The 141,024-nt window shown below is 53.8% G+C and overlaps 1 protein-coding gene across 6 annotated transcripts; it reads right to left on the bottom strand.

Moving 5' to 3' along the window:
* Positions 1-47,030: 47,030 nt before the first annotated feature.
* Positions 47,031-136,342, bottom strand: CDH22 (cadherin 22). 6 transcript variants are annotated; one of them, XM_081867653.1, is made up of 12 exons: positions 136,271-136,342; positions 105,342-106,251; positions 99,243-99,537; positions 86,506-86,625; positions 77,311-77,478; positions 75,533-75,720; positions 74,393-74,646; positions 69,726-69,862; positions 54,488-54,609; positions 53,623-53,740; positions 50,625-50,876; positions 47,031-49,374 (listed from the first exon to the last, which is right to left on the bottom strand). In XM_081867653.1, exons 2-12 carry the CDS (start codon positions 105,573-105,575, stop codon positions 48,842-48,844), a joined length of 2,421 nt encoding a protein of 806 aa, XP_081723779.1. In that variant the 5' UTR covers positions 105,576-106,251; positions 136,271-136,342; the 3' UTR covers positions 47,031-48,841. The 6 variants fall into 6 exon arrangements, with proteins under 6 accessions (XP_081723779.1, XP_081723776.1, XP_081723778.1 ...); XM_081867650.1 differs by lacking the exon at positions 136,271-136,342 and adding an exon at positions 135,323-135,398; XM_081867652.1 differs by lacking the exon at positions 136,271-136,342 and adding an exon at positions 133,607-133,974.
* Between the last annotated feature and the right edge of the window lie 4,682 nt (positions 136,343-141,024).

The following is a 141,024-nucleotide window of genomic DNA, read 5'->3' as shown; positions in this document are numbered from 1 at the left end:
GCATTGATTTCCATCCAAAGAACCAGAGACATGAGAAATACTTCAGTTAGCCGTGTCCTGGAGGCACAGGTGGCTGTTTAATCTCTCCTTCCTATTGCACAAGGTCCAGGAAGAGAAAGGAAAATACTGGAAGGAAGAAACTGGCTGTGGAAATGGTTTTGTGGGGGAAGATTTGGCTTCCTCAACCATGGCCTCTGCTTCCAGGAAGAAGGATTTCTGGCAAGAGATGGCTTGCACCTCACAGCAATCAGAAAGAAAGTGTTTGCTAGGAGTCTGACTAGCTTTAAACTGAATCCCAAGGTGGAAGGCAACAATATTTCAGAGGACAGGGGGACACAAAGTATTCGGAATTAGAACTTCCTTGGTGTACAATAAACTGAGGTCACGCTATAGGAACCTGCAAATGTGCAGGAAAAGCAAGATGGAAGCAGCTGGAGGGAATGACTTGTTTCAATTATTTCTATACTAATGCACAGAGTATGGGGAATAAGCAAGATGAGCTTGAGTTCTTAATTCAGGATAGCAAATATGATACAATATCCCACTGAAACCTGGTGAGATGAGACTCATGATTGAAATGGAATAACTGAGAGGTATAACCTATTCAAAAGGAATAAACCAAACAGGAAGTGAGGGGTGTAGCATGATATGTAAGGGATGTGTACACCTGTGGGGAAATTAATGACTGGTATTCAAATTACACAAAATTAGATTCTGACTAAATATTAGGAATAACTTTCTGATGGTAAGAGCTGTTCAGCAGTGGGAAAGTCTTCCTTGGGAGGTGCTGGACTCTCCTTCTTTGGAGGCTGTTGGCCATCTGTCAGGGATTCTTTAGCTATGATTCCTGCATTGCAGGGGGTTGGACTGGATGCCCCTTGGGGGTCCCATTCCAACCCTACAATTTTATGATTCCATGTGTTTAAGGGGGAAAGTCCCGGGCACCACCAGCCACTTCAAAAACTCACAATCGTCACCCACCTGGCCCTTGTGCCTATTGCAGATTCACACCCAACCTGACAGGTTTTAGGTTTCCTCATAAACTGCAATTGGTGCCATTTAAGCTCATTCCCATTGATGTAGTTTTGAAAATGAGAACAGGAGATGATCTCTGCAGCCTTACAGATGTGTAGCTGGGCACCCCACTAGTTATTCATGTTCTCGAGAAAAATCAATACAGCATCAGACCTTCAGTTTTGGGCTGTCAAGAAAGTTAATTAGGCAAGTGATAAAGTTTTACTTTAAAAGGAGAGACAGTAGATTTTGAAATGGAAAACCCACAAGGCCCAAACGAAGAATTTTTATTGTTTTCCTCTTCTGTAATCTATTTTCGGACAATGCCAGGTGGAGGAGTGGGAAGAAAATGAATTTAGATTTCATAAGAAACTGAGATACTTTGATCCTCCTTCTAAATATTCCTGGTCTTTTGAGATCTACCCTGAACCAAGCTAAAATTTTAGAGCTTCTTGTGGACTGACTCCCCTGTGAAGAACGGCTGCTGCATTTGGGGCTATTTGGTTTAGAGAAAAGTGAGTGACAGGTAACAGAGGTTTATACAACTCTGCCAGGCCTAGAGAAAGGTTTTCCTCCCTGGAAACTGTGAGCATCTAAGGAAGCTGAAAGTTGGGAGATTCAGGACAGGTAAAAGGAAGACTTTGAATGAAGGGTGGAATATCAATATAACAATAAACGAATAAATCACATTCACCCAGTGCTGTACCAGTTGCACTGGCTCCTGGTAGAGTATAGGATCAGGTTTAAGGTGCTGGTTTTAACCTTTAAAGCCCTATACGGCCTAGGACCCCCATACCTACGGGACCGCCTCTCCTGGTACGTCCCACGGAGGAACTTACGATCTTCAAACAAAAACATCTTGGAGGTCCCGGGCCACAGAGAGGTTAGGGTGGCCTCAACCAGAGCCAGGGCTTTTTCAGCTGTGGCTCCAATCTGGTGGAACGCTCTGTCACAAGAGACTAGGGCCCTGCGGGACTTGACATCTTTCCGCAGGGCCTGCAAGACAGAGCTGTTCCACCAGGCCTTTGGCCAAGGCACAGTCTGACCCCCTCCCTTGGCAATCTTCACAGAACTCTAGCCCAATGGTTGCCATCAATTTGATTTGAATTAATTTACCAAGGTGAAGAGTCGGTGGAAGAAGATTGGAAAAAAATTATTTTTTAAAAAAATAATATTTATTCAAAATTTTAAAGGTTACAAAAAGAAAAAAGAGAAAAAAAGAAAAAGAAAAAAGACAGAAAAAATACAATTGTCAGGGGCTCAGGAGCAGAGGCACAGGAGGGGGAGGAAATGGAGAGCGAGGGGGAGGAATCCGAGGGGAGCGTAGGAGGTGACAGTGGCCCGAGGGATTCCATGAGCCTCTCCAGCGAATCGGAAGATTCACAGAAGGGGGCGCCGGTGGCCAGGGCAAGGGGGTTCCCAAGGGGGACACCCCAGGAGCAAGGGGCCAGCGGGGACTCCCAGAGCAGCAGTTGGAGATCAGGACCAGCTTCCCCACCAGAGCAGAGTGGGGGGGAAGAGTCCCAGGCATCGGGACCAGTACTTCCCCCACCAGGGAGAGAAGACGAGGCAGAGCTGACCACGCCTCCATCGGAGAGTCGGACAACGGAAGGGAGGTCAGATCCGGCCAGTGTCCCGGAAGGGGGAAGCAGTGGCAGAAGTAGTGTAACGGTTAGGAGAAAGGTCACTGGGTTGGCGCGAGAGGCAAGTTCAAATGTACAGGAGCGCGGGACAGCAGAGAGTGAGGATTGGGAACCGGGTCCTAAAGCCCGCCGGAGGCAGGGGGAGGAGCTAAGCGACTCAGCGTCGGAAGAGTCCAGAAAGGGCAATGCCCCAGAGGGCAGGAGGACCCAGAGGAGAAGAGAGCAGCGGAAGAGGTGGAGCAGGGCTAGGATCTTAAACTGGTGTCAGAGGGGAGGAGACTCAGACGGGACTTCGCCGATCTAGGGGTTAAGACGTAGGGCTGCACGCTGTGGCTTTGAAACGGAAACTGAACTTCAATAAAGACTTTTGTACATTAAGACAGCCTAGCGTTGGTCCTCTGTGAGCTGGGACCTAGAGGCAGCTCTGACAACAATCAATTTTAAAAAAAGAACAAATCGAACCTTTACATAGCTTTCTTTCCTTTACTTATTTCCTTGACCTCCTCACACCTCCCATTTTTGTATTCTAATTCAAATTGTTATTTCAGCAAATCCTTCCAACCTTGTTTTTATCTTAATAATTTGTCTTAATATACTATAATTTTAAGTTCTCTCTTTCATCAATTCATTTTTACTTAATCCTTTATGTCATTTCTGCCAAAACCACACTACTTTCTTTTTCCAACATCTTTCTAACAATCCTTAATTTTACAGTATTTTTGAAGATAAGCTTTAAATTTTTTCCAATCTTCTTCCACCGACTCTTCTCCTTGGTCCCCGATTCTGCCAGTCATCTCAGCCAGTTCCATGTATTCCATCACCTTCGTCTGCCATTCTTCCCGGGTGGGTAGATCTTGTGTTTTCCAATACTTTGCAATGAGTATTCTTGCTGCTGTTGTAGCGTACATAAAAAAAGTTCTATCCTCCTTTCGCACCAATTGGCCGACCATGCCCAAGAGAAAGGCCTCTGGTTTCTTCTGGAAGCTATATTTAAATACCTTTTTCATTTCATTATAGATCATGATAGCAAATGATAAATTTTTGCAAGCTTGACTGGTGTCAAGTACCACCTGTAAATCATTTTCATTATATTCTTTCTTAAGGCATTACATGCCGTAAACTTCATACCTGTGGTCCATAACTTTTCCCAGTCAGCCATCATAATGTTATGTCCAACATCTTGTGCCCATTTAATCATAACAGATTTAACCATTTCATCTTGTGTATTCCATTTCAACAGCAAGTTATACATTCTTGACAAATTCTTAGTTTTAGGATCTAACAATTCTGTTTCCAATTTTGATTTTTCCACCTGAAAGCCAATTTTCTTGTCCAAGTTATAAACCTCCCTTATTTGATAATAATGAAACCAATCTCGTACTTTATTTTTTAGTCTGTCAAAGCTCTGCAGTTTTAATCTATCTCCTTCTTGTTCCAAAATTTCCCAATATTTCGGCCAATTTGCCTCCATATTGAGTTTTTTCAGAGCCTTAGCCTCCATTGGTGACAGCCGCCTTGGCGTTTTACTTTCAAGCAAGGAAGATTGGAAAAAAAATTAAAGTTTATTTACAGAAATATTGCAAAATTAAGGAATGTTAGAAGGTTGTTGGAATGAAGTAATGTGGTTTTAGCAGAAATGATATAAAGGATTAGGTTAAAATTGATTTATTAATTGGTGAAAGACGAGAATTACAGTATATTAAGATAAATTATTAGGATAAAAACAAAGCTGGAAAGGATTTGCTGAAACATCTAACTGAACTAGAATACAAAAAAGGGAGGTGTGAGGAGGTCAAGGAAATAAGTAAAGGAAAGAAAGCTATGTAAAGGTCTGATCTGTTGTTTTTTTTAATTGTTTGTATTTCTTATGTCTTTTTTATTTTTATTTTTTATTGTTCCTCTTTGTAATCTCTAAAATTTGAATAAATATTATTTTTTTTAAAAAAAATTGATTTGAATTAATTTTATAATGAAATGATTTTAGAATGTTCTACTATTTTATTGTTGTTAGCCACCCTGAGCCCGGCTTCGGCTGGAGAGGGTGGGATATAAATAAAATTTATTATTATTATTAATAATAATACTTTTTCCACACAGCACAAACTATGGCACCTGCTCCCGCGGGAGGCAGTGAGGCCCCTCTAGTTAGATGGCTTTAAAAGTTGATTAGACAAATTCCCAGAGGAGGAGGAGGAGGAGGAGGAGGAGGAGGAGGGCAATGGATGGTCAGGAGTCACAATGGTCACACTCTGTCTCCATAGTCCGAATGCCTGCTGCTCTCACGCTTGGATCCTGCTTGCAGGCTTCTCATTGGGAGCATCTGCTTGGCCCCGTGAGAAGAGGAGGGGGAGGGCCCACTGGCCTGATCCAAAAGGCTCTTCTGAGGTTCTTAATGACAATCCCTAAAAGGGGTGGATTCTGGTGCTGGAGGAGACTCTTGGGCGTCCCATGGACTGCAAGAAGATCCAACCTCTCCATTCTGAAGGAAATCAGCCCTGAGTGCTCACTGGAAGGACAGATCCTGAAGCTGAGGCTCCAATACTTTGGCCCCCTCATGAGAAGAGAAGACTCCCTGGAAAAGACCCTGATGTTGGGGAAGATGGAGGGCACAAGGAGAAGGGGACGACAGAGGACAAGATGGTGGGACAGTGTCCTCGAAGCTACAAACATGAGTTTGACTAAACTGCGGGAGGCAGTGGAAGACAGGAGTGCCTGGCCTGCTCTGGTCCAGGGGGTCACGAAGAGGCGGACATGACTAAACGACTAAACAACAGCAACAAGAACAAAAGGGGTGAGTTTTTTGGTTGCAATGATTGTCTGATAGAAGGCACTTCAGAAGCCTCTCTTGGCCCAGCCTGGTTGGCCAGAGGTCCAACCCAGACTTGCAGCAGCCTGAGACACACCTTGGCATTGTTATGGAAATGACGGGGGGGCACATCTTTAAAGTTCTTACAATGTTACAAATATTATGCTTGAATGTATCCTTTTGACTTGATACCTAACTTTATAAATTCATGTAAAATCAGTAGTTTGACCAATTCTCTTCATTCCAACGCCATTTTGGCCTTAGAGGAAAGGACTCCTTTACCTTTCCCTCCTGCCATAATCCCTCAAGCCTGAGGTCACATACACAACACCCCACCCAGGGAGTGCCCAAGGGTGGCAATCGCTGAGCTGATAGCTGACCATAAAATCCCAAGAGCTCATCCCCAGACTTGCCCCAGGGCAAGGATATGTAAAGAGTTCTATTTTTCTTGGGTGACAGGTGCTTGAGAGGTGTTGAGAGAAGTGTCTGGACATGTTTGCCAAGGTTGAACTAGTGTAACCCCGTCCAGCCCTCCCCTTTTGTGACATGTCAGTGATGTAAGGATGATGTATCAGTGACGCTGTACGAACTGTATTCTGGGTGATTTGGGGAAGTTTTAACAGAGGTCGTCACCCCACGCTGGGGGCTCTTACTCCCATGGGGACCTGTTGCGCAGCAATAAAGATCATGGTCCACTGACTGCTGTTTTGCTCCAAATTACTTGGCTGGGACTTCCTTCTTTTTCTGACAGCTCAGACCCGCAAGCTGGGCTGTTGAGTAGTCTCTCACCCCAGAATTTTCCATATCAGAGTATTTTTCCACAGGTTCCTCGGGATTCTTACCTTGAATGTTTTTTGAGCTGCTTCAAGGCAATATGTACGTTACGGTATTTTTGTATGGAAAAAGAAAAATTGTTTAGCCTTATTGACAATAGGTTTCCATGGGAACGAGGGCTTTACAAGCATGTGACTTTTGAGACACTGTTTTATGTGTGTGTGTTTTTTTCTCCAGAAGCCGTTTGCCGCAGAGTGGATCTGAGATGTTACCTGCTTCCTGGCAGGTGGGGGTTGCTGCTGCTGCTACTTCCCAGGAGGGAGGAGGCGGCAGGGAGGTTGGCAAAGCATAAAAGCAGCAGCCATGGAGCCAGCCCCCCCCCCCGCTGGTCCCCAAGAGCCCCCCACCTGCCAGGAAGGGAGGGAGGCTCTGCTCTCGCCCTCCCCACCGGCCGGCCTCCTCTGGCTCCTCCATACCTCTAGTAATTGCTGCCCCACTTTTCCTGTCAAGGCCCTGAGGGAGGCCTGCGGGGTATTAATAAAAAGTGCATGGCTAAAAGAGCTTGCTAACTTCCTTACTAGTTGCTGCAAACCTCAGGAGGGGAGAGTTGCTCCCCTGCGCAAATTTCCCCTTGGGAGAACAGGATGCTCTGCTAGATGGGCCATTGGCCCTGATCCAACAGATGCTCTCCTGATGTTCTTATGGCTCTCCAGCAGAGCAGTGCCTGCCAGGGGGTCTGCTCCTGAATAAGTCCACCCTGAACCCAGAGACATTTCTCAACTACCCCCCCATCATTAATCCCCCTCTCCTTGGGCAGGTGTAGTGGAAATGAGGAAGACAATTGTATTTCGAGGAGTTAGGGGGCATGTCCCTTTCCCTTTAACATCCCCAGTTTGATTCTGGTGTTTCACACACCTGTCGGGAGTTTCCTGGGTTCTTCTGTGCTGCAAGTGCTGGCTGGATGCTTGGCTGCAGGTAGTGGGAGACTCTCAGCCCCTCTGTATTAGTTCCATCTCAGGGTCCTGGGCTCCTCATGAGTAATGCCAGGTGCACTGGATTACATCAAGGCAGGCTATAAAAGCCATAGGCGGGGTGGGGGGACCTGATGCTGGGAGACCGACGGTCGGGGTCTTTCTCCTGCTGCTCTAGCTGGGGCTCCGGGCAGCTGAAGGGGAGATTGGGTAGCCCCTGTCGGGTATGTTTTATGTTATGCTTTGTATGCCTGCTGTTTATTTGTTAATAAAACTGTTTTGGTTCCCCTTCCACCTCCTCCTTCCTTTTGTCCTGATATCCTTGGAAAGAACTGCTGTATTTGGCAGCGCAGCAGGATCCTTGAGAGGATGATGGTGGCACAATTGCAGGCATTTCTGGGGGAGCTGATGCTCCAGCCTTGGATCAGGCCCTATTTGGGAACTGGATCAGCCTTGGCTTCTTTCATGGATGGCCTTGACCAGGAGAGGAGCGCAGGCAGAGACACCCTGTTGCTCTTTCTCACTTTCTCAGCAGCTTTGGACACCATCAGTTGCTGAATCTGCCTGGAGCAGCTCCATGAATTGGGGACTGGGGGCTGCAGTGGTTCTGATTATTTCAGAGAGCCTCTCAGCCCCCTGGCAACCGTGCCATGGGAGGGGGCACAGAGGACCACCTTGCCTCCAGCACTGCTTAACATCTCTAGGAAGCTACTGGGAGCTGTCCTTTTAGGGGCTTTGTGGCTGGGTGTCACCAGTACGCTGATGAGCCACAACTCTATTTCTCTCTTACATCTGAATTAAGCGTGGCTGTACAGACCCTGGACCACTGCCTGGTGTGCTGGATGAGGGCCAGGAAGCTGAAGCTGAATCTGGGAAGACACAACTGTGGCTGAGCCGTTCTTGGGCCCAGCAGCTTCTATGCTCATGACAGAGCAGCACTTTATCTGAAGAAGCAGGTATGCAGTTTGGATTTTGGCAGGAAGCTCCATTGGCTGCACCAACAGGAAACAAAGGAGGATGCCCATCCCAGCCTCTTGTGTCAAAGACTGTGGAGAGCCAGATCACATAGAACTGATCAAGTTTGATCCCCATAGGGGACAACTGCATATCAGGGATGTCCAACAGGTCAACTGCAATCTACTGGGAGGTTTTGGTAGACTGCAGTCAATCGCCGGCTCTTCCATCTGTGTCCCCCCCCCCCGCTCCCCCTCTAAATTGCTATACCAGAAGATGGCGCTCTCTTTGCAAGGCTGACTGTTTCATTAGTGATCTCTTGGTGAGCGCCTTTTTTTATTTATTCGCCTTGATCCCCCCCCCCCACAAAAAATGGGATTTTCCTCCCTAAAAAAACTCAGTAACTTTGACCTGAACCCCCCTCAAAAGGGGTAGATCACTGCCAGTTTTTAATTCTGTGAGTAGATCACAGTCTCTTGAAAGTTGGCTGTCCCTGGACTAGATGCTCCGTGGTGTCCCCTCCAACTCTACAGTTCTGTGATTCTTTGAAAGTGCTGCTAGGCATGTGTTCTTGAAGGGGTCACAGCCTAGTTCTTGGGTTCCAGGTGGTGGTCCAGGAGGAGGAAAGTGTGGCAGCCAGAAAGGAGAAGCTGTGAAGCCGTCCTCACCCCAAAGGGCCTGGGCTCGGGGGGGGGGGACGACGCCCTGCCGGCAGCTGCAGGAGAGCTCCCCGGGGCCCTTGCCTTCCCTTCCTCTAGCCTCCGCCTCACCCCACTTGTGTGGCTGGTGGGTGGTAGGGTGGTAATCAGCCCTAATCAGCTCAAGAAATAATTGCCAAGCCTCCCGCCGCGAAATGATGGCTGAAGAGCCCCCCAGCCTCGCTCAAGTGACTGCAAGGCAGATGCCGGAGCAAGAGAACAGGGTCAGCGGCAACCCTCTGGGGCATCTGACTCCAAGGACAGAGGGGGCTTAGCTCCTGCTCACAGGGCGGAAGGAAGGACTGCTCTGAGGTCAGGGGGGAGGTGCAGAATTTGGATCCCAGGAGCAGCTGGGCAGGAGGAGCCCCAGGAAAGGAGTGCCGGGTTCCTGACATAGCAGCAACAAACATACTCTGCTTCCTCATGGCTCTCTCCATCTGCTCAGAAGAGAGGAAGGAAGCATTGCTCTCCACTCATTCCGTATCAGAATGCCATTCTACAAATCTATGGGGGCTGTGGACAGTTCTGGTCCCCTCGCCTCAAAAAGGATCTTGTGGGAAAGGGTCAGAAAAGGGCCACTAAAATGATCATGGGGCAGGGGGGGAGTGACCCCCCCCCCTACGAAAAAAGGTTACAGCGTTTGGGACTTTCACTTCAGAGAAAAGGGAAGGGAGAGTCTGATGGAAGTTTATAAAATGGTGTACGGAATGGAGAAAGTGGAAAGGTTTCTCCCTCTCTTATAATGCTATGAATTGTGGACACCCAAGGAAGCAGAATATTCAGGGCAGATAAAAGGAAGGCCTTTTGCACAAAGCACAGAGTTAAACTATGGAACTCCCTCCCACAGGAGACTGTGATGGCCACTGACTTGGATGGCTTTAAAAGAGGGTTAGGCAAATCCAAGGAGGAGGAGGAGGCGCGACTGGCTCCTAGCCAGGATGGCTCTGCTCTGCCTCCACATTCAGAGGCAGCAAGGCTTGCAGTTGCTGGAAACAGTGGCATAGCCTGGGTTGCTGGCACCTGGGACGGGGCAAGTCTTGCGCCTCCCTGGTGAACTGAGCAGCTGAACCAGGGATGTGCGACTGGGGGGGGGGTGGAGCTCATGTGGAGGGTGAAGGGAGCCTGCCTTCAACAAGCTCCTCGCCTGCTGCCTCCATCCATCTGACCACTAGACCAACCTGCCTGCTCCTGCGCCTCAGCTGCCAGGGCTCCCTGCCTGCTATGGGGGCACCATGGCCTCCCTGCTTCCCCCCTACTACACCTCTGGCAGGAAACCCCAGGAGGGGAGAGGGCTCTGTGCTTGTGTTCTGCTTGGGGCAGCTGCTTGGTTGGCCACTGTGAGAGGAAGAGGCTGGACCAGCTGGGCCAGTGGGCTGATCCAAGAGGCTCTTCTCATGCTCTTGGGAAAAGGAGCCCTGAGAGAGCGAGCAGCCAGCCGGCCTCTGGGCAAAGCAGGCACCGGGTCTCTGGCATTCGGAAACTGCCAACATCCCCTCAGGCCCAGGTCCCTTTTTTCCTGAGGGAAACAGCCTCTCACTCTCTGCTTCCCAATCCTTCTCTCACCTCCACCATGTCTTGCCTCCTCCTTCCAGAGAGAGAGAGAGAGAAATTTCTGAGCCTTCAAGCATCTCATGCCTAGGCTGTTGCGGGATGTTGCCTTCTGCCACCACCAGGGAAGCCACAAAGGACCCCTCACAGCTGAGCGACACAAGGGGCAGAACAAGCTCTCGTTGCCCGTGGCCATTTCAGACTGCGGGGGGGGGGGGGACATACACACCGAAAGCATATTGGCAGCAGTGGCTCTCCAGGATTCCAGGCAGGAGTCTCTTCCAGCAGGGACTGAACGTGGGACCTGTCAGTAGAGCATGAGACTCTTAATCTCTTTTTTTTAAAAAAATAATATTTATTAAAAGTTTAAAGATTACAAAAAGAAAGAAAAAGAATTAAACATGACAATAAAATAAAATACAAAAACAAAAACAAAAACACTACATGAAACATTGAATTAACAGAACAAAACAAAAACAATTAAAAACACTTCCAATATTTTCAATCTTAGCTTTCATTCACTTGTTTCATTGACTTCCTCACGCCTCCCTTTTTGTATTCCACTTCAATTAACTGTTTCAGCAATTCCTTTCCATCTTCGTCTGTTTTCTGTCCTGTAATTAATCTTAACATATTCTAACCTTATTTTTTCCCTTTAATGCATTAACAATCTATCTGTACCTAGTTCCTTATAACATTTCTGCCAAAGCCATATAACTTCATTCCACCATTTTTCTATAGCTCATTAATTTTACAATATTTCTGTAAATAATCTTTAATTTTTTTCCAATCTTCTTCCACCAACTCTTCTCCCTGGTCTCGGATTCTGCCAGTCATTTCCGCCAATTCCATATAGTCCATCACTTTCATCTGCCATTCTTCCCGGGTGGGTAAATCTTGTGTTTTCCAATACTTTGTGATGAGTATTCTTGCTGCTGTTGTTGCATACAAAAAGAAAGTTCTGTCCTTCTTTGGCACCAATTGGCCGACCATGCCCAGGAGAAAGGCCTCTGGTTTCTTCAGAAAAGTATATTTGAATACCTTTTTCATTTCATTATAAATCATCTCCCAGAATGTCTTAATCCTTGAGCATGTCCACCAAAGGTGAAAGAATGTACCTTCAATCTCATTACATTTCCAACATTTATTTTCGGGCAAATGGTAAATTTTTGCAAGCTTGACTGGCGTCATGTACCACCTGTAGATCATTTTCATTAAATTCTCTGTTAGGGCATTACATGCCGTAAATTTCATACCTGTGGTCCATAACTGTTCCCAGTCAGCCATCATTCTGTTATGTCCAACATCTTGTGCCCATTTAATCATAGCAGATTTCACCGTTTCATCCTGAGTGTTCCATTTCAACAGCAAGTTATACATTCTTGACAAGTTCTTAAGCATGAGACTCTTAATCTCAGGTTGTGGGTTCAAGCCCCACATTGGGCAAAATATTCCTTCCAAGTCTGCAATTCTGTGATTCTTCGGAGGCAGATGCTCCACCACTGAGCCCTTCATGGATTGCAGGTGTGAATGTCCCTCTCTCTGTGTGCAGCTCCCCCCTTTCTATTGTACACAGAAACACACATGAAAGCCCAATAGACCTGGGGGCCAGGAGACCTGAAAGGTTGTCTCCCCCCTCCCTCACCTACAGAAGTGGTCGCTGCTTGTGCTATCTTCTCAGGAGGCCAATTTTACACAATAGGGGTGGTGACCTCAACCCTTTGGAGCCCCCTCTCCTTGAATATCAGGCCGGCTCCATCTCTGTTGTGCCTTCCTCTTCCAACAACCCTTTTAAGGAGAGATACCATCTTATCAGGAGCTTCTTCCTACACAATGGCTGCCCCTGGAGCCGCCTCTGCTGCCTTTTTAACACCAAAAAGATCTTTCTTTTCTGTTGCAAAGAAGTGGGGACCCAGAACAAAGATGTGTCACAACTTCTAAAGAGCAGAAGCTGCCTGACCCCTTAGCCAAAGAGCAAGCAGAGACGGTTTACAGCAGGCTTGTCTCCTCTCTTATCAGAGGGAAGAGTTTCCTCTTCCAAACAGCCTTTCAAGTGGAGATCTTTCCCACCTGCATCTTCCCTGGAACTGGTTTTTAAGAGGCTTGCTGCTTGCTGCCCTGGGCTCCCTTGGGAAGAATGGGGTGAAATATAAATTTAATAAAATAAATCCAGAAGTTCCTTGCCTTGTGAGGAAAGGGGTCCAAGCATGCAAGTTCTGAAAGAGTGGAGAGTTTAGATGCAGGACCCAGGGAGCCACAGGTGGGTTGCCCAACACTGGGGGCATCTCAGAGGGTTGCCCTGGGCCTTATGCAGGAGCAAAGGAAGCCCTGGGTTGCCAGTCCAGAGCAGCAACAGGAGGGAGGGCAGAGGGCCCCCCTGGGAGGACATCAGAAGGGCAGTTGGCTGCAGCTGGGTCAAGTCAAAAGACCCCCCCCCGCCGTCCCTCCAGCATCCTGTTCCCACAGTGGCCAACCAGATGCCCCCAAGGGAAGCCTGCGAGCAGGATCCGAGCACAAGAGATTTCTCCCCTCCTGGGGTTTCTAGGCACTGGGATTCAGCAGCATTTACGGCCTCTGACTGGCAGGGCAGAGCCATCCTGCCTGGTCGCCATCGAGAGCCCTCTCCTTCTCCATGAATTTGCTGAATCCTCTTTTAAAACCATCCAAGTTCATGGCCATCATTGCCTCCTGTGGGAGGGAGTTCCACAGTTGAAGTCTGCGCTGCTTGAATTTTATCTGTCCTGAATCTTTCATCCTCCAGCTTCGTGAGTTCTAGTGTTATGAGGGAGGGGGGAATTTTTTTCTCTGCTCACTTTCTCCATGCCAGGTATCATCTCCTCTTTCCCTTCCTCCCCCCCCCCTTCTGCAACTGGTGTGTCCATTTTGCCCCTGCCCACCCTGAGAGGCCCCTGCCAGAGAGGGGGGCCAGCAAGAGCCAAGGTGGGGAGCACTCAGCCACCGCCTGCTTCACTTGCAGGGTCCTAACACAACTGCCGGACTACACTGGGGGGGGGGAGGCAAACTTGAAGGAACTGAGGGGGGAGAATGAGAGGGGACAAGGACAGCTTGTTGCCTGTGGGGGAGCATCTTCCCCCCCCACACACACCTGGGAAATGTCTCCTCTGGCTCAATGCAAAGAGCGGCAATTTGAATGGCGCCTTCACAGACCATTACTCTGCTCTGCAGCCCCCGGAAGAATAATACAGTTTGGTTTGCTTGAAGTGCTAAATGCTTTCAAATTAAGGCAATATATACCTGAAAGCATCATCTAGAGTTGCAATTGCAGCTGCAAGGCAGGCAGAGATGGGCCTCAGCGGTCCTGGTCCTCCTTTCCCCAAATAAAGGACCTCATCAGCTGAAAGCCTGACCTGCACACAGACAGGGGGGCCAGTACCACCTCGCCTCACCCCTTTGCACTGGGCCCAGATGTGCCATCCTGAGTCCATGTTGGGATCAGGCCCCAAGATCTGCCCCTTCTGCTAAGAGATCACCAGCCTGCAGCCTCCAGAGACACAGGTAGGCTCTCACACACCTGGAGCCTTTGCTCTGCCCAGACTTAGTCCAGGTGTGCAGGGCAGCCTCAGGAAGGCCAGAGGTTCTCAGACACCTGACAAGAGAAGCGCATTGGAGGCAGCACTGCTTCTGAATTTCGGTTTCTGGAAACTGCAGGAAGAGAGGGGGCTCCTGTGCTCAAATCCTGATTTGAGCCACCTGTGGTTGCGATTTGGCATCTGGTTGGCTCCTGTGAGAACAGGATGCTGACCCAGGAGGGTCCTTGGCCTCATCCAGCAGCTTCTTCTTGCATTCTTATCTTCACATGGTCAGCAGAATCATGCGCAGCAGATCTTGCAAGGCTGCACCCTGTTAAAGGGAATTTCCTGGGCTCACTTGGATTGCCAGACAAAAACACCAGCCAAGAAACAGGAGCAAAAGAGCAGCCTGTGGGCCTGGTCTTTATTCAAAGACGGTTGCAACAGGACTTCCTCCCACCACATGGAAGAAGCAGGAAGAAGCCCAGAACAATAGGAGTATAGCATCTAGATCAAGGGAAGTAATAGTGCCACTGTATTCTGCTCTGGTCAGACCTCACCTGGAGTACTGTGTCCAGTTCTGGGCACCACAGTTCAAGAAGGACACGGACAAACTGGAACGTGTCCAGAGGAGGGCAACCAAAATGGTCAAAGGCCTGGAAACGATGCCTTATGAGGAACGGCTAAGGGAGCTGGGCATGTTTAGCCTGGAGAAGAGGAGGTTAAGGGGTGATATGATAGCCATGTTCAAATATATAAAAGGATGTCACATAGAGGAGGGAGAAAGGTTGTTTTCTGCTGCTCCAGAGAAGCGGACACGGAGCAATGGATCCAAACTACAAGAAAGAAGATTCCACCTAAACATTAGGAAGAACTTCCTGACAGTAAGAGCTGTTTGACCGTGGAATTTGCTGCCAAGGAGTGTGGTGGAGTCTCCTTCTTTGGAGGTCTTTAAGCAGAGGCTTGACAACCATATGTCAGGAGTACTCTGATGGTGTTTCTGTTCAGTTTCTGTTAATTGATTCTCATGAAAACTTGCAGATTCTGGCTTCACACAATTAACTCAAGGCAGTGTCAATTTACTCTTGGCAGAAAGCCAAGGTCTGCTTGACCTAGAAACTACTCACTCCGATTGGTTAACGACCAGCACTCAACTCTGTTATCTAGGAATGCTAGTACGTTTGGGGTGTGGTGTGTTAGGAGTAGGAGTGCTGTGTAAGGTTGAGAGAGAGAGAGAGAGAGAAAGGATTTATTTTACTTTGTTTTGTATGCAGAAACTCTGCTGGTTTCTTTTTCCTTTTAATAAATCCTGTAAATAGTTATTCTGAGTCTAGCTGACTAGTCCTTTGTGTTGTTGATAAGCAGCAGTCCCGTGCACAGCGGAAGGATGAGGAGTACGTGCTACATACTGTATATTGCTTTATTTACACTTCAAAGCTGGTATGTTACAGAAAAAACATCTTGCCTCTGCCGGAGCAGAGAAAGGCATCCTCTCTCCTCTAAAGCACACACTGAACTGCAAAGAACAGTGAAAAACAGGAAACCAGTGTACGTCACATCCAGTCTCCCTTTCCCATGGGAAAACCCAACAGTAACTCTGACTGTGGAATGTAAACATTGTCTTGTGACAAGCATTTCGCTGCACAGTGAAGAGAGCAGAAACCAACATCCTCCCCCTTTCTGTGAACACCACTGGGCAGCGTGTTCGTACAATATCAGTACAAACCCAACTTCTGCACATAGGTATAGTGTTGATCCCTTGATACAATCTTGGACAATACATCAGCAGGAATTTCATTACCTGGCATATAGGACACCGTTACGAGTCCCTTCTGAATACGTTCCCTAGCATGTTGCAACTTCAATTGCAAGTGCTTCGTGCTTTGCTTACAACCTTCAGAATTCAGCAAAGCCAAACATGCTTTGTTGTCCTGGTAAACCTGGATTGGACATTTGACAGGAATTTTCATGTCTTTGCACAATTGTAACAACCATTCACAATCTTTAAGTGAATAAGACAGTGCATTCAGTTCAGCTTCACAAGTACTTAAGCTAACTGTTGTTTGCTTCTTGCATGACCAATCAAATAGACCCTGATTGTACATATAGCAAACTCCAGACGTACTTTTCCTGTCTGTAGTGTCACTTCCAAAACTTGCATCTGCAAATATTTCAAGACCACCAGACTTCTGATTGTTAAATCTCAGTCTGTAATGCATAGTGCCTTTCAAATACCGCGCTATGCGTTTCAGAGCTTTCCAATCCTTAACAGTAGGATTGTTGACTTGTCTGCTTAGCAAATTACAGCTAACAGCAATGTCTGGTCTTGAACATCTGGCAATGAAGTTTAGCTTGCCTAGCACACTTCTGTACAGTGTAGTGTCAGAAAATGCTTCTTCAGTGTCATCTACCTGATAACCTGTTGTCATCGGTGTGTCTACAGGGTTAGCATCCATCAGGTTTAGTTTGCTTAACACATCAGCAATTTTCTGTGACTGGTGTACTAGAATGTTACCATCTTGATCTCTCTCTATTTCCAGAGATAGGTAGTTGTTTACCTCACCAAGATCTTTCATGTCAAAGTGCTCTTTCAGTTGAGCTAGGGCATTATTGTACATTGTGACATCCTTCCAAAAGAATAAAAGATCATCAACATAAAACAAACAATACAGTTTCTTTTGCCCCTCCTCTTTGACAAATACACATGGATCAGCTTTCCCTTGCTTAAAACCTAGAGAAAACAATACTTCAGTGAGTTTTGTGTGCCAACACCTTGCACTTTGTTTGAGACCATAAAGGGACTTCTTCAGAGCACAAACAAATCCCTGTTTTACCTGTACGCCATCAGGTGGAAGCATATAAAGTGATTCATCTAGAGATCCGTACAGAAAAGCTGTATTTACATCATGGTGACTAATGTGTAGATTCTCCTCTGCAGCTAGCTTGAGCATAAGCCTAATGCTCTCATACCTCACTGTGGGTGAGTAGGTCTCGTGATAGTCTTCACCTGGTACCTGTGCAAAACCTCTGGCTACCAATCTGGCTTTGTGTCTGACTATCTTGCCATTTTGATCAGTCTTCGCTTTGAAGACCCATTTGCTTCCAAGCAATTTCATTCCTGGAACTACTGGAACAAGGTCCCATGTTTTGTTCCTTTCCAAGGAATCAAGCTCAGCCTTCATTGCATTTAACCATGGCTCAGCTTCCTTTGAATCCAAATCCTGGATTTCTTGGAAACTTGAAGGTTCAAATACCTTCTTGGAGCTTTTAACAGCTGTTACTGCTATCTTAGCAAACTCATCAGCAAATCTTTTTGGAGGTCTGCCTTTTGTGGCTCTTTGTGACCTGCGAATTAGCCGTAGGTCTTCAACACTCTCCTCTTCCTTCTTAGGAGAAAAGTGGCCTATTGTGAACAATGGTTCCTCCAATTCTTGATCAGAGCTTTCAGAGGGTCGCATAGAGGCTTTCGCACTCTTGAAATCCTCTGAATCACCCGATTCAGTTTCAGACTCAGAATCAGAACCTTCATCAGTGGGTGTGGGTTGTTGTGGTTGCTTTTGACTATCCTCAGTCTCATCACTGTCATCAGGATAACATTGGAAAATTCCCACATTCTCCCCCCACTTGGCATTGTACTCAACACTTCTTGTGAGCTTAATTGCCTTTGAGTCAGTCATCATTATTCTGTAAGACCCTTTCTGATAACCTAGAAAGATACCATGCAATCCACGCTTGTCTAACTTGGAGTTTTGTGGTGAGTGAACCCACATGTCAGAACCAAAAATTTTCATGTGTTTGATGTATGGCTTTTTGCCAAACATCTTCTCATATGGGGTACAACCAATCGCTGAAGATAACCTGCGATTATAACTGTAAGTGAAACATGAGAGAGCTTCGGCCCAATAACTCTCTGGTAGATTTGCATCATGCAGCAAGGTTTTTAACCCTTGAAGCAATGTCTGATTTGCTCGTTCCGCAAGTCCATTCTGCCATGGCGAGCGAGGACTAGACAAATCGTGTTGAATTCCTTTCTCAGTCAGAAAAGCTTCAAACTGCTGAGAAGTGAATTCTCCCCCGCGATCACTGAAAAGAGTCTTTACCTTCTTACCATGCACATTTTCCAACCAAGCACAGAATTCCTTGAACCTAGGAAAAGCCTCTGATTTCTGCTTGAGATTGTACACATAAATATACCTGGAAAATGCATCAATGAGAACCATGAAGTACCTGTTTCCACCCAAAGAGGGCGCTAGTGGTCCAACCAAATCAGCATGAACAATTTGGTATGGTTCTGTAGCTTGCCTACTAGACACCTTACCTTTCGCAGCCATTTTTACCTTGTTTGCTGCGCATGCCTTGCACTTCATGTGGTACCTGCAGGGTTTAATAGTCATACCTTCAACCAAGGCAGGCATCTTAGATACTGCCTCAAAATGCAAATGACCAAGTTTTCGATGAAAATCGTGAATACATTCTGCATGCAAACTTTTGTTAGAACCTGCAATGCAACAAGTGTCATCCTGCACAATATCATCATAATACAAAACATATAAACGATCAACATATTCAGCATACAATACATAATCATTTTTCTTTGTGATGATGCACCTTTTGTTCTTAAAGGAAACGTCAATATTCCGCTCATTCAGCTGTCCAACGCTGAGCAGATTATGTTTGGCATCCGGCACATAAAGCACATTCTGTATCGATAAGTCCAAACTGTGAAGAACAACAGTTCCGTAGCCTTTACTGGGGATTGTGTGGTCATCCGCCTGGTGAATCGCACCTTCCTGCGGTGTAAAAGACACGAACAGTCGCTTATCGTTGCACATGTGATGGGTCGCCGCTGAATCAACCACGAAGAAAGATCTAGACGTCTTCTGGACCTCTTCAACTTTTGGAGTGAAGCGTGAGACCATTGCCTTGTGCTGCGTTGTCCTGGACACCGGACCTTTGCCTTTGCCTCGGCCTTTTCCACGCGATGAGCTTCCACTGCGCTGCTCTGTCTTGGCCCTGGGATATTTGCATTCCCTCTTCATATGGCCTAGACGTCCACACGAGTAGCATTTCACTGCCTTCAAAGCTTTGGCGCCATCTGGTGGTTCCACTGCACTATGGGATGACGTCTGTGAAGTCTCCCACTTGCCCATGCAGCTAGCACCCCGCCGGTCTGCTTGATTCTGAATCATGGCAGTATCACAGGCTACTGTGAGTTGAGCATTTGGCTGATCAGTGGTATCAAATTCCCCACTTGCCTCATCCAGCCTTCTGCAGCTAGCCATCATGACTCTGGCATTAGCCTTCTGCGTCATCTCTGCTGCTTTAAATCATGCTGCTTTATACAAGCTGTGTCTGTGCTGCTTCATTCCAAAGGCAAGTTCAAAACAGCCTCTGTGAGCCTGTGCCATTCTGCTTAACTGCAGCTGCTTCAAACCTCATTCCTCCAAGAGCACTTTTAAAAGCTACTTTCGATTTCCCCAGCCCGGCAAAACTGCCTTTAAAAGTTCAAAGTCCAGCCATAAAGCCATTAATTAGAAGCTGGCAGGCTGCCCGGAGCAGTAGCACATACCTCATCAATCATCTTGACGCGCAGAGCAGATTCCGTTCCGATCTGTCCCCCTGCATTCCGATCCTTTGCCGGCACTCCGATTCGACTTCTGGAGCCCATTCTTAAGATGACTGCGTTTTTCTGGGCCCGGAACCAAATGTTGTTGATAAGCAGTAGTCCCGTGCACAGCGGAAGGATGAGGAGTACGTGCTACATACTCTAAATTTCTTTATTTACACTTCAAAGTGTGGGATGTAAACACAGGAGCAGTCAATGACAACATTCCTAGAGTGTACATGTTCTAACATGTACACTCTAGGAATGTTGTCATTGACTGCTCCTGTGTTTACATCCCACATACCCCTTCTCAGGCAATACAACATACACAAAACATAAACAACTTTATTCAACCACCCAGAGTCCCAGCTTGACACGTAGATTCTGGAAACTCTCTCTTGGTAGGGGTTTCGTCAGGATGTCAGCAGTCATCTCTTGGGTGCTGCAGTAGGATAGTTCCACAAGTCCATCCTGGATCATCTGGCGTATGTAGTGGTACTTAACCCCAATGTGTTTTGTTCTGGCCAGGAACTTCTCACTCTGCGTCAGCTTCAGGCAACTTTGATTGTCCTCTAGCAAGCTGACAGGCCCTTTTCTCACCAACCCAAAGTCCTTTATGAGTTGATCAAGCCAGGCGATCTCTCTGCAGGCTTCTGTTGCTGCAACGTATTCTGATTCTGTGGAAGATAATGCTACACAGCTCTGTTTATAACTGCCCCATGAAACAGGTCCATCACCAAACATGAAAACATGACCACTTGTTGATTTATAATCAGCATTATCCCCAGCCCAATCCGCATCAGTATACCCAACCAACTTAGGGTCTCTGACGGCTGGTAACCTTAATTTACAATTCATGGTACCCTTCAAATATCGCACCACCCTCTTTACACCTGCCCAATCATGCTCAGTGGGAGAATTCACTTTTCTGCTAAGAATCCCCACAGCATTTGCTAAGTCAGGTCTACATGTGGTAACTAAATACAAAAGTTTACCAATCGCCGACCTGTAGTCATTGTTGTCTGGCAACTGCTTCGAATCCTGCTGATTCTTCAGGAAGTCAGTAGCCATCGGTGTAGCAACTGGATGTGCGTCTTGCATCTGCATGTGCTCAATCAGCTCGTGGATCTTCTGTCTTTGGCTGAGAAGAAATGAGCCGTCCTCTTCTCTTTCCACCTGGATCCCGAGGTAGTACTGGACATCTCCTAGCTCCTTGACCTCCACCTCTTTGCTAAGGTGTTTTACTATTTGTGTATAGTCTTTCTCACTTGCTGTGGCAATAATCAGGTCATCAACAAAAGCTAAGATATATGAGAATTGTCCATTATTTGACTTACTGTACAAGCACTTGTCAGCGTCGCCTTGCTTGTACCCAAGTTGCGTCAGCATTTTATGCAACTTCTGGTTCCAGGCTCTAGCAGCCTGTTTAAGTCCATAAAGTCCTTTCTGCAGTTTGCACACTAAATGTGCCTCATGTGGTTTCACAAAACCTTTGGGCTGTTTCATATAGATTTCTTCAGAAATCTGCCCGTGTAGAAAAGCGGTAGCAATGTCTATGTGTTTCACTCTCATTTTCTTGGAGGCTGCAATGCTTAGAAGCATTCTTACGCTGCTGTACCTCACGGTTGGTGCAAAAACTTCATCATAATCTTCACCAAAACGCTGTGAAAATCCCTGTGCTACAAGTCTAGCTTTGTAGCGCTGCACTTCTCCTTCTGACCCCTTCTTAACCTTGAAAACCCATTTACTGCCAATGGCCTTCTTACCGGGAGGCAGCTCAGTGAGTGTCCAGGTCTTGTTCTGATGCAGTGCATCCATCTCCTCCTGCGCGGCCTTCCTCCAGAGACTGGCTTCTGCAGCTGGCATCTCCTGTATCTCTTCCCAAGTGGAAGGTTCTTGTGGAAATGCCGACCCTGCAAAGTAGGACAACCGTAATGGTGGGACACCTTTGTTGGTTCTGGACGAGCGCCTGACCTCTGGTTCTGCGACCGCATCAGCTTCCTCATCCTCCTCCAACGCAGGCATGTCCCCATCTGAGTCCTCATCTTCGTCTCTGGTGCCGCCAGGGTTCTGGTCCTCTGCGTCTTCTGGTGCGTCGCCTGTAGGGGGCGCTGTAACACTCGAAGGCAGATTAGTACTTTGTGGGGTCTCAAAAGGGAAATATACAAACTCTTGAGTCCTTTCTGACTCATCTGAAGAATCCACAACAGTGTTCTTAGTGTCTACCTTTCCATATTCATCAACATAAACCGCATGGTATGCATTTGTCTTACCAGTTTGTAAGTCCATAATTCTATATCCTTTGCCTCCAGAGGCGTATCCCACCAGGACACCTGCTTTTGCCCTGGAGTCAAGCTTGTGTCTGTGTTCCTTGGGCACGTGGAAGTAACACGGACTTCCAAACACACGTATGTGCGACAGATTGGGAGCTTTCCCATGCCAAAGTTCAAATGGTGTGCGCTCTGCACCTTTAGTTGGCAGTCTATTCTGCAAATAGACCGATGTGTACACTCCTTCGGCCCACAGCTTCTGTGGCAAACATGCATCCTTTAGCATGCACCTTGTCATGTCCATAATGGACCTAAACTTTCTCTCAGCTATGGCATTCTGCTGTGGAGTGTAAGGAATTGTGGTTACATGTGCAATTCCTTCCTTGGCCAGGAGAGCCTGCATTTCATTTGAGCAGTACTCACCTCCATTGTCGCTCATTAGCACAGCTGGAGCTCTTTGGAATTTATTCTTGACCATGGCAATGTATTCCTGGAGCTTGTCCACTGTCTCACTCTTCTCTTTGAGAAAATACACAACACAAAATCTTGAAAAGTCATCCAGAAATATTAAAATATATCTATTCTTTCCCAGTGAGGGAACATTCATGGGTCCACATATGTCAGTGTGCACTATGTCAAGCACTTTGTTGCTTCTTTGTTCTGCACAACGTGGAAATGAAGGTTTTACAGCCTTCTCAGTAATACAGCTTATGCACTTTGCTGGAGCTTTGTTGCTCTGCTTTACCTGCAAACCTCTTACAAGATCTCTTTTCTGTAGATCCAGAATGACGTTGGTGTCTCTATGTCCAAGCCTTCTGTGCCACAGGTCCAGATCTGCTTCATCCTTCTGGCTGGAATGTGCCACCTTTGCAGACTGATTCTCTGAAAAATCAAGCTCATATACACCATTGATTAGCTCTGCTTGAGCAAACACTTTGCCATTTCTAGTCACCTTGCATTCTCCATTTCCAAATGTGATCTGGAAACCTTTCTTGTCCAAAGTGGACACGCTGATTAAATTGCAGCTCAGCTCTGGAACATACAAAACTCTAGAGATTGTGTTCTCAATGCATTCATTGTTTATATTGCATTTCAGACTCATGGAACCTGCACCTTTTGCTTTAACAATGTTCCCATCTGCAATTTCAATTTCAGATCCTTCTTCATCATTTATCTCATTAAAATAGTCCTTTTTATATGAAAAATGTGAGCTGGCACCTGAATCAATTATCCATTTATTACGTCTATTCTCACGATTCTGGACAGTTAAATTCCTTTCTTGCAGTAGCCATGTGCATTCACATTTCCCCTTCTTTTCCCCTTTTGGCTGAAAGGGGTGGGGTTTCTTGGCTTTAGGAGCCTTGCAATTCTTTGCAATGTGTCCTTCTTTGTTACAATTGAAACAAATCACTTTCTTAGGCATCTCTTTGGACTTTGTAAATTGCCTAGATGCATAACTACTGTCTTTGCTTCTAGCATTTCTCACTGGAGATTCAGCTCTATCTCTGCATTCTTCTTTTAAATAACCAATCAAGTCTTTAAAAGTCAGACCTTGTCTATGATCCATCAAACTTACAAATGCGCTAAAGCGTGGTCCAAGTGATGACAACAAAAATGCTATCTTTGTATCTTCATCAAAAGCTTTGGGAGTCAAATCAATTCTCTGAATAATCTCAGTAAACTTGTTGATGTGCTCTGTGAATTCCTCTTTTGAATTCATCCTCACTCTGGTTAATTTACACACCAAGTTTCTGAAGCAGTTTATGCTAGATTCTCCATACACGCGCTCAATATCTCTTAAGATTTGAGATGCATCATCTGTACTATTTATTAATGATAGCTGCTCATCACGAAGTCCACTCAAAATTATGTGTCTAGCTTCGCTGTTCATGCGTTTCCAAGCACTTATCTTGGCTAAAGCTTCCTCAGACGATCCCGTAGGTTGAGGGTTTAAAGCTTCCAAAATGTGCTTATAATCTAAACATGCTATCAAGCGCTGCTTCCAGTGCATGAAATTGTGTTCATTCAGCACAGGCATTCCTAGCTTTGCATCACTATCAAAAGCTGCTCTAGCCATCTTAAAATCCAAAAATTTGAAAATTCTTCAAAATTTCAAAATTTCTCAAAATTTTAAAATCAAAATCTCAAAAATCTAAAAATGCAAAACAATTCTTCACTGCCTTGGGTCACTGTGAACTCTGAGGGAAGGGGGGGGGTTGCTTAATCCCCACTGCACAATGGAACAAAGGACCATGTGCTTACCAGGAAGTTAACTCAGAAAAATACTACTCAACTCAAAATCACAATCCAACGCAATCCTTCAAAAATACGCAGAAATATGCAATACTGGGGCCCAATAACCCTTTGTGGGAATGTTCTGGGGTGCAGGAGAGGATATATTGACTAATTATATCCTTATCCAACTTGTACTAACAAGTTCCCAAAAATATCAGCAGAGTTTATAGACATTCCCCTTTAAGTACGCAACGGTAACGCTTGCACAGGTTCGCTAGAACCTCTATAATAATTACTCTGGTAATTATTATAGAGGTTCTAGCGAACCTGTGCAAGCGTTACCGTTGCGTACTTAAAGGGGAATGTCTATAAACTCTGCTGATATTTTTGGGAACTTGTTAGTACAAGTTGGATAAGGATATAATTAGTCAATATATCCTCTCCTGCACCCCAGAACATTCCCACACAAAGCTGGTATGTTACAGAAAACATCTTGCCTCTGCCGGAGCAGAGAAAAGCATCCTCTCTCCTCTAAAGCACACACTGAACTGCAAAGAACAGTGAAAAACAGGAAACCAGTGTACGTCACATCCAGTCTCCCTTTCCCGTGGGAAAACCCAACAGTAACTCTGACTGTGGAATGTAAACATTGTCTTGTGACAAGCATTTCGCTGCACAGTGAAGAGAGCAGAAACCAACAATTTCCACCTCAACTAGCTTCTTCGCTGTGCAGGAAAACTCTGCTACGTTTGGGCTAAAGCCATTAGAGCTATGCCTGACACTTCAAAGTTCCAAGAGGTTATGGGTATTGTGCTGCCAGCCTGAGTTGTGGTGGTGTCAGCATCAACGGTGTTGGTTCCAGTAGTTCCGGAAGTTGTTGTTCCTGTTGGTGCAGCAGATGGACACTGGCTGGTTCCTGACTGTTGTGAGCTGGTGACGCAGTGGACACAAGGACAACAGCTGCAGCGTGTGAGTGCTGGGTTGCTGTGGTTCCTGTTTTCTCTCTCGGTGGTCGTGAGTAGCTGGCTCCGGGTTCCAGGGACATCGCTCTCAAGATGGCCTCTCAACCAGTTCAGATGGCTTTTGAGCGTCTGAATGACTCCAATTACTTGCTGTGGTCGGAACGCATGCAGGCAGTGCTGCAGAGGGATCGTCTCTGGCAAGTGGTGAGTACGTTTCCTGCGAAGCCTGATGATGAAGACCTCGATAAAGACCAAAGAGCAAGGGCCACAATTGTTTTGGGGCTGGAAGATTCCCAGTTGCCGTATGTGAGGGGAATCAAGACAGCTAGAGGTGTGTGGCTAGCACTTAAAGAACTCCATGTGCGTGAGACAGCGGTTTCCAAGCTGTTCATTCGCAGGGCATTGTACAAGGCAATGTTACAGCCTGGAGTTACAATGCAGGAACACCTACACAGTTTACAGTTAAAGTTTGCTGCGCTACAGGAAAGAGAGTGTGCGTTAGACCAGCAGGAGAAGGTGGCTATTATTTTGAGTTCTCTCCCGGAAAGCTGGGATAATTTAGTTTTGTCTCTAGAAGGCATACAGGAGCATGATTTATCAGTCAGTTACGTTACTGGGCGTTTGATTGAAGAATGGCAGAAGAGGCAAGAAAGGTCGTTTGCTGCAGAGGCTTCTACAGGCGGGTGGTTTGAAAGGAGTTCTCATGCCGTGCCAGAGGTGAAGCAAGAGCAGCGTACCGGTGAGGAGTCAGCGTTTGCTGTTAGGCGTTGTTTCCGATGTGGGTCTTCAGCGCATCTAAAACGACAATGTCCAGAGTTGGTCAAGTCTCAGTGGCCGGTGCAAGAGCAGAGACGAGATCAGCAGCAGCAGCAGCAGCAGCAGCAGCAGCAGCGTAAAAAGAAATTCTTCAAACGAAAACAGTCGGCTCAGCTGGTGACCGCCGAGGTCAAGATTGCTGATGAGAAACAAACTGTCTGGGTGGTTGATTCGGGCGCGTCTCGGCACATCGTAAATTCAGATGAATTGTTTGTTTCCAAGAGCTCAGCACAGCGCAGCCAGGTGGCCCTAGCAGACGGAAGTACTTCCGAAGTGATTTCGGGGGGTGCAGTTTTTGTTCCTTGTTTTCGTGAATGCCTGCAAAATGTACTTTGTGTGCCTTCATTAAGGAGCAATCTGATGTCTGTAGATTGTTTGCTAAAAGCTGGGTTTAAAGTGTATTTTGAAGGAGACAGTTGCATTATTAAGAAGGCTGGTGAGATTTTAGGCACTGCTAAGTCAGAGGGAGGCTTGTTTTGGCTTAAAGCAGGATCTCAAGTTGCAACAGTAGTCAGTAAATCTCAGCCTGCAGTGAATAACAAAGCTATACATGACAACTGTGTGCACTTATTGCATAGGAAAATGGGGCATGCTGGCTGGAAAAGTGTACTAAAAATGTCTGAATTGGCTGATGGGGGTAATTTAAAGAGTTGTAACAAGTACCTTGATTGTAATGTCTGTAAAAAGGTTAAAACCCACAGAGTCTCTTACCCCAGAAGTGACAGAGTTAGTGAGTCACCGCTACAGCTGGTTCACATGGACGTAATTGGTCCATTTGCTGTAAGCAGGGGTGGATCGCGTTTTTCATTAACAATTGTGGATGACGCCACGCGTTACTCTTGGGTTTTTCCCATGAAGAATAAGGGTGACGTGTTCACTAAGTTTAAAGGCTGGGTGGCATCTGTGGAAAGATTTCTGTCCATTAAACTCAGAAGGATTCAGACGGACAGAGGTGGCGAATTTATGTCAAATGCTTTTAGAGATTGGTTACAAAAGCGTGGCATTGGGCATAGAAAAACGAATGCTTTTTCCCCAGAGGAGAATGGCGTTGCAGAGCGAAAACACAGATCTTTACAAGATATGATGTTTGCCATGCTTGATGATGCTGATTTGCCCATGTCTTATTGGGGGGAGAGCATGCTCACCGCGTGTTATCTCCAAAATAGGCTCTTTCATCAAACAATAGGTACAACCCCGTACTTTAAATTGTTTCAGAAAAAACCCAAAATTGACCATTTGCATGTGTTTGGATCAAAAGCCTGGGTACTAATTCCAAAACAAATGAGAAAGAAGGGAGATCCTAAGACCAAACAGTTAGTGTTTGTGGGTTACCAGGAGCTGGGAAAAGGTTTCCGCTTTGCTGAAGGGACAAATGGCATTGTGATCTCCAGGAATGCCAGTTTTTGTGAACATAGTGGCTGGGAGAGACTACATGCCAATACTGAGGTTTGGTTTGAACCTTCCCAGGAGTTTCATGACTCTGAAGGTAAACATAGAGAATCAGAGTCTGAGGGGGAGGAAAGTTCAGATAAGAGCTCTCAAGAAAGTGGAATTAGCCAGAGACCAGTTGCTACGCAACAAAAGAGAGGTCGTAGTTCTGAGGAGGAAAGTGGGTCAGAAGAAAAATTTTCTCCCAGAAGATCTAAAAGACAAAACAAAGGAGTGCCTCCGGTGCATTTTTCTCCAGATACTGCAAACGTGTTTAGTGTAATTGCAGAGCCCAAGAGTTTTCAGGAGGTGTTAAAGTTACCAAAAGAGGAGGCAGAGCTCTGGAAACAGGCAATGGAAGAAGAGATGTCCTCTCTGAATGAGCACAAGGTCTTTACACCAGTAGCAGCGCCTGAGGGGGCAAAGATTGTAGGCTGCAGGTGGGTGTACAAACTTAAACCTCTGGTGACAGGAAAGTACAAATACAAAGCTCGTTTAGTGGCTCAAGGATACTCTCAGAGGCCTGGAAAAGATTATGACGAGACTTTTTCCCCTACTGCTAAGGGGGACAGTGTAAGGCTGATTCTAACGCTTGGAGCAAAGAGAAAACTCCTGTTAAACCATTTTGATATCCAGACTGCATATTTACATGCATCAATATCAGAAGACCTGTATCTAGCCGAACCGCCTGGCTATGAGACAGGTTCCAATAGAGTGTTGAAATTAAACAAAGCTTTATATGGTCTCAAACAGGTGGCAAGATCTTGGAACAAATGTTTCCATGAGGCCTTAGTGTCATTTGGTTTCAAGCAGAGTACAGCTGACAATTGTGTTTATGTACGTGGTACAGGCAGTGATCAAGAGTTTTGTCTGATTTATGTAGATGATGTATTGTATGCTTGTAAAACAGATAAACAAACTAAAAGGTTTGCCAAGCAATTGTCCAGCAAGTTCAAAATGAAGGACTTAGGCCCGGTTAGGACATATCTAGGGTTGGAAGTGTGCTGGGCCCAAGATGGCAGCTGCCTAATTAGTCAGCAGAACAAAGTTAAACAACTACTGACTACATACAGGATGCAGGATTGCAAAGGAGCAGTGGTGCCTATGGATCCAGGTTTCATAAAAACACTTCATATAGATGAGAGTCCTGAATTTGAACATCCTGATATATATCATTCTGCAATTGGAAGTTTATTGTATCTAGCACAGTGGTCCAGACCTGATATTAGCTACGCAGTAGGCATATTAAGTAGATTGGTCTCAAAACCCACACTAAATGCCTGGAAAGGGGTAAAACAAGTTCTGAGATACCTCAAACAGACAATTGGCTATATGTTACAATTAAATTCTTCAGAGGATGAAATGTTGAGTTGCTTCTGTGATAGTGACTGGGGAAATTTGCCAGATAGAAAATCTGTCACAGGACTAGTCATAATGGTCGGTGGAGCTTTAATCAGCTGGCGGTCACGCAAGCAAGACGTTGTAAGTGTGTCATCAACAGAATCCGAGTACGCCGCATTGAGTGAATTGTGCAACGAGGTGATTTATTTCAAGCATTTGTTAGCAGATTTAAATGTAAATTGTGGAGAACCAGTACGAGTTTACATAGATAATCAGGCTTGTATAACCTTAAGTAAAACAGAGGGTTTCAAATCACGTTCCAAACATATCTCTGTAAAATACCAAAATGTACGTTGCTGTGTACAGGACAATATAATCACATGTACTTATGTACCAAGTGAAGAAAATGTAGCAGATGTATTAACTAAACCATTGGCAAAGATAAAGAACAAGCAAATGTGCAAGGGTTTAGGTTTGCTGGAAAAACAATCTCCTACATAGGTGTTATTTGATGTTAATTGTCCAGCAGAATCTGTGAGGGGGTGTTCAGTTTCTGTTAATTGATTCTCATGAAAACTTGCAGATTCTGGCTTCACACAATTAACTCAAGGCAGTGTCAATTTACTCTTGGCAGAAAGCCAAGGTCTGCTTGACCTAGAAACTACTCACTCCAATTGGTTAATGACCAGCACTCAACTCTGTTATCTAGGAATGCTAGTACGTTTGGGGTGTGGTGTGTTAGGAGTAGGAGTGCTGTGTAAGGTTGAGAGAGAGAGAAAGAAAGGATTTATTTTACTTTGTTTTGTATGCAGAAACTCTGCTGGTTTCTTTTTCCTTTTAATAAATCCTGTAAATAGTTATTCTGAGTCTAGCTGACTAGTCATTTCCACCTCAACTAGCTTCTTCGCTGTGCAGGAAAACTCTGCTACGTTTGGGCTAAAGCCATTAGAGCTATGCCTGACACTTCAAACTTCCAAGAGTTTCCTGCTTGGCAGGGGGTTGGACTCGATGGCCCTTGTGGTCTCTTCCAACTCTATGATTCTATGATTCTACAAAGGATTGCTCCCTTTTATATATATATGTAAGTTTTCCCTTTTTTACCCACAACACTCCAATGTAGCATCACACATACATTTATTGAAATTTCCAAGAAAAAAGAGAGAGAAAAAAAGAAATTACATAATCCAAGAAAAAGAAAAAAAAAATACAAAATACAGGAAAAAAATTAAAAATAAAAGCAAGTTAAGAACAAATCCCTCTTTCTCTATCTTATGATTCATTTACTTATTTCCATGACTTCCTCACACCTCCCTCCTTTATATTCCAATTCGAATAATTAATTCAGCAAATATTTCCCTCTTTGTTTTATCTTAGTTCTTTATCTTAAACATATTATATCATTCTATTTTTCATCTAATTATCAAACCATTTTTTGCATATTTCTTTTTAACCTTATTGTTAAAAATCACTTCGTTTCCTTCCTACTTCATTTTAACATCCATTGATTTTACACTGTTTCTGCAAGTAGTCCTTAAATTTCTTCCCATAAAGTTTCAAAATTTAAACCATATTTATACCTAACTTCTTCGTACCTTTCTACTAATGCCAATTATTTCCTTTCCAACAAATTCCCTGTTTTTTCATTAATATCAAACTAATTCCAAATTTTCATCCAACGCCCCTTCTTCCTGGTTTCGGGTTATGTCAGTCCTTTCAGTCTCATATCCAGTCCATCAATCTGGTGTTCTGATATCCGAGGCTCTTAAGTCACTTCCATATTCCATATATTTATTTCAACTGTGTCAGACCAACACAGCTATCTACCTGAATCTATCAAGTGATGCACAGGAAAACATTTACAAGTTCCTGTCTTCCTGGTCAAGCTAATCACCCTCCTTTGTCCTGACCATTTCTGGACGGTTTGCCATTGTCTGTGGGATGGCTACCTGTCTGGTACCCATCTGCCAGGATGCCAGTGATTATCTCTTGCGCAAGAGGCTGCTGAGTACCTGTTCTCAGGTTTGGGAGATTGTGGCTGCCTTTCCTCGTGTTCCATGTCCCCCCTTTGGTAGCCATCTTTCCCCTGAGCAGAACAAAGTTGGAATGGCAGAAATCTGAAAGTTTTCCCACTGAGCCAGTACATAGATAGATCTATCAGTGAATTGTCACATTTGGTAATGTGTAGTGGAGGCCCTTTGAATGGTGCAGTGGTTAAGAGCAGTGGACCCGTAATCTGGTGAACCGGGTTCGCTTCCCCGCTCCTCCCCATGCAGCTGCTGGGTGACCTTGGGCCAGTCACATTGCTTGAGCACCAGAGTCAGCCTCTTTTCTTTTGGCCTTAGGCCCACCCCTGGCCAGCCGTCCATTGTCCTCCCTGGCCGAGGGCGGGTCAAAGGCCGGCTCAAGCAGGTAGGTGGCACCCACCCAAGTGAGCCCCGCTCGGTGCCACCCACCCTGCCCACCTGTGGGGAAGGGAGGGTGGATATTGTGGGGACAGATGCAGGAGTGATTGTGTTGATTTTGGTAGTGGATGTGGGTGTGAATGATGTCCGCTGGAGGGGCAAACTCCCCCCCCAACCTTTGCATAAATTCTGGTAACAACCCCACCCACCTGTTTGAATGTTCCCTGGGCCCTGGCTTCCCCCTGCCCTTTCTGCCCCTCCAGCAACTGACCACCTACATTAAGATTGCAGGCGCTTGGAAGAGATGGGTGCAACTCTACAATTCTGTGCTTCCATGGTATTTTGGGTTGCCCTGTTCCGCCCGCTGGCATGCCCTTGAACTGGCGACTTCCCACCAAGCTCACGTCCCCCCAAGGCCCCCTCCCTCACGACTGCAAAAGCCACCCAGCCCTCTCTTGGGACACCTCGGTGGCCATAAATCGTGGCCATGGCCCCCGGTCCAGGCATAAATATGTCTGCTTTCTGCGGGGCTGGCCATGATTATTCCTCCTGACACCAGCAGCCGAAGCAACACACACACAATAAGCGCATATTTATCGCTCTGCGCAGCCCCACGGAAAAGGGACCTGGCGGGGGGGGGGGATTGTGCTGAGTAAGCAGGAAAAGAGCTTTGGAGGGGAGGGGAGGGGGGGAGAGATGTGGCGGGCAATTAATTATCGGCCTTTGAACAGCCATAATTTTATATTAAACAAATATGCAAATGTGGTGTAAGTGGCTGCCTTTCTGTTTGGGTGATTCAGCTGGATGGCTGATCATCACTCATCACAAAAAGCTTGGATCTTTTTGGGGGGGTCTTCCTGCCTTTTATTTAATGGAAGTGCATCCCCTCCCCCCAGCCCGCCAGGGGGATAATGCATGGGGTGGGAAGCAGGAGAGGCAGCAGCCTGGGAAGGTGAGCAAGCCCCCCCCCCCCCAGCAGAGATTCTCTGGAGACTGCATTTGCCTTTATTTCTTATTACTACTAAATCACAATCTTGTGTAACTACTAAATTAACTATAATGTAATAAGTGATAGTTTTAACCTTACAAAACTTCTTGTAGTGATGTTAATTGTTTACAATTGTCTTTCAAGTATAACAAAAATTTGTTCTAGTCTTTCAGAAAAGTCTGATCCTGCTGGTTCTGAATTTTCCCAGTTTTTTCAATTTGGCATAATCACTGAAGGTTTTTAAGCAGAGAATCAGCCATCTGTCCAATGGGATTCCTGTGTTGCAGGGGGTTGGACTAGATGACCCTCAGGGGTACCGTACCCCAGGATTTTTTCCTTAACATGCCCAGCCCTACAATTCTGTGATTCTGTGACTCTAAGACCCTAAGAAGGTCCTGCTGGGTGAGGCCAATGGTCTGTCATCCAGCCCAGCCTCCCGTTCTCACCAGATGCCCCCAAGGGAAACCCACAAGCAGAGCTGGAGAACAAGAGCAACTCTCCCTTCCTGGGATTTGCAGCAGCTGATTTCTGAAGCTGATTTGAAAAGCATCGCTGTCCCTAACTGTGGAGGCAGAGCTGAGCCTTTGAGAACGTCGAGGAGCTGATCCTCTTGGAAAGCCATCTCTTCCTCCTATAGGAGTTCCATGGCTAAACTACACACTGTGGAACCAAGTCCTTTCTTTTCTCCCTCCTCCCAGGTAAGGGCTCCTCCAAGGCCCCCCATCCTGCCCCCCTGCATAGAGGAGCATAAGAGCAAGCAGCTTGCTGTGGGCTCCATTGCCTTGGCTGTGGGAAGTCCACACACATCCAAATCCCTGCTCAATTCCCCCCTACCACGTCCCCCAAGTCTCCAGTATCTCGGAGGGTCACCGCAAGGCTGAAGAGCTGCTTTGAGCATCAGTGCTGCTTAATGCCTCTCCATGCTCCCTCCCACTCCTGGCAAGATGGTGGTTCTGAGAGGGAGAGGGGCCTCTATCCAGATAACTGGTCCATTGCCTGCCACCAAGTCCTGCTCCTCTGGAAAGAGCAGCTTCATCGCCGGAGATGGACCCCCATTTGTCACTGATGAGACGGCGTTCCCCTCCAGCAAACTGACACGCTGGAAGGTGCGCAGAGGAGGGTGGCCGGGATGATGGAGGGTCTGGAAGCCAAACCTTATTTATGAGGAAGGGCCGAGGGAGCTGGGGAGGCCTAGCCTGGAGAAGAGGAGACTTGAGAGGCGACACAAAAGACATCTTCAAATGTCTGAAGGGCTGTCAAAGAGAAGATGGAGCAGGCTTTTCTTCCGCTGTTCCAGGGGGAAGGCCCAAAACAACAGAAAGGAGATTCCGCCTAAACAACAGGAAGAACTTTCTGATGGCAAGAGCTGTTGGACAGTGGAAGGGGGTGGACTCTCCTTCCTTGGAGGTTCTGAAGCAGAGGCTGGATGGACCTCTGTCAGGGATGCAGGGGGTTGGACTCGATGACCCTGGACCCCTTCCCACTATGACCCTATGAAGGTGAGGACATCGGTCTTGGCAAAGGCAAAGAAGACTGCCTGCTTCTCTTCTCCCGGAAATCAGGACCAGAGGAAGCAGAGCTGTAATTGGTGGCTGGGAGGGTGGGAGCCCCTAATGGGGTCCCTGGAGCAGCCCCAGCAGAGCTCCCCGCATTAGCACCAATTAGCAAACAGCTGCAGAGACCAGAAGAGCTTTGAGAACGACGATGTCACTGCAGTCCCAGCTGTATGCCTGGTGTTGTGGTGCAGGAGTTTGGCCGCAGCTGTGCCAGGTGCCCCGCTCAGATTCACTGCAGCTGTGTGTCAACAGGTGTGCCTGAGAGGCCAGGCCGCAAGCCAGGGGACTCCTGAGGGCACCCTGTGGCTCCTGCAGGTGGGCAGCAAGCGGGGGCTGCCCAAACTGCCACCCAGCTGGGTGGCTCAGAGTTGCGGGGCTCAGCGTGGCCCCTGCTCCTGCAGGGGGTTGCTAATTGCTGGAACTCTTGTGCACGGATCCTGTTTGGTGGTTTGTTGTGGGTGAGAACAGGACGCTGGACTGGGTGGGCCATTGGCATATTCACGTGGAGCCTCCAGGTCCAGAGGCAGTCAATCTGGATTCCTAGGTTCTTAGGGGTATCTGGCCACTATGGCTCTTCTCAAGTTCTTAGGAGCCAGCGGGGTGTGTCTAAGGATCCAGGACCTGTGACTCATCCTGCCTGGCTCCAGGGCCACCTTCTGCTTCCAAGCCAGGCCGAAGCCTCCATCTCCCCCCAGCAGTGGTGCTGTTCTGTCTCTGTGGCACAGCCCCGTCTGGCTGCCGTAGAAGCACCAGGATCCGTGCTGGAGCCCGGCAGCACGATGATGTTGCGTTGAGGCACGAGGAGCGTGGCAGAAGCTCTGCAGATGGCAACCCCCCCACCCCCGTGTCACTCTCCCCCCTGCAGACCCTCTGGAGAGCAGGCCTGCGGCCCCCGTGTGATAGATGGAGAGGCAAGGCAGTGACATCCCCTCGTAAGTCATCGAGTTTCTTTATGGGGAGATCACAAGTAATAAGCTTCCCCTCCGGAATTAGAATGACATCCTGGAAAATTACAGTCTGGCTGAACAATGGCTGATGGAGGCGCAAAGGATTCCCTCTCCGCAGGCAGGCCCCCTCCGTCCCTGGCAGTGGAGTGTGGGGGGGGAGAGAAATGACTCTCCGCTCAGCGCCAGGCAGCCAGCAGCTTTGCCTTGGCCCAGCGCCCTCCGTGCCCTCGGCCCACGACTCGGGCGCCACTTGACCCCCTGAGCTCCAGCAGGATGGCGGAGGGGAGGGGGCACAGCTGCTTCAAGGGAGGGGGCACGACTAGGGCGATGGCTGGAGCTCACCAGGCAGAAGATTCTTCAGGCTGCCACATGGCGAAGCCACGACTCCTCCTGCGATGGCAGGAACTGCTGTGTGGATGGTGAGTGGGCACCTGAAGCCGTGGCACAGGAAAACAGCCAGTGCCCAAGGCAGCCTGCCCAGAAGGTGGCAGACTCCTTTGCTGGAGGTGTCTCACATCCTCCAACCAGGACCAGAGGCCCTGGGGGATTCTAGGAAGGAGAATTCTCTGGGCCCCACTCAGCTCCTCCCATTGGCCCTTAGCAGGCACCCTTTATTCTCCATCAGCTCCTCCAGGGGTGGGGGGGAACCAGCTGTGCCAGCCCCAAACCTTCCCCTGCCTTCAGCAAGTTCCCCAAGCGCTCTCTGCCCTGGTGACCTAAGGACTAGCAGCTTGGTGGGATATTTCAGGGTGCAGAATCCTTCTGGGTCTCCGGCGCCCTTGTGTGGAGGATTGCCCTTGTGTGCTGGCCTGAGCTGATGGCGACAGTTTGCTCCTTTAAAACCCGGCAGACCGTTTTATCCACCTGCTGCCGTTTGTTCTCTGTTCAGCGTTGTAAATAAGCCCAGCTCCCCTTCCCACCTGGAGCTTGGCGTGTGGGCAGCCTGCATCCTCCAGCCCCGCTTGGTTTTCAACTCAGCTGCTATCCTGCCTTTGTTTCTGGCCAGCCTCTACTCTGGACTTCAGGAATCAACACATTTGTCAGACGGACACTCAGCTTCCGCAGCTGCCAGATTCGGCACTGGGCACCTGCGTGCATGAGCTGTGGGCATGGAAGTAGCGTCTGGGCAGCCCTGGTGGTGGCAGAAGGAGGCAGGTCTGTTGCTCAAGGTGTTTGCTTGGGAGCGCTGCACCAGAGGAGGGTCTGCAGGAACCGGAGTTGGGGGGGCAGAGTGACCCATCGGCCTCCCCTCCCCCGCTGCCCTCCGGCTGCATCTCTCCCTCTCCCCCAGCACCTGATGCCCATTCCGGGTGCTGCCACCTCCTTCGCCACAGCCTCAAGGGGGCCTCCATGTTCCTCTCCCCCTCCCCAATTCCTCTGTGCACCTGACAGGCACAGGGAGCAGCCAGCTAATTGATCCCGGTCTTCCTCCTGCTGGCCTCCCGGCTGCTTCTACAATGTCATTTTCTCCAGAAAGGCTCCTGCAATTACTGAGAATTACATATGAAAAGCAGGCGGCCCCATATTGATTGGAGCCCAAGAATAGCTCTCCAACCATTTAGAGTAGATTAACTTGGGGGTGGGGTGGGAGTGGGGGGTTCACAGTTATTTAAAGAGATTAATCAGTTCATTTCAGGTAATTCCTCCGCTGTCCACAGGCTCCTCCTGCCCTGCCGGGTGTGGGAACACAGAAGGACAGCCGGTGCCAGAGACTGGCTGCATTGGGGCAATGCCAGGGCTGGAGGAGAGCCCACCAAGCCAGCTGTGCCACTGCCAACTCCACACCCTCCTTCTTGCTGTGAAGTCTCAGGAAGAAAGCCCACGGCGTGCTGGGTGCTAAGGACAGGGACTGGGTGCTGGGCAGAGGGACCCTGGGGAGACATTGGCTCACCCCTCCCTTGCCCCACCATTCCCATCTCCCTCCCTGATGAAGGGGGGGCACTGATGGGCTTGGTTAAAGGGGCCCACCCACCCCGGTCTGGAAGGCTTGCAGCAAAGTCAGCAGACAGGGCACCCAGCTTCTTTTTACACAGGTGGAAAAAGGTCCCTGCCTGCAGGATCTTCCACTCTGAAACAGACCATTGTTGTTGAGTCGTTTAGTAGTGTCCGACTCTTTGTGATCCCCTGGACCAGAGCACACCAGGCACTCCTGTCTTCCACTGCCTCCCGCAGTTTGGTCAGACTCATGTTGGTCTCTTTGAGAACACTGTCCAACCATCTCGTCCTCTGTCGTCCCCTTCTCCTTGTGCCCTCCATCAGGGTCTTTTCCAGGGAGTCTTCTCTTTTCATGAGGTGGCCAAAGTCTTGGAGCCTCAGCTTCAGGATCTGTCCTTCCCGTGAGCACTCAAGGCTGATTTCCTTAAGAATGGAGAGGTTTGATCTTCTTGCAGTTCATGGGACGCCCAGGAGTCTTCTCCAGCATCAATTCAAAAGCATCCATTCTTCAGCGAGCAGCCTTCTTGATGGTCCAGCTCTCACTTCCATACGTGAGACAGACCATAGAGGGAGGGAAGTGGGGGTGAGGGCAGGAGGTTCAAAGCAGCCGTGTTTGGAGGGTGAGTTTGCATACAAGCAACACATGCCTGTTCACAGCCAGCCATCTTGGTTCTTTGCAATAGCAGGGAGATCGCTCCAGCACAAGACCAAAAAAATCACAAACACAAAAACACTCATCTTGCTCTGGAAACCTTTTTTACATCTGACATTTCAATAATACCAAGAGAGATGGAGTTTGGAGGCAGGAGAAGAGGTCCAGGCAGCTGCCCTTGGCTTTGTGGCAAGATGAGTCCTGGGGGCAGAGTTGGACCTCAAGGAGCGCAGCACTGGAGAAAAACTCCAGTAGCCAAAGAGGCAGGCAGGGGTCCCAAGAGGCCTCTTGGCTTCCAGGAAGCAGGTCTTGGCCATTTCCGCCTCTGCCGGCCTCAGGTGCTGCCTGGGACCTCCCTTCCACCACTGGGCTCTTGCCTTGACCACAAACTCACTACTTCCCACACAGCCATCCCTGCCGCAGGGGAACAGCCCTATTGGCCTCCTTTGCAAGACTTTGGAAAGGACTGTGGGACGTTGCCTTGTCCCGAGACAAAGCCTGGAACCACCTATAGCTCAGTCCTGTCTGGGCTGCCTAACTGCGCTGACCATCCCCACTTCTCAGGAGGAGAAAAAGTGGCCATCTTGGGCCCAGCCTTCCCAATCTCCGCCTTGAGAGAAAGAGGAGGCAGGCGGCTTCTGCGCTGGGTGACTTTCCAAATGTCAACACAATCTGTGCTCCATTACGGCTAAATGTGATCATCTTAACGGCAGGCTTCTTAATGTCAGAGGTACCCCAGTCGATGGATTGACAGCCCCCAGCAGCACAGGGGAAGGGAGGGCCATGGGGAGGGGGTTATGGAGGGCAGAGCCCCCCTGTGCTTTCTCCAGCCTGTGCACCGGAGGGTTAAACTGCACCCCCCCCCCCCCACGGCTGCCCTTTCCTGGGTGCTTCCCTCCTCAGAAGAGCCACGGGCTGAGCTTGTCAGGCAGTTTGGCTGGAATGAGGGAGGCGTGTCGGAGAGGCTGGGAAGGAGAGCATTTCTAATGGGCTGCTCGCGTGTGTGGGGGGGGTGTGTGTGTGTGTGTGTGTGTGTGTGTGTTTAGCAGCAGCTCACGTCCCTGCTGGAGGTGGTGGGCAGACGGACAGACTTCTGCCCCTGGGCCAGTCCGACCAGGCAGAGAAGGGCGGGGGGGGGCATGTGCTGAGAATCTCCCTGCAATGGCATTGGGAAACATCCTCAGGGCAGCTGCTGGGGGTGGTGGCAGCTCAGTGACCCAAACGGCAGCCTCTAACTTGTGAAATGGGGCTCTTGGGGCTGCAGCAGCCCCACCCCCAACACACACCCCCACACACCCACACACACACCCCACACCCACACACACCCACACACCCACAGACCCTTCTCGTCTCAGCAGAGGAAATGGCAAAAGACAACTCAGGACAGATAAAAGAAACTCCTTCTTCACACAGGGCAGAGTTACACTGTGGAACTCCCTCCCCCTTGGCTTTAATTTTTTTTTTAAAAAAAATATTTATTAGCAGTTTAAAGGTTACAAAAGAAAAGAAAAAGAATTAAACAAGACAAGACAAGACAAAAACAAAAACAAAAACACCACAGCACCCAAACCCTAAAACATTGAATCAACCAAACAAAACAAAAACAATTAAAAACACATCCACTAATTTCAATATCATAACTTTCGTTTCAGCGACCTCCTCACACCTCCCTTTTTTGTATTCCACTTCAATTAACTGTTTCAGCAATTCCTTTCCATCTTCCTCTGTTTTCTGTCCTGTAATTTATCTTAACATATTCTAACCTTGTTTTTCCCCCCCTTTAATACATTTACAATCTGTCCGTACCTAATTCCTTATAACATTTCTGCTAAAGCCATATAACTTCATTCCATCATTTTTCTAACATTCATTAATTTTACAATATTTCTGTAAATAATCTTTAAACTTTTTCCAGTCTTCTTCCAGCGACTCTTCTCCCTGGTCTCGGATTCTGCCCGTCATTTCCGCCAGTTCCATATAGTCCATCAACTTCATCTGCCATTCTTCCCTGGTGGGTAAATCTTGTGTCTTCCCCTCCCCCTTGGCTTTAAGAGGGGATGAGACAAATGCCTGGAGGAGAGGGCGGGGGGGGGGGCTCCCCAGTTGGAGGCAGCGATGCTTCTCAATCCCAGTTGCTCTTGAGTCCTGCTCTGGGGCTTCTGGCTGGCCCCTGAGGGAGGAGGAGGCTGACTGGCCTGATCCAGCACAGACCCTTCTCATGCAGAGCAAGGCAGGGCAGAGCCCAAGAGGTGGAGCCATCCCTCTTTCTCCCTCTTGCTATGGCGAAGTGCGCACAACATGTCCTGGGACCTTCGGATGAAAGATGGATGGTGATGCTTCAGGAAGCACATCAGGGGACTTGGCCATGCTAAGCCTCGCCTTGAGCGACACTTCTGCTCAAATCCTGTGCCACAGTGAGAATAGGATGCTGGACTAGATGGGCCCTTTGGGCCTGATCCAGAGACTCTGCTTATGTCTTTACTTCCTGGGAGAGGTGAATGGCCTCTGGGCCTCAAGGATCCAGGGTTGGCAGGCGTGGGGAGGATTTGCTCCTGGGTTCCCCATTCTGCCTGCCTGGCTGCATCCTGAGCAAGGCCTCCACTTCCTGGTCAAGAGGGTTGCTTGGCTTCCCTTGGCTCCGGTTCCTGGAGTGGGAGCACTGCACAGTTCCTGCTCTCGACCCTTTTTGCAGTGGCAGACCTACATTTTGGGGGCCTTGAACTCTTATGGGGGCCCCTTTGCAAGCAGCAAGGAGGTCTGGGCAACCACTGCTAACTCCTTCAACGACCATTGCAACATCTGTGTTACTCACAAACTCTGAGATCATTGAAATATGTACCACAAAATATAAATCAATGAGTCGGGAGACTCAAATTGTGTCTACTAGACCCATTTTTTAAAAGCAGTGTGGACCAAAGTCGCTTCTGGGGCTCCTCTGGGATTTGGGGCCTTGAAGCAGAAGCTTCCTTATTTCATGGCAGATCCGCCTGCCTCTTTCTGCCCCCTGCCCACCTGAGCCATCCCTCCGTCTCCTGGTCTGTTTGCCTTTCAAGGCTGGGAGAAGCTGTTTGCTTTCCAGCTCAGCGCACCAGGGCAGCAGCTCCTTCCACCAGCCCAGCCTGCCTTCGCTGCTCTGCCCGCCTGCAGATGAATTCCTCATGCACCCCTTGCGCAAAAGGGGTTGGGTGTGTTTGTGCACACAGGCCCTGCAAGAGGCTCCCAGAAAGGGCACCTGGTGCCCAGAGGGGGGCAGCGATGGCAGGTGTCTCCAGATGCAAAGTTCTGGGCACCTCCGTGCTTGTCCCTGGGGCAGGCGAGGGCCAGGTCAAGCGCATCCCCGCCAACTGTCCCTTTTAAGTGTCACATCCCAGATCAAAGCAGCAAATCCTGGCTTCTGTTTTGATCCCAGAATGTCCTTTTTTGTGTGCGGCCCTCTGGCATGAGCACCGGATGTGGAAGGTGTCCTGTGCCCTCATTATCCTCGTGACACAAGGGGTCAGGGCATCTGTACCAGGCAGGAGCTCAGAAGCACCCGCAGCCTTGGCACTGCCCGGGGGGGGGGGGAGAGGCCCTTCCCTGTGGCAAAGGCTCAGAAGATGGATCTCCCTCCTGGGGTGGGAGCACAGAGATCTTGCTTGCTGAGCACATCTGTCTCTGCCAAAGCTCTCTCGGGAGACTCCTCTGGGCTCTGCCTGGCGCATCTGGAGCAGCTTGCAGAGGGGGCTTGATGGGCCCCACAAGAGGAGACTCCCGGGAAGAGGGGCTTCCTGCAGGACTCAGATGGGGGCACCAGCCTGTTCCCTGGGAGGCAGGAAGAGGTCTCAGTGCCCTTGGCCTTGAGAAAGCGAACAGGGAAGCTTCATCTCCCACCCCCTGGCCTAAGGTGGACCCAGATGCCAGGACTCCACCAGCCCCCATTATCCACTCTGGTCCTGGCCCAGCCCCTCCTGCTTCCTGTCCAGTGAGAAGCCGCTGCAGGACACCCCCCCCCACACACACAGAGTAAATCTTCCTGCCTGCTGCCTTATCAGGCTGTGGCCCACACTAATTCCTCAATTTTGTTTTCTAGGAAGAGGAGAGATAAAGGCCTTGTTACCTTTAAGCTGCTTTGAGCATCTGCTGCTGCTGGAGCCCGTTGAGGCACACGGCAAGGCAGCCTCTTCTGCTGCCAGCTGCAAAGCTGCCTGGCTTAGTCAGGATGCGACCCCTGACACCACTTGCTCTGTCAAAAGGCAAGGACTGCGAGTTTGGGGAGAGGGGAGCATGGAAGCTGCCCCTCTTCAGCTCCCCCAGTCCATTTCCACAAGCACACACGCAGGGGATATTGAGGATTCCCCCTCACTTCCATGTGCCCAGAAAACACGGGGGCAAGCCCCTGCCCCGCGCCTTCCCCAGGGAAAACTCTCTTTAGGGTTAAATTACATCAGATAGCAAATTTGGCACTAAAGGGCGATTTTCGGACTCAACATCCGGAAGAGTTTTTTGATGAGGAGAGCTGGCAGTGGAACGGACTCCCTGGGGAGGTGGGGGGCTCTCCTTCCTTGGGGGTTTTTCAGCAGAGGTTGAATGGCCACCCGTCATGGATGCTTGAGCTGAGATTCCTGTATCACAGGGGGCTGGTCTGGATGACCCCCAGGGTCCCTTCCAACTCTACCATTCTAGGATGCTCAGCTGCACTCCTGGCTCTCCCTTTCCAGCCCCTGCCTCAATTGGGCACCTCTCCCCCTCTCACACAGTAACTAGAAAGCGTGCCAAATCCTAAAAGCAGGGGATTCAAGGAGGCCAGGGTGCCCCTCAGGAGTGCCCTTGGCATGGGAGCCCCTGGCTCTGCCTTGGCAGCCCCAGCCAGTCTCTCTGAATCACCAGAGGCCACAGGATACCAGGAAATGGACAGGTGCCTGGTCCCACCCTCAGCCAGGGTGACCCCCCCCCCAGTTCAGCTGCAGGCGGACGCTTGCCAGGAAGCGAGGCCTCTCCCCTCGGACCCCTGCTTGGCTCCTGTCGCACAGGAAGACCCGAGGCTGAGCTTAGCCTTCCTTTGGCCTGGCTATCGATTCCTCTCCTGGAATCCTGAGCGTTTGTTTTGATTTTCGGTGGTGCCAGAAGATTTGTCTCTATTGAATTTCAATATACTGCTTTCGGTACAGCCTCCTAATTTATCAAGGCCATTTGAACTCCCAGCTTATCACCTGCAGGGTCTGCCGTAACTCCCCAGTTTATGTCTGGCAGTTCAGGAAAGCACAGCATCTCTGAGGAGTCTGCCTGCGGGAGCGAGACCCCACCCCATTCAAGGCACAGCATTCAGGGTGGGGGGGGTGGCTGCAGGGGCTTTGCTGCCTTTGCTTTCCAAACAGGATTTCCAGACAGAGGCAGGCAGCTGCTGAGCCAATTCAGACACGTGGCAGAGAGGAGGACAGGCAACATCGGACTCTCCTGGTCCTACAGATCGCCAGGGACACCAAAACCAGGAAGCGGCTTACGCTGACCAGATCCAAACCGACCTAAAGGATCTGGACCGCGGGTATGAAGTGGAACGGCCCTTAGGGATTGACCTCTTAGTGGAGGACAATACTGGGACTGAGCCAGACCTCTCCTCCTCCAGTGCACAAGAGGGAACCCCCAGGAGTGGCCCCAAGACGGACTGCAGGGGGGGGCAGCTGGCCCTGTGGTTGGCTACAGCATCCTTCCCTGAGACAGCAGCCCACCTGGAATCCTAGAAGGGTGGAGCTGGAAGGGACCACGAGGCTCATCTAGTCTGACCCCTTGTGAGGCAGAAGTCACAGCTAAAGAAGCCCAGACAGCTGGCCATCCAACTGGCCACGAAGGAAGGTCCACAGCCTTCTGAGTTGTTGGCTACAACACCCTTTTGTGGGCCAGCAATCACCTCCCCCTGGTTCTTCTCTGGCCCCTTGAAATCCCCACAAAAGGTCTCTTTCCGGGACCCCGCTCTGCACCCAGGAGGACAGGCTCCACCCCTCAGGCCCTTCCCATCAGGCACCCCAGAGGGCTGGCTCCAAGGGGGAGCAACCAGCTTCCCTGGCTAAACCAGGTAGGACTCCAGTGAGCAGCATCAGAGGCTGCCTTCTCCCAGGTCAGGCTGGCCCACTCTTCTCCACTCTGACTGGCACCAGCAGCTCTCCAGGGTCTCGGGTTCAAAAGGGACTTCCCCATCACTTGCTAGGACTTCATCTGGCAAACCAAAACAGCCCTGGAAATCCCAGGGGTTGAATGTGGGACCAGTTTGGTCCCTGGCTCCATTTGTGGCCCAGGTGTGCAAGTGTGGGACGACCCCTCAGGTTATCTAGAGCAGATTCCAATCCCGCTTTACAGTTGACACAGAAACAGCCTTGCTTGCCCTGGTGGGAAAATCCTCTGGTACTTCTCAGTACCTTCAATTCCACCAACTGAGCATGGAGGGATTGGAATCTGGGGCCTGCGGCTCCTGTTCTTCCTGCAGGGACAATTTGCTGGAGAGGGCTACCAGCGGCTACCACAGTCAGAGGCACCAGTGCTTCTGGACACTGATTGCTGGCAACCACAGGAGGGGATCGGATCCTGCTTGCAAGTTCCCTACAGGCACCTGGTTGGCCACTGGGAGAACAGGATGCTGGACTAGATGGGCCGTTGGCTTGATCCATCGGGCTGCTCTTATCTTTCAGAAGCTGGTGCTGAGGACCTCCCGATCTTGGCTCCTAAGCTCATGGTGGCCCCCAGGAGCTCTGTTCTGTCTCTCAGGCTGTTTAGTATCTGCAGGAAGCCGCTGGGAAAAGGTTGTATGGAGATTTGGAGCCATCAATACGGAGATGACAAGCAGGAGAACCTCTCTCTTCCATCACAGTCAGGGCGGCGGCTGGACCGATGCCTTGAGGTGGAAACAGGCTGAATGTGGCCAAACACAATGAAGCTCAATCCCCCCCAGGTGGGGGGTTGAGTGGGAGGGAGGGAGCAGCACCCCCATTTGAAAGGCAGGCTTGTCACTTGGAGTCTGGCTTGTCCTTGGCGCGCTGACGGCCACAGTCAGATGTGCTTTTGCTCAGCCCAGGATGGTGCGCCAGCTCTCTCTGTTCCTGGAGAAGGCAGATCTGCCCATCGTGACAGAGGCCTCGGATGCATCGCATGTGGGCTCCCGCCTTTGGAAAATGCCCAGAAACTTCTGTGGTTGCTATATTGCTCAGCTGGACCTGCCTCTCCAGAAGATGCAGTGCTCTTGCCCCAGTTCCCAGCTTGCCCTCTCCCAGTTCAAAGCACTGGTGAAAGAGACCTTCAAAGGTCCGTTCAGTTTGGGACCAGGATATCAGAATGAACCCTCCCCTGATCTCCTACCCGAGCTAAAGGGACCCCATGCCCCCCATGAGCAACCCTTTTTGGGGGGAGGCTTTCCCTTGACCGCAAGAGGCTCTGCCCCTCCCTCCCGAGGGAGGCAGCCCAGTGCTTCCATCGCTCCAAACACTGTATTGGCAAAACCTCCCCTTTGGGGAAAGCCGTTTGGCGGAGTGTATTAAATATGTTGGAAGCTGCTCTAAGTGTCCAACTGGGTGTTTTTAATTATTGTTTTAATCTCTGCCGTTTTCAAGTTTGTGTCGTTTTAACGCGGCTGCATTGTTTTAATTGACTGTCAGCAGTCACCTGGAAGTCTTCTGGTGTAAGGCAGGATTAACATGTGGCCAAGCCATTTATCTATGCTGCTTAATTACCCGCACCCATGGGTGCTCCCCACGCACACCCATGGGGACGCGAGTGGTGCTGTGGGCTAAACCACAGAGCCTAGGACTTGCCGATCAGAAGGTCGGAGGTTTGAATCCCTGCGACGGAGTGAGCTCCCGTTGCTCGGTCCCTGCTCCTGCCAACCTAGTCAAAGGACGTCAAAGTGCAAGTAGATAAATAGGTACCACTCCGACGGGAAGGTAAACGGCGTTTCTGTGCGCTGCTCTGGTTAGCCAGAAGTGACGTAGTCATGCTGGCACATGACCTGGAAGCTGTACGCCGGCTCCCTCGGCCAATAAAGCGAGATGAGCGCCGCAACCCCAGAGTCGGTCATGACTGGACCTAATGGTCAGGGATCCCTTTACCTTTACCCATGGGTGCTCCAAAGGCTGGCTATTCTTAGTCCAGAGACCAGCTGCCACCATGAGTGACTCCTGGCTGCCCAGGAAGACTGCCTAGCTTGGCTGTGGACATGAGAGGGGAGAGGGAAAGCCATGATTCCCCCCCCCCATCTGCACCTGCCCAGGAACACTTAAAAGAGGGTCTCTGGAAGCTAGGGGACTGACCCTAGGAGAAATGTAAAGTATTGCACTTGGGCAAAAAAATGAGAGGCACAAATACAAGATGGGTAACACCTGGCTTGAGAGCAGTACATGTGAAAAGGATCTAGGAGTCTTGGTTGACCACAAACTTGACATGAGCCAACAGTGTGACGCGGCAGCTAAAAAAGCCAATGCAATTCTGGGCTGCATCAATAGGAGTATTGCATCGAGATCAAGGGAAGTAATAGTGCCACTGTATTCTGCTCTGGTCAGACCTCACCTGGAGTACTGTGTCCAGTTCTGGGCACCACAGTTCAAGAAGGACAGTGACAAACTGGAACGTGTCCAGAGGAGGGCAACCAAAATGGTCAAAGGCCTGGAAACGATGCCTTATGAGGAACGGCTAAGGGAGCTGGGCATGTTTAGCCTGGAGAAGAGGAGGTTAAGGGGTGATATGATAGCCATGTTCAAATATATAAAAGGATGTCACATAGAGGAGGGAGAAAGGTTGTTTTCTGCTGCTCCAGAGAAGTGGACACGGAGCAATGGTTCCAAACTACAAGAAAAAAGATTCCACCTAAACATTAGGAGGAACTTTCTGACAGTGAGAGCTGTTCGACAGTGGAATTTGCTGCCAAGGAGTGTGGTGGAGTCTCCTTCTTTGGAGGTCTTTAAGCAGAGGCTTGACAACCATATGTCAGGAGTGCTCTGATGGAGTTTCCTGCTTGGCAGGGGGTTGGACTCGATGGCCCATGTGGTCTCTTCCAACTCTATGATTCTGTGATTCTATTCTATGATTCTATGATTCTATGACCCCAGAGGTCAGCACGCAGCAGAAGTGGGCGCACCCCACATGGGGCTCTCATCCTCTCCCTCCCAGCCTCCTTCCAGCATCTCTGCCCATCTGAGTCCACTTTCCCCTCCCAAGAAACTGCCAAGGAATGCAGCAGTCCTCTTGGGACGCCTTGCCAGGATCCTTCCCTGCAAGCAGCTGTTGGGGGGGATGGAGAGGAGCTGGATTTGGGGCTGGCTCAGAGGCTCAAGCGCAGACCTCAAATTAGTGGCAGATTAAAAGGGTTCTTGCAGGAGACGCCAGAGATTCCGCTTGGCTGAGACATCCCTCCTCCTCCTCCTTTCGCAGACCAGTCAGGAGTCTCGCCTGACCCCCAGCCCCTTCAATTCAATGGGAATTGCAAAGTACAGTGTCATGAATTACAAATTACGAATTGTGAATTATAAATTAAACGCATTACAAAAATATGTGGGTCGTGAAGAATTCAACACCTCCGAGGGCCACGTGACAATTCAAAGAGGCAGGAAGGGCTGCAGGAAGATCTGATCCAGACCCCTTTTAGGAGAGGGAGAGTCATTTCTCTTTTGCGGGAAGGGGATTCTGAACGCCTGCCTGGAGCCAGTGGAATTTGCTGCCAAGTGGAATTTGCTGCCAAGGAGTGTGGTGGAGTCTCCTTCTTTGGAGGTCTTTAAGCAGAGGCTTGACAACCATATGTCAGGAGTGCTCTGATGGTGTTTCCTGCTTGGCAGGGGGTTGGACTCGATGGCCCTTGGGGTCTCTTCCAACTCTAGGATTCTATGATTCTATTCTATGATTCTAGGTGCTGGGGGCCCTCTCCTTGTCTGTCTGTCACGTACAGGGTGGGTGCCTGCCCCCCCCCCTTACCAAAGGAAAGCAGCACAAAGGACTCCAGGAAGACGACAAGTAGATCATTTATTTCCGGGTCCCAGAAAGACCAAAGTGTGAAAATACCAAAGGTGAGCAACTCGGCTGGCTCAGAACTCAAAGTACAGCTGCCCCCCCCCAAGTGCTCCATGGGCCTGCCAGCTCCTCCTGCGGGGGCATCCTTTGGGGGGCAGGGGAGACGCACCCCTATTTACAGGTGGGAAGAGGCAGGAGTGGGGGGGGGGGTGTCACCAGGACAGCAGCTCTGGGCAGGTGGGTGGGAGGGCAGGCAGTGGGGGGGGGAGCGCCAGATACATACCCTGTTTGGCCCGTGGCCTGAGAGGCCGGCTGCCCCCAGGGAACAGGGAGGGGAGCGAATGGGAGGTGTTCCTGAGGAGGAGAGGGGGGGGAGCAAAGAGCCACTGTCCCTGCATCTGGCCCCCGCCCTTTGGACAAGGACCACGGGGGGGGGGAGGCTGCCATCTGCCCAGTTGCCTCTCTGGAACCAGAGGGGAAGTCACAGTGAAGGCCAGGCTGGCTTGGGGAGGCCCATCCCACCCCACCCCCTCCCACTACTGGAACAGCCCAGGGAGACTGGGGAAAATCCTGAGAACCAGCGACTCGGCTTGGTCCGAGCCGTAAAGTCAGGCAGGCCTGCAAAGGGGGGCAGGAGGGGGGGAACTGGCCAGGAACAGGAAGCTTGGGGGTCACAGCAGGTGCCAGGGGAAAGGGGAGTCATGAAGGCTGCCCCACTCCCAGCCCCCAACACACCCTTCAGGCCTGCATCTTGGCCCCAAGTCCCAATGGGCCCTTGCTGTTCTCTCGCCCAAAAAGTCGGGCATTTTGTAGGGAGAAGTGGGACCGGCAATGAGGCTGGGGGGCAACCATTTGCCCAAAGAGAGCTGCCTCCCACAGACCCATGGCAGGGAGAGATGGGGGGAGTCCCAGGAGTCTGCCAATGGTGCACAACTTTTGCAAGAGGGAAACAGGCAGGTGGAGCCAGAAGGGGACGGTTGGTGGGGGGAGACCCTGCGGAGCAGCGATGCACCTGCTGGAGGGGAGGGGTGTCACACTGCAAGCACCTGGGGAGGACGAGGTGGGGGTGTCTTTGCCGGGGGGGGGATGTGGGGCTGCATGTGGGAGAGGAGCGCTCTGCTGTGGAGAATTAGAAGACCCTGAGGATTGGTCCCCAAGAGGGGTGGAAGGTTCTAATCCAAAATGCGATACGGAACGCTGCCAAGGGAGGGAATCAAAATGCCCCCCCCCTCACTGCAAAAGCGCTGTGCCCCCTCCCCTCCCTGGAACCCACAACCCGAGGCCTCCCCTTCCCCGAGGATGAGGCCAGAGAGGAATGTCCTGGAGAGGGAGACCCGGGAAGGAGAGCCAGCCAGCGGGCGAAGGAGCAGCAGTCTCCTCTTGGCAGAGACTCCGCTTAGCAAATCAAAGCTTGTCAAACGTTGGAATCAAGTGACAAAATCAATTTCGACAACAAAAGGTTCCCCTCCCTCCCAGGCAGCCGCCCCCTCCCCTGCGCAGCTCCATTTAAATGATAATTTGCCAGGGGAGAAGTCCTGGCTGGCAGAGATGCAGTCTTCAAGGGGCGTGGAGAGTTTCACTGGAAGAGGAGGAGAGGGGGCAAGCTGTGGGGCGTCCCTGGCCCCCTGCCCTGGCCCTCCCTCACCCCAAAGCCCTCCCCTTGCAGGCAGGCCAGGGCACTTGGGGGGGGGGTTCTGCTGTGTGGCTGGACCTGGCTGCGCCCGCACGGTGCCCCCCCCAGAAGCCACTGCCAGCCTGGCTCTCTTTCCTCCGCTGTGGGTGGGGTGTCTTTTTGGTTTGGTGGGCCTAGGACTCTGCCCCGCCGCCCCCGCCGTCCTCCTCCCCTCCCCGGCGCCCGGCATAGAGGGCCGCCAGCTGCCGGAAGCGTGGCCCCCAGCTGCCCAGGTAGGAGAAGTCCTGCTCGGAGCCCGTGGAGCGGGAGGCGATGGAGCTGAGGGAGGCGGGAGGGGAGTCGGCCCCCTCAAAGGCATAGGTCTGGAAGGAGTCGTAGGGGGGCACAGAAGGGTCCTCGTCCGCCTGCCCCACTTTCCTGCTGATGTAGTCCCTGAAGACGGAGAAGTCCAAGTCGGGCGCCGGGTGCCACTGCGGCAGCGAGTGCAGCTCCGAGGGCAGGACGGGGGGGCCCTCGCCCCCGCCCCCCTTGGTCTCCGCAAAGTCGTAGAGGCTGCGCAGGGCAGACATGTCGTAGGCCTCCGTGTCCTGCTCCCCACCCCCCTCGTCGTTGTACTTGATGACGTTGTCGCGCATGTCCTCGTCCTCCTCAGAAGAGAGGTGGCCCTTCTGGTGCCGCTTCAGGGTCAGGATCAGGAGGACCAGCACTGGGGCGGGGGGGAGAGAGAGAGGGGTGGTCAAGGCGGGAAGGGGGGGGGAGAGAGCAGGGGACCCAAGACAAGAGCCAAGGGCTCCTTCCAACCCCTCCTACCCGAAGGGGTCTCCCTTTCCTTAGAAAGGCAAACCCACCTCCTCTGGCCCCTTTCCAGAGAGGGAGGCTTGAGAAGGGCTCAGGCCCCACGGAGCCTTCAATGTGGGGTTCCTCAAAGTCTATATTATCCCTCCTGCTGTTTAACATCTACGTGAAACCTCTGAGTGGGGTTATCCAGAGTTTTGGAGTATGTTGTCAGCAGTCTGCTGATGAACTCAGCTCTATTTCTCCTTTACACGGCAGTGGAAGTGCCAGACCAGTGTGTTGCCTCGGTCATGGACTGGATGAGAGCCAACAAACTGAAGCTCAAGCCAGATAAGACGGATTCCCTAGACCAGATGGGTGGCAGGTCACCTGCTCTTGATGGGGTTCCCCTTCCTCTGAAGGAGAAGGTCCTTCTGGATCCACTACTGTCGCTTGAGGCTCAGGTGGCCTCAGTGGCACAGAGGACCTTCCGTCAGCTTCGCCTGGTGTCCCAGCTCAGCCCCTACAGGGAGAGTCTTAACTTCGGCTGTCTCTGCTCTGGTAACCTCAAGGATGGATTACTGCAATGTGTTCTACATAGAGCTGCCCCTGAAGACAATTCGGAGGCTTCAACTGGTGCAGAATTCAGCAGCCAGGTTGCTCACCGGAGCAAGATGGTTTGAGCCTATGACACCGATCCTGATCAGACGGGAAGGCTACCAATTAGTTTCCGGGCCCCATTGTAAGTGCTGCTCTTGACCCATAAAGCCTTAACTGGCTCAGGAGCCCAATACCCCAGGACCGCCTCTTTCCATATGAACCTACCCAGACCCTGAGATCCTCCTCTGAGCCCCGCCTTTGTGTGCCTCCTCCTCAAATTGCGGAGGGTGGCAACAGGAGAACGGGACCTTTTCTGCAGTGGCTCCCCATCTGTGGCACCTTCCTTCCATATCTTTAGGTGCCAGGCAAAAAGTTTCTCTTTCACTCGGCCTTTGGCTGATGAACAGCCTCTGCCCTTTAAAGTGTTGGTGGGAGGGGCTTCATCGGTTTCCTTTCCTTTTCTTATGTATTTGTGTCCTCATTTTATATTTCTATGTTGTGCGTCTCAGCCTTTTCTTGGAGGTGTGGTCCTCCTCCTCCCGGAGGGGCAGGAAGGGGGCACCGTGGGGCGCAGAGACTCACCGATGAGGATGAGGACACAGACCAGCAGGGCAATGAGGGCTCCGGGGCTGAGTGAGGCGGAGACCACGTAGGCGGTGGTGTTGCAGGACTGGATGGCGCCGGAGCTGTCGCAGCCGCAGATGCGGATGGTGAGGGTGCCAGTGCTGCTGAGGGTGGGGGGGCCGCTGTCCACCACCAGGATGGGCAGCAGGAAGAGGTCCTGCTCCTGCCGGTTGAAGCCCAGGCGCTGCGTGTGCACGGCGGCCGTGTTGTCTGTGGGGAGGCAGAGGGAGGGGGTCACCCCAGAAGGGGCATCGTGCATCGCAGGGGGTCAGACTGGATGGCCCTTGGGGGTCCCTCCCAACCCTACAGTTCTGCCATTCTAATCCAAGGAATGACACAAAACAAATGAAATACCATGAAAATCCCTGAAGCAAGAATGAATCGACAAGAAAAATGATCTTATAGAAATAAACTAAATAATAACAATCAAAAAGTTTAAGGAAGAAATTAAAAAAAACTAGAATTGTACAAAGCCTTAACGGGATGCCAGCTACAAACCTCGTTTCACTGAACTTTTCAGTTTCCTCAGAAGGAAATTGAAAAATCATAAACCTTAAATGACCAAAATTCAAATTTCTAGTCAATTACTTCTCGTTTCAGGGATTTTCACGGTATTTCATTTGTTTTGTGTAATTTCTCGGTTCCGTGACTGTCCTTTTTCTACGGATACTAATCCAAGGAGGCAGAGGGTCATGGGATGGGCGGAGAGCGGCAGGCGGCCCCTTCCCCAGGCAGGCCCCTCCACACACACCTGAGGGCCGTCAGGTGCTCTTTGCAGCTGGTGCAGCAGGATTCGTCCTCGGGGCCAGCCCAGCCAGAGTCAGTTCTCCCCCCCCCCCCGCCCTCCTTGCAGGCACAGACTCTGCAGATCCTCTCCCGCCTTCCTCTCTTCGCTGTCAGGGTCCCCAGGAAGCTGCCAGCTCCTCCCGCCCCCCCCCAAAAAAAACCTTGCTTCTAACGAGATCTTTAGAGAGTTCCTGCATCTGCTCCTTTTGCCTGCAGTCAGGAGCCGTCCGGTGTCGCTCCCAATTAGCCACCAGCCAGCCAAGAAACACACACACACAGAGAGAGGATCTTCCAGAGCAAAAAGCAGCCCATTGCAAAAGTGGGAGGGTGGGGGCTGCCCTTCTGGGATGTGCCCCCACCCCTATCTGTCCTGCCTCATCTCTGCCTTGTGTGTTTTGGGGGATGTCTAGAGAGGGATTTCTGGGGGCCCCATCTCCCCCACCTGCCCCCTGTGCTTCTTCCATGCAGCCCAGCAAAGCCTGCCTGCATTAGGGGGGGGGTCATAGAATGCTAGAGTTGGAAGGGACCCCCAAGAGCCATCTAGTCTATCCCCCTGAAACACAGGGATCTCAGCTCCGGCATCCAAGCCTCTTCTTAAAAACCTCCAAGGAAGGAGGGCCCATCTCCTTCCATCCCACAAACGCCTCTTACTGACAGAAAGTTCTTCCTGATGTTGTGCCGGAATCTCCTTCCTTGTAACTTGCAGCCATGGGTTCGAGTTCCGCCCTCCAGAGCAGAAGAAAACAAGCTGGGGGGGGGCTGTCCCACAGGACACCCCATGGGATGTTAGCTGCCATTCAAGCTCCCCAGGGAAAGGCCCAATGGCCTTGGCAGGGGGGAGATTGGAGGGTCCAAGCCCCAGACATGTGGGACCTAATGGACCCACAGTCTGCCCCTAAGGTGGGGCAGAGAGCAGCAGCTGGGCCACCCTTGCAGGCTGTGGGGGGGGGGGATGATGCGACCCTGTGAGCTGCCTGTACAACAGGCAGAAATTAATCAGGGAGGTGTGGGGCTGGAAAAAGCTTCCTTGGTCGGATTTCTGCCTGCCCAGATCCCAGAAGCCCAGCTGGAAACATGAGGAACTCTTGGGGGGGGGCACCCCAGATGCTGAGAAAGTTGGTGCGAATTGTATATCGTTTTGGTATTTCTAACTTTTTGTCTCTTTTAAACAATTGCTGTACATTCTTTCTGGGTTTTATCATTTTCTAAACCGCCTTGGAGGTTGGGTTTTTCCCCTCCACAATCGAGCGGCATATAAATCTTAAGAAATAAATAAATGAATATGAAGGAAATTCTCCTTGTCAGCGGCTGCTGCCTCTTACAGTTGTGCCTGTTCCTGCTTTCTTGCTCTGTGGGGAGATTTTGCTGATGGGGCGCACAGAACTCTCTGGGCTAAAGAAATGCAGGGACAGAGGCCCCTGGAAGCTCACAAGCCCAGAAGGAGAGCAGCTGTCCCCCTGCCCCACTTTGGTGCGTGTTTCCGTCCAAACCCAGATGCGCCCCAGTGGAGCTTAGGTGCACAGAATCGCAGAGCTGGCAGGGACCCCGAAAGGTCATCCAGCTCAACCCCATGCAAGGCAGGAATGCTTGCGGGCATCCCAGGAGAAGAGCAACTTCCTTGCCCCTCTCAGGAACCAGGACGCCCTCCTTTTCCCCACCCACCACCTTCTGCCAGCCTGACCCCGGGGAGCAATCTCGAGGCCAGGCAGGGAGGGCTGTGCGGAGCTTTGCGCCCGAGGTCTCTTCCTGCCGCCGCCGAGGATGTAAAAGGAGGAGATTTAAGTGAGCGCTTTGTGTCTCCATCTGGGCTGGCATCCATCAGTGTCTTGTCTTGGCTCCAGCAGCAATATTTATAAATCACATCTCAAAACTGGCTACAAATTTGTACAAAGAAACAGATGGGCCGTTGGCGGCTGTTTGTCACCGCCGATATTTATACCGCGCCCAGGAGAGAGCAGAGGGGAGGCGGGCAGGGCAGAGGGGGGTGCGGGGGGTGCGCTTGCCAAGGATGGGGCAGGAGCTGGCATGCGTGTATGAGTGGGGCGGGGCCGTGGGGCAGGGCTGCTGGCCTCGGGTGCGGAAGAGCAAGCAGAAGGGCTACCTTGGGGTGGGCAAGGTGGGTGGGCTGGACTAGATGACCTGGGGGGTCCCTCCGCGCTCTCTGGCTTACCCTCGATATCCAGCAGGGAGAAGTGGTGGCTGGAGGAGGCCTCGGGGGCCAGAGTGAAGTAGAAGCGGTGGCCGCTCTGGGGCTCATCCCGGTCCACGACGCTGATGGTCTGGATCAGCTGCAGGGAAGGAGGGCAGTGCTCAGAGGAGCAGCTCAAAAGGGGCGCCAATGGATTGGCTCAGCACCAAGGGATTCTCCGTGCCCACCCACAAAAAGATTGATCCTGATACATTGGAAAGACACAGATATGCCCCCCCCTTTGATCAATGGATATGAAAACTCTTACAGCCCATTCTTCCAGATAACGATTATCCACGGACGTCTTTAAGGCCGTTTCAAATGTATTTGTCAAAACCATCCTGAATCAACCTATACTAAGTTTATATTTCAGCTTTGCAACCTTAATTACATTTATTGCTCTTATCTATTCTCTTTTTCCCTTTTCTTTTCTTTTCTTTTAAAAACTTACTTTAATTGTTGTAATAATCTCAGTAAAATATGCGTCTTCTAGAAGAGCCCCTCCCCCTCAAACTGCACTCAAGGGGTGGGGTCTGGGGCAGGTGGGGCCACAGGTGCCTCTCAGGGGCAGACAGAGACTGCAGCTCGTGGTCAGGGCTGCCATAACGCCACCTAAGACACCCCCCCCAGTCCCTCCCTAAGCAAAAGCAAGCAGGTGGGAGGGAGGGAGGGGAGTTTCCAGAGTTTGGGGGGGACCTTTCTGCCCAGCAAGGCTGTCCCTGCCCCATATGGGCCCCACACCCCGCCCACGCCTGAGGTCTCCCTGCCAAGTCCAGGGCCTGCCTTGTGGGCTCAGAGCCCCTCGCCTGGCTGCCCCCCCACCAGCTGCCCCCCTCCTGCTCCTCACCTGCCCAGGCTTGGCGTCCTCGCAGACGGCCGCCTCGTAAGGCGTGGCGAGTTCGGGAGGATTGTCGTTCACGTCCAGGATGCGGATGCGAAGGGTCTTCCTGGACAGCTGAGCGTGATTGTCTGGAACACAGAAAAGGGCAGAGGGGACTGAGAGCGCCTCCCAAGGTCCGGCGGGGCGTCTCTCGGAAGAGGGACCAACTGGCTTTCTCCTGCTCCAGAACTAATGGAGAAGATTCCAGCTGCACCTCAGGAAGAACAGACTCCCTCGGAAGGTGGCAGACTCGCCTTCCCTGGAGGTTTAGAAGCAGAGGTTGGGCGGCAATCTCTCAAGGATGCTTTAGCTGACATTCCTGCATTGCAGGGGGTTGGACTAGATGACCCTTGGGAGTCCCTTCCAACACCATCATCATCATCATTATATCTTTATTAATACTCTGCCTGATAGGACTCAAGGCAGCTTACAGGTAAAAACAAGAATCACTAAAAACAAGAAAGAACCAATCATTACAAACAACAAAACATTAGTAGAATTAAGACTATATAAATCCCAATGACCCCCCGGGACAATTTCCCATAGGCAAGCCTAGAATTGCAGGGTGAGTTTTAGGAGCCAAGTGGCTTCCAGACAGAAACTTCCTGGCTTTTCCTTCCTAATCCTAAGGAGATAGACAAGAATACTTGGCTAGTTTAGATGTATTCAAGTCTCCAGGGCCAGATGAACTGCATCCAAGAGTATTAAAAGAACTGGCAGATGTGATCTCAGAACCACTGGCAGTCATCTTTGAGAATTCCTGGAGAACAGGCGAAGTCCCGGCAGACTGGAGGAGGGCAAATGTTGTCCCTATTTTCAAAAAGGGGAAAAGAGAGGACCCAAATAATTACCGCCCAGTCAGTCTGACATCAATACCAGGGAAGATTCTGGAGCAGATCATTAAGCAAACAGTCTGTGAGCACCTAGAAAGGAATGCTGTGATCACCAATAGTCAGCATGGATTTCTGAAAAATAAGTCATGTCAGACTAACCTGATCTCATTTTTTGACAGAATTACAAGCCTGGTAGCTGAAGGGAATGCAGTGGATGTTGCCTACCTTGATTTCAGCAAGGCATTTGACAAGGTGCCCCATGATATTCTTGTAAAGAAGCTGGTAAAATGCGGTCTTGAATATGCTACCACTCAGTGGATTTGTAACTGGCTGACTGACCGAACCCAAAGGGTGCTCGTCAATGGTTCCTCTTCATCCTGGAGAAGAGTGACTAGTGGGGTGCCACAGGGTTCTGTCTTGGGCCCGGTCTTATTCAACATCTTTATCAACGACTTGGATGATGGACTCAAGGGCATGCTGATCAAATTTGCAGATGACACCAAACTGGGAGGGGTGGCTAACACCCCAGAGGACAGGATCACACTTCAAAACGACCTTGACAGATTAGAGAACTGGGCCAAAACAAACAAGATGAATTTTAACAGGGAGAAATGTAAAGTATTGCACTTGGGCAAAAAAAATGAGAGGCACAAATACAAGATGGGTGACACCTGGCTTGAGAGCAGTACATGTGAAAAGGATCTAGGAGTCTTGGTTGACCACAAACTTGACATGAGCCAACAGTGTGATGCGGCAGCTAAAAAAGCCAATGCAATTCTGGGCTGCATCAATAGGAGTATAGCATCTAGATCAAGGGAAGTAATAGTGCCACTGTATTCTGCTCTGGTCAGACCTCACCTGGAGTACTGTGTCCAGTTCTGGGCACCACAGTTCAAGAAGGACACTGACAAACTGGAATGTGTCCAGAGGAGGGCAACCAAAATGGTCAAAGGCCTGGAAACGATGCCTTATGAGGAACGGCTAAGGGAGCTGGGCATGTTTAGCCTGGAGAAGAGGAGGTTAAGGGGTGATATGATAGCCATGTTCAAATATATAAAAGGATGTCACATAGAGGAGGGAGAAAGGTTGTTTTCTGCTGCTCCAGAGAAGCGGACACGGAGCAATGGATCCAAACTACAAGAAAGAAGATTCCACCTAAACATTAGGAAGAACTTCCTGACAGTAAGAGCTGTTTGACCGTGGAATTTGCTGCCAAGGAGTGTGGTGGAGTCTCCTTCTTTGGAGGTCTTTAAGCAGAGGCTTGACAACCATATGTCAGGAGTGCTCTGATGGTGTTTCCTGCTTGGCAGGGGGTTGGACTCGATGGCCCTTGTGGTCTCTTCCAACTCTATGATTCTATGATTCTATGATTCTATAATCTTCTCAACAGAGGCATGAAGAAACCTACACAGTGGTACCTCAGTTTTCGAATGCCTCCATAGTCGAATGTTTCGGAACTCGAATGCCAAATACCCAGAAGTCAATGCCTCAGTTTTCAAACTTGCCTCAGAAATTGAACAGGCAATGCGGCCTCCGTTTTGAGGCTTCCGCTTTCAGTTTTGTGTTTTTGAATGTTTCGGAACTCGAATGGACTTCTGGAACGGATTACGTTAAAAAACCAAGGTACCACTGTACCAGTTTGTGTCCTCATTGAATCTGATGGACATCAAAGTGACCTCGGGTGGCTGCATCATTCCTACCCACTGAAGGCAGAATCTAGACTGTCCACTTTTCTGGCAGGATAATACACCGGGTGGCCCCACTCGCCCACCCCCCAGGGGTGATCTCTGCCACCCCCCGTCACCTCTACAATTCCATGGTTTTACCACATGCCAGGGAGCTCGGGGGGGGGGGCTGTTGGCACCCCAAGAGCATCTCCCAGCCAAAGGTGGAACCAGGCCCCTCCAGCCCTAGAGAGAACTCCCCTGACCCCCCTCCATAGCCAAAGTCTCTCTGATGCAGCCGCCTGGGAGGACGGAGGGCTGAGGCCGTGAGGAAGGAGCAGAGCCTGACCCACGGCAAATGGAGTAGCCCAGAACCACAGGAAGCCCCTGCCTTCAGCCCCATCCCTCTGGCCAACAGCCCTGAAGAAATGCAGGCCAGCCCCAAGCTCCTTGCCCACCTCCAGGTATGCCCCTGCCAGCCCCACCTGGTGCAAAGACACCCCCTCCTTAGACCAGCCCACAGCTGCCTCTCCCCCTTGCCAGCCTGCTGTGAGCCTGGACACTGTGTCCGACCCTGCTTGTAGGGTGGGAGCAATGCGGACGATGCCCCTGCCTCCAGGCACAGACACACACCCCACCTCTAGTGCCCTTTGCCAAGAAGCATCGCTCTGGCCAGGGCTGGCAGCAAGCCCAGCTGGCGGGCACCATGCCAGTCTCCCTCCTCCGTGGCAGAGAGCGTCTGCTGGAGAGAGGCGGGCAAGGAGGGGCATCTCTCCCTGCTCAGCTCTGCCAATGCCCAAGAGAGACCATCACCTCCACCTCAAGGCATCTTGCTGAGAGAGGGCATGCCTCTCTGGGGTGAGGAAGCCTTGCCCATTGACTTCCCTGCCCCACTCTCATATCACCATAAATCCAGGAAATTGAGGCTAAAAGCAGCTTTAGTCAGCCTCTGAGCATGCCATGAAGGCCAGTCGCTGGGGGAGGGGCTGTCCTTGCACCCCATCCTGCCCACAGGGCACCCGGTTGGCTGCTGGGAGGGGCAGGATGTGCTGAGCCTGATCCACCAGCAGCCATTTCTGGGAGCCCTTTGCAACAGGAAGAGCGGCCGACATTCTGGGATGCAGCCGAAAGAAGCAGGAGACCCCCCAGGAAGTGCAGCAGCCTAGCCAGGGAGGGGACTCTGCCAATCCCTGACTCCTTGGCAATGCCACCCGCAGGCTGGCCAGCTAGCCTGGCTCTGCCTTGCTGGCCTCCAACATCTGCCTCTTTGCTGATAAGTTTGCAAGGAACTGCCGTTGCCCAAAGGCCTGGGGGACGGGGGCAAAGGGCCATCACGGCAGCCAGAGCCGGCCTTCAAAGACCCCCCTCTTCCGGCTTGCTCTGCCGCGGCTGCCACTTTGCTGATTAGAGGGGAGGGTCCCGGCGGAGGGGCCGGCGCCATCCATCAAGCGCCTGGCACCTGCCCTGCTCCACCGAAAGGAGTGGGAGAGACGGAGCTGCAAGGATGGGCTGGGCAGGGGCTGGATCTGGGCAGAGGAAATGGGCAGATGGGCACAGGAGAGGGGGGGCCTGCTGGAACTGAGAAGGAGGGGCAGGCACTGCCCATTGCCCCCTCCCTCCCTCCCTCCCTCCTCTTGGCCACTGCTCAGATTTCTTTAAGAAGCCTTTTCTTACAAGGCAGCTCAGAAAAAAACACACGTATGAGGCAGCACAATTTTAAGCCAACAGAAGTAAGCGTAGCTCACAAGAAATCTCAGAAAATCATCCAAGAAAGCGAGGCGCTTCTCCTGGGCTGGTGGCTTTGGGAGAGAGATTGCCTGGCCGCCCGCCAGGGACTCCTGAGCCGCCACCCCTGCCTGATGGGGAGTCAAAACAAAATAAAAAAATTCCTTCCAGTAGCACCTTAAAGACCAACTAAGTTAGTTCTAGGTATGAGCTTTCGTGTGCATGCACACTTCTTCAGATGATGGGGAGTGTTAGGAAAGGAAAATAAAACTCCCCCCCCCCCATCGCAATGCCCTTTTACCAATCTCTGAGGCAACCATATTTGGAGGACTGTGCACAGTTCTGGCCGCCTTGCCTCAAAAAGGGATATTGTCTTTATTTATTTTGGTCAGTAACCAGCTGATCAAGGATATTGTGTACCCAGAAAAGGGCCACCCAAATTATCATGGGGAAGGGAGCACATCCCTTGTGTGGAAACTCTGGTAGAAGGTGGCATAACAACCAGAGGTGTGTGAAATTATGCAAGGCTGGCAGATGAAGCATCGGGATGGACAAGATATAGCCCTTCTTTACACACTGCCATTAAACTCTGGAATGCGCTCTGGTCCCGCATGGTGGGCAGCATGCAGGACTTCAGGAGCCCCGGGTCTGATCCTGCAAACAGGCCTTGCCTGGACTACGCAGGCTGCTGGTTTATTAATGGCTGGAGGGAAGCAGAGACCCAAAGGGCAGCCCAGGACAGAGGCTCTGGCTCTTGGTGCCCTTAGCATTTCCAAGCCTGCGTTGTGCCAGGGAATGGTCTTAAGACGAGGACTGGGGGGGGGGCATTCTATGGCAGACCAGCTTCTCTCCGATGGAGAGCTGGAGAGGGAAGAGTCCCCCCCCCCCCCCGCCCACAGTATGTTCAGAAGCAGAGAGAGAGAAACAGAAGCTGAACAGCTTAGGGAGGAGTTACCCAGTTATGAGATAATGACAAGGGAGCCGGAAGGGAGGGGGCAGCTAGTTGAGACGCCTCTTGAGAGCGTGGGGAACCCCCCCCCCCCTCACCACGGACTTGGAGTTCCAAACGTATCAGAGAGCAAAGGAGGCAGAGGGAGGGAGGAACTTCTCATTGGAGCCTAAAATGCTGCTGAAGCCGGAAGGAAGATTGGAGAGCTGTGTATTTGTGCTTGCAACATGATGCCGTAATAAAAGGACTGGCTGCCCTACTAATGCATCATGATTTTAAGAGGTTTTACGTTTTGCTCATCTTGGGGCTCAGGAGACAAAACGAGGGTTACAAATTAAGCAACTCAACCAGCCAAACAAGCCACCTCCCTTTTCTTCCCACAGTCCTCAAAAATGCACATTTGCCTGCCAGAGGGAGGCGGCCAAGTTCCCAGGTGTCCAAGCGGGCTGCAAGGAAGGATCTCTGCCAGCTGGGGGGGGGCACAAGCGCCAACGGGGTTCAGGGGAAGCTTGGGACCCCGGTGGCATGGGGGTCGAAACCACTGAGCCTCTTGGGCTTGCCGATCGGAAGGGCAGCAGTTCAAATCCACATGACAGAGCGAGCTCCCCTTGCACTGTCCCGGATCCTGCCAACCTAGGAGTTTGAAAGCACGCCAGTGCAAGTAGAGACACCTGACCCCATCGTCTCCTTTGACGGGATTCAGCCATCCTTTCCCAAAAGTATTGAGAAATGATATATAACGAATTGAAAAAGATGTTTAAAATAACCTTGCTTGAAAAATCAGAAGCTTTCTTGTTAGGTATTATAGGCCAGGAATTACCGAAAGGGCAGAAGTTATTCATGTATGCGACAGCAGCGGCTAGGGTTTTACTAGCCCCAAAATGGAAAGACGACAAGATACCAGCGAAAGAAGAATGGCAAGCAAAACTGATGGATTCTGCAGAAATGGCTAAACTTACAGGAAGACTCAGAGACAAGGACAATAGAGACTTTAAAAAAGAATGGGAACTGTTCATGCTGTATTTACAGAAATATTGTAAAGAAATGGACTCATTAGCTGGGTTTGAGTAAACACTTACAACTAAGAAAACAAGAGTAAAGGTTAAGAAATAACAATATGGAAATTAATTAAATGCAAGATGTAATTTGAAGAAAATGATGTACAAAAATGATACGAAAATAAGAGCAGTACATTTAAAGATGAAAAATAAGACAAAGATTAAGCAGAAGTAGCAAATAGTTAAAGAACCAGAAGGGAAAGTTGAGGGAAGTCATGGGGGTGGGGAGTTGTGTTTTATTTTTATTTTTTTATATGATAAATGTATTGAATATTAAATTGTAAAATTTAATTAAAAAAATTATTAAAAAAGAAAAAGACTGGACTCCGTTACTGCGGGGGGGGGGGAGAGACAGGGATCCGTTACCTTTTTAGCTCAGGGGAAGCAAGTGTCACCAAGAACGGAAAAGAGCTGAACTTCTCCTGTACACGAATGAAGGCCCCAGCTGGCGGCTTAATCCCCAAATTTCCCTGTGGATTAGCTCAAAGAGCCACCCAGTCCCCCAATGGCCAAGCAGACACCCCATGGGAAGCCCACAAGGGGCACAGCAACTTCCCCCTCATCCCACATCCCCCAGTGACCTGTCTCCTTGGATAGAATCACAGAACTGTAGAACTGGAAGGCACCCCAAGGGTCATCTAGTCCAACCCCCTGAAACACAGCCATTTCAGCTCAAGCATCCAAGACAGATGCCCACCCAACCTCCTTCCATCCCACGGAAGAACAGCTCTTACTGCCAGAAAGTTCTTCTGCATGTTTAGTCGGAATCTCCTTTCTTGAAGCCATGGGTTCGAGTTCTACCCTCCAGAGCAGCAGGAAACAAGTGTGCTCCATCTTGTGAGGAGGACTAGAACCCAGGAGACCAGAGTTCAAATCCCCCCTTGGCCGTGCCGTTCCCTGGGTGGGGCCTTGAGGGCCAGTCCCTGCCTCTCAGCCTCCCTGGCAGGGTCCTTGTGGGGGGTTAGAGGAAGAGGGGAGGAAAAGGATTATTGAATATTTTAAGAACCAGTATTAACAAGGAAATAACCTAGCAGGTCTGGAGTAACTCCAGCAGAACAGAAGTTAACAGAATTTAACATAATAGGCCATATAGTAACAATTGCAAAGTTATTTACTAGAACTACTGCTCAAAAATTAGATACCACTTCCCATAATGTCAAAATCGACATTGTGACATAATATAATAAAAATGTAGCTTTTCGGTTGACCACCAAGTCCAGTATGTACAAGCTACAAGTCCTATATAGTCAGTGCCATAGTACATTCTTTACTAATTTCTTCATCTCTTTTGTATTTTTCTGTAGTCCTAGTAAATAACTTTGTTATTGTTACTATACGGCCTATTACGTTTACGTGTGTTTTCAATTGGATTTGCGTGATATAGGCATTCTGGTGGTTTATAACAGAATTTAACAGGCAAAGAACTTTGAAGATGAAGAATTTGGAACATGTGATTTAATAGAAAAATAAAGAAACCAGGAATAGGGTGGGAGGGAAATCACCAGGTATTTAGTCAAGAGGAATATGAAAGTTGTGCAGCCAGAGGGTGGAGGGAAGGGGACGTGGGATGTATTCTTTGTCTTTTCTGTCTCTGTATTTGAAAAATGCAAATAAAAAATAAGAATAAAATAAAAAGGAGAGGAGGGGGGTGCCATGCCTCCTAGCTTGAGCCCCCCCCCATTTCCTCCTCCAACAGCCTTTCTTGCTCCCCTTCTCCTGAATGTCTTGGAGCAAAGCCATCCTAGCCCCTCCGGGGGGGGGGCATCTCCCCGCTGCCTCTCCTCTGCCAGCTCCTGCCTTGCTCAGCCCCTGCCAGCCCCTCCTCTGGCCCCTGTGGCAAGAGGCTGCTGGGAGGCGCAGGGCTGGAACTCCGAGGCCAAAGGGGATCCGCAGTCGGCCCGGGGGGGGGGGGTCGCAAGGAGGGAGGGGGCAAGGCGGCTCCCCTCCCCCTCCCCAGAGGATCCATCATCTCCACCGGCCCCTCCTCCCCCAGCATCCCAACCCGGCTGACTGACATGCAAATTAGTTTAATTATTTCTTCTTCTAAAATAAATTATATTTTGCAGTGGCTGCAATATGTTGTGTCAGGCAAAATTACATTCAATATTTTTAAACTAATTGATGTCAGCCTTGAGAAAACGTGATTGACAGCAGCGAGGAAACGAGGCTCCGCTACCTAAATGCTTTCCTAAATTAAAATTAAACATGCCGGTTTTTTCACCGCATTTCCTCCAGGAGTCGGAATGCCATTAATCTGAAAGCGCCGTGGGGGGGGGGAGGCAGGTGGGGAGGGGAGCTGGGGGGCACGGAGAAGCAGGATGGGACTCTCAGCTGGGGGGGGCTGCAGGCTCCTGCCGGGGGCACCTGCCGGCCTCATCCAGAAGGATCCGCCCGCGTCAGCTGCCCGTGAGGAGGGGCACCGGCAGGAGGGGATGTGCCAGGAAGCCGGGAAGGCCCTCTGCAGCCCATGACAAGCGGGGAAGGAAGCAGAGGGAGGGAGGGAGGGAGGGAGGGACTCCCCACATCCAATGGGGCAGCGAGGGGAGGCTGGCAAGGCAGCCACTCTCTGCCAAGGAGAGGCGATCCATGGGGGATGCATTCCGGCACAGAATCCCACCCCACTCCCAGCAGGATCACAGAACTGCACAGTTGGTGGGCGATCCTCTGGGGTTGCAGCGGGAGCATCCCTGACCCACAGCCACCCACCCTCTATAAGGAGCATAAAACGAAAAGCAAAGATCACCAGTGTGGAAGCAATGATTCTTCAACATCAACTTCGCTGGACTGGTCATGTTGTGCGGATGCCTGATTATCGTCTTCCAAAGCAACTCCTCTATTCTGAACTTAAAAATGGAAAGCGTAATGCTGGTGGTCAACAAAAGAGGTTTAAAGACTCTCTCAAGGCAAATCTAAAAAAATGCAGTATAAACACCAACAACTGGGAAACACTGGCCTGCGAGCGCTCCAGCTGGAGAACAGCCTTTACCAAAGGGGTCATGGGCTTTGAAGACACTCGAACTCAGGACGCAAGGGAGAAACGTGCTAAGAGGAAGAACACTTGGCAAACCCTCCCTGGGGTCAACTCCCGCCCGGAATCCAATGTCCCCACTGTGGAAGGACGTGTGGGTCCAGAATTGGCCTCCACAGTCACTTAAGGACTCACTGTTAAGACTGTGTTTATGGAAGACCATCTTACTCGGCTACGAGGGATCGCCAAGAAGAAGAAGAATCAGTGTATGAATCAAAGTCAAACAGATGACCAAAGTCGAGGATTAAGGAGAAAGCCCAGTTGGTTTAAAAGGAACCTCCCACATGAACAGCAACAACATTTTTATTATTTATACGCTGTCCATCTGACTGGGTTGCCCCAGCCATTCTGGGCGGCTTCCAGCAAAATATACAACCCCACAAAACACCAACCCTCAAAAACTTCCCTGTACAGGGCTGCCCTCAGATGTCTTCCAAAAGTCATGGTGAGCCTTGGGGGTCCCTTCCAGCCCCATTATTCTATCATTTGATTGAGGTTTCCAAGCGGAGGTCAGGCAACCACCTGCCAGCGATTCCTTGGCTGAGTTCCTTCATAACCAGGGGTTGGACTAGATGACCCCTGGGGTCCCTCCCCACCCTGAAACCCTCCAATTCCATGATCCTTCTAACCCCATTCGCCCTGCTACCCAAGCCTTGGTGCATCTGGATCCTGGCCCCCGCCTTTCCCTTGGCGCAGGTGAGCCTCCCCTCGGAAAGCGGGGCTCCCCTCCCTCTGGCCCCCTCCCCATCTCTTGCACTGCCCCAGCTCAGCGGCAGGAGGGTAATTAAGGAGCGGTCCAGCTCCGTCTGCGATTACGGCCGTTCTCCGGCAGGAAGATTTATCATCTCAATTACCAGCAGTGGACACAGCAGTCAAGGGCCCATCATTTTACATGAGCGCCGGAGAAAACAGGGAGAGAATCCCTAATATTAGCCCAAGGAAGGTAAACAGCTTGTGCGGGAAATGAAGATTTATCTGCACAAACACTCCAAGAGGCTCTCGGGGCTCAACAGGCCCCTTTCATGCCGCGGCTGGCCCTGCGCATCCCCGAGGAAATGCTCTCGGCTGCCCAAAGAGCATCGAACCAGAGCAGAAGGCAAAGCACGCCGGATCAGGCCGCCAGGCATCCTGCTCTCACGGCAGCCAACCGGGTGCCCTTCAGGGGAGGAGGCCAGCAACAGAATGACGGCACAAGAGCCATCTGCTCGCCAACATTTCTCCAGTGAAAAGAGGGGCAGCCTGGTCTGCACCAGGAAGCTTCTCCCTTGCTGGATCTTGACCCATCTACACCTGCCGCCTTGAGCCAAGGGCAACCTCTCTGTCTCACCTACCTAGCAGGGATGTTGTAAAGAGAATTTTTATTTATTTATGTATTTATTGAATTTATATCCTGCCCTATACCTGGAGGTCGAGGGAAACAATAAATGGAATGAAAGAAAAAATTAGCTGTAAGATGCTTTGAGTCCCTGTCAGGGAAAAAGGTGGGGGAACAGTAATAATAATAATAATAATAATAATAATAATAATAATAATAATAATGGAATCTGTGAGAATGGTCAGGAACATACCATGCAGTAAATCCTATTGAACTGCTTTGGATGGCAGCAAAAGGCTGCCCAGTCTTTACCCAGTTACCTGGGAGTAAGCTCCATTGACTACAGTGGGACTTACTTCTGAGTAGACAGCGTCAGGCTCCACTTACAAGAAAGGAACAAAAACTCCAGGTGTTTCTGAGGACGGCTGGCTGCTGAAGCTTTGCAATTAAAGAATTTAAAGCAGATTGGTGACCTTTTCCTTTGAAATTCTAGGAGGGGCTTTTTATGCCAGCTTCACTGTCTCCTTCATTTGGTGCAGGGATTGTATTTTCAGTATAAGCTGGACTCTGTTTTTGCACCTGCACACACACACACACTCCACTTTGATTGTTCTCAGAGACATGGAGGGGAGGAAACCGGGAAACCGGGACATTCTGGGATCAAATCATAGCTGTCAACTTTTCCTTTTTCTTGCGAGGAATCCTATTCAGAATAAGGGAATTTCCCTTTTTAAAAAAGGGAAACGTTGACAGCTATGGATCAAATCAGAAACTGGGACAGTTCTGTAATTCTGGGACTATCCCCAGGAAACCGGGACACTTGGAGGTTATGCCAGAGCAGCCCTTTCACATCCTGCAGTTCCCAGCCACTGGGATTTAGAAGCATTGGACTGGGGAGCCAGAGTGGGGCCATTGTGACTCGGGACCATCAAGAGCCAAGCCAGCGCCAGAGATGGGGCAGCCGCTGGCCGGCCGGCCATGACCCTCCCCACATGCCTGGGAAACCTGGAGGGGAGAGGAGCTCCTGGCCCCTTTGGAGGGGTCTCTGGGCACCCGAGAGGCAGGGAGGAAGCAGGTCCCCCCCTGGGGGTGGGGTCAAGAGGCACCCTTGGGCGTCCAGCCCCACCAAGAAGCGCTGGGTGTGGGGGGGTGCAGAAAGTGTGAGCATCTATGGCGGGGGTTCTTTAGCTGTGAAACCTGCCTTGCGGGGGTTGGACTGGATGACCTTGGGGTGCCTCCCAACCCTACGATTCTGCGTGTCGGAATTGCGCCAAAGTGGGGTTGAGACCCAAAGAGCAGCAAGTGCCCCACCAGCAGTGATGGGCAGGGGCTGGAATGAGGCTCCTGGGCAGTTACCGGAAGACATGCGTCATTCATTGTCATCCTTCTCCCCCCCCCCTTGAAGCACCAAGAGGGAGGGAGGGGTCATGTTCCTGCTTAGGGCAAAAGCCCTTTGCAAGAGGCCCACAAAGCAGTTGGGTCCCCGGGTGGGAGATGCTGACTCTCCCCCCACCCCCCCCTCTCTCTCTCCCTGCCCCCCCCCCCCCCCCGCTTTGAAGGCCGCCCCTTTACAACTGCCCTTTCCAGCAAAGGATCCCGACATAAATGGCGCTTTAAATTCAATATCCGCCATTAATATTTCATGATTACAAAGCGCTCCGGATAATGTCCCTGGCAGGAGCGTCTGGACAGTTAAAATGGATGAGTCAGAACTTCCTGACGGAGGAGAGGGGAGTCGGCGGGGAAGGCGCCCGCCCAGCGCTGGCACTAATGCGCCCTGACAGGCCCCTTCCCCGCCGGGGGCTGCTGACTGGTCTGGAAATGGGAGCTGTTGCGGGGAGAGACGGCCCTTCTGATTCCTGTCGCCTTGTATTTGCGGGCAGAGAGAGGGATTCCCCCCCCCCCCGGCCACGCAATGGGAGCCGGCGGGGGGGCAGCAGAGCCCTTCTGCACCGTGGCCTGTGGGGGAGGAAGCCCCTGCTTTCCCCTGCCGAGGGCAAGAGGATCATTGGGCTGTGGGGTCAGAAGGGACCCTAGGAGTCATCTAGTCCACCCCCGCATGTCCCGCCAAGCCCCCCCCCCAGTGGCACTGCCCCTCACAGGCCCCCTGCAAGCCAAGTGGACCTACTGAACAGTTCTGAACCCTGCATCCCTGCCATGGGGCTGGCTGTGAAGAACACAGTCCATTAGGGGCGCGGCAGAAACCGGGAATTCTGGAAACATTTCTACTCTGGAAGGTACAGTCATACCTCAGGTTGAACTCTCTTCAGGTTAAGCCTCTTTGGGTTGTCCTTCGTGGCGACCCGGATGTAACGGAGGCCGTTACTTCCGGGTTTGGCCGCTTGCGCATGCACAGGCGCTCAAAATGATGTCACACGCATGCGCGGAAGCAGCAAATCACGAACCGCGCATGTGCAGACATGCGGGCGCGGGTTGCGTTCGCTTCAGGATGTGAACGGGTCTCAGGAACGGATCCCATTCGCATCCAGAGGTACCACTGTAATTGCAAGACCCCCAAACATGCAAGGGCCGAATTCTGGCTCAGACTGCGAGGGCGGACGCTCTTATTTCCGATGAAGGGAGAGATCTGCAGAGGAGACGGGCAGGCCAGGAAGAGGCCTTGAGCCACAGCAGCCGGAAAGGGGGCAGGAATGGCGAGGGAGGGGGGCTGGCAGCAGCATGCCCAGGACCCCAATGCAAGAGCAGCCCCTGCCCCCCTGGGGACTCCAAGAAGCCCTGAGTGGTCTCCTCTGTGCCTTTGTTGGATAGTCTTCTCAAGTCACCCAGCTACAAATGCTGCATTCTTCTTCCGAGGAATAATTCAGTTTATACGCCGTCCTTTATCCAAAGATCCCAGGGCAGTTTGGAACGCCTCACGCCCAGCCTCTCCAGAGGGCCTTCCCGGAAGCGGCAGCTCCCTTGGACACTCGACTCCCAGCACTGTCGAGCTGGAAGGGGTCCCCAAAGGCCATCTAGTCCCACCCCTGCAATGCAGGAAACGCTCTTGCATCTTCTCCTGCAGCCCCCCTCTGCCACCCTCCTCCTCATTAGCATTCCCTCTCCCCCTCCAGACAGGTGCCGCTTCCTACCTGCACTTGCCACGCATATTTATTCCTATTTATTCGGCTAACTCCTTCCTCCTCCCCCCAAGAGATTTCCTTTGGCAGAGCAGAGCCAGCCAGCCGGCTCTGCCAGGAGAGGGAAGGGGGGGTGAGGAGGAGGAGGAGGAGGAGGAAAGGAATCTGTCTCAGGGCCCTTCCTGAAATCCGCTTGCCCAGACCCCCGAGACCCAGCCGAGGGAGGCATCAAAGGCGGCGGCTGCTGGGAGCCTGCCTTTGTTTCCTGCCGGCCTTGTTTGAAGTTTGGGGAAGCAGCATTCAAGCTGTTGGGCTTCCTCTTTGGGGAGAGCAGCAGAGATGGAACAGAGAAGCCCCCCCGCAAAAAAATTATATAGACAGCCGAGGAGGACCAGGGAGGAGGGGGTAGCAGGCAGGAGCGCAAGAGCCGAGGTCCTCACAGGACCCCCGCCAAAAGCAGCGCCCGCTGGTGGGGGTGGGTTGGGTGGCTGCTGGAGGCGAGCCGCTCACTCTCCCCCACCATCTGCTTGGTGCTGAACCTCGGCCTCCTCCCCAGCTACAGCCGCCTCCTGCAGGGCTCCCAAAAATACCATCTTTCGCGCCTGCCTGCCTGCCAAGGACCAGGCTGGTTTGCAGAGAAATTGGGGGGGGGGGAGAGGCTATGTGTGAAGTGGGTGGGAGAGGGAGGGAGGGGAGTGTGGGGAGGGGAGGGGAGCCCAGAGTGGGTACCCCATAAGCAGAGCCCAGGGGAGCTCTCCGCCCAGGGTGCTGCAGAAAGAGGGGAGCCTGCCCCACCCCCGGTGTACCATGAGGGGTCTCATGGACAAGCGAGGAAAGCAGCCTTTGCCCTCTTTTAGCTGAACTTCTTCACGCAGCACATCATGAAACTAAGGAGGCTGTGATGGCCATCAAGTTGGATGGCTTTAGAAGTTGGATGGGCCCCTCAGGGTCATCTAGTCCAACCCCCGGCAATGCAGGAATCACAGGGGGCCACCTGAACCCTGCTTAGAAACCTCCAATGGAGAAGAATCCGCCACCTTCCCAGAGTCCGTCTCGCTGCCAACATCTCTCACCATCAGAAAGGTGCTTCATCTCCTTCAAAAGCGAAAGGTGGGACGCTAATAATCCTCCTGGAAGCCCCCAAAAGGGCTTGGGGGCAGGGGGTGTTGCTTCTCCTTTGCTCCCTCCCTCCCTCCCTCCCTCCCAATCCAGCCCCCTCCCCCTTTGCTGCCGCAGCCGTGAGGTTTTGGCTTTGCCTTCCTCCGGGGGCATCGAGCCCCAGAGACAGGCAAGGAGGTGGGGGGGGGAATGTAGTTCCCCAGGAGGCCCCACGTCAGGCGTGGCAGCGGAGGCAGAAGCACTGCCCGCCTGCCCATCCCAGCTCAGATTAATATTCCTGCTGGCTTGCCCCTTCCTGCTTCCCATTGGCACCTCGGAGGGCTGCTTCAGGTCCAGACGAGCCCCTTTGGCCTCCTCCACCTCGGGGCCCTTCTCCTTCTTCTTGGCCCCCTCTGGGCTGACTCCATCCTGCCCGCCTGCCCCCCCCCGGGACTCACCTGCTTCCATGGCCAAGATGGTGATGTTGTGCCAGCCGGCTGTCTCCCGGTCCAGCACCTTGCTGGTCACGATGGCGCCGGTCAGCGGGTCGATGTCAAAGATCTGCTCCAGATCGGTGCTGCGGTCGATGGCGTACCTGGGCACCAGGTGGGAAAGGGAGCTGTGAGGAGGATGCAAGGGAGGGGTGGAAGGCTGGCACATGGGGCAACAGAGCTCTTGGGACCCTGATGTCAACCCAGAAACGGAAGACCTCCCTCCTCAGATCACAGAGCCAGAGAGGCGGCTCAGGGGGCACTGCAAGTGGCACATTCCACACAAACTCTCTCCTGGCATGTGGAATCAAGAAGGAACTGCACACATCTGACATTGGACTCCAGCCCCTGGAAAGGCAGAGGGGGACCCAGCCCCCCCCCCCCCGGCGCTGACTCACCCCACCAACACAAGACGCAACCGGCTGTACTTTTGAATAAATAAGGTATAATATTCATTGTATCAAATTGTAGATTTCAACGAAAGTCTCATAAAGTTCAACGGAAAAAGGAGAAGACCCCGTGGATCAGTTCATTCCCTAGTCAGTTCGTGCATAAGGTCCATACATGTATAAGTATCTATTCCACCTGTCTGTTCATAGAGTCCAATAATCCACACAAAGGGTTGTTACAGTTCCACAGAATCCTTTCACAGAGTCTAAGACACGGATTTCCGGGATATTAGCCATGTTTCGCCATCCTAGGCTTCATCAGTAGAACAGGCTCATATGTAATGTTACAGGATAGTGGATCTTACAGCTTAGTAGGGGTGCACGAGCTGACTAGAGAGTGAACTGATCCACGGGGTCTTCTGCTTTGTTCGTTGGAACTTTATGAGACTTCCGTTGAAATATTGTGTGTTTATCGAGTATGTTTCATGTAACCATAGGTTTATTGTTTGTTGTTTCACTTCCCCCCCCCCAGGCAGGAAGCTTTCATGGCGGGGGGGGGGGGGCTCTGGAGTGCTCCTAGCCAGGATGGCACTGCTCTGCCTCCACAGTTGGAGCCAGCCAGGTTTCTGAATGCCAGTCGCTGGAATCTGCAGGAGGGGAGAGTTGCTCAGGAGCTGTTTTGCAGAGTTCCTACAATGGGCATCTGTTTGGCTACTGGGATAAGAGGATGCTGGACTAGAGGTGTCACGGGCAGCCTGGTCCGGCTTCCGTGCCAGGGATGCGAGGCGACTGGCCCAGCAAAGAGCAGAAGGGAGATGCCAAGGAAGCCAGACTGCCAGGCCTTGGAGGCTTCTGCACCTCCGTCCGGATCCGTGCTGTGGGCGCGTTCCCAGAAAAAGCAGCACCCCCGCCTGCCAGGTGTTCCTGAAGCAGCCCCCAGCCCCCAGCCGCACCCTGCACAGCCCCTCCGACCCCCTGCCAGGCCGGCCGGGCATCTGCCTGCGCCACTGTGCTGCCTCCTTTTTCCTCCACAATAAAGTTAATGACTCGGATGGAGGAGCGCCGAGCGAGGGGCCCTCGTCAAATCCGCAGAGGATGACACAAGCCGGGAGGAACTGTAAATATTGCAGAGGACAGGAGGATACAGGTTCCAAACGACCTTGACAGAGAGAAAGGCCAGGCGGGGAGGGAAGGGACAACTGCAGAGTGTTACTCCCCCTGGGAGAGAGGAAAGCCCCATAAGTGCCCCCCCCCCCCGGGAAAGAAGAGCCTTGCGAGAGCCCCGTAGCGCTGGAGGGGTTTCCCCTGCAATGCAGGGAGCAATGCAGGGAATCAGGGTCCCTCCCAACCACGATTCCCACCAAAGGAAGCCGAGGGCCTCCTGCCAGGTACCTTCCGCCAGATGCTTCCTGGCGCTTCCTCTCTGTTCCTGGGCTGTGCCTTCTGCCCCGGCCAGGATGGATCCCCGACGGGGGCAAAAGGGGAAGCTGCTGCCCTGCACATGCACCATGTGTGACCAGCACCTGCTGCTTTCTGGAGCTGCCCCCTGGATTCTGCAACGGAGGCGATGACATGACCACCCTCCTGGATGGGCCAGGCCTGACCTCCCAGCAACAGCCCCAGAGGGCAGTCTCTGCCTGGCTGCCCTCTGCCACCTGCAAGCCAAGCTCTGCTAGGAGTTTGTGGCTTCTCCCGCTGCCTTGTCTCCCTCTTCTTGGCCCTCCTTTTGCCCCCATGGCTGCCCCCTCCCTCTGCCCCCCACAAGCAGCCGAGGAGGGCAGCCCCACCTCCAGGGTGGCGGGGGAGCAAACGCCAGGCGGCATCCGGCACGGCTGCTGGGAGATGCTGCGCCAGCGGTGCCAGGCCAGAGGCGGCAGGTCACGGCCCCCTCGCCTCTCCGCTCGCCCTCCTAATTGCCTGGCTGGCAAGATTATTTTCAATCAGGTCTGGTTTGTCTCTGGGGGATTTACCGTCTTTTATCCGGCTATGAAACTAGCCAAATTGCTTTGCTGCTGCCTGCAATGGCGTGCTTGCGTGGGGGCTGCTGCCCGGGGCGTCTCAGACGCTGCTGCCGGCCAAAGGTGGGGAGGAAAGGGTGGGCCTGTCGAGAGGGGACCTTGGCCTCAGCTTGATCCTGCCTTGGAGGGAAGAGGGCACAGGAGCAGACCCTGGCCCAAGCCAAGGCCCCCAGCGGTCGGCCCCAGGAGCTGCTTCCAGGTCACGGTTCAGCCTGAAGGCCTCGCCTCCCCCAGTTCCCACTTCATGCCGGGGCTGAGCATGTGCAGAGTGCATTTCCCTCACTGCTGCCAAACAACGTAGAAAGAAGCCCCCTCACTTCTTTCTCAGTCTTGCCAACCCTCCCAAACTGAGGATTCACAGTCTCACAGAACTGCGGAGGCAGACATGTCACCTGCAGGTCCAAAATACCTACAGATGCTCCAGGGGTGTTTTGACAGAAGCTTTCCCGACGGCCTTATTACGTTTTGCAGGCTGTATGAAAGCGGCGTCAGTGATACACAAAAAGAAAATGATGCCCCTCTCTGCCCCCCCGAGCCCAGCTCTCTCAGCCCTCATGTGTCCCAGTTGCCCCCGCCCCAGCAGTGCCCTCCAACAAGGCCTGCCCTGCCCTGCACCAGCTAAACAAATGTGTGCCCCCATCACCAAAGGCAGATCTGCCCCCCACCCCATGCCTAGCTGGTTCTTGCGGGGGGGGCGCTTTGAGGCAGCCGGAGCAAGAAGTCCCTGCTTGGGATGCTGCTGGTGTCGCCCGCTTCCCTCTCCTCCTCCTCCTCCTCCCCCCAACGGCATCGCCTGATGTTTGGCTGGGCAGAGCAGAGAGCGGTTTCTCCTCCCCCTCTCCTGCGCTTTGGCAGTTTCCTTGGCACTCGCCTGCCTCAGCCCTACCTTGCCACCCCCAAAGGCAGCGGCGGCGGCAGCCGAGCGAGGGGCTCATCCTGGCATCCTGGCATGTGCATTGCTGCTGCGGCTGCTGCAGCTGCTGCTGGGCTCTGGGAAGCTTTTCAAGCGCGGTGTGAAAAGCTCTTTGTGGTGTTTGTTTTCCCTGCCTGCCGCCTTTGTGCCGGAGCAGGTTGACGCTCTCGGGCGTCGCGGGAGTCTGCAAACCGCCTGTGCCCAACACATGTCTGCGGCGCCAGCGAGTGCCAAGGAGCAACAGCGTCTCTACAGAGTGCCAGCCTGCAGCTCTGCATCGGGAGGAGGGCCCTGCCCTGGGCAGAGAAAGAGCAGAGGCCTGTCTCTCCTCCCAGCGAATCACAGCTGAAGCATCCCTGGCAGGTGGCCATCCGACCTCCGAGGAAGGGGAGTCCACCATCTTCCCAGAGAAGAGAGGAAAGGCTTCTCTCCAGTAGCCCCCGTCTGTCAGGCCAGCTGGGGAAGGGCAGCGCCAACGTTGCACAGAGGTGATGGGGGGGTCCACCTGGCACAGGCCCTGCTGATCTGCCCTCTTTGCTCACCTGTGGCGCATCAGAGCCCCCCTGGACTCCATTGAGCCAATCCTGGTTGAGCCCCAGAACCAGAGCAGAGCAGCTGGGCCTGCCCGCCCCCCAGAACCCCTGCACCTCGTCTCCCTTCATGCCCCTGGCATTCCACTGGCACCCAGAGCCCACCCATTCTGAGTGACAGCCAGCTGACTTTGCATGCCCCACTTCTGCTGGACCCCTCTGCCCCAGACCCCTTTGCCTCTCCTGAGACACAGACAGAGGTGCCACTCAAAGCAGAAACTCAACAACTGGGATATATAATCTAGCACCAATTGCACAACCAGGAGATTTTCAGGAATGTGCATGAAAAGGCAAGGAAGTGGTTCAAGATGCGCATGAATGTGATATGTGCAAAAGGGAAAAGATCCACAAACTACACAGAAGCCCTTCCACTCCCACCCCCTAAGTTGGGCAAAGACCTCGCCTTTCAGTTCATCTCACAAACCTCAAAACTTATTTCTTGCCAAAGGACTTTGCAGAAACCTCTCCTCAAAAGCCGAGTTTTGTGCGACATGAAGCCCATGGCAGCCTTGCAGATTTCGGATTCCTCCTTCTCTGCCTCCTCCAAGTTTAGGTGCCCAGAACCTTCTTGCCTTTTCCCCCTTCTTGTCCCCTTGGGGTCTCCCACCTCAGCTGCCCGTGCACCCCACTTGCCTTTGCAACCACCCCCTTTCCTGCCCCACTTCCTCCTTCTCCCAGCACCACGCGCCCATTTGCCAGACGGAGGAGAGGAAGCCCTCCTTACCGGACGGGTCTGTTTGCCACGTCGGGGTCCAGGGCGGTGACCATGCCCACCAAGGAGCCCACCACTGCATCCTCCTGCACCTCCATCAGGCCGTCGGGGGGCTGGAACTCGGGGGGCTCGTCCACATCCAGCACGGAGACGCGCACGATGGTCTGGTCCCGGAAGGTGCCCAGGTCCACAAAGCGGGGGTCCGCAAACTTGTTCAGGGCCTCGACCACCACTGTCTGCACACTCTGGGCCTCAAAGTCCAGAGGCTGCAGAGAAAAGAGGGTTTTTTGTGGGGTAAGCAGTGGGCTGACACCATCCAGGCTCCTCCCAAGCCCTGTCCCACCCCTTGGCCACCCCAGGTTGAGAGCCAGGTGAGAGCCAGGGGCACCTCCCTCTTGCAAAAGGCTGGAGGAAGGAACTGATCCCTTTAAGGGTGGCAGCACCCAGCCGGGTCCTCTGGGGCCAGTTCTGCAAAGAGGCACCGATAAGCAGCTCTACATTTTAGGGGGCAGAGCTCTATGGGGAGCAGCTGCCTTGCATGCAGAGGGACCCAGGTGCACCCGCCTGGCAGCATCGCCTGGCAAGGCTGGGAGGGGCAACCCCAGAGAGCGGCTGCCAGTCAGGGCAGACAAGCCAGAGCAGGGCCCATGGGCTGGCTCTGCAGCAGGCAGCTCTCAGTCTCCTGCCTTCCTCCATGGGGGAGGAGGGGGCCCCAGTCTGACGCAACGCGAGACGCTCAGAGGGCGGAGGCAGGCAGAATCCCAGAGACGGGCTGGCATGCTCCGAATTCTGGAAAAGCTGAAGAGTCCCGAGATCCCCGTTTCCCAGGCGGAGGGAGGCCTGCCAGCCAAGCAGAACTGGGAGGCCTCCAGAACTCACCAGGAATCAACTGGAGAAACTAGAGGCAGCTGGAGGGGGAGAAAGGGGGGAGAAAGGGGGGAGAAGGAAAGGGCAGGGGGAAAGAGCCCCCAAAGGCTGGGCAGGGCTTTGCTGATGGGGGCAGCAGAAGACGGGGGGGGGGGAAATCCATAGAATTGTATAGAATTGTAAATACTGGGGCAGCTCCCCTGAGGCCCTGCTGTAGCCAGAGACACCCCCCCAGCTTCCGCCAACACCCACAAAGGGGAGAAGGGGAGCCCCCCCCCGGCTCACCTTCTGCACGGAGATGAGAGCTTCCTGTGTGTTGCTGTCGGTGGTCACCCGGAAAGCCCCCAGCCCCTCCTCGTCCTTGACCTGGTAGGTCATGTCGGTGTTCTCGCCCACGTCGGAGTCCTCGGCCTTCACCCTCCCGATCAGAGTCCCCACGGGGGCCGTCTCCACCACACTGAACTGGTACATCTCTGGGGGGGGGGAGGAAGAGGCCGGGTGAGGAAGGTTCCTGCTTAAGAGCCACCCCATCGCTGCCTCCAAGCCCTGGCACACTCACATCCCCCCCAAAAAGGAACCCATCTTCAAAGCACGGATGGAACAAGGAGTTTGAGTGGGTGGCACAACCTCAACCACAGATCACTGGATGGGACAACACCTCCAATCAACGTGGAACATTTCCATAGCTTTAAAACTGGGACGGATTCTGCAAAAATTGATCTTCCAGGTCTATTGCACAACGTCTCTCTACGGACGGTCTAATTCGGATGGACTCTGGCCCTGTCACAATGCTGGCAGGTCCAGTGGGATTCCCTTTGGGTCTGCATCACTTTTGTATTGGAGCAATCCTGGATATTTGCAGATATTTGTGCATCTCCAAATCCTATCCCCATGACCTGGGGATTAACAGCAGGGTGAGAAAAGTGGACTTTAGGAGCCCTTTGGGTCACAAAGCGACTGGAAGGATTAATACTCGCCGTCTGCCGGGCAACGGTCTGGGGACCTGAATGTCCCGACTACATCTGCACCCACTTTTTCTTTTTTGTAAACTCCACTTTCACCTGGACATCATTTCGGACATTTGGATATTGTATGTTCATCTTGGGTGGATGCATTGATGCTTCTTGCATTTCCAATGTGCTCAGAGTTGATAGCATGGTGTTTCATTCCACCACCCCGTATGCAGTGGTGCCTCGCAAGATGAAATTAATCCGTTCCGCGAGTCTCTTCGTCTTGCAGTTTTTTTGTCTTGCGAAGCACGGCTATTAGCGGATTAGCGGATTAGCGCTATTAGCGGTTTAGCGGCTTAGAAAAAGGGGGGGGGGAGGAAAAAACTTGCAAGAACTCGCAAGATGTTTCGTCTTGCGAAGCAAGCCCATAGGGAAATTCGTCTTGCGAAGCACCTCAAAAGACGGAAAACTCTTTCGTCTAGCGAGTTTTCCGTCTTGCGAGGCATTCGTCTTGCAGGGCACCACTGTATTCTCTCGTTGTTTTTTTCTTTACCTTAATAAACTTCCATTTTAGGAAAAAAACAATAATAAAGAGCAGTGATGTGGATTTTCTAGGAAAAAAGTTTTCTGTAAAAATAATAATGTTCTAATGTCCGGCAGAGAGGTCCCATTGCATTCACTTCGTGATTTATAACGCTAAAAACTGCCGAACTGCCCAGCTCGCCTAATCCTGGATTTGCATTTGGCATCAAGTCCTTTGGTTCCGAGATTTCGGGAAAGGGAATCTCTCATGGGGGGGGGGGGGAGTCCTGTGTAAATCTGCCTATCCCACACCAGAGTTTTCGGGGGCACACATACCCTTAACCGCTTGCACGGAGCCTGCACCCTAAAAGCAGGGGCACCCCAGCCTGGCACCGGGAGAGTGTGCATGGCACAGGCAACATGGCCCCAGTGCCCAGCTGGCAGGGCCCATCCCGCTGCCTGGTCCAGCAACTCACTGCCAAGGCAGCCCAAGTGGGGCAAGCAGCTCTTCCCGGACAGCTGCGCCCCGCAAAGGAACTGCCAGTTGCTGCCACCCTCCCCCCCCCCGTCCGCCCCGCAACCCAAGCTCACTCTGGGGGAAGCGTGGGGGGTTGTCGTTGACATCCGTGATGACGATGGTGACGGTGGTGGACCCCGAGAGGCCTCCCAGCTGCCCGGCCATGTCCGTCGCCCGGACCACCACCTCATAGCGGTCTTGCGTCTCCCGGTCCAGGTTGGCCACCGCCGTCCGGATGACACCTGCAGGAAGCCCCGACACATCAGTGGGGGGCCAGGTGGGCACCCAGGAGCCTCAAGAGGCCACGCCCAACCCCAACACCCCTGCCTTCCCTCAGCCCCCCCCCCCGCAAACTGTGCCAAGGAGGAGACCCACAAACCACTCCCTTGGCAGGGGGCGAATCCCAAGGTGGATGTGAGCACAAGCCCAGCGCTCCGCCCCCCCCCCCCAGTCTCCAACAACTGGTATTTGGAAGCATATTGGGAAATGGAGGAGGCCTGGACCCTCAGCTAAAGAAAGAGCCCCCAACCAGCTGGCTGCCCCACAGCAAGGAAGAGGTGGCGCCCAAGGATCGTGGGGCATAAGGGGGCAGGATATGCCCCCGGGAGATCTTTGGGGGCAGGGAATGTCCCCTGTGGGGCAGCCGCCACCTTGGAGGGCCCCCCCAGGCAGGCCCTAATCCTGGCCCCCTCAGGCCTTTTTCCACACACACCCCATGACAGCATCGCTAGCATCAAAATGACAGCCTGTATTTTGCCATCTTTTGGTGCCAATTTTCCCTTTTCATGGGGAAATCCAACAAGTTGGAAAACACACGTGTCACATGTTGCCAGTGAAGCATTTGCGGGATCTCAAAGACTGGCTTGCCATATTAAGCTCCCGTCTGGAAGTCCCCTTAATTGGGAAGCAGCAGTGCGGGCGAGGGGGGGCACAGCTGCAGGGGGAATCCCTCCCCCCCAGCATCTCTTGGCTGCAGCTGCTGCTGCAGGGGGGCAGGATGAGGCTGTGCCTGGCGCTGGGCGAGATCCAAGATCTTTGCTGCCTGTTTGTCTCACCAGCTCAGAGAAGCACCAGCTGCTTGTTAACTCGTCAGATCAAAATAAAGATCTTTCTGATGAACTCTGCTGAAGCCGCTATAAATAGCTGTCCGCTGCCCTGCAGGAGCTGGGAGAGTTTGGGGGAAAGCAGGGAACGGGCAGGGAGGGGCAGAGATGCCACCTTCCCCACCACCACCACCCATGGCAAGGAGCTGGCTGAGCACCCAGGGGAGCCAGGCTGGCAACCGGCCAGCTGCAGGAAAGGCAGCTGTTGGGGAGGGGGCAGCGGGGGCCAGTTTTAGCTCAGCTGCTCAAAGGCAGCCAGACCAGGATGGCATCCCCATCGCCCACCAGGCACCAGGCTCCTCCACCAACCATTTGGCAGCCCGGGTCCCGACTACTGCGCCCGCCCAGCCCTTTTACTTCTCTTCGTGCAATTGCCCGCACCTCCACACTTGCGGGGGGTGGACCAGATGACTCTGGGGTGCCTTCCAAATCTACAATTCTGTGATTCTGTGCAATGCAGGGAGACAAAGGGCAGGATGAAAAATGGCCTCCTCATAACACAGCACCAAAGAGGACTCCGCTGGCCCCCAGCAGCCTCCCCCAGTTTCAAGAGCCACCAGTTTCCCGACTGCCACTGGGGGAGCCAGGCTGTGGGTCCTGGGGGCGGGATTGGAGGTAGATGGTCTCAGAGTGGGGAGATGTGATTTTGCCAGCATAGCAGGGGGGGTGGACTCGATGAGCCTCCTGACCCTCCCATGGGTCTTACCCTCCCATGATTCTAGCATGGGGCAGATCCAGCCCCCCGACCAAGGCGGTGGGTCCCACGAGGTCACTCTGCTGTCAGGGAAACGTCCTTCCTGGTGGCCTCTCTCCAGAGCCCTTGCATTTGGGGCAGGGAGCCTGCTGGTTGCTCAGTGCTTCCCCGGGGCTGGTTTGGGGGCGCAGCCAAGTGGGGGCCGGAGTGCTGGAGAGGCCAGGCCTGCACGCCCCCCCCCGCCCCGCTGCCGCCTCTCAGCTCTTCCCAGGAGACGCTTGGCAGCCCCGAAGGCTCTGCTCATTATCCCGCCGCTGATGGGCTGATTGTCGGGAGGCATCACTGCTGGCTGGACCCAAAGCCGCTCCTGGCCTCTCTCCCTGGCTGACAGCTGTCAGCCGCCGTGCCCTGCAATTACCTCCGCCTCACCCCAAAAGCTCTGGCTGCCCTCCCTGCCACCAGAAAGAGGGAGAGAGGGGGGGCACGCTGCTTGCTCGATGCAAAACGTTGCAGAGTCCAGCAAAACGCTCTCTCTCCCCCTCGCTGCCCATCCTGCTGGGGCTGAGCTTGCAAAGAGAAGCAGAGGGGGCTCAGCGTCCCCTTTCCAGAGAGAGGGGATGGCCAGAGCAGCTGCCTTGCATGCAGAAGGGCTCAGGTTCAATCTCCGGCAGCCGCTGCTGCCAGCCAGTGCAGACAACACTGCGCTAGACAGACCAAGGCTTTGGCTCCGTGTGAAGCAGCTCCTTGCATTCCTCTCTAAGCCTTCCCACATGCAGGGAGTCCCAGGCCTCCTTCTTCATCCCTGGCCCAGGTGAAGGCACAGCAGCTGTGTGCCTCTGAGCATGGGAAGAGCGCTCCTGCAGCAAAGGGCGGCCAGATGGCACCTCCCAAACCAGCAGGCAGGGCCTCCTGCACTTGCCTGCCTCCCTGGAGATCTGGGGGGGGGGGGACACTGCCATCCTGGGACGGGGGGAGCGAGAAAGAGCTGGGGAAAGGGCCAGCCCACGGCCGAGGAAGCAGGATCCTCCTGGTCAGAGCTGGCATCTGGGGTGGCAGAGCCCTTGGGAGACAGGATATCCAAAGAAGCGGAAAGTTGGAAGACATCTGGACATCTTCAAGCAAGTCCTTCTTCACGCAAGGCAGAGTTAAACGATGGAACTCCCTGCCTCAGGAGGCAGGGATGGCTGCCAACCGGGATGGTGTACTTTGCTACCTCCACTGCATCCTGACTGTGGCGTCCAGCAGAGCTTTCCCGGGTGGCGCATGCAGGGCGCTTGACAGTCTGGCCAAAGGAGGCAGTTCGACGTGACTTGTTTGCAAAACATCTAGAGGAGAAAGCCACTTGCACCCGCCAGGATCCTGGCTCCGCTGTTACAGCAGATGCATCTCAAGGAAGGTGCAGAGTAGAGTCTACGGTAAGGCTCAAGGATGTGGAGAAGGAGCTTGGTCTGCCCAGGGAGACCCCTTGCGCTGTAGACCCTGATAAGAACCAGCCGGGAGGGGACCCCGGTCCTGGTCTTACTGCACTGGCTACCCATTAGTTTCTGGGCCCAATTCATCAGAGTGCTGCTCTTGACCTATAAAGCCTAAAAGGGCTCAAGATATGTGCAAACATGGACCCTGAGATCATCATCTGAGGCCCTTCTTCACGTGTCTCCTCCATGAAAGCTCTGGAAAGTGGCAACATAAGAACTTTTGTGGTGTTTCCCACGGCCTTGGACCCTCATACCTACGGGACCGCCTCTCCTGGTATGCCCCACGGAGGACCTCAAGGTTCATAAATAGCAACACCCTAGTGGTCCTGGGCCCTAAGGAAGTTAGATTGGCTTCAACCAGAGCCAGGGCCTTTTCAACACTGGCTCCGCCTGGTGGAATGCTCTGCCTCATGAGACCAGGGCCCTGCAGGATCTGATTTCTTTCCGCAGGGCCTGTAAGACAGAGTTGTTCTGCCTGGCCTTTGGCTTGGAATCAACTTGATCCCCTTCCCCTCTCTCTTTCTTTTCTCCTTCTGAGATGGAACTCCTATTTGGGGACTTCCCTGGCTTTTTTCTGGCCCATGTAGGACCAGTCTGGATAGCTGGCCTTGGTGAAGATTTGACATTTTTATCCCCCCCAAAAGTTTTTGATTTGAGTTCCTACTGAAATGAGGCTGCATCTTAATGTTGTATTTTAAGCTTGTTTTTAAGTTGTATTTTAATCAATTGTTTTTATACCGGTGTTAGCCGCCCTGAGCCTGCTCTTGGCTGGGGAGGGCAGGGTATAAATAAAATTGAAGAAGAAGAAGAAGAAGAAGAAGAAGAAGAAGAAGAAGAAGAAGAAGAAGAAGGCTGGCCTGATGCTTTCTCTCCATCGCTTTAGGCACCAGGCAGAAACATTCCTCACCTCCCAGGCCTTTGGCTTATTCAACAATCTATGGCCTTTACAACCAGGGGGTGGGGGTGGGGCATTGCCTTCTGTTTGTTACTATGGTGTGTACTTTTGTGTTTTTGTATTGTAAACCTCCCTGTGATCTTTGGATGATGGGCGGAATAGAAATTCAAATTCTAATTCTAATAATGATGATAATAAATGGAATGGCTTTGCTTTTCCTCCACTGGTGGAGGCAGAAATACCAGTTGCCAGAAACCACCGGAGGGGAGGGCGTCTTGCCCTTGGATCCTGTGGACTCGATGGGTCGCTGGCCTGATCCTGCACCTCTCCTGGTCCTCTCCTGTTCAGAAGGGGGTGGCGCCTGGTTCCTGCAAGTTGCTGCAGCTCCAGAGCCAGGCGGCGTCTCATTGGAATGGAAACGGCTCCGTTAATTAAAGGGTCTGAAGCGTTTTATAATGAAAATGATTCTTGTCAGCAGCGCTGTGATGAGAGGGATGTCGTGGGGGTGGGGGGCTCAGCGGAGACAGAAGCTCATCATCCTCCCAGCAGGAAGGGAGCCCAGGGCCCTCCAGCGAGTCCTCAGCACCGGGCAGAATGAGGGGGGCGCTGGGATGCTGGCAGGGACCCTGCTCTGCCACCGGCTCATCAGCTTCAGCCCTGGGGGAAACCCTTCCACCAGTCAGACTCCATCCCATAATTATGCATGCAATTCAAGGAAGAGCTGGACCCGCCTCCCATGACATCCCCATGGAAGGAGAAGGAGGCCAGGGGCCAGATCCATCCCAGAATATGCCAACCTTATGCCTCTCTGTTGGTGCCGTCTAAGGGAGAACTCAAACAAACGCCAGCTTCTCCCCTCGTTGGGCATCTCTGCCCGCATTGCAGGGGTTGGACTAGATGACCCTGGGGGTGCCCTCTACAATTCTATGGTACACTCTGGGCACACTTCTGGGCCAAGAAGACTCAGAGGAAACCCAGGGAGTTGGGGGGGCGCAGCTGTGTCTGCTGGCTTTCATTATCTCCACAGCCCCCCCCCTCCACACCCGATTGCCTCTCTTTTAAATAACTTCTCCCCTCGCACGAGTGATTCCACTTCCCCGCCTTTGGCTCCGTGCCCATCTCTCTCACACAAGGGTTGTGGAAATCGGGGGGGGGGGGCGGGGAGAGGGAGGGAGGGAGGGACAACTGCAAACTGCTGGGCTGCTTCTTCTTTCAACCTGCCTTGCCAGGAGCCTCACAGGGGCGGAATTTGCCCCCAAACCTGGGACAGAAAACAGAAACTCCTGCTTCATGCAGTGCATTGTGAACCTGTCGAACTCCCTGCCACAGGAAGCAGAGATGGCCACCAACCTGGATGAAACCTATGAAAGAGGATCAGGTAAATTCAGTGGCTCCCCCAGTCAGACGCAGCAACGCTTCTGAATCCCCGTGGCCTGAATGCCACCCGTGGCCAGTCAAGGCAGCCAGCACTGAGTCCAAGCGGCCCCATCCTGGCTCAGCTCATTCCTGCATTGCAGGGGGTTGGACTAGATGACTCTTGGGGGTCCCGTCCAGCTCTCTGTTCTAGGATTCTGTGCTCCTCAAAGCCTCACCCAGTGGCCCCTGGCAGGGGAACCCGAGTGCCCTGTCTGCCAATTCCTGCAGGAGCAGCGGCCCCACCTGTCGGCCTCTCCAGAGCCAGATTCTTGGCCCAGGGGTCCCCTCTCCCCCCTCCGCCCCCTAACAGATGGGGCCTGGGGACTCCGCCTAAGACGCCACAAAACGAAGCCAAATCCCAAATCCCTCTGGTCCTTAAGGATTAATTTCCACTTTATATCCGTAAATGCATCCTAATTTCCCAAGGAGGCGGCAGGCAGGCGGGCGACTCGCCCCAGGTTCAAAGGCTCTGCCCACCTGGGAGCTCTTCTGGGCAAGAGCCCCTGGGGCGGAAGGCGCTGGCAGTGCCCTTGGCCAGACTCGGGACGCCTCCTCCTACAGAAGCGGAGAAGCCCAGCCACTTCAGCCTTGCCCTGACAGCAGCAGAAAGGAGGAGACGCAGAAGCAGCACTGGGAGGGGGGAGGCCCAGTGCCAAGACCTGGCAAGGCAGGGCTTGCTGGGCAGAGCCAACAAAGCTGAATGCTGGGAGATTCAGGGTAGACCAAAGGAAGGATGGAGCGGAGTTAACCTATGGAACTCCCTGCCACAGGAGGCCGTGAGGGACACCAGCAATGATGGCTTTGAAAGATACCGTATTTTTCGCTCTATAAGACGCACCTTTCCCTCCTAAAAAGAAATGGGAAATGTGTGTACGTCTTATGGAGCGAATGCAGGCTCCGCAGCTATCCTATCCCAGAAGCCAGAACAGCAAGAGGGATCACTGCGCAGCGCTCCCTCTTGCTGTTCTGGCTTCTGGGATTCAGAATTCCCCCCCCCCTTGTTTTCCTCCTCCTCCAAAGACTAGGTGCGTCTTATGGTCTGGTGCGTCTTATAGAGCGAAAAATATGGTAAATTCATGAAGGAGAAAGAAACTATCAAAGGTGGTTCTGCTCTGCCCCCCATGGTTGGAGGCCAAAATGCTTGTGAATGCCAGGAAGGGAGAGGGCTCTGGGGTCAAATCCTGCTTGCAGGTTTCCCGGTGGGCATCTGGTTGGCCGCTGTGAGAACAGAAGGCTGGATGAGACGGTCCCCCTTTGGTCTGATCCAGCAGCCAGGCTCCTCATATTCTCTTATGGAACCCCCAGGTCCAGATGAAGTCTATCTGGATTTCTACGAGAATTGGGTCACAGTGAGAACAGGATGCTGGGCTAGGCGGCCCATTGGCCTGATCCTGCCGGCTTTCCTTTTGGAGAAGGTTGAGCAGGAGGCCCTCAGAGCAGGTCAGAGCGCCTCCTTTCCCTTTCCGCTCATGCAAAGACATGCACGGTCCCGCCAAGCCTTGCGCAGGAGATTCGCACCCGCGTGCGACAGCCCAGCCAGAAGGCTGCTCCCCGCCTGGGTCTCCTCGCGTCATCAAGGCGAGGGGGAAAGCAGGTCAAAGTCAAAAAGGAAAAGCAAATGGCTCTCCATTATCGTATATTACGAAAAATGAAGGTGCCAGATTTTATGGCTCCTTTTACAGCATTAATGATCACGATGGCTCTGCAAGTTAAGCTGCTGATCTGGGCAATTAAACCTGATGCTCCGAGCACAGGAAGGAATTGCCAGGCGGAGCAGCTGGCCAGGTGCATGACGGGACCCGGCCAGAGTCGGGGGGGGGGGGCCTTCCGTGGCCTCTGCCCTCAGCAGGACAAATGTCTCCCCAACGGCTCTGTCAGCTCCCATGCCACCCAAGCCAGCACATGTTGGCAGCCTGCTCCTGGACCACCGAGAACTGCTGCCACCCTGGCTTGGAGGATGCCACGCTCAATGGATGCCACGCTCAATGGAGGGGGAAGCGGGTACAGAAGCTGCCTGACTTCTGAAGGGCTTTTGGGGGATGCCAGGATGCCAGCAGGCCCAGAAAGCCAAGGGAGAAGAACCCTCCTCTGGGCCAGCCCAAGTTAGGAGCAGCAGAGACCCCTCAGGTGAGGGAGGGGAGGAAGGAGCAGGTCTCCATCTCACGCAGGTAATTCCTGCAGCCCCTGCCCCCGCCCTCCACAGCGCCACCTGCAGGCAGGCAGAGAGGGAGACATCTCCTGCCCAGAAACAGACCAAGCTTGCCACGTTGGAAAGAAGACTTCTGAGGCTGGAGAAAAATCGTGGCTCCCGTTTCCAAGCAGAGAACCAGTCTCCTCCGAGGATCCCTGGGGACCTTTGGGGGCACCGTAGCTGCTTTGGCAAGAGGGGGCTTTGCGGGGTGTGGGCAGTGGCAGCTGCTTGCCCAGGAATAGCCGGAGTGGGCAGGCCTGTGAATCTGACGCATCGCCGCGCATTGAAACTCCCCACTCAACTTGAGGACGGAAAGAAGCAAAGGGGGATGGATGGAGAGACATTCGAGCCCCACGGAAGCCTGGCTGGCCGTTTCTGGGTTTCAAGGATGTTGGTCCCTTGCCAGCCCCTGCGGGGATCCTGAGCTGGGTTCCGGGACTGCCAGCCCAGGGCCTCTTGGCTGCTCCTCACCGTGGGTACTGCCAGCAGCACCCAGAGGGGTCCCTGTCCTCACAGCGACTACTGTGGGGTCCAGCGGCCCCTTTTCTGAGCCTCCCCCTCCCCCCAGGCCCAGGGAAGTGAGCGAGTGAGCCCCCCCCCCCCGTCCTAACAGGCCGTCACGGAATCATCTGCTGGGGATTTATCGCGGGTCCTTTTACAGCAGGCCTTTATTAGAAGTTATTAAAGGATGGAGCGGATTCCACCGCTCACCCATCAAATATTAATAGAGCATTTATAAAGCAATCCTTAATTTAAAGTGTTGCCTTTAATCAAAGGCCCGGCGCTAACAAAGCCGCTGCTGGAGAGCCTGGCAGGGGGGAGCCTTTGTGCCCCTTCAGAGTGCCAGGGCCCCCCCCTGCACCCGGGAAGGGTCAGCACCCCTCCTCCAAGGTGGGCCCAGCCTGACATTTCCAGACTCCCCGCTGAGTCAGATGCCCACGGACGGTCTCCTAATGCCAGCCCCTCCCTCTCTCCCAGGGAGATCACCTGGCAACCAGGCAGGTGGGCACAGAGGAGGAGGGGGTGGAAAACCCTCACGCAGCAACTCTCTCCACCTGTGCTTTCCAGGAGCTGGGATTCAGAAGCATAAGGGGGGCCATCGACAGTCCTCTTGGCCGTGAATTGGTCCTAAATTGGGGGGGGCATCATTGCCTCCTGTTGCGGGCAGTTCCACCGTTTAACTATGCGAGGGAGAGCTGCTGCAGCAGAACCCCAAAGATGCCTCTGCCAGGCTGGCGTTCTTGGGTGATCTTCCTTGCAGCCCCCCCCCAAATGAAGCAGGACAGACCCGAGGTTACACCCCCCCCAGGTTAAATTGCCCCTTCCACAAGCCCAGCACCCAATTTCCTAGGCTACCTGGCTGCCCCCCTGATTCTCAAAGAGATAGCTTCTGCTCCAGGAGAACCAGGGGGTGGTAGTTGGGGGTCAAAGCCTGTGCCCAGCCAGCTCCCCCTCCCACCCCCCAGTGCCCCCAGCACCTCTGCCTGGCACTCACCCGTCCTGCTGTCGACCGTGAAGTGTTGCTCGCCCTCCAGGACGCTGTAGACCACCCGGGCGCTGCTTCCGTAGGTGGGGTCGTCGGCATCGGACGCCATCACCTGCATCACCGATGTCCCTTGGGGGGGAGGACAGAAAGAGCCCCATGTGAGCAGCAGCCCTGACCCCCGACTTCCACAGCCCCAGCCTCACCAAGGCGGGCGCCCAGCCTCCCCCTGTCCTGGGTGGGATAATTTCCTGCAGGCTCAGATCCGTGCAAGGCCACCTGGGAGCGGGCAGGACCCATAAGGTGGGGGTTCTCTCCCCACCCAGCCTGCTCTCCTCCATCCCCAGACAGAGCCCAGGGTCCTCATGCACAACACGTAGAAGGGGGGGGCAGAGAGAGTGCAAATTGGATAAAAGTCCATCAAACGGCTGCAATTAAGTTATTGATTTTCAACGCTGCCTCATTAAACCGGGGGCTTCACTCTGAGTGTCCCTGCAATGGGTCTAATTTGACATCATGTTCAATTTGACCAAAGTGGGACCCCTGGACGTGAGGAGCAGGAGGGGGTGTTGGGGAGGGGGCTGGAAGGCTGCTGATGCCCAGAGACCGACAAGGCAAGTTGGGGGGGGGGGAGGGAGAAGGCAGTGCCCATCCAGGTAAGCAGGGCGGGCAGGTGGGCAGGACCCCCGCCAGGTAGGGAACGCTCAGGTGGGCCCAGCCCTTCAGGGAAGGATCTGCCCCCCCATCTCACCTGTCAGTCAGAAAGCCTCTTGAGGTGGCCAGAAGAGTTTTAAAACGGCAAGATCATAACCGTTTAAAACGGAATAAAAAACGCCACGCAGGAAAACAGACACAGATGGCACCAGCCGTAAAACCAGGCGCCATTAAATGCCAAAGGGCCCCTGCCAACTGTTGCCTAAATGCACAGCTGGGGGGGGATTTGAGGCTGGCAAACTGGAGGGAGCTCCAGAAAGCCCAACAACACTGTGCGAGCGCCAAGCCCGCTTTGGAAGGTAGTGCGGCATAATGGTCGGAGCGCCGCGTTGCTCCTTTGTAGGGTAACAGCAGCACAGTCCTTGACAGTGGGGGCTGGATGTCACAGAGGTCTCTTCCTTCTACCGTGTTGAACCCGGGGCTCCCCATGCCAGATCCCCGCCCCCAGCGCCACCTCTAGGCTGCCTGTCACACCACTCAGAAATCACCACAATGGACCCCACTTGCAAAGCGGGTCAAGGAGGCAGAGAGCAAGGGGCAAAAGATTTGGGGAAACACAGAACATCTCAACTGCCGCCCCAAAGGCACCATGGAGGGGCCGCTCTCACCTCTTTGGGGGGGGGGGGCAATTCCACAACCGGGTGCACAGAAAAGGGGCCGCCTCCCCTTCCCACCCAAGAAGCCCCTCTGGTCAACGGCTTCCGAGGGGCATCTCAATCTAGGGCAGGGGGGGCGAGGAGGAGGTGTCCTTTGGCCACGCGCGGTTCCGCCCTTCACCACATGGGGCAGCCTTGCGTAGAGCCCCCCCCCCTCCCCCAGTGGACCCCTTTGCAGAGGAGAAAGGGCTGTGGGTGCCAGTCGCAAAATGGCTGCCGTGGGGGCGGGGCTTAATACAGAATGGCCGCAAAGAGACAGGGACCCAAAATTGTGCGGGAATGCTGCCCCCCCCCCATCAAAGGGCAGAACGGCACCTCTGCACTTGACCTCCTCCACCACCTGATTTCTTTGGACATTGGGGGGCTCAGGATCCCTCCCCAAAATATTGTGGGGCTAGAGAGCTCGGTCCCCATGAGTTGGTGTACCTGACCTGAGGTCACCTTGGTGCTCTTTTTTAAATAATAATAATAATAATAATAATAATAATTTTATTAACAAAAAGAAATAAATGAAATATAAAGCATAAAGAAATCTTGCTATAGTATTGAACTTGTTGTTCCAAAACATTACAAGAAACACATTTTTTCCATTAACCTGTTAGGCTGGTTTATAACAGGTTAGCTTGATCGTAGTGACTCTCGACCACATTTTCTTTAAATAATATTTTTTTAAAAAAATAATATTTATTAGCTCGACCACATTTTCTCACTCCATTCCCTCCCGTTTTTAGCTATTATAATCTTAGAAGCAGTTTTAAGGTTGAACGCTATTTCTTGATCATTTTCCAGTACATCTTTTAGATAACCAAGCAAAAATCCTTGAGGTTCCAAGGCTATATATGATATCCTATCATATCATATCAGAGATTTTTAGCCTGAACAGATTTTCAGAATATTTCTATCTGAGAAGCATTCCAGAAGAGATGGCTGTAATCTGCTTTATTTAATCCACGTCGCCAACATTTATCCAGTCCTAATTTATATATTAAATTCAATTTGGAAGGCGCTAAATACCATTGATAGAGGAGTTGGAAAGAGTTTGCTGGTCCTTTTGGTGCCAGGGAAAGAAGACTTTCCCGTTCGCCCAGGCCTGGGCATTGCAGGCTGGTTCCTGAGTGATGAAAGGGGGGGCTCTCTCAGCCAGCCCCCCCAACCCACCTTCCTGCTTGCAAACAGTCCGCGGGGGGGGGGGAGGCTGTGCCCATCTTTGCCTCCAGCTTCTGTGGTCTCCCTCCCTCCCGGTCACAGGGGGCACCTGCCCCACCTGTCCTTGGTTTTTGACAGACAGGCTTTAATCTGGGGGGGGGGGTTGTGCTCTGTTGATGGTTCCCCTCCTTCTGCTTGGAAGGGAGACTTGGCTGCTTGACTTTCCGTCTGCGTTGCACCTCCAGATCTCGCAGCACGAAGCAGGAGGCAGCTGCTCTCGCCTTCCTCCCCCAAATCCCAGCCTCTGCCTTTTCGGGGGGGGGGGAATCTCGCAAGACTAGCAAGCAAACAAACCCTCAGCATTGGCAATGAGCTGCAGAAGCCCCCCCCCCCAAGCGAGAGAGATAATTAGGCACGTAAAGTGGATAAAGAGAGGTTCCCCCCCCAACCTTCTCTCCAGCGCACACCAGGAGGGCCCCCAAAGCAATAAAACTTAAAAAGTCAGAGCAAATTGGTCTCCCTCTCTCTCTCTTTGCTAAAAGGTGGCATCAGTTGGGCGGGAAGAAACACAGAAGGGTCCGACTGGGCTGAACCCAACAGGGCACCCCCACGCCCAGGCAAGGCTCCCCCCAACCCCCCATGCAGAAAAGTGAGCAAGAATCCTAGAATTGCAGAGTTGGAGGGGAACCAGGGGGTCATCTAGTCCAACCCCCTGCAAGGTAGGAATGACAGCTGTAGCATCCCTGACAGATGGCTCTTGGACCTCTGCTTGGAAACCTCTGAAGAGGGAGACTCCACCCCCTTCCAATGGTTATAACAATCAGAAGTTTCATAAATGAAATGCATGTCCATAGATGTGCAAGGCAAACACATGGACACAAGTGCTGGAGGCCAGAAGAGGGACACACACACACACACCCCCCCCGTGTGCCCAGAGTCCCCTGGAGGCTGAGCCAGATGTGGCTGGCTCTGGGGAGGAACCCCTGGCTGCGGTGCCATCCTCGGCTTGAACCTGACAGCACCACCACGCCTACCATGTGCCATGTGGCAAATGGAGCTCACCTCTCTGGCTTCTTCTCCCCTTCTCCTTCTTCTTTGTCTTCATCTTCTCTTCATCTTCTTCTTCTCCTTCTTCTCTTTGTCTTCTTCTTCTTTGCCGATCCCTCATAGCCAAGTAAGATTGTCTTCCATGAACACAGTCTTAACAGTGAGTCTGTAAGTGACTGTGGAGGCCAATTCTGGACCCACACATCCTTCCACAGTGGGGACATTGGATTCCGGGCAGGAGCTGATCAGGGTGTGGATTTGCCAAGCGTGCCTTCCTCTTGGCACGTTTCTCCTTTGCGTCCTGAGTTCGAGTGTCTTCAAAGCCCATGACCCCTTTGGCAAAGGCTGTTCTCCAACTGGAGTGCTCGCAGGCCAGTGTCTCCCAGTTGTTGGTGTTTATACTACATTTTTTTCATATTTGCCTTGAGACAGTCTTTGAACTTCTCTGGCACCGCTGCGTCTGCAAGCAGCTGTCCGGCGCAGCTCTTCCAAGTGGTGAATGGCCATTGGTCATCGGACCAGGAGAGTGTCACTCAGACACCTTCAGAATCTGGATGACAAAATCATGGCTAGAGCAGGTCCAGTGGGCTCTCCTCCCTGGGAGGTTCTTCAGCAGAGGTTGGGTCCTCATCTCCCAGGGATGCTCAGTGAGATTCCGGCATGGCAGGGGCTGGACTAGATGGCCCTTGAGGGTCCCTCTACTATTCTGTGATTCTCTGAGGACCTTCTGAGCCGGAGATCCAAAATGCCATGGCTATTCACCGGACAGGATGTGTCCTCTCCCCCCAAGTGGAAGGAGATGTCCCAGTGGGGCCAGGATCGTTCTTGCTTGAAGCCCAACCTCTGAATTCGTGGACCGGGGCCAGATCCCCCTCTGCGGCTGCCCTTGCTGCACACTCAGACCAGCCTGAGCCCCCCCCCTCCTGCTGGGACCCTGCCAGCCACCAGCCCTGCCAGCCTGGGCAACACACAGCAATGCCGGGGGGGGGGGGGCAACTGTTGCTGCTTCCCCCAACGGCGGTTTTTTTATCCCCGGCTTTGCCTGGCTCTGTGCTGCCTGTGGTCTGACTCACATCCCCCAGAGACGGTTTAGCTGGTGCTTGCGAAGGATTTGGTTGACTCGAAGCTTTCTCTCCTCTGTTTGCTGTTCACTAATAGAGAGTTTTTCTCCTGCTTTTATCTAAATCAATCAGGGGGACTTGCAGGAACAAGACAAGGCCCAAGGCAGGCACCCCACCCCCCAAAATCAAAGCCCAGCCAGCATCTCACGCTATGGGGGGAACAGCAACAGGGCTTGGAGACAAAATACCCCCACCCCACTACTCTGGGGCCCCACCTCCCTCCATGCACCCCTTTCCACCAAGGTGCAACTGGGATGGCAGCAGCCTGGGTTGCCCTGACCGATGGTCTTCCCCAGACAGGAGGTGACCCTCTTGCTTCCACTCGATCTCTCGGCAGCTCAATGCAGAGGATCACGGGATCCTCCAGAAGGGCCTGTGAAGAAGAGTTTGGATTTGATATCCCGCTTTATCACTACCCTAGGAAGTCTCAAAGTGGCCAACATTCTCCTTTCCCTTCCTCCCCCACAACAAACACTCTGTGAGGTGAGTGGGGCTGAGAGACTTCAGAGAAGTGTGACTGGCCCAAGGTCACCCAGCAGCTGCAGGTGGAGGAGCGGAGACGCGAACCCGGTTCCCCAGATTACAAGTCCACCGCTCTGAAGCACTACACCACACTGGCTCTTGAGAGACTTGGAGGAGTCACAGTGGCTCCACTATGAACTATGAGGCCAATGTCAGAGGGCAGCACTGGGCAGCTCTCTCCTGGCACCCTGGCAGGCTGCTGCAAAGCTCCATCCTGTCCCCTCTGCCATTAAAAATTGAGATGAAGCCATGAGTAGGAGTCGCAAGCTGATCTGGGCTGAGGAGACAGCAGGGTGCCCATGAGAACCTGCCTGGCCAGGAAGACAGTGGGGTTCAGTGTCTCCCCATCCCTCTTTCCCCTCTGAAGTCAGGCAAGGCAGGATCTCAGGAGCAGGGACTTTCTTGTGGTGGCCCCTGTTGCACTCCTTCAATTCACCTGGGGGCCTTTGCAGCTGAAGAGCGGGGTAAAAATGCTTTGAAGAAGAGGATGCAAGGACCGCGTCATTCAGACTCCCTTTCCAGCATCAGGGGAAACCCTTCAGAGAGGGAAAGACTTTTCTGCTCAGCTTTTCCGAATGTGCTGCTGAAATGTTCTGCTGCAGATCTGGCATTTTTATGGCATTTTGCATGCTGCTCTGCGAGGCATGACAGAAGAGCAGCCAATGAACATTTAAATATATCATCAGATAAAACAACACCCTTCTTGAGATGCAGGAGACAGAACCCTGCAAGAATAGAAGAGGAACTCTGCTGGTTCGGGCCAAGGTCCCACCTAGTCCAGCCTCCTGTGAGAAACCCGCCAGCAGAATCCGTGCACAAGGGCAATTCTCCCCTCCTGCAGTTTCCAGCAACTGGGATTCAGAAGCAGGGCTGCCTCTGGCTGTGGAGACAGAAGCAGAGCTATCCTGGCTGGAGCCCTCAACAGCCCTCTCCTCCTCCATCCACTTGTCAAATCCTCTTTTAAATCCGTCCAGGTTGGGTGCTGTCCCTGCTTCCTGTGGGAGGGAGTTCCACTGTTTAACCACGTAGAAGAATCCAGAGAGTACGGCACAGGTGTGGTGCCCCCTTCTGTTTTGAGTCCCGTCCCCTAATGTCAGGTGCTGGGGGTGGTTGCTCGTGACTAACCAGGCAGGACCTGTCTGTTATAGGTTTTATTGTGCAAACTATTTACAGTGCAGATCTACCAAGTTCATGTCCGTCTCAGTCACTTGCAGAATCCAGGAGTGGCCCCTTCCGCCTTCTCCCCCAACACAAGAACTTCGGCACCCCAAGCCTCCTCCTTCCCTCCTTGCGTTTCACCCCTCTGCGCAAGGTGGGCGTCCCTCCTGGCCAGCCTGGCCAGGTGAGGCGCTGGGGCTCTCAGCAGCATCCTTGAGCCCTTCCCTCGCTTGGCTGGCCCCTTCCCTCTCTTCCCCACTGGAGGTGTGGCTTTTCCCACAGCTGGAAGAGGAACTGCTGTATCCCAACGGCCCCCCTGCCTCCCTCCCCTGACACCTAAGAATGCCCCCTCCCACAATGGCCTGGGAGCTCAGACTCTCTCTCCTGCTCCATGTAATGGCCTGTCCTGCGAAAGTCCTTCAGACACTTCTGACAGGCCTGGCAAGCAGACGACGTCCGCCAGATCTTTCCAATTCATCTGCTTGCTGCTCAGAGAATGGTCAATGAGGCAGGACTTGCTCTGCACCGGCCAGCGAGTTTTGCTCCTTTAGGTGCTGGGAAAAGACTTTCCCCATTTGCCTGCAGCAGACTTTGGCTCCCCCCTCCTGGCTTGCTTGCAGGGACCCCAGGAGTCCTTTAGGAGAAACAGCATTGTGGTGGGGGCTCTCTTCCTGCCTTGGGGTGGGAAGCCACTTTTGGTGGCAAGAGCCCACGGGTGGGTGCCATCTGGACCCTGCAAGTCGCTTATTCATTTGCCTCTGGTTTGTTTGCATGTCTATTCAGATTTTATTCTTCTTTTTGGCCCAAAGGCCCCTGAAAGCAGCTTATAGCAGGACGAAAAGGCAGAATGCAAACAAGGCAACAAGACACACACACAAAGACTTTCATCAAATAGCACAGCTTGGAAGCGCACAAGATTGAGGCAGCCGCAGGTTAACGGAGACCAACCGACTCCGTCTCCATGCAGGGCTTCTTGGGAAAGGAAAGCTCCCAGCAGAGGCTTACAAGACACTCTGGTTGTGGCAAAATTGGCCCAGGAGGACCCAGACTCCCTCCTTGGAAGCATCTCTAGTGAGAGGCAGAAGCAGGTGGAAGGGACACAGAGAAGACTCTGTCGGGAACAACAACCTGGCCAGGCAGAAGGGAGGTTTCTGATGCTCCTCGTTAGGGAAGGCGCAGCAAAGTCCGGGAGCCTCTACTGAAAAGGCTCCGTGCCTCCCAGGAGACAACCTCATCACAGGTAGCCCTGGAGAGCTTGAGGCGTCACAAAGTCCGGCGTGTGGCGTTCAAAACCAATGGATGCTGCTGAGAACTGGGGTTCTGTGGACCCAGCTACCATCTCCACCGAGCAAACAAGCAATCCCGTTGGAAGTTTCCAAGCTGTCTCCAGGGGCAGCCCCAGGCTCAACATATTACAGCAGTCCAGATGAGAATTTCGCCTTTGTCCTTCCACAAACAAGGCCGGCGCCTGTATCCAATGCTTCCTACAGTGAGGAGCATCAGAGGCAAATAATTCTCCCCATTCTCCCACTCCCCACGCTCCTCCAGCAGGACCTTTCACAGGAGGGGCAAGGGCTGCTCTGTGTTCGAATCCTGCTTGTGGGTTTCCCTTGGGGCCGTCCAGCTGGGCACTGCAGGGACAAGAGGCTGGGCTAGATGGGCCCTGGGCCTGATCCAGAAGGCTCCTCTTAGGACAAGGACCTTCTGGATGCAGAGCAGATGTTCTGCCACTTCAACGGCAGGAGATGGCAGGACCAGAGAGCTGGGGGGAAAGGGACACAAAACCTCAAAGAAGGAGAGAGAGAGAGAGAGAGAGCGCCAAGCAAGAACACACCTGCCCAGCTAGATACCATGCTCTGATTATCTCCCGCTTGGACTACTGCAATGCGCTCTATGTGGGGCTACTTTTGAAGGTGACCCGGAACTACAACTAATCCAGAATGTGGCAGCTAGACTGGTGACTGGGGGCGGCCACTGAGACCACATAACACCAGTCCTGAAAAACCTGCATTGGCTCCCAGTACATTTCTGAGCACAATTCAAAGTGTTGGTGCCCAGTATACCTGGGAGCATCTCCACCCCGGACACCGGGGTCCACTTCCGATGGCCTTCTGGCGGTTCCCTCCCAGCAAGAAGTGAGCTTACAGGGAATGAGGCAGAGGGCCTTCTCAGTAGTGGCGCCCACCCTGTGGAACACCCTCCCTTCAGATGTCAAGGAAATAAACAACTATCTGACATTTAGAAGACATCTGAAAACAAGGATTAAGGCTTTCTGGGAAATGATATATAATGAAATGAAAAAGATGTTTAAATACACTTTCCTGAAGAAACCAGAGGCCTTCCTCCTGGGTATGGTAAGCCATGTGGTGTTAAAAAAGGACAGAACGTTGTTTTTGTATGCTACAACAGCAGCAAGAATCCTTATCGCAAAGTATTGGAAGACGCCAGATCTACCCACTCTGGAAGAATGGCAGATGAAGATGACGGACTACATGGGACTCGCAGAGATGACGGGCAGAATCCGAGACCAGGAGAAGGAGACAGTGGAAGAAGATTGGAAGAAATTCAAGGACTATTTAAATAAATATTATAAGATTGAAGAATGTTAGTTTGACAAGGATTTAAAAAATATATTGGTTTTCAGAGACATTAGCGTAAGAAAAGAAATGGAACTAGTAAAACTATATGGTGAAATAAGGGAAGGGACTTGCTGATGGAATAATGAAACTAGAATACAAAATGGTGAGGTATGAGGAAGTCGGGGAAATAAGGTTAAGAAATAAGGTTTTGAAATTATTCTTGTTGTTTTTTGTTGTTGTTTGTGTTTGTCTTTATTGTAGTTGTTTTGTATTTGTATGTTTTATTGGAAAATTTAATAAATATTATTATAAAAAAAAAATAGAAGACATCTGAAAACAGCCCTGCTTAGGGAGGTTTTTAATGTTTGATGTTTGATTGTGTTTTTAATATTCTGTTGGGAGTCGCCCAGAGTGGCTGGGGAAACCAGATGGGTGGGGTATAAATAATAAATTATTATTATTATTATTATTATTATTATTATTATTATTATTATTGCCAGAGTCCCAGGGAACGCCTGTGACCAGAAGGAGCCTGGAATACCAACGCTCTCCCCAGGAAAGGGGGGGTCATGCTGGCAGAGCTTGGCACTCCCAAGAAACCCATCTGTCCCTCTTGGCTGGGCTTGCTGGAACCACAGCGGAAGGTCCTGGGACTCATGACAGCACCTTCCCCCACTCCCCCCCCCCGGCCTTGGCCTTGGCCAAGCAAGCAAATTGGCTCTAGGAAAGGAGGGAGGGGAGATGGGCAGCCCCCCCCCCCGCAGGAGATTAACCAATTCCCTCTGCAATGATAATCAGGACAGGTCTTGACCCCCAGCCGCCAAATCGCCTCTCTAAGCTGGTGGAGGAAGCTTGCTGCTGCCCAAGAAGCACAGGGGGGGACGGGGGGGGGGGAGCTGAATCCACAGAGGGAAGCTGAATCCCAGATTGAAAGACGCTGCTAAGGATCCCCCACCCCCAGCTCAGGACCCCCAGTGAGAGCTCACAATCCCAGCCAAGAGATTTCAGCCAAGGTCCCCCACCTCGACCTCCGCTGCCCAGGCCTCCTTCCTTCGCAGCCCAACTCCTCCTAGTAGGAAGGATGGGGGCGGGGAGGTGGCAGTGGCAGCCCCTCCTGAAATCCTGGCCCCCTGAGCCTGCACACATTTATACCCTGTTTTTTCCTCCAAGGAGCTCAAAGTAGCACATATTGCTATCTTCCCCAAGCGCACATTTTATGCTCACAACATCCCTCTGAGGTAGGTTAGGCCAAGAGAAGGCAATGACAGGGGTGAGTGAGAATTTGAACCTGGGTCTCCCCCAGTTTGGCGCTCAAATCGCTGAGCCACAGTGTCTTACGCAGGAGTGACATGTGGAAGGTGACAGTTCAAAAGCCGTTCTCGGTGCACCCAGGACACCTGGAGCCTGACCCAAAATGTTGTGGGGGGGGGAGGAGGGGAAAGAACAAGACACGCGACCGGGTGCGAAGGAGGCGCCCTGGAGACGGGTGCCAGTCACCCTGCTCCCCCCCCCCATGCCCGTTTCCTGCTCAGAGATGCCAGAAGGAGCCTCTGGTTTCTGCCTCCGCAGCAGAGGAGGAGGAGGAGGAGGAGGAGGAGGAGGAAGGTCTGAGCGCTTCTGACAAGGGCCCGGGGCTCCTCCGCCGCGGAGTGTGTCTGGCGTCCGCACGCAAGCCTCCCAGGACGCCCATTGCACCGCCAAGGCACGTAGCTGCTGCTCCAAACCCTTCGCTCTGCTTTTAACTTCTGAGCCTTTTAATTTGCAGGAATCACCTCCTTTCATGTAGGGAAAGAGCGTCTCTTCTTGCCTGTGATCTGCAATTTGGCACAGGCGCCGCCGCCTTTGATATGCCTTGTTTCCATCAGCTCCTGATCAGGCACCCCATAATTGTGAGCGATTTTCAAATAATCAGAGCCTCCGCTAATATCTCCCCCCCCAAGGACCAAGCAGCTCTTTCCCTCCCCAAACACACAGCCTGCCTTTTCTCTCTCACCCACCCAGGGAGAGCAAAGGGGGCTCACAGCCCCCTCTCCGGAAATAAGTGCCGGGGCTCAACCCTGCCCCCCCCCCAGCTTCTCTCTGCAGCTCAGCTCCTTAAGCAAGGAGGGTGGGGAAGGCAGGCTGCGGGGGCTCAGAGGGGCAAGGCAGGCAGTCTGCACATGCTCAAGGACCATTTACAGATTCCATCTTCCATTTCAGGAGACAGATTCTGGGGCTGATCTCAGCTGAGCCCCAAAACCATTTCACCGCCAAAGCCCAAGGGATCCTGCAGAACGCTTTGCCGCATTTCGATGCCCCGCCACAGCAGAGGTTCGACCACTTTACCCTCACCCCCCCCCCATTACAAATTTATTTAGTTATTCACTTCAACCATTCAGGTACCACTTAATCCCTTTGGCCTCTAAGTGGTGGGCAGAAGACTTGATACAATGGAACCGAAGAAGAGTTAAAACAATAAAATCTGGATTCTGTATAAAAGTCCATTGGAGTAAAAGGAAAACAGATTCTGGAAGTGCTGGAATTTCAGCTGGGAGAGAGAGGCCCGTCTGACCCCCATTGGAAGGGGGAATGTTGATTATGTATTTACAAAAGTATTGTAAACAGGTTAATAAATTGGATAGGATTTTAAGCATAAGAAATTTGAGGTAGAAAAATAATTTGGAGCTGAAATGATATGCAGTTGAAAAAGAAAATTAAGGAACCTGGGGAGGTGGGGGAGGGAAGTCACGGGATTCAGAGAATTCTATTTTATGTATTTGATATTGCTTTTGTGTATAAATTTGTGTTGTTGCTTGTTTTTTATTTTCGTTAACTTTGTTGAAAAATTAATTTTTAAAAATTATTAAAAAAGGAAGGGAGTGCACAGAATTGGGCACATAGTACGGCCTGCGTCATGGCGAACATGACCTGTGCCTCTGAGCCACGAAGAGCGACTCCTCTCTTTGGGATGAAAGGGGCTGGAGGGTCGACGAGGGGTCTTGCGCCCCAGTTCCTGAGGGGCTTAAACCTGACCAGGTAGCAAAGAGCCCAGGGAGCCGTGCGTAAGGTTGCTTCCAGTTGGGACCCTGGGTGGCTGAAAGGGTTAAAGAGCCCCTCACCCACCCCGACACAGTGCCCCAATCCAGAGTAGGTCTCACCCACTCACCCCACAGCTATGTGACCTCTAAACCGCCTTGCAACGCAAGGGATGCCCATGCAGCAAAATCTCATGTCTCGTCGGCCCCAAACAGTTTTGCTCAAATGGCCCAACCTTGTGAGTTGCAGCCCAGCACCACTCAGCAGGGCGCCAGATGGCAAAGGCTGGTGCGGCAAGTTCAAATGGCAAGAGAGGAACTTCCCACTAAATGCTTGGAGAAACTGCTGGACTTCAGGAATGCTTTTCAGTTGCAGGTTCCTGCATTGCAGGGGGTTGGACTAGATGACCCAGGAGGTCCCATCCGACTCAAGAGTTCTATGATTCTGACAAATCCTCAGCCCCCACCCCAAGAGAAAGGTGTATTTTCCAGGCAGCGGAAAGGACGTCCCCTGCATGGCCTGGAGCCAGGAGCTACAGATGGAGCAGGGGGGAAAGGGGGGAGCCTGGGGGGGTGAAGGAAGCAGGGCAAAAAGGCCCCAGAGGGGGCAGCATGGAGGAGGCAAAGAAACCCCCCAAGGGCCTTTCACAAGCAGAGGCTGGACCCTCGGAGGAGGGGGGGCATAGGACCGGAGGGCAGGCGTTTGGAAAGCCCCGAGCCCCCGGGCTGCTCCGCAGGGACCCTGGGGTGGGGGCAGTGGGGGGGTTGGGGGTGGCGTGCAGAGGGACTCACCGATGGGGGAGAGCTCGGCCACACTCCCGATGTAGGGCCCCCCCAGGAAGCGGGGCTCGCTGTCGTTGATGTCCTGTACCTTGATGACGAACTCCGACTCGGGCTCCAGCAGCCGGTCCGTCTGGCGATCCCTGGCCTGGGCGCGCAGCGTGTAGAAGGTCTTCTGCTCGCGGTCCAGGCGCTCGGTGGCGTGAATGTCGCCCGTCAGCTCGTCAATCAGGAAGATGGTGCCGGCCCCCTCCCCCGAGATGGTGTACTTGATGGAGCCGTCGCCCTCGTCCGAGTCCGAGTGGATCTGCGGGGAACCCAGACGGGGAGGTTGGTGTGGGAGAGAGAAGCAGGGAGGAGAACAGGCGCCCCCAGGTCAGCCCCCCCGGCAGCATCTCCAGGCAGGGCTGGAAGCAGCCCCCTGCCGGAAACCCTGGAGAGTTACTGCTGCCAGCCAGTGTCGGGCAGCCTTTCATGTTCCCATTCAAACCAGCCCCTTACTTAGAACCATGAGGACTAGCGGCTTCCTTTATTTTTAGGGCAAATAGCATCCCTCCGCCAGCATCTCCAAGGAGCGCTGGGAGAGACCTGCCTCTGAGGTGCCATTGCTGCCAGTCAGTGCAGCCAATACTGAGATAGATGGACTCAGCAGCCTGCCTTGGCATATGGCAATTTCCCAGCGGCAGCAGCTCCCGATGGCCAGGCCCTTGGCTCCGACATATGTGGGGCTGGCGTCTAGGGGGCAGCAGCTGAATGTGACCCTGTTGACCCCATCGCCACCTTCACCAAGTGAAAAATTGCTGGAGTGGCTCTGCCTCTCTTCTTTTGACTGAGAGCCATCATGGCACAGAGCTTAAGGCTGTCAGACCGGAGCCTGGGAAAGGCCTGAGTTCGAATCCCCGCTCAGCCATCAAGTTCACACAGCCTCTTGGCCCCTCCCACCTGACAGGGTTGTTGTGCGGCCAAAGGGCAGGGAGTCATGTATGCCACCTTGGGCAACTTGGAGCAGGGCCTGAGGAGGCAGCTCTGGGGACGAGGATCGGATTCTGCTGGGAGGCCCTGGGCAGTGGCCAGGATCCTGCCAACCAGGAAAGAGGAGCCCCCCAGGCTTGCCCAGAGCCTGCTGGAAACCCCACCACCTCAAGCCCATCTTTTTGGAGGGAGGGGGCTTGGAAAGTAACTAGCAGGTACCTGGAATTGTAATGGAATTTAAAAATTCTGGGAAATGATATATAACAAAATGTTTTATTTTAAAAAATTAATCTTTGTTTTTAAAACCAGAAGCTTTTTTACTAGGAATTATAGGTACCGAGATCCCAAAAGATCAGAGGAAACTGTTCCTGTATGCTACAACGGCCGCTCGGAAGTTGCTAGCCCAGAGATGGAAGGGAGAGACAGCCCCGACCAGAGAAGAATGGCAAACCAAGTGGATGGACTCTGCCGAAATGGCAAAATTAACTGGGAATCTCAGGAACCAAGAAGACAAGAAATTTTAAAAAGAATGGGAAATGTTTATAATGTATATACAAACTCATTGCAAACAGGTCAAAACATTAGCAGGATTCTAAATACACTTGTAATGTAATAGAAACTACAGATAATTTAGGAAGATGAAAAATTGGGGAAAGTATTGATATGCAGATGAAAACAGAATTAAGAGGAACCATGGATGGGATGGGGAGAAGGCAGGAGATTCAAAGTAATCTTGATACGTGAATGTGTATGATATTTTGATGCAATTGTTTTTCTTTTCTGTTCTTTTTCTTTCTTTCTTTTTGAAAATCAAATTTAAAAAAATACTTCAAAAAGGAAAGTAACTAGCAGGAGCCCCCCCCCCGCACTCCACCTCAAACACAGGTTTGGGGTCCCGGATGCTGGATTATCTGGGGTCCCTCTGCCACCAGCCCTTTCCCCCGCTGCTTCATAGGACTCCTAATGAGCTCAGAGGCTGAACAAGCTTGTCTGACTTTGCTCCCTGCCGGAATTTCTTCTGGCGCTCAGCTTTAGCGCGGTGACAGCCGGGACCCCACGCTCTGGGCTGGGTTCCCCTAAAGGCCACCTCAGAGGTTCTCCGCAAAGGCTGAGGGGTCCCAGGGAAAGTGGGGAGGGGCCTTTTCCTTGGCGAGGAGTGAAAAGGAATGAGGAGCAGATCCATGCGCCTTGTGGGGAAAGCGGAGATGCTCAGGTGCCCACGAATCTCTGTGCCCCCCTTCCAACACGGTCACTGTGGCCTAGAAAGGGGGCCCTGCGGCCAGCAGGAGGGCCCCACACACACTCCAAGAGGGCCCCCTTACTCAGGGGGCAGTGGTGAGGGGACTCTGCCTGCCAGAGATGCCACGCTTGGGTCTTGCTCCACAAAGCAGCTCACCTATCCAGGTTTGCCTGCACTGGCCGGCAGCAGCTCTGCTAAGAAGAGCCTTCTGGATCAGGCCAATGGGCCGTCTAGCCCAGCATCCTGTTCTCACAGCGGCTGGACAGTTTTGGAAACTGCAAGCAGGATTTGAGCCCCAGAGTCACTCTTCCCTCCTGCAGCTTCCAGCGACTGGGATTCAGAAGGAGGACTGCCAAGACGAGCCGGCCTGGCCAAGAGCCTCCACAGTCCTCTCCTCCCCCCTGAATTTCCCTGGTCCTCTTTTAAAGCCTTCCGAGTCGGTGGCCATCGCTGCCTCCAGTGGGAGCAAGTGCCACAGTTTTAACTATGCTCTTTTCTTTGTTCCCTCCCGCATCTTCCAACGCTCTCCAGCGTCTCAGCAAAAAAAGCCCCCCCTCCTCCTCCATACCTGCTACTGAAGATCAAACAAGCAGACAAACAGGGATGAATCACTTGTCCCTTTTTTTGTACCTGCCTTTCAGCAAACAGCCCCAGGGCAGGGTTTAAAAAAAAATGACATTTTTTTGAAGCGCCATGCACAATTAAATTCTTTAAATAAAAACCACAAAAAGCAACTAATTCTCCAAAGAGCAAAAGAGCAGCACAGGAGAGCCAGGCGAGAGACGGTTTGGGATCAAAACCGAAACCTTCCGCATGCCAAACACCCGACCTACCTTCTCCCTGAGCCACAGGGCTGAGCACCTGTCTCTGCGCCAGCCTGGCCCTGCTCAGCCGCGAGGGAGCCAGAGTTTCAGGGCAAGCAAAGAACAACGTCAAGTGCCCAATTTCAAGAGGGCATGGAGCCCCTTTCCATATTCCAGCTGAGATCAGTGGATGAGGACACCCACGTTCAGGGGGGCAGCTCAGCTGGTGGCCCTTTGGGGAAGCTGGAGCCAGGCAGGGGGGCTGGGGGAGGTCTTGGCTCCCACCGTCACCGGCTCAGAGCTCTTCCCCCCCCCCCCCGTCCTACGGAAGGGATCTCCGCCACCCGGGAGCGAAAGGGTCCCCGGCATCTCCCCTCGGCCCCAGAGTGCCTGGAATCTGGGCCAGATGTCCGGAGATAATTTTATGGGTGGCATTAAACTGAGTTATGAGATTTTTACAATCCAGCCACTTATGAGAAATCTATTAACGGTAACTGGACGGGCAGAGCCCAGCGCGGTGGCGCACGGCAGAGGCGTTAATTGGGACCATCCATAACGGGCCGGGCCCCCGGAAAGGCCTTGCCAGACGCCTTCATTTACTCCCCAACATTTTTTGCTGAGAATCAGCAAAGTTGCCAGAGAAGGGAGACGTCCATTAATCGGCTAATGAAATATGAAAATGTTTATGGCCCACTCAATCTTCCAAACTGCAGTTCCATAATCCACCTCCAGACACAGACGCGGCTCCCGCAGCCAGCAGGGATGGCAGACCTGCCACGTTTTACGAGGCCCTCGTTAGATTTGTCTCGTTAGGGGCAGTTTATGTTTCTATTTACCTCACTGGGGAGGGGAAACCAGCCTCAGGGCCAAACTCTTCGGAGAGCACCCCCGGAAGGACCTCAGGGACAGCCACACCCACGGCAGGCAGCAACCTGCGCCCGGTTGCCTGGCAAAGATGGAAGGCGAGCAACTGCGCTGCCCACCCCCTGCCTCAAATCAGGCAGGCAGGGAGCTCAGCCACGGGGGGGGGGGGGCGACCACCTCCCTGCGTTCCCACCTCCGTGACCTTTCCATCGCTTGCTTTTCGGCTCTGCAAAGAGCAGGTCCCTGCCGCCACTTCCCCAAGCCTGCAGAAAGGGGTCGCCTGGAGCTCCCAGCAGGGTCTGTCCCCCCCCCCCCAGCTTGTGACAGGAGTGGGGGCTCTTCAAGTCAGTTTGCAGAGGAAATAAATGCGGAGGCGCAAGGAAACGTTGACTCTACAAGGTCAACTCTGTGCCAACCGTGCAATGGACTTGCCACAGCTATGAGCCACAGTCCCCCAAGGACTGAGCTCCCCAGGAGGAATCTGTCTTCTGGGCAGAAGCTGGGGGTCAGCTGCTGTGTCAGCCCTGAAGCCTCTTCCTCCTCCTCCTCCCTAGTTGGAGCCTTTCACACATGGGGGCTAACAAGGGTGTCAGCAGACACCCACGGAGGGGATTTTTAAAAAGAATCGCTCCAAAGTAAAGCAGATGGTCCACCTGAAGAATGGGGGGGGGAGTGGGGATAAGTGTGATCATTTGGGGGGGGAGATGTGACCCTACTGCCACCCCCTCCCCATCTTTGGCTCCCAGGTCCACCTGTGGGAAGCAGAGAAGCCCAGCTCAGCATCCGGGGAAGGAAGGGGGGGCACTGAGTGGAAGGGCAGAGAAATCCAGCCGCCAGCCCTGGGAAAGAGGCTTGAAGAGGGTTTTGGAAAACAGACAAAAGCCTTTCATCTCCTCCGTCTGTTAAAAAGGGAAATTGTTTCCTTGCCCTAAAGGGCCAGAAATCTGGGATTTTACGAGGCCATTAATTACCTCCTACTAATTAAATCAAAATTAAATGTGAGCAGAGGTGCATTTTCCTTATTAAAACGATTAAACAGAAAGCACAGATACACAAATAAAAAACGACTCTGGGACGGTGGAAGAAAGGAAATCAAATAAGAACTTGCCCTTAATGAAGGCGCTTCTGGTGTTTGCTCCAACTCATAAAGCCCAAGTTCATCAATTTCCTTTAAATATTAGCAACTTAATTAAATCTGTTTTCCCCCCTTTAATCCCCTCCTCTATCTAAAATAGATCTGTCCACAGGCACAAGTTTGTAACTCATGCTGACCCCATAATTCTATTTTTTATTATTTAAAAAAAACCACGGAAATCCACATCAAACTGACAGGGGCCTCGGGGGAAATTACACTTCAGAAAAAGGATTAGCTCAAGTACCCAGATTTTATGAAAATGTTATTGGTCCTGACTGGCGCGTCTGGGCAAGGGGCGGGCGGGCGAGCGGGCAGGAGGCGCAGGGAGAGCCAGGGCAGAGAAGCAGGAGGAGGCGCTGGCAGAGACGCCGTGCCAAGGGGCAGGGGGCAAGGGGCAGTGCCCGATGGCTATGCCCACCGGGCCAGGAGGCACCAAGGCCCAAGCGCTCCCTCCGAGGGAGAAGCCGCTTCTCTGCGCAGCCAGCCTGCCGTTTCCTCGGCCCTGGCAGACGCTGTGGCAAGCAGCGTGCAAAGGGGCTGTAAAATGGGTTAGTTTTAGGTTCCCAGAGTTCATTTTGGAAAGGAGGCTGTTGCTAGGCTACCTCTGGAATTCGCCAAGGCCTGATGCTTCAAGTCACTCCCCAGGGGAGCCGTGAATTAACTGGAACGGCAGCAGCATCAGCAGCGTGGGGGGGGGGCAGGAGAGAGCGTCCTGTCGGGGGAGGCGAGGCGAGGAGGCACCGATCCAAACTTAATGCCCAGGCATGTCCCAGCCAACTTTCCAGGTCGGCTCAGAGGACCCACGGCAGGAGGAGGGAGAGGCAGCCTTAGAAGGGTTTCACGCTGCCCATGTGCATTCGGCTGTTTGACAGTGGATCCACCTCCGGGGGGGGGGACGACTCTCCTTCCTTGGAGACTTTTAAGCAGAGGCCGGAGAGCCATCTGTCGGGGAGCTTCTAGTTGAGATCCCTGCCTTGCAGGGGTGGACTAGAGGACCCTTGGTGGTCCCTTCCCACTCTCCCATGTTCCCAGTCCCCTCCCTCTTTCCCGAGCAGGTGGCCCCTGACCCCCGCCCCCCACGACCCGACTGCCTTTACCTTCCCCACGTACAGTGGTTCCGTGCCGGTGTACTCTTCCACCACGAAGAACTGGTTCCAGACCCAGCCTCTCTTCACGCGCCCGCTGCCCGGCAGCCCCCCATCCCCGGACTCTTCTGGGCCGGAGCCTCCAGGCTCCATGTGCATGGAGACGACCCCCGCAGGGCAGCAGCCCAGGCCCCACAGAAGCAGCAGCAGCAGCGGTCGGATCCAGAAGGAGTCTCGGGAAGCCATTACCACAGAGCCCTGGCAGCTAAGAGGCAGGAGGTGGGCATCCTCTGCAGAGGGAGGGGCAGCCACAGGCTGTGGGTCAGCCGTCCGTGTGGGGCAGCAGTCTCGGCATCCTCAGGAAGACAGCGGGCGAGGATCACATGCCTGCCCCAGTCCCAGCAGCCCCCCTCCCTCCCGGCAGGATCAGCCGTCCAGGACCAGGAGAGTCAGGCATCCGGAATATGTGAGGATGGGGCCTGCCCCATGTTGGGCGCAGCACCCACACAAGGGGGCTCTCCTGGTGCAGAAGTGACCCTCTGAGGCTGGCCCAATCCTGCTCCTCCTGAAGTCTGTGTACACACAGGCGCCTCTCGCTGGCTCCGCTCGCCCTAGGTGAGTCTAGCACAAGAACCAGCTGCCTGCTTCTTGAGCACCCAGGGGGGCTGGGGGGCCCCAGCAGCTCAGTTTCCAAAAAGGTCCTCGGGCACCCAACTCGCTGGGAGCACCCAGTGTGGTCAGGTGGTGGCTGGTGCGCGGCGGATCAGGGCGAAGGATCTGGCAGGTCCCGTTTCCGCCAAGGCGTCGTGGCTCCGGATCCTGCCATTGGGGCCCATCCCAAGCAGCAGCCGCTGGCGGTGCCCTCTGCCCTCTGCCTGGTCAAAGAGGCTGGCAGGCGAGGTTGGCGTCCATTCTCAGGGACCTGGGAGAGAGAAAAAGGGGTGGTGAGTGAAGGGCTTACAGGGGCGACTCTGCCCTTCCCCCTCCCCTCCAGGGCAGCTCCCCCCAGGTGAGGAGAGGGGCTGATGGATGCGGGTGCTCCTGGCAAGCAGGATTGTGCCCTTGCCTGCCTCAGTTTCCCCCACAGACACACACCCACCCCTCCCAGGTATTGGAGCCACCTGTCCTGCAACGACTCCTGAGACCCTCTGAAGGCACAGCCCCCTCCTCACATTGCAGTCCCAGAAGTGGGGGCCCTGCAGGGACCCGTCAGGCCACAAGGTTTCAATTGCATGCCCAACTGAAGCCAAGTCCACAAACGTCCAGCTGTCCGGCTGTCAGTTGTGGTCTGATGGCCACAGAAGTCCCTCGGGAGACTCTGGGGGAATAGACAAAGGAGCCACACACACACACACACACACCCCCGCCATGCCAGGATCGAGGGCCATTGTGCCATTTGAACAGGATGCCTGTAAGACCCGCCAGCAGCCAGAGGGCGACCCACAGGTTGGCCATGGGGCAAGACAACATCAGGAATCTGCGCAAGGCTCTGGAAGGAATCCTGCCTGCCTGCCCCTTATCCTTTGCATCCCTGCAGGGAAGCAGGCCGCAGCCTGACTTCTTAAAAATAAAATAAAACCAGGGAATTCTCTGCTCTCCAGACACTGCTACCCCTAAGGCAGCCAAGCGCTCCCAGCAGCCCCACACATGGGCAACTCTCTCGCGCCACCAGCAGCACACCCCACAGCACACAAAATATTCCCTCCATAACGGGTTTGGGCAGCCTTTATGGGGACTTGTCAGTTGCGAGAGGCCACTGGGAATCGAGAGGAGAGAGGAACACACAGTCACACACACACACACACACACACACACACACACACACACTCTCAGCAATTCATTTATTTTATTTCATAAAATTTACGCACCACCTGGGTTTTTTTTTGAAACAATACAAAACCTTGAAGTGGTTTACAAAAAGATAAAAGAAGAAACTCAGGCAAATTTTGCAGCCATGCTTTAATAAAACATACAGCAGTTAGAACAGGTTAAAGTTCACATCTGCTTTTGAAACAAGAACGTTTTCATCTGGCCCCAAAGAGAACAAGAAAGGCGGCTGCTTGAATGTGTTGTCAACAGGCAGGGAGTTCCCAAGTGAAGCTGCTGCCACAGCGGAGTTCCTACAAAGGCAGAGCAGGGCATACATGGCCCCCAGGGCAGTGCCAGCCCCACCACCTCCCCCTGGCGCAGCTGAGCATCACTGCCATCCTCGTTTATCTGCAGGCCCCCTTTCCTCAGTTAAAACCAGACTGAAGGCGGCTCACGACATGAAATGATTCCCATTACTACAAAACTACAACAATAAAAACATATCTGAAGAAAATAATCCCCATTTATGTCATCATAATAAGACCTAAAGATAGATTAAAAAAAATAATATCAATAACTGCAAAACTAACAACTCCAAAATTAAACCTTGATTTCAACAACAAAATCCCTAAAAAAAATACCCCTAAGGGACTGCAGGAAGCTTCTGCCCCCCCCCCATCCCCACAAAGGGGGCTGCTTGGAAGCTCCTTTGTTCCAGCCCAGGAGTGCGACTCAGTGGACCTGATGGCAGCAGCAGCAGCTTCCCCAAGAGGCCTCTGCAGCTGCCTGCCTGGGCTGGCACTCTTGCTCTCTTGCACAGGGCAGGTGGCAGGCACAAAATGCCAGGGCCGCTCGCCTCACACCTCCCTGTCAAAAAGCGCACCCTAGCTGAGGAGGAAGGAAAGTGAGGCTGCAGAGAAAGGCAGCAGACTCTGAACGGCAGCAGCAGCAGCCTAGCCAAAGTCACAGGCAGAGTCCACAAGAAATACATTTTTAGAAAAGGGATCCAGGAAATTATTGGCTGGTTAACTTTGACTTCTATTCTAGGAAAACAGGCGGAAAGATTGACTAAACACATAATTGCCAAGCCTATGGAAGAACAAGCTTTGCTGAAGAAAAACCAGCATGGCTTCTGCAAGGATAAGTCCAACACCAGGCAGTTTATTATATCAAAGCACAAAAATAGATAACATAGCTACAAAAACAACCCTCCCCCCCCCAAAAAAAAACACCACAACACCATACAGTTTTAAGGGCCAAAGATTGTTCAATTAGCCAAAGGTCTGGGAGAAGAGGAACATTTTTGCCTGGTGCCTAAAGATATGTAATGAACCTCCCTGGGAAGAGCATTCCACATGGAGGAGCCACCACAAAAAAGGCCCTTCTTGCGTTGCCACCCTCCAGACTTCACAGGGAGGAGGAAGACAAAGAAGGTCCTCAGAGGATGACGGCAGGATCTAGGTCTATTCGTACAGGGAGAGGCAGTCCTTGAGGTTTCACAAGACTTTGAATTGGGCCCAATAGCTCACCGGCAGGCCGTGCAGTCGGGCTATAAAGCCCTCAATGCCTTAAGGCTGAGATCTAGGAAGGACAACCTCATCCCCAGGAACCTGCCCATCATCTGGAAGATAGTGGGATGAGATGGGGGGGGGCTTCTTGGTGGCAGAGCCCCAGTTACCGATCTCTCCCTCCCACAAGAGGGGCCAGACTGGCTCCTGTCTTGCTGTTTTTACTCTGTATTCTTAAGCAGTTTTTAATTTTTTTTGTATCAAGGTTTATTGATTTTTATTTTTTTAAAGATTTTAAAGATTACAAAAAGAAAGAAAAAGAATTAAACATGACAATATAATAAAATACAAAAAACAAAAACAAAAACACTACATGAAACATTGAATAAACAAAACAAAACAAAACAAAACAAAACCAATTAAAAACACTTCCAATATTTTCAATCTTAACTTTCATTCACTTGTTTCATTGACTTCCTCACGCCTCCCTCTTTGTATTCCACTTCAATTAACTGTTTCAATTCCTTTCCATCTTCGTCTGTTTTCTGTCCTGTAATTAATCTTAACATATTCTAACCTTATTTTTTCCCTTTAATGCATTAACAATCTATCTGTACCTAGTTCCTTATAACATTTCTGCCAAAGCCATATAACTTCATTCCACCATTTTTCTATAGCTCATTAATTTTACAATATTTCTGTAAATAATCTTTAATTTTTTTCCAATCTTCTTGCACCAACTCTTCTCCCTGGTCTCGGATTCTGCCAGTCATTTCCGCCAATTCCATATAGTCCATCACTTTCATCTGCCATTCTTCCCGGGTGGGTAAATCTTGTGTCTTCCAATACTTCGCGATGAGTATTCTTGTTGCTGTTGTTGCATACATAAAGAAAGTTCTGTCCTTCTTTGGCACCAATTGGCCAAACATTCCCCAGGAGAAAGGCCTCTGGTTTCTTCAGAAAGGTATATTAAAATACCTTTTTCAATTCATTGTAAATCATCTCCCAGAATGTCTTAATCCTTGGGCATGTCCACCAAAGGTGAAAGAATGTACCTTCAGTCTCATTACATTTCCAGCATTTATTTCCGGGCAAATGGTAAATTTTTGCAAGCTTGACTGGTGTCATGTACCACCTGTAAATCATTTTCATTAAATTCTCTCTTAGGGCATGACATGCCGTGAACTTCATACCTGTGGTCCATAACTGTTCCCAGTCAGCCATCATTATGTTATGTCCAACATCTTGTGCCCATTTAATCATAGCAGATTTCACCATTTCATCCTGAGTATTCCATTTCAACAGCAAGTTATACATTCTTGACAAATTCTTAGTTTTAGGGTCTAACAGTTCTGTTTCCAATTTTGATTTTTCCACCTGGAAGGCAGGTTTATTGATTTTTAACCCAAGAAAGGCACTGGTGAGAAGTGTGGTGCCAGAATGCAGACCTTGGTCAAAGTGCTGTGGGCACCAAGTGGCCGGCCTGGGGAACAAAAGAAGAGGGCGGGTGCTGGGCACTGGCGGGCAGCGCCACCCCAACAGCGCTGGCGGTTGCTGAGCTGGGGCTGAGAAGCAGCAGAGGAAGGGTTGGCATAAGTCAATGCGTGTGGGTGCCAGGAAGCAATCTGCAAATATTACAATCTTCCCAAATGTAGACTTGAGATCTGAAGAGCATGGAGAGATGAGGACCCACCTGTCCTTGGAACCACCCACCCCTTGGCCAGCTCAGGTCAGCAAGAGCTCCACTGGCTTCTCCCCCTCCTCCACCCCCCCCCCCGGGACTTGGAGGAAGAGAGAGACCCAAGGGGGGGTCTGAAGGGGCCCAGGAGGCCATGTGCCAAAGCTAGAGGGCTCTGCAGGTGTGATTGGTGCCCAGTGGGCATCTGGTTGGCACCCCTGGGAATGCCACCTTGGGCTCTGAGACAGAAGAGGGGAAAGGCAGGAAGGTAAGAAAACAAGAGTGACTCACAGAGGGTTCTGCTTCCCTGGAAGGTGATTTCCCACGGCTCCCTCTCCTTCCCAGGCCCCCACTCTCCACCCCGACACCCGTGACTTGGGCCAGTTTGGCGGACAAGGATTTTTGTTTGTTTGTTCCAAGGAATTTCTATTGTGTGTTGCCCACTGCTTTCCCTCTCAGCTTGGGGACTCCTTTTGTGTAGAGGGATGCATAAATTGAATAAATCTAATCTGTGTCTCTCATCGGCAGCCCACTCTCCACGGCTGGCGCTCTCTGTGGCCAGGATTACGTGGGCCGCTCTGGCGGGTCTCTCTCTCTCTCTCTCTCTCTCTCTCTCTCTCTCTCTCTCTCTTTCTCTCCTCAGCAGCCTGTTGCTCTCCCCCTCCCAACGCATCCCCCTCCCCAATTGCCAAGGGAACCTGGGTGGAGGGAAGAGAGAGGCACCCCCCCCAAACCTAGCCAGGCAGAGCAGGCAAGGGGGCACCCTTCTCCAAGGGGGGGAGAGACTCCTGGCCCAACACACCCTGCTCTGCACCCCCCCCCCATGGGAAGGAGCAGAGTGCCAGCCACAGAGGGCTCTGACCCCCAACGTGCAGGGCGGCTCAGTCCAAGGCATCGAGGCAAGCGCCCCATGGAGCTAGGAGGCGGGCAGGCAGGCGGGCAGCCCCCTCTCTCCATGGATAAGACAGGCGCACAAACACCCATCATCACAACAACAAGCTCCCTCCCGCCGTGCCCCCACCCACACGTGGAGGGCCAGGCAACGGTTGCTGTGGGAACGCCAACCTGCCTCCAGAATCCTTTCCCCCTCCTCCCGGCTGCCTTTTGAGCTCAGCCATTTCCTCCGTAAAGTGACCCTGCCAGCGGGATGGGGGTGGGCTGCTCCCCCTCTCTCCTCTCACCCCCCACCCCACTCCAAAGAGGGCAGAGGGTCTCGCATCCAGGCCCCCGCCCAGCAGTTGGCAGCCAAAGCACCAAGGCACTCCTGGGCTCGGCAGGTGAGAGGGAGGGGCTCCATGCACTCCACAGCACTAGCCCCCCCCCCAGCACGTGCTCCCTCCTCCCTCCCGCCTCCCCCCTCCTCCCGCTCTGCTCTAGTCAGTGTGTGTTTGGCAGAGCTGTACTGTACATCATGTTGACAGTAGAAATTACATCCTGAGCTTATGTTTTACACTCTGCCCTGTCAGAACTCACCGCAGCCCAGTGATCAGGACAAATTGAATAGCATCCCGTCCGTGTCAATATTTATTTCATTTCACAAATGCGGCGGCCGGCAATCGGAGGGGAGACACCACCTGCTCATCTGGTGCGCGGGGGGGGGGGGGCACACCAGAGGGATGCCGGGAAGCCTGTGCTGGCAAGGCCCGGCAGGATAGGGGGCAGCCACGGAGGCCCCTAGACACTCACACACAGAGAGAGAACACAAATGACCTTTGGGCACCTGGGGAGGCTGCGGGCAAGGAATGCCAACACAGCCTCTCCCCTGTCCTTGCAGCTCCTCCAGGGTGGCATTGGGCCACCTTTGTGCCTTTGTGCACCTGGGGAGGCTGCAGGCAAGGAATGCCAACACAGCACCCCCCCCCCAGTCCCTGCAGCTCCTCCAGGGTGGCATTGAGGGGCCCAAGAGACTCCCTCAGCCTCTGCCAACCCCACACACTCCCCACAAGAAAACGAGAAGAGCCTGCCGGATCAGGCCCACCTAGCTCAGCATTCTCTTCTCACAGGGGCCAAGCAAATGCCTCAAAGGGAAGCCCAAACACAAGATCCAGCACAGGAGCCCTCTCTCCTCCTGAGGTTTCCCTAAGAACATGAAAAGAGGCTGCTGGATGAGGCCCACCCAGCCCAACCTCCTGTTCTCACAGTGGCCCACCAGACACCCACTATGGGAAACCTGCAAGCAGGACCTGAGCACAAGAGAAACTCTCCCCTCCTGCAGTTTCCCGCGGCTGGAATTCAGAAGCCCGGCTGCCTCCAGAGCAGAGCCATCATTGCGGCCAGTAGCTCTCGCTAGCCCCCCCCCTCGCCCTCCTGAATTTGCCAGCAGAGACCTCAGGAGGGACCCTGCCTGCCACTCTTGATGTTTCTCCGGCCCCTGCGGAAGAAGTGTGGCTTCCCCCAGACTCTGTTTTCCTCCAGTGCATTAGTGCGGGATCACAGCACTCTATCCCACTTAATGCCTCAGCAAGACCACCTGCCTGGCATCTCATCTCGGGGAGGCAGCCCGGCGCAGAGAGGCCGGCCGCCGACAGATCTCGCCGCGATGGGCCAAGGAGCCTGCATTATTCCAGCGGCAAATTCCTCTCTCAGATTGTCAACAGCGCAGCAAATTGCAGTGCCATGTAACTGTGTCTCCTCTCCTTAAACAAGATTCAATTCCACTTAACTCTCCCCTTCCTCGGGGAGGGGGGGGGGGACAGGACACGCAGGCCGGAATTCATTTCCCGGGATCTGCTAGGCAGGCACCGGCGCCGTTACCAAGGCAAGGTCCTTGGGAAACTTTATTATCACTTGCCACCTCAAAGCACCTGCGCAGGCAGCAAGGCGGACGCTTCCGCTGGGGTGGAATTCAATTTCTCCCCTGCCTCTTGCGAGGAGACGGAGCCACAAATGCTACAAACATCACAAACACACCCGGGGAGCAGGGAGGCCAGCGGAGGAAAGGGGCCTTGAACCCAGATCCTTCAGCATATACTGAAAGGGCCAAGCTGAAAGGAGCTGACCAAACCTCTGGCAAGGACCAGGTGGTGAAAATTAGCTCCTTCATAGAATAGCAGTTGGAAGGGACCCCCAGGGTCATCCAGTCCAGCCCCCTGGATTGCAGGAATTGCAGCTCAAGAACCCCTGACAGGTGCCATCTGGCCTCTGCTTAAAATCCTCCTTCGAAATGCAACCTGGCACATTCCCCGCCCACCCACTCCAGAGCAGGTAAGGAACTGTTCATCTACTGCCCAGTCTTGCTGGGCAAGCCACCCACCCCCCAAAATAACACCCCAACTATAGATGTGGGGAGCTAAGCCTGGCTGTGGACTCCTGCAAGGGGCTGGGCTCAAAATAACAACTCCTGCCTAGGAGGCAGCAGGCAAAGGGATGTTTCCGTGAGGTGGACCCAGTCCTGCCTTTGAAGCAGCTCAGAAGAGAGCCTGGAAGGGGTGCAGAAGAGGGAGACCCAGGGCCTGGAATCCACGCCTGATGAGGAATGGTTGAGGGAGGTGGGAAAGAGGAGACTGAGAGGCGACAGGGGAGCCACATTCAAGCATCTCAAGGGCTGCCGCAGAGAGAATGGAGCAAGCTTGTTTTCTCCTGCTCCAGAAGGGAGGACCCAAAACAATGGTCTCAAGCGATGAGAAAGGAAATTCTGTAGATTCTCCTTCCTTGGAGGCTTTGAAGCAGAGGTTGGATGGCCCTCTGTCTTGGATGCTTTAGTGAAGATGCCTGAATGGCAGGGGTGGGACTAGATGACCCCTGGGGGTCCCTTTCAGCTCTAGGATTCAGCAAGTCGAACCCTCTGACATGACTTGCCAGCCAGAGGGTTGAGTGCCAAACATGCATGGCCGAGGGGAGGCAGAGGGGCTCACTCCTCCCCGACCCCCCCTTCCTTATTACTGCCTCCCCCCAAAAGTCTTTGTCCAGGGACCAGGCGGAAGCAGCAAAGAACAAAGACCCCTCCGCTAATCTCCTGCAGTTTTAATAATAAAAGGGACCAAAAAAGCCCATTGTACTTATTAAAAGTGTAATCTCTCCTGTCCTTGAAGTAAATCTCCAGCTTCCTTTCTCCGGCTCCTTGGAATTATTTTCTCGGCAGGGGGCCTCCTCCTCCTCCTCCAAAGCTTTTCTCCTCAGCTGGGTTGGAACAGACCAAGAGGTGGGATAAAGTCCCTTCCAAGGAGCCCCCCCCCCCACCTGGTCCCACTGCTTCTCCTTGCTGAAAGATGCCGAGCCAGAATCCGTCCTCCCTCCCTCCCTCCTTGCCAGGCAAGTTGCCTTAATGCGAAGTAAGTTAATTATCAGGGCTTTGATGGCCCCCAAGTAGTAAGGAAGCAGGGGAGGAGGGTGCCCCCCCCACAGCTGGGGAGGAGACCCCTCCTGGTCACAGGGGGAGAAGCAGCAGGAGGTGTTTGTTAAAACTCTCACACAGCCACTGTTTGGGGAATGTATTTCCAACTCACAATATTTCTTTTTCAGATCTTCTTTGGTCCGAGTTTCAAAGAAATTTTTAATTGCAAAAGAAAATCTCGGTGTCTCCCTGGGGGGAAAAGAGCTTTTAGAGCCAGAACCGTCTCGCTCGGCAATAATTCTCCTCCAAATAGGGAATTTTCATGCTTCAGCTACACGGATACAATGCTTTAATTGGCCTTTAAAGACGTAAACTTGGGCAGGAGGCAGAGGAGAGCGAAGAGTCACCTGTACACTCTTTGTCCTACGAAGTGGGAGAAACTTTCCAGGAAGGAGGGGGGACCGGGCAAAGGGGGCACCTCAGAAGGCGGGGGGGGCAAATACAGCTCTCCCCCACCCCACCCCGGCTTCTCGGTCTGGCCCTCAAAACTCTCCCGAGGCCACACTCTCCCTGGCCTGCCAGGAAGGGGCCTGCGAACCACAAAAAGAGAATTCCAGAAAGGGGTCCCTGCACCACAGGAACCACAAGTGGCCCCCCAACCTCTGCTTTGAAGCCTTCAAGAGAGGAGAGTCCACCACCTTCCGATGGAGCCGAAGAGCTCTTGCCCTCAGAAAGCCCTTCCTGAGGTTGAGATGGAATCGCCTCCATTGTAAATTGAATCCATTGAATAATCGTACAGTCATGGAATTGTAGAGCTGGAAGGGACCCGAAGGACCATCCGCAATGCAGGAATCCAAAGTGGCAGAAAACAAGCTTGCTCCATAGGAGAGCTCCTCAGGTCCTGGAAGGTGTGTTTTGTGTGTAGGAAGGAGCTGGCCATGCAAAGCGAAGACTTGCGAATGGAAGAGGCCCCCATCCAGAGCAGGCCAGTGGCCTGTCCAGTCCAGCATCCTTTTCTCTCAGTCGCCCCCATGGGACACCCACCAGGAGGACCCGGGCGCAAGAGCACTTTCTGCCCTCTTGGGGTTCCCAGCAGCTGGCGTTCAGAAGCATCGCTGCCTCCAGCCAGAACTGCTCTGGGGCTCAAATTCCACTTGCAGGTTTCCCTACAGGCTCCTGTGAGACATGGATGTCCGACCCTTGGCCTCATCCTGCAGGCTCTGCCTAGGTTCCTATACTCCCCCCAGTGGCTTCAAAATTTCAGCAGCTCCCTGCGCGAAGCCAAAATGTGGCCCCCACCCCACCCCACCTCTCCCCACCCCTCCTTGTTGCAGCGCCTAGTGCAGGTAAACCTTGCACTAGCCTCAATCCCCCCCCCATTCTACAGGGAGGGGGCCACGGACTGGGCTTCTCGTGAGCCACCGAGAGCAGAAGCTCCAACGCTCAGTGCAAGCCAGAGGGAAGCCCAACGCAGCCCTGGCTTGGAAGGCAGGCAGGAAAGGGGGACAAAGGCTGTCCAAGAGGAAGCTAAAATATTCAGAGAATGAAAAGGACAGATTAAAACACGAAATGGATTTCGTGCCCCTTGACAAGCGCAAAAGGAATTGGCTTCTTTTAATCAAATGTTTGGCAGAAAGATGAATTATTTATCGTCCAATATGGCCTGGTTAAATAGAAAATGGACCCGTGTTCACAGCTTGGGTGCCTGCAGTTCCTCACCTCTGCATGCCCCCAGATTCCTGCAGGGGGGGGAGCAGAGAGGAACTCAAGCCAGGCAAGGGGTGGGCAACCGTCCCCAGCTCCGCAGTGCACCGCCCAGGCTTCAAGGTCAGAGGTCAAGGTCACGGCTGCCCCGTGCGGCAGAGAATGCACAAAGCCTGCGGCTTCCTCCTCCAAAGACTCCTGGGAACCGTAGTTCACCCCCCCCCCAGTGAGCTGCAATCCCTAGATCAAAGCGCAGCGCCCGGGAGGGACCCAGAGTCATCCTTCTCAGGGGAGGGGGAACATCTCCAGCCCAAGGGCCCCATCCCCTTCTGGACAGCCTTCCCAGGGTCACATGCCAGGGTGGGTGAGGCTAGGTGCAAAAGGGGTGGAGCAATGAAGGCAAATGACACTTTTTATGGCAGGTGATGGATGGGGGGGGGGAGTAAAATGTTAACTAGCTGGTCCTGCCTTCCAGCGTGTCCTGGGTCTTCGTCAGAACGTGCCATGGGCCCCGGTGGGCCCCCAGAACCTGAAAACTGCAGAGGGGGTGGCTGGTGAGGAGAGCCACCTGGATCAGACCAAGGGGGGGGTCTGCTGGGCTCAGCATCCTGTCCTCCCAGTAGCCCACCAGCAGCTCCCCTGGGAAGAAGCCCACCAGGAGGACCCAGCAGAGCAGCTGGAGGCAGGGAGAGCTGCCAACTGGGATGGCTTTCCAAGAGCATCAGGCAAATCCATGATGATGGAGGAGGAGGAGGAGGAGGAGAGAGGGCTCCCAGTGGCTCCCAGTCAGGATGGCTTTGCTCTGTGTCTCCACGGCTGGAGGCAGTCAGGCTCCTGAATCCCAGAAGCTGGAAACCCCAGGAGGGGAGAGCGGCTCTTGCGCTCGGATCCTGCTTGTGGATTTGCCAGTGACATCTGGTTGGCCCTTGTGGGAACTGAGTGCTGGACTAGATGGGCCCCCTTGGGCCTTATCCAGCAGCCAGGCTCTCCTGGTGTTCTGAACTGGCCTTCTGGAGTGAGAGAGGAGAGATGCATCAGGACTTTGGCTCAGGAGCAGCCACAGCTGGCCAGGTCCAGCTCCTAAAAATCCTTTCCCCCCCCCCCCAAAAAAAAATCTCTCTCCCTCAGCATCAAACAGCCAGAGGATTGACATGCTAGCACTATTGGGGTGGGGGATGTTCTGCCTCTTCTAAGCTACCAATCCCCCCCATGCACCCCCATTCTTTGAAAAGCCCACTCCCACCCCATTGCCAGGGGGTCAGGTGAAGGAGAGGCAGAGACCAGCCAGAGACAGGCAGGGTGAAGACCAGCTGCAGATGGAGGAAAGGAGGGAAGGGCAGCCACTGCCACCCCCCACACTTTGGCAAAGATGCCCTCCAGCCTCCCCTGACTTCCAGGCCAGGGGCTTGTTGGCTCTCAAGCCAAACTCCCAGGAGGAATGACCCCCCAAGCCCTCTATGCTGTGGGCACAGCAGCCCCAGTGGCCGGCCCGGCTCCAGCCCCACAGGGCCTGCTCTCTTCCCCACCCCCCACGAGCATGGCCAGGGGCCTCCCTGGTGGCTCCATCGCCATCCGGCCCCAACCTAACGCAATTCACGTTTCCATCAAGTCACCACACATCTGCATCATGCATCATTTCCAGGGTTCATTTGGCATGCAGCAAACTTGCAGGACGTTGCCTTCCTGGCAGTGGAATCTTAATTGTTGACTTGCAGCAAGGCGGCTCTGTGGGCACAAGGCAGGAGCAGGCAGGCAGGTGGAGGCGTTGGAGGGAAAATGTCTGGGGGCAGGAGGAGGTGTCATGGATACTTGGGTCGAGATTCCTGCATTGCAGGGACTTGGACTAAATGGCCCTGGGGACCTCTTCCAACTCCACAGCTCGTATGATCCTCTGATTCTTCCCCAGCAGGAGCGAGCCAGAAGGGGCAAGTGCCACCCTCCCCCCCCCCAAGGGAACCGGAGCAAGGGCTGCCCAGGAAGTCAGAGAACCCTTTCCGGGTCAGCTCTGGTCCTGGCTGTTGCTGGAGCAGCCACAGAGAGGGTCAGGCGGGTGCCAGGCAGGCGGGAGAAGGTGCCTCCCCACCTGGGCATGGCCAGCAAGACAGACTCCCTCTTCCTCATCCTCGGGCGGGAGATGGAGAATATGAGAGGAGCCTGTAACCTCAGGCCAGTGGCCCACCCAGTCCAGCCTCCTGTTCTCACAAGGGAAACCCACAAGCAGGATTGGAGGAGAGTGTCTTCTCCTGGGGCTTCCAGCTAATGGCATTTGAAACCACTTGTGCCTCCAACGGGGGGGGGGGGCAGGCCCATCCTGGCCAGGAGCCTCGGATCTCTTGATCCTCCTCCATGAATTTGCCTCTCCCTCTTTTCAAGTCATCAAGGTTGGTGGCCATCACTGCGTCTGCAAAATCATTCTCTCTCTTACCACAAGGATGCGGCTAAAGCTCCAACAGTTGAAAAACACAACGCTAAAAGCAGTTGGAACAGATTTCAGGGAAGAGAGCAGGGTGGGGGCCTCAAATGCATTCAGCTCAGAGTTACTCTAGAGGGATCCACTGAAATAATGACTGAGTTGAATAAGTTGATTTCAATGGGCCCATGAGGAGTAAAACTTACACCTCCCGTTATCTCAGGGGTCAAAGGTCAGGGGGAAAGGTCACTGGGATGCAAGGGGTCAGGAGGAGACCATCCAAGTCAGATGATCACCAAGATTCTGAACTGGACCCAGAAACAAACTGACCACCAGCCCAGCAGACACCCAAGAACCACCCAAAAGGTGACTCCATGGGCAAGCGCCCAGCCACGCCCCTCCTGCCTCATTCTGGGCCAACTGAAGTTTCTGGTCAGTCTTCAAGGGCCGTCCCATGTACAGCGCACTGCAGCAGTCCAACCTGGATGGATCCACAGCAGGCTGGATCTTCTGGGGAACCTCCAGGCTCCTTGGACCACTCATGGCTGAGCTAGACATTTGGTGAGGGGTGGGAGCAGGGACCCCACAGAAGCCAACTTCTTTGGCCCCCGAGATGCCCAGTGCCCTGTTGGGGGGCGGGTCCCAGCCCCACCCAGGAGTCTTCCAGGCCCCCAGCCAAGGAGCCGGCGACTGTCAGGCATGTGGAAGAATGAAGGTAATTAGCCGCTTTAATGCCAGTTGCAGCCTAATCTTTCACACTTAGGAAAATTGTTCCAATGATTTTCTTATTTTCAGGGGAACTCATTAAATAAGAATTAGAAACCAGATACGATAGTAGATAAAAAAATTAGCTCTGCCGCCATATCCTGCCAAAACAGGGCAATTTGGCTGCTGTCTCCTCCTGGGTCTCCAGAATGGGAGGGGGGCCAAGCGGGGCCTAGCCAGACATCAGCCCGTCTCCAGAGGTTAAGGACCCTCGGGCCCAAAGTCCTGCCCACTCGCCCCAGCCTAGGCCTTGGAAGTTCAGCAGCCAAAAGGCCCAGAGTGCTTGCCAAGAGTGGTGCGGGGAGATCTGGAAGCAGGGGCCTCTGAGCACCTGCAGAGTGCTTTCCTGCAGCGCAGAGTTGGCGGGTTTCAGCCCACCCAAGCACCCGAGGGACGAGTGGAAGGGGACCAGAGAGTGGACTCAGGTCTGCGTATGCCCCCCATGGACGCCTCCGCCTGCTTCTCCCCTCCCCCTCCCCCCCCCCCGGGACTGGGGGTGGAATTAGAGATCCTGGTGTAGTTACTTGGAGCCCCAGGGCGGGAGTTCTAGCTCTACAATTTTATGAGTCTATGAAACTCCTTTTCCCTTTTCTCATTAGCAAAACTGGGCAAATTGTTCATCCATTCACGTCTGAACATTCGTCCTCTGTGCCAAGATGCCACCGTGATTCCTCAGGCAACATGGATTGACCTCTGCCTTCGCCAGTGGGGGGAGCCAAGGAGAAGCCCCCCCCCCCAGCTTCCTCCTTCCAAGCCATGGGGAGGGGAAATGTCACGCAAGGCAGGCTGCTGGGAATTTTCTTCCGCAAAGTGTTGGTGGGGAGTCTTTGACTGAGGAAACTGGGGGGTGACAAGCCCAAACACCCCCTGCTGCTTCCCAGATCAAAGGAGTGGCTCCCCACAGCTGCTGTTGAGTTTCCAGGGAAGCCATGGGGGGCGCCAGCCACAGACCTCCTGAGCTACCGCAAAACATGGGATTCGTGGTTGGGATCCATTGCTAGCTTTAAAAAAAGAAGGAAAAGGAAATCCAGATTCTGTGCCAGGTGCCAAAGAGGGCAGCCCAAATCACTGAAGTTCCCCCGCCCTCCCACAAGGAGGACAAGAAACTAAGTTTTAATTTGGGGAGGGATCCAAGGAGGGACATGATGGGAGAGGCTTGATAAAGTTATGAGAAGTGTGAAGACACAATTTTTCTCCTGTTCTAATAGAGGGACATGGGGTGGGGGGTGCTCAACGAAATAAGACTAGCAACATATCCAGGACTGGCAGAAGCAAGAACTCGTTCAGCCGTCCTAGTCGGGGCTGATGGGAGCTGTAGTCCAAAGCACCAGGATGCCATCAGGCGGCGGAACAGGAAGCCTGCTTTGCAAAAGTTAAGGTTTGCCAAACTATTCTGTGAAACACCTTCCACCCTTGCTTCCCCATTAAACCGCTTGACTGCCCCCGAATCACCATGCTGGAATTGGTGTGGCCCTCTACTGGCAGCTGCGCTAACTGCAGCATGACGACAGCCTTACATTTTTATATATATAGGAAGAAAAATAAGGCAGTTTGTTTACTTCCACTTTTATATCCCACCTTCCCTCCTCCAAGGACCTCAGAGTGGCATGTATGGCTGTGCTCCTCCACATTACATCCTCACCACAGCCCTGTGAAGTAGGTTAGGCTAAGTCACTCATGGCTGAGTGGGAATTTGAACCCTGGTCCATCTCTCTAACCACCACACGAAGACCAAGGGGGGGTCCATCTAGCCTTGCCTCCTGCAAGAGCCGACCAAATGCCTCAGGGAGAAAAGCCCACAAGCAGGGCATGAAGGTGAGTAGTCGCCATAGCTACATTGAACCTCCATGGCCAAAGGCAGTCTACCTTGGAATAGAGGTCTCTGAGGACAAACTCCCTGCAAAGCACCAGCCTTCCTGCCCTGCTTGGGGGATTTCTTTCCTGCTAAAGGGCTTTGATCCCATGGCCAGCTGGAAGAAAAGCCCCCCACCCCACCCATCACTTGCAGGTCTGAGACAAAGGCTGAGCATAGAAAAATCTCGGGCCTGCAGAGTGCTGGATTCTGTGTGTATTTATACCTACAAGCAAAAGGTGTCCTTGATTTTCCTTTCCACACAGAGAACTCCAAAGCAGCCAACGTCAGTCAGGACAAAAACACCAAAGAACAGCACCAACAACTCCAATTAAAACAAAAAAGATCGAAAGAGCAGATAATTGTTATGATTTTTTAAGGCAGAGCTGAACCTGGTTAGTAATCTAAAAACCATCTCACACCTGCGCAGTGGATGGACTCGGCAGGACGGCCAGGCGCAGGCAGGGTGGGCTCAAGAAAAGCCCCCTGGGGCTCTTTCCAATTAAATTCAAGTGTTTCTTTCATTATTAGAAGGGGGCAAAAGGAGGGGTATAAATCTTTAAAATAAAGCGACCTCCTTCAGTAAAAGGGTGGCAGGTCCCTGATGGGTGGAGGTGGCCCTTGAGGGAAAAGGGCCCTTGTAGAAAGGTCAACCCCCGATGGCGTCTCCAGGAATGGAGGGGAAGACCCTCAAGGCTGAAACCCCGAGGCCAAGCGCTGCCAGCCAGGGTCCACAACACTGAGACGGGTGGGGCAATCCAGCCCCCTGCATGGCCTCGTCCTCAGCCATTGGGGGCTTCGATGGATAAGCAGCTGGCCTTGGGCAGCAGCCTCAGCCTCTGGGCACTTGCCCACGATTTATGCACGATCCCAGGTGCTAATCCCTAGAAAGGATGGAGGGTCCCTGCAAGAGGGGCTGGAGCTCCGGGACAGAGGCCTTGCTTTTCAGAAGCGGAGGCTGCAGGCTCAATCTTGGGCATCCACTCCAGGTTGAAAGAGAAATCGTGGAATGGTAGAGTTGGAAGGGACCCCCAAAGGTCATCCAGTCCAACCCCCCGTGATGCAGGAATCTCAACCAAAGCATCCCTGGCAGATAGCCCTCCAACCTCCAAGGAAGGAGAGTCCACCACCTCCCAAGGGAATCTTGTGGGCCAGGCAGGGAAACAGGCGCAAAGGCCTGAGGGGCTGGAGCTGCTGCCAGTCTGAGCAGACTGCCCTGGCAAGACTGGCCCACCAGACTCATAGGGTTGTGAATGCGGTTTGGGCTGTAGGCTGAAGACAGCCAGATCCGGGCCAAGGGGTGCGGATCCTTGCGGCCTGAAGGAGCCCATGACAACCAGGGCAGGGGGGGTCTGTGGCAGCGCCCGCCCCCTTTCCCCTCCACCGCCCGCTCTCCAGCACATCACCTTCCTCCTTCCCAGCAGCTGCAGACGCCCTGCGCACTCCTGATGCAAGAAACAGGCTTTTAGCGTCCTGTCTAGTAGAATCAAATTTTTATATCCTTTCACGGCCAATAAATCCAGCTGGGAGAGGAGAGGCAGAAGGGGCGTAAAAGCCCTCGTAAATGCTGCCAGCAGCAGAGCGGAGGGGGCCCCTCCCAGCACACACACACACACACACACACACACACACAGCGACTGCAACAGCTCCATCGCCCGCGCGGATCCCCGATAACGGCGGCAAATGCTTACACCCCTCTCCCGTCTCATTTTCCCAGCTTGATCTCCGCTGTCGCAGTGTGATGGTTTCACCCCATTAGCCTTCCTTAAAAAAGTGATCCCAGCCCCACGCCTCTTATTGCCCACATAAATCAGGTAGCTGGGAATACAGAGCACCTTTAAATAAACAGCTGATGGAAGTGAAGTTCCAGGATCATTATTAATAGCTTTCCATTTCGGCGGCCACTGTGCTGTGACATCCGTCCCCGGGAGAGAACGCTCCCGCCTCCCGGCCCCCAGTGCGGCCTGTCCCCCGAGGCTCCAGGCAGGAGGAACGGCTGCACCCGCCCCTTAATTGCACGGACCCCGTCCGCTAACGGAATGCTAATGCCAGCCAGAAGGAGGAGAAGGGTCTGCGGAGCAGGAGACGGGGGACCCTTGCCAGGCCTCCGAGGCAGAAGAGGAGGAAGAGGAGGAGAAAGCCCCCCTTGAAGCAGGGGTCCTCCCTCCCCCCCCCCCCCCGTCCCATACCAGGAGGACCAGGGGTGCTGCTGCTCCTCACCCAGAGACGAGGAGAGAGTGTGCAGACTGAGGAGGCAGAACCAGCCCCGCTGAGGGCAGCTGCTTTTACCTGACCGGATCCAATTTATTTTTCCCCAGCCAGCCCCAGGCAGAGACGGAATCGATCCCTCAGCCCTCTCTCCGGTAATTAGCCAGCTCCCCTGGGAGAAGCCAGCAGGTGCTCCCCAGCCCGGAATAGCAGAGAAGGGCTGGGCAAAGCGGCCTGCCAGGAAAGCAGCCAGTGGGGCAGATCTGGGGTCCAGCAGGAAGGAGAGAGGCCCAGCAGGCAGCGGATGCCAGGACTGAAGCGGGGAGGGGGGCATTTCCAGCCACAGGACTCCCAGACACATAGCCTACCTTCCTCTTGAACCTCATCAGCCCTCACTTGGAACAGCCTCCCATCAACAAACACCCCCCCCCATTCCCCCTTCCTAAAGATTCAAAGCATCTCAAGCCAAGCAGAGATGAGGCTGGAGAAGACACCAACCACTAGCCCAACTCCTGGCTACTGAAGAGCTGGAGAAACCCTGGACTCCATGCCCTCCAGGACCCACTGGAATCTAGGGCAGCCCATTCTCAGAGGAGCTTGCACCAAAGAATGGGCTTTGAGGCAAACTGGGTGGCAACCCCTGGCAGAGGAAGGCCTGGTCTGCCTGGCGTAGCCACCAGTCAACTTCCCTCTGCCACCATCCTGTGGGGCTGGTGCAGCTGCTGCATCTTCTTCACTCCCTGGTGCACACCTGGCTCCCGAGGAGACCATGCAAGCACGGAATGGCAGAGCTGGAAAGGGCCCACATGGTCATCCGGTCCACCCCTCTGCAATGCAGGGATCTCAGCTCAGGAATCCCTGCTAGGTGGCCACCCAAGCTCTGCTCCAGCACCAGGAGGACTCCATCTTGGGGCGGGGCAGCCAAGTCACCAGGCACCCCTGGCACAACCACCTGGGCACTCGGCACCTCAGGTAGCCCTCTACACCTGGAATGGGGCAGCAGCAACCGAGAGCCAGTGGGGTGTAGTGGTTAGAGAGTCAAGCTAGGGCCTGGAAGACCAGGGTTCAAATCCACCCTCCTCAGCCATGCAACTCACTGGGTGACCTTGGGGACCAGTCACCGCCTATCAACCTACCTCACAGGGTTGTTGTAGGGATTAAACGAGGAGGGGGAGAACCATGCTTCCCCTCCCCCTTGAACTCCTTGGAGGAAAAGGTGGGATTTGAAAGCCGTCCATAGATAAAAGCAATAACAGCCTCGCAGCAGAACAGGCCTGGGAAGTACAAGGGGGCCCACCAGGCAGCAGCTGCCATCTTGGCACAGGCTCTGCCCGGCCCGAGCCCCAGGACTGCCCCCTAGTGTTCTTCTCCTTCTGGGGCTGGCAGGTGGACCTTCACAAAGCAGAACCCTTGAGTCCTGTGCGGTGGTAATTGATCTCTTGTGATTTCCATCACAGCCACCTGAGGGGCACTTTGGAAAATCCTAAATGCAAGAGCACCCAAGGCAGGCTGGGGGACAAAAAGGTAGGTGTGGGGGGAGAAGGGGAGGGAGGGGGCTGGAGCAGGAGCAGCAGCAGCAGCAGCAGCAGCATGGTGGGGGGCAGAGATGCAAAGAGGCAGGAAGTGTGTGCAAGGCGGGAGAAAGGCTGCAAGGAAGAGGAGGAGGAAGGTGGGCTGAAGATGGGTGCCAGGCAGGTGCCAGCCTGTGGAAGAGAGATATGTGACCCCAGGCACCACCCGCCCACCTGATTGGCATTGGCAAGGGAGCAGCAAACTGCCCTCCCCAGCCCGGCCCCTGGGCAATGCCAGCAGGAAAGGACAGCCCTTCCAGGCAGCCCCATCCTCAAGAGAGAGGGGTCTGCTGAGACAGGTGGGCAGCTCAGCCTCCAGCCCCCTCCCCTGCCTGCCTGCCTGCCTGCCTGCCCCCCCACCCCCAGAGGTGCAGCCTTTCCTTCCCGCCCTCTCCAGGCATCGCAGAGGGAGAGCATCACGGAGGCGATTCTTGCCGCCTGAGCACCGTGCGCACACATGCACGCCAGACAGCAGCCCCCCACTCCCCGCACGGTCCTGCCTGCCTCTGCCTCACACACTTTCCGCCTCTTTGCAATTCCGCTCCGCAGGTTGTTGCTGCCTCTGCTTGCTCGCTGGTTCGCAGTGGCTCCCTTTGTTCCAGAGGCTGCTGCCGCTGCTGCCTCCTCCTCCTCCTCCTCTGGCTGCTCTCACCTCCCTTGTCCCTCTTTAGCCTGTTTGATGAGCAGAACGTCAGAACTCTTTGCACACAAAGCAGCCAAGCAGCCGGCCTCCTCTGAAGGGGAAGGCACCTGAGAAGAACCCCCCTCCTCTCGCTCTCACAGCCGCAGCAGCTCTACCAGAGAGAGGGGAGCTTCGGGTGCCCACTGCTGGGGGCAGGACAGGCGGGCAAGAGAGGCAGGCAGCCCACCCCCACGAAGTGCGCCTCCTGCAATGGGCCACCAGGAGGCACAAGCTGCAGGCAGCATCCGAGGCTGGCAGGTCTCCCAAGGACACAAGAAGTCTCCTGTCTCTCTCGAATATCTGGGGGGGGGGCTGGGAAACGGAAGACCCCAGAAGCAGCGGAAGAATGCCACATGCCCAACCATCCCCACCAGCTGACACAGTCATATGAGGTACCAGCACCCCATTTTTCTGGGTAGCGTCCTCCAGTATAGCTGCCCCCACAGAGAGCAAGCAGGCGGCTGTCAGCTGAGCCAGGCAGCCAAGCCAAGCCAGAGGACCCCCCACGCCAACAGCCACAACTGCTCCACCATCTCTCCCAGCATTCCCACAGCGCCCTGAGCACCGGGGCAGACGGAGGCCCTGACCTGCTCAGACCCCACACGGAGTGGGAGAGTGGCAAAGGCGGGGGGGGGGGCAAGGGAGGCCTCAACTGTTAGATCCACGGTAGTTAACAGCTTAGCTAGATCACGAGGCAGCAGCCTAGGCATTTCCTTGGGGATGTGTCCTGGTTCCAGGGCTGATCATTACGGAGCCCGCAAGCCAAGCCAAGTAAATTCAGACAGGATTGCAGCCCCTTTGGAGGACGGGGCTGGAATTCATAGAAGAACTTCGTGACTTTGAAACGGGGAGGAATCAAGAAAATCAAGGACATGAGCAGGAATGCAGAAGCAGAACAGCAGCCACCCTACTTGGGCTGGGTGAGCCGGACTGGGAGTCCCCACGGCTGAGTTGTACAGGAACCCCCTTTCCGAGCAGGAGTCCACGCAGCCTCCAGCCGTCCCCCGCACAAAAGCAGCTCCTGCTAGGTCACAGATTTATACAGTGGTACCTCAGTTTACAAACTTAATCCGTTCCGGAAGTCCGTTCTTAAACCGAAACCGTTCTTAAACGGAGGTGCGCCTTCCCTAATGAGGCCTACCGCCGCTGGTGCACTTCCACCGTTCAGCTTCCGTTCTTAGGCCGAGGTAAAGTTTGCAAACCGGGACACTATTTCCAGTTTTGCAGAGTTCGTAAACCGATTTGTTCTTAAACAGGGCTGTTCTTAAACTGAGGTACCACTGTACACTGCTTAAATATGAAGGCTGCCATTTACCCTCCTTCTGCAGAAAGTTCCAATATGGGAAGACCCAGCTAAGCAGCCCCAGGGGAAACGGGCCCCACTTTGGAATAATAATGCAAAGGCTCCTGCAGTGGTTTTTGGACTGGCATCACAATGAGAGCAAGCAAATGTGCCTCCCCAAACCACAATGCCCCAGAGAGGCGTCAGGAGGCACCGGGGTGGAGAAAACATTTGGAGCAAATGGGGGGGGCAGCCTCCCCTTTCCTGCCTGCTTTCCCCCTCCAAACAGCCCTTGGCCAGGAGGCTTCACCCGGGGGGGGGGGAGGAAGAGGGAAGCTGGGAGCCCTCAGCATCTGGGGACCAGCATTTGCCTGCAGTGGGTGGGCTGCCCCACAGCCTGCCAGTGATGCTTCCTGCAAGGGATGGGGCAAGAAGGAGAGACGCTGCTGCCTTGGAAGGTTCATTAGGGTGTCTGCTGGGATCAGAAAGGGGTGCCCCTCTTGCCCCCCCAACCCCTTTTCCCCTCTGCAGAATCAGGAGTGACAACAAAAAGGCTCCTGGGATCTTAAAGGCCAAATTCCCCCCCCCCAAAAAAATGCCCCTTTCTCCCTCCCCAGTTCCTCAGTGCTGCACCAGGCGCCCAGGAGGGCCCAGAGTTTCCAGGAGGGGGGCTGTGAGCTGGGGGCAAGAGCTTCGGAAAGAGGCCAGCACTCAGCAGGCCACTTACTGGAAAGCATCCGCTCCAGCCGCCTCCCTGCCCCCCTCCCGGGGGGAGGGGGGAAGAGTGCAGGTCGCCAGCCTTGGAGCAGACCCAGCCTGGGCAGCTTTGCCTGCTGACGGATCCACTTTTGGCTGTGAGGAGAGACTTTGCCTGCCGTCCAGCACTAATTACCCAGAGCAAGGCAGCGGCAGCCTGGACCGGCCCTGGCTCATCAGCTCCCAAGCGAGCGAGACAGCCAGCGAGAAAGCGGGGGGCAGGCCAGTGACCCTCCGGGCAGCTTGTTAGCAGGCACTGCGGGTCACCTGGCCAGAGCACAGCCGCCGCCAGCTCTGCAGGACAGCTGGACTGTGCTGGCAAAGGGCAGGACCACCTTGTCAGGGTGGCATCTCTGCCCCGTCCTGGCTCCTGAGGGGGGAAGCCCCTGGGGTGCACAGCAGCAACTGCATAGGCCTGGGACAGCTGCTGCTGCAGCTGCTGCTGGGCTCAAGTCGCCCTCTCTTCATCAGGAGAGGTGCTGGCATTCCAGGGCCACAAGAGGCTTACGGACCCAGGAAGACGGACCTCTCCCTGAGGAAACCCACAAGGTCTTGTCCAGAATAGCAGCAAGAGATGGGCCTCTGCATCCCCAGCCCCATTTCACGCCCAGGGTGCTCAGGCACCCAATTCTGGCCTGGGGTGGGAGGGAGAGGAAACTGTTGCACAGAGGGTGGGGCCTGTAGAATTTCACCTTCCTGGGTTTTCAGCAGAACATGGGGAGGGATTCGGAAATGGAGAGAGCGGTCAGCAGGGACAACTTCTGGGGCAACGGCGATGTCATCAGGTGGCGGCGCCCCATAGTTGGGACAGGCCTGTTGAAAAGAGGCAGCGGTCCCTTTGCTCCCCAAAATGGGCACTTAGCTCAGAAAGTCCCAGGGGCACAGACTCAGGCAGAGACACCCACCCCCCACCCCTCCCAGCAGAAAGCTGCTTCTTCCTGAGACAGAGACCAAGTGGGTCTATTGTTTGCGGAAGAATGAGCTGAACCTGCTGCTTCTGGCAGCCCCCCCCCCCCAAGCCCAGGAAGCAGCGAGACTTGGCTCGTTGCCTGAGCATGCCTTGCAGTTGCCATAGGGATGCCACAGCCGCCACAAAAGGGGCTTCCAGAGGCAAGCCAGCCCAGCCCTGGCTGCGTGGGGGGGGGGGTTGAGGCTCCAACGGGGCTTCACAGGACAGGTAGGGGGGCACCCAAATGCAGAGCCTGCCCACCCTCTGCCTCCCCCAGGCACCGTGTTGGAGCCTCTCGGAGAACAGGCTGGGTGGGCAAAGGGGGCCTCTGGAAGAGAGTGCCCTTTCTGCCCCAGAGCCACTGAGCCCCACGGCACAGAGTCCAGTGGGGGAAGGGAGCCCTCCGCAGCCCCAGGCCTGGCCAGAAGTCTGCCACTCTGAGCTCCTTGATGGAAAGGGTGAGAAATAAACACAATAAATAAACACGAAGCCTTCATCCAGAGCAGAGGCCTCCGAGAGCAAGCCAAGGCCAACTGGGGATCTGACCGCGGGGTCTGCAAGCAGCATTCAGCCAGGGAATGGGCCGCGGGGAGGGGGGTTCGCCTTACAAACATCACCACACGCTCCAGGTGCTCTTCCCTTGTCAACTCCCCAGCAGCCTGACCCTAATCATGCTTATTGCCATGAAACTTACTCAGAATCTTAGAATCGTAGGGTCTGAAGGGCCCCCTAGGGTCATCTAGTCCAACCCCCTGCAATTCAGGAATACCGGTAAGTGAAGGCACTTGGCTACCAGGGTGGTCAGAGATGGCCAGGATCCAGGCACAAGAGAGGGTTGCTGATGGCTACTAATGGTTTTTAAACATATTTTATACATAGTTTAATTCTATCAATGTTTAATTGTATTTGAATGATTGGTTTTTCTATGTTTTTAGCAGTTCTTGCAAGCCACCTTGAGTCCTGTCAGGGGGAAAGGTGAGGTATTAATAAAATAAAATAAAATAAAATAAAATAAAATAAAATAAAATAAAATAAAATAAAATAAAATAAAGACAGGATGAGTATGTTCTGTCTCCACTGTTGGAGGCAGCAAAGCTTCTGAACAGGGCCTTTCCTGTGCTGGCTCCCCTTGTGGAATGCTCTCCCCAGGGAGGCCCGCCCTTCCTTGCAAGCCTCCTGAATCTTGCTCCAGCCTGCCTCTCCCTCCCTGCCTTTTCTACCTGCCTGCTCCCCGATTCCAGCACCCCTTCCTTCCATGGAGGGCTTTTGGGCTCACAGCATGGCAGCCAATCAATTCTCCAGCTAACTCTGGCCCTTGGGTTCCTAATGTGGCCCTCAGCATCCGTGGCTCTATGGAATCATAGAATTCTAGTGCTGGAAGGGCCATCCAGCCCAACCCCCTGCAATGCAGGCCTCTCAACATAGGTCAATCAACTACACAGTCATATTTACCGGTAGGTCCCCACCCTAACTTTCGCCTGAGTAACAGACTCCTTGCAAAGTCTCTTTGCAAGGCATTATGCAACTTGCGCTGCTTCTGCAACCAGCTGCAAAACATGTGCCCATTAAGCCACAGGTTTGTGGCTTTCTGTGGAAGCAGAGGTTTCATGGCCCCCCCAAGCAGGCCAGGTCTCTCCCCCCCCCCCCGAACCCTCCTTGAGATTCATGGGAGAACCGCAAGCCATTCTCAGGTCCCTCCCCAAAATCCTGGCCACCTGCTCCTTCTCAGGACAGCCCACAGTCCACCCACCAGGGCCCAACCCCTCATACCTGCCCTGCTGCTCTTGGTCCCAGCCCTGCTCAGGCGGGCACTGCCAGGGCTCCTGCCAGCCTGCTGGGTGGGGTGCCAGACCCAGTGCCCTGGAGCCCCAGGCTCTCACCAGGAGCTTCCCTGGAGCCTTCTCCAGGGATCTCCCCCCCCCCCCCGCACACACGCTGGGGACATGCAGCTGCTCCCCTCCTGGGGATGGAGGAGAGCCCCCCCCCCTGCCCAGCCCCAGCCTGTCCTGCTTAAAGAACCCCAAGTCTTTCCTGTGAACTCGCCACTCCCTGACCTCCTGCTCTGGAGCTTCTTCCTCACCCGCTTCAAGACGGCAACAATTCTTCAAATTTATCACCCAATATGAATGATTCAGGAGCAGGCACGGCGCCAACATCCTCTCTTGTCATTTGGCTGAAACTCTGCAGAGTCTTTATAACCCACAAGGGCCCCCCAGCGTGGTCGTCAGCGGGCCAAGGACCCAAATGGAGCAGGAGGGGGCAGGCAGCCTCCCCCTCCCTCACCGCTTCTCCTTCTCAATGCCTCCTGCAGGATGCTCCTCCGGGGCCCAGACTGGCAGCCTCTAGAGCGGCTCAGCACCCCCATTTCCCCCAGCACCTAGACTTGCAGAGGACATCCAGTCCAACCCCCTTCAATGACAGGGACCAGGTGGGCTGAGAGAGGTTGAGCGGCCGCCGTCTGCCCAGGACAACCCACTGCTGGAGCAGAACATCAGAAGACCCAGCGGGACCTAGTCTAGCGTCCTCTTCCCATAGCGGCCCAACGGGAAACCCTCAGACAGGACCCGAGTGCGAGAGCCCACTCCCCTCTGCAGTTTCCAGCAACTGGGATTCAGAAGCATTTACAGCCTCCAACTTGCCAGCTCAGCTGGGGTGGGGGCAGCAGTCTTCTGAGACTGAGGGTCCCCCACATGGCTTTCCTGGTCTGGGGGCAGGCTCCGGCTCCCCTTACGCCCCCCCCCCCAGGCTGATCGATTCACTCAGAGAGCCTGAAGCATGCCCTGCCCAAGGAACAATTCTTCCCATGCGGGGACTTCTAAAGCAACAAGAAGTCACCCAACATGAATGCAAGGGAAGCATCTGCCAGTGGTCAGGAACAGGAGAAGCCAGGAGAGAGGAAGCACAGAATTGCACAGGGAAGGGGAAAGGAGTTTCTGCCAGCTCATCAGAAAATGGCCCTGAGCAACTGTGCCCCACTAGGCTCAGCACCAAAGCGCAGGCCCTGCTCCCTCCCACTGCCCTGCTCCCCCTCCCCTGCTGGGTGCCACCCACCCCTCCATCTCGAGGAGCAGCGGGCATTTGCCAGCACTGCTTCTGCCTCTCCCAACTCCCCAGGGACCCTTCCCCGTGTGGCTTCTGGCAATTGTGCCTCCTTCAGCTGAATCGCTCCCGTGGGACTCTTGCAAAGCCTGAAGCCCAGAGGGAGGAAGCCCCAGGTGGGCATGAACAAGGAAGCCTGGGACGGCTGCGCCCACACAAGAAGCACCCCCAAGCCCCCTCTGAGAGGGGCGAGTCTCCCCGCCCCACGAGAGATCACTTCCAGCCCCAGCCGGGGGGGGGGCACCTTCGCTCAAGCGGCACAGCCAAGCAGGCCAGAGCCACTTGGGTGCCTCCTTGGGTCTTGTGAGCGGAAGAGTTGTCTGGCTAGAAAGCGGCCTCCCAGGCCCAACAGGATAGGAGCCCAGGGAGCAGACTTGAGGCGAGGCCAGACTGGCAGCAAGGGCTCCCTGGGCTTCAGAGAGCAGTCTCTCCCAGGCCTGCCGGGGGACCCCAGAGGCTGAACCCAGGCAGAAGAACACAAGGAGAGCCTGCAGGATCCGGCCAGGGGCCCATCCAGCCCAGCATCCTCTTCTCACAGTGGCCAACCAGATGGACCAGAGCACAAAAGCAGCTCTCCCCTTCCGTGGTTTCCAGTCTCGGTTTCCAGAGGCAGTGCTGTCTCCAGCTGTGGAGCACCTTCTACATGCCAGGCCCCTGCTCTGTCCCTGAGCCACAGCCCCCAGGCAGGCACAAAGACACACTGCTGTGTGTTCCCAGCACCTGAGAATCAAAGATTGACTGCCTCTGAAGATGGAGGCTCCTTTCAGCTCCGCGGATCCATCACCACATTGTTCTACCGCCAAGCACAGCGCTCACACTGGTGATCATTGCAACGCATCCCCCCCCCCCAAGCGCAAAGAACAGAGCAACAACACTGTGCAAGGGGGGGGGGTGCTGGCGGGTGTGGGCAGGCACGTGCGTGGACACAGCCACACACTCTCTCACACACGTGCCCAAGCACACACACGCGCGCACAGCCCCTCAGCAGGCAACAGACCCCATGCTGGAGCCCGCCAAAAGAGGCGTTCTTATTTATTAAATTTATATCTGCCGCTTTCTTCCCCGCTGCCTCATATTAAGAGCCTGACTCTGGGAGCCAGAAGCGGTCCAGTCAAGGACTTCCTCCTGCCCGCCACTCGGAAGCCGAAGGGGGCAAGCCAGCAGCCCCCCCCCCAGGGCACGGGAGCTACATGAGGGGCGCTGCAGCCTCCCCTTCCCGCTTCTGCCATTCCAGGAAAGACCTGGAGAAGGCACGCTCGCAAAGGCAAACCCGGCGCCCAGAGAGAGAGCCGCCGCCCTCCTGCCCCCAGCAAGGCCCGGCCGGGGGGCGGGCGGGCGGGCAGCCACTCACCCATCCAGGGGCAGCCGCCGGAGAGCGGCCCGGCGGAGCGCGGAGTTCCCGCGGCCGCGCAGAGTTGATCCGCACCCAACTTGGCCGCCCGCTGCTGCGCTCGCACGCCCAAGCAGCGCCAGCCTCGCCGCTTCCGCGCCTGCCGGTGCACGAGCAGGCGTGCCCCCGGCAGCACCAACTCCCAGCTCCACAGACACCAGCGCCCCACAAGCTGTGGGGCAACGGGCTGCTCCAGGCGGGGGGGAGGGGGCCCCCTCCTCCAAGGAAAGCCGCTCTTCCCCCTCAATGTGAGGCGGGTGTCTCTGGAAGGAGCAGCGGCAGGTCAGCCAAAGCAGCAGCCTCCCTCCCCCCTCCAAAAAAATGTGCTATTTTCCCCCTACCGAGACCGGGGAGCGCTCCGAAGGGTCTCCTCGCGAGGGTCCAGCAGATGGAGGGAAGCGAGCGGACTCCGAAGCCCCGCAGAGCCCGGCAGCTCCTTGCCAGGAGATCAAAGTCAAATTCACCAGAAACCGATTAAAAATAAACATGGAACGGCTTGGTCTCTGCCTCTCATCCGCACGTGCGGGGACTGGGAACATCCACAGGCGGGGACGGAGCGGGGAGAGGAGGGCAGACCTGGACGGGGATCGTGCGTGGGGGGGGGCGTAAATCCCCCCTAGACCTCCGCAAGAAGCATCCCCTGCAATCCAGGTGAGGGGTCCTGGTGCTACCTGGGCGGCACTGCAGAAGACTTGGAAGTCTCCAGCGGGGGCGGGCGGGGGTCCCTCTCTGGCCACGCTTGCTCAGGTGAAGAACTGCCTGGTCCTCCTGCCCACAGGACCCCCCCCCCGACCAGGACTTGCTCCTCTTCTTCGCCAGAGGAAGGGCCCCCCAGAGACAGCACATGCAGACAGAGAGAATGGCTCAGTGGCCCCCTTCCTGGGGGGGGGGGCATCTGCTGACCAGTCCAGCCCAGCGCCCCCCAAAGTGGTGCATCGAGGGAGAGTGGGCCCTGCCACAGTCAGCCCCCCCACACACACCTTTGGCTGGGCACACTTTAGATGCCCCACCCTCGCTAAGGACTCCTCCCCAAAATTACTTTCTCCTAACTGTGGGGTGCGCCCCCCCCGGAGAGCAGGGGGAATCCCAAAGATGCCCCACAGCATCCAGAGAACCAAATGTCCCAAGGAGACGGCCCCCCAACCTCTCATTCCCCAAAGAATTGTGAAGGGGCGTCCCAGAGTCTAGGTAAGGCAGGATGCTTCTTGTGGGGGGGCTCCTGGTTATGCAGGGGAGGGCTGGCAGGGTTCCTCCCTCCAAGGCCCAAAAACACCCCATGGGAGGCGGGAGGGGCAAGCAAGAATTCCAAAGGGACCCCTCCCGGCAAGAGCCCCGGAACCGACCCCCTCGATCGCGCTGGGACATCCAAACCACGGCAAGCCGGCCAGGACCCTCCCCGCTTGCGGACCCCCCTGTTCCGCCCATGTCCCCCCAGTCTGGGCGAGGGTCCCTAGCCAACCAGCCGGGCTCCGGCCTCTGCTGGGCGACCGGAGGCGGGACGGGGAGGGACGTGAAGCGAACCGTGGCTGCCGTCGGAACAAGAAGCGAGCTTTCGAAAGCCGCGGCTCCCGAGCGAGCGAAGGCAGCGTTTCCAGCCCCGCGACACCCCTGCGAGGTAGGTCCGGCTGAGAAGCAGCAGTGGAAAGAGAGGGGCTTTTAATCCAGGCTTCGGGGGGACCCTCCCCGCAGACTAACGGGGGCCCCACCCGAAGGCCTGGCACCGGAGCGCCCGGTTCTTCTCCCGAGGCTACCTGGCGGCGGCAGGCCCGGCTAGGGGCGCGCGGGGAAGGCGAAGGGTTCCCTCCACAGGGGCCTCGCGCCTTCCCGAAAGGGGGCGCCGCCCCGAGGGACAGGGGCCCAGCGACGCCCCCAGCCCACCAAGGGGCCTGGGGCCGTCTCCTCCGGGAGCAGCGCCGGCGACGAGAGCGGCGGAAGCGGCGCCAAAGTTTGCCGAGCGGCGGCGGAAAGTTGCGCTCCTCGGCGGCGGCGACGCCCTCCGCTGCTGCCCGACGGGGCGGGCGCCCACCTCCCGGCACGACGGCGGCGGCTGCTCTTACCTGGGGGGCGGGCGATGCTCCGGCGACAGCTCCTCTCGTGGCGGCGGCATCGGCACCGGCTCAGCGCCGCGGTGGCGGCGGCGGCGGCGACGGGCGGAGCGCGAGGCGAGGCGAGCTGCAGTCGGCGCGGCGCGAGGCCAGCCCTCCTTTCGCCTCGCCCAGCCCCGGCGCGGCTGGAGCGCGCAGAGCGCACGGCCCGGGGATCCCCGAGCCCAGCTTCGCCCGCCGCCGGGGACGAAGGTGGCGGCGGCGCGCGGAGGAGGGAGCTGGGCGGGCGGCGGGGCGGCACCCGGCACGGAGCCCCGGGGACGGGTGGGGTGGCCGGGGCTGGCGCCGCCGCAGGACGAGCAGGAGGCGGAGGAGAGAGCCTCTTGCGCCCCGCTCCGGCCCGGCTTCTCCGCCGCCCGGGGCCCTTCTCCGCCCGCCCCCCGCCCCCCGCCCCCCGCCGGCAACCGGAGGGGCTGCGCCCGCTCCCTGGCGCCCTCTGGCGCCGACGGCGGCTCTTCCACGGCGGCTCTTTGGCTCCCTCCAGCGGCGACGGGGCGCCGCGCTGCTCGCCTTCGTGCTCTGCCCGCTGTGCCCCGTCGAGCCCACGCGGCGGGCGCCCTCCCCGTCGCCAAACAACCCGCGCTTTCTGCGCAAAAAGAGGCTGCCCGGGTGCACAAGCTCCTCCGCCTGCTCCGCTCTTTCAGCGCGGAAAGCTGAGCGCTCTGCACGCGCTCAAGAGCACGCCCATCATTCTTCTTAGGGGTCCCAGTCCGCGCTTCCTCGAGGGCTAAGCGCCCGAGGGTGTCGGGCGGGACGGAAACCGAGTCTTTCATGGGCGCCGTGGCCGAGAGCCGCCTCTGGCGCCCCCCCCCGCCCCCAATCTCTCTCCTCCGGACCCCCCAACGGCAGGAGCAGCTGCCCAGTAGCAAGACCTCTGCCTGTTTCTCCAGGGTTAGTTACCTTTAAGGACGAAGCAAGTAAACGCGTGTCACGCGGGAACGGCGGCAGTGGAGCGCGGCTTGGCTGCCCAGTGTTGATTCTGCGTCACGTGTGAACGGTGCTTGCCGCGCCGTGGGCCAGGAGCGGGTCGGGCCAGGCGAGAGGCCGCTCACTGCCGGTGTCGCAGCGCCCCCTGCGGGCACAAGGACAACGAGCCTGTCCAGCCTCCTTTCCGCGCTCTGGGGCTGCGTCTCCTTCGCGGGCCAGGCGGGAGCCACTCGCCCTCCGACGGGGAACGCAGCGCTTCAGTCCATGAGGGTAGCCAGGAATGGGGGGGGGGGGAATCAATCCCTTTGTTAGGGGGGTCTGAAGCTCAGTTTGCTATATATTTTTATTGCATTTTATTGATTTGAGGGAGCAGCTGCTCCTCCCTGCCCCCCCCCGCACTGCTACCCCATGTTTCAGCCCCCTCCCCCAAAAGGCTTAATGCCGGAAAGCCTCCTGCTCTGCCGCTGACTATTTTCCCACTGGGCGACCTTGGAGGTTTCCTTTAGAGGTCGGATCATGGCCACCTCTCAGGAATGCTCTAGTCTAGTGCATTGCAGGGGGGCTGGGCTAGATGATCCTCAGGATCCCTTCCAGCTCCATACTTCTGTGATTCTGGAGAAGCAAGGATGTGGGAGAGCCCCCCCCCCCAGCCAATTTTCAGGAAAGAGGAGGAGCAGCTTTGATGTCCCAGGGAGGGGAGAAGGAGAAAGGGGGAGCCATACAATTTATATAACTCCGTCCTAGCATGGGTGTAGCCAGGATTTATGTTGGGGGGGGCAGGGCTTGGTTGGGAGGCAGGACTTTTGTTGGGGGGGCAGAACCGACGTGATTGGTCAGTTAAGTATTTCTATTGTTTTACTTGATCTCCCCCTTGGCTATGCCCATGCTTCCTGGGCTGCCCCTAAGACTCAAATCCTGCCCAAGAGGCCCAAGCCAGGACTGTCCTCATTCCTGGGCATGAGAGGCACCCCCTCCTCAAATTAATATCCTTGGCAGTCAGAGGAGACGGGAGCAGCTCTGTCCAGGGGGAGCCAGGTGGCATTGGAAAGGGCTCTGCTACCCCTCTCCCCACCTCATCAGAAGAGCCCTGAGACTGGTCCAGATCCAGCATCTTCTCCTCACAGCAGCCCAGCAGGTGCCCCAGAGGGGAGAACTTGAGGGCAAGACTTCCAGGGAATGGTACCCGGAAGCATCACTGGTGGGAAGGCAGAGCAGAGCCATCCTGGCCAGGGCCTTCTGGGAGGGGCTGAGGAGAGGAAGAGGCCCTCCTCCTCCCCATTCCCAGGGGGAGCTCTGTGGGGCAGGAGGAGGCAGCCTTGGCAAACAGCCCCATGTACCCACTTCTCTTCCAGGTGCTGCTGCCATGAATTCCTGAGGACCCCAAATGCATCTCTCTTCCTTGTCAAAAGGAAGCAGCTCACCCTGCCCCCCCCAACTCTGTCTCCACGGATGGCTCCCCACTTTGTGTGGGCAGGACCCCACCCCCAGGAGTCCTCTTGCTGGGCGGTGGCTGCTCCTGGCCTTCTCCTCCCCCCCCACCTCTCTTTTCTTTTTCTGCTCCTTTGTCTGCCGGAATTGAAAGTCAAAGGCTTCCTTCAACTTGCAGAGGCTGCTTTCATCTCTCCTGCTCATTGGGAAAGCTGCTCTGACTGAAGGACCGGGACACGAACTCCTCAAGGCCTGTTTGAAGAGGCTGCAGACACCCCAGAAGAGGCGCTTCCTGGCCCCAGGCGTGGAGAGGAGTCCCGATGCTGAACGCAGGGCAGGCGGGGGGGGGGTTGTGTTGTCTTTTGTTTTGATTATTTCTTATCCCGTAGAGGAAGAGGAAGAGTTCAGCCAGAAGCGAGGAGCTCTTGCTGGAGTGGTGGCTTGCCCCCAGAAGTCACCAGGAAAGGGGTGTCTCCCATCCCCTGACCCGCCCCTGTGGGAGTGGGGGATGGGTGCCTGCCAGGGAGGCAGTGGGGTGGGGGGGCTGCTGTGTTCTGGGGGGCTTCTTCCCATAATGGACATCATCTACATTTAATAATAATAATGTGGGAAGATTCAGGGCAGCTAAAAGGAAGCCCTTTTTCATGCAGCGCAGAGGCAGACCAGGGCACTTGCTCCCCCAGAAGACGGAAATGGCTTTGGAAGAGGGTTGGAGCAATCCAGGGAGGGCTCCTAGCCAGGACGGCTGGGCTCTCCCTCCAGCTGGAGCCCCCAGGGCTTCTGAATGTCATTTCTTGAAAAGCAAGCAAGGGCTCGCATTCTGCTCCCTGGTTTTCCAGAGGTGTCTGGTTGGCCGCTGAGAGAACTGGATGCTGGGTGTTTTGAGCAGAGGTAGGTGGTCATCTGTTGTATATGATCTAGCGGAGATTCCTGCACTTCAGGGGGTGGGCTCGATGACTTCTGGGATCCCTTCCATCTTGAGAATGCTATGATTCTATGGCTAGATGGGTCCCTGTTGGCCTGACTCTGCTGCAGCCATGCTCTCCTTCCACCCAGCCAGCATTGGTGCCAGGGGGTAGCTGGGCTGGGTTTCCTGGCCCAGCCAGAGCCCAGAGAGGCTGCTCCTCACCCAGGGCACCTTGCCAGGGCTCTCAAGGGCCCTCTTCCATTCAGCCCAGCAGTGGCCCTGCTCCTTGGCAGAAGGGAGATGCCAGTGTGGCCTGGGGAAGCCTCCGGTGCCATACCAGAGCAGCCTGGGGCACTGCACCCCTTCCCTGCTTTGCCTTGCAGAACACAGGGGGGACCCTGCAATGAAGACCCCCGGCCTTCAGCCTCCTCCTACATTACACCAGCAGTCCTTCTGTATCCCAGCTGCCGGAAACTGCAGGAGGAGAGAGGGCTCTTCTGCTCAGGATTTGCTTGCTGGTTTCTCATAGGCAGTCACTGGGCCACCATTCACGGTGAGAACAGGATGCTGGGCTGGGTGACCTGATCCTGCTGCAGGCTCTTCTGACGTGCTTGGGAGCTGCCTGCCGGGGATGGGGAGCCAGCCTTGTTGCCAGGGGATCTGCAGCCTCTGTGCCCGCCTCCCCGCCCACCTTGTCCGCGTGATTGATGAGCAGGGAGGCAGCTGCGCCAGCCGTGGCGTCCGCCTGGGAAAAGGTTTCTGCAGGGCCCTTCCTGCTCTCTGCTGCTGCTCAGGGGCACCAGTGGGGGCTCCCTTTGGGGTTCTGCCCCCACAGATTCCTGCTGAGGCACCCAAAGCAAATCTGCCTCCCCAGCATTGGCCTGGGAGCAAGGGGCGTCCATCCCTCACTGTGCCCTCCATGCTTCTGCAGGACAGAAGGTCTATCAGTCCCCAATATATGTCCTTTAAGCCTTCAGATTCCCCACCAGTGTGTGAAAGAACTGCAGTGAGTGGCGTTCTCTGGGGAGATTCCCCTGCCCTCCTGCCTCAATTCCTCGCCAAGCAAGCCCTCCTATCCACAAAAGCAAGCCTCTCTCCTGTGGACTGGTTCTTGTGGTGGTCACAGAATTGTAAAGTTGGAAGGGACTCCGAGGGTCATCCAGTCCAGCCCCCTGCAATGCAGGAATCTCAGCTCAAGCATCCCAGACAGATGGCCACCCAGCCTCTGCTTCACAACTCCCAAGGGAATCAAAACCAATGGAAGAGACAGCGCTTGCACACCTCTGCTGGACATTCTCTGAAACACAAACTGAGCTGACCTGCTACCTGCCTGGCCTTGACTGCTGTTGTGTCAGCATCCACAGCTCTCGACTAGCTCTGCCCATCGCACTTTGCAATGCCTCACACCAAGAATGTGCTTCCAGAACATCAAGCCCCTGTTGCCACTCTGCTCTCCTCCTTTTCCTGGAAGACATTCCATTACTTCCTTGGTCTTCCCACACAAGTGGAACCCACCTCTCTGGAGACACCTGTGGCATTTGTGGTTGCCTGGCTGCTTCTGGCCACTGACTCCAGTGGCACACAAAGGAATTTAGACAAGCTGAAGGCTAGTGATGGCTACTGGTCATGGCGGCTGTGTTCTCCCTCCAGAATCACAAGCGGGGAAAGTGCTGCTGTGCTCAGCGCATAAGAACATCAGGCGAGTCTGCTGGCTCAGACCAATGGCCCATCTCGTCCCCATGGGGCTGGCCACAAGGCTCAGGGGGGAGCCTGCAACAACAGCCCCCCGCCCACCTGCGATTGCCAGCAACTGCCTTTCAGAGGCCTAATGCCCTTTTCACAGCTGGCTCAGGTACGGAGGCTGATTTGAGGGACAAGTTCCCTAGTTCTGTTAGAAGATCAGCAATTTCACATCTGAGTTCTTTGAGAGCTCTCAGGTGGATGCCATCTGGACCTGGCGATTCGTCAGTATTTATTTTGCCTATTAGACCTAGAATTTAATCTCTCGCCACCACTATGTGCCTCAGTTCTGCAGACGCCTCTCCTGCAAAAATTAATTCAGGCACTGGGATCGGCCCTGCATCTTCCATTTTCAGGACAGGTGCAAAGAAAGTCAGCTTCTCTGCCATCTCCTTCTTATCCTCCTTTGGTCCTCCTTGGACTCCCTGGTCATCGAAGAGTCCAACCACGTCCTGCTACTAATGTACATAAAGAACTCCTTGTTCTTGGTCTTGATGTTTCTAGCAATGCACTCCTCAAATTCATTATTATTCTTACAGTTGATTACTTGGTCCCAGGCCAGGTTACAACAATTAAAACACAGCATTCATATTAAAACACAATATTGCACAATATTAAAAACTTGCACATTATTATTGTTTTGCCAAAGTTT

Source organism: Podarcis erhardii (assembly GCF_964252035.2).
Source record: "Podarcis erhardii genome assembly, chromosome: 6".
Taxonomy (NCBI): domain Eukaryota; kingdom Metazoa; phylum Chordata; class Lepidosauria; order Squamata; family Lacertidae; genus Podarcis; species Podarcis erhardii.
Note: the sequence above shows the minus strand (reverse complement) of the source record. Positions and strands in the feature narration are given on the sequence as shown.

Excerpts from the sequence above, each read along its gene's own strand:
- CDH22 (XM_081867653.1), bottom strand. The coding sequence starts at position 105,575 with ATGGCTTCCCGAGACTCCTTCTGGATCCGACCGCTGCTGCTGCTGCTT. Across the intron at positions 75,721-77,310 it reads CCCCCCACGCTTCCCCCAGA|AGATGTACCAGTTCAGTGTG; the intron begins GTGAGCTTGGGT and ends CCCCCCCCCCAG. Across the intron at positions 69,863-74,392 it reads GTGGCAAACAGACCCGTCCG|GTACGCCATCGACCGCAGCA; the intron begins GTAAGGAGGGCT and ends CCTGGTGCCCAG.